The 134,543-nt window shown below is 43.2% G+C and overlaps 19 protein-coding genes and 1 long non-coding RNA gene across 28 annotated transcripts; 11 read left to right on the top strand and 9 right to left on the bottom strand.

Moving 5' to 3' along the window:
- The first annotated feature begins 5,257 nt into the window (after nt 1–5,257).
- On the top strand, nt 5,258–8,441 carry LOC4344146 (beta-glucosidase 26-like). 3 transcript variants are annotated; one of them, NM_001423001.1, is made up of 12 exons: nt 5,268–5,404; nt 5,516–5,761; nt 5,857–5,915; nt 6,026–6,101; nt 6,197–6,268; nt 6,355–6,442; nt 6,539–6,782; nt 6,911–7,026; nt 7,204–7,421; nt 7,534–7,565; nt 7,683–7,785; nt 7,892–8,435. In NM_001423001.1, the coding sequence occupies exons 2-12, from the start codon at nt 5,518–5,520 to the stop codon at nt 8,170–8,172; spliced, it is 1,533 nt and encodes a 510-aa protein (NP_001409930.1). In that variant the 5' UTR covers nt 5,268–5,404; nt 5,516–5,517; the 3' UTR covers nt 8,173–8,435. The 3 variants fall into 3 exon arrangements, with proteins under 3 accessions (NP_001409931.1, NP_001409930.1, XP_066168098.1); XM_066312001.1 differs by having other exon boundaries at nt 5,276–5,404; nt 5,487–5,761; nt 7,892–8,441; NM_001423002.1 differs by having other exon boundaries at nt 5,258–5,761.
- A 63-nt stretch (nt 8,442–8,504) lies between these two features.
- Nucleotides 8,505–10,465, bottom strand: LOC107276459 (uncharacterized). The gene is made up of 5 exons (XM_015791662.3): nt 10,266–10,465; nt 10,018–10,168; nt 9,602–9,939; nt 9,368–9,437; nt 8,505–8,866 (listed from the first exon to the last, which is right to left on the bottom strand). The coding sequence occupies exons 1-5, from the start codon at nt 10,409–10,411 to the stop codon at nt 8,855–8,857; spliced, it is 717 nt and encodes a 238-aa protein (XP_015647148.1). The 5' UTR covers nt 10,412–10,465; the 3' UTR covers nt 8,505–8,854.
- A 139-nt stretch (nt 10,466–10,604) lies between these two features.
- Nucleotides 10,605–17,849, top strand: LOC4344147 (probable glycosyltransferase STELLO1). 2 transcript variants are annotated; one of them, XR_010742263.1, is made up of 5 exons: nt 10,605–12,406; nt 12,574–12,700; nt 12,782–13,360; nt 13,921–16,719; nt 17,285–17,849. XR_010742263.1 is itself a non-coding variant. In NM_001423003.1 (3 exons), the coding sequence occupies exons 1-3, from the start codon at nt 10,818–10,820 to the stop codon at nt 13,256–13,258; spliced, it is 2,193 nt and encodes a 730-aa protein (NP_001409932.1). In that variant the 5' UTR covers nt 10,633–10,817; the 3' UTR covers nt 13,259–13,455. The 2 variants fall into 2 exon arrangements, 1 of the variants encoding a protein (NP_001409932.1); NM_001423003.1 differs by lacking the exons at nt 13,921–16,719; nt 17,285–17,849 and having other exon boundaries at nt 10,633–12,406; nt 12,782–13,455.
- LOC4344148 (magnesium-chelatase subunit ChlH, chloroplastic) lies at nt 14,026–16,166 on the bottom strand. The gene is made up of 2 exons (XM_015791658.3): nt 14,895–16,166; nt 14,026–14,796 (listed from the first exon to the last, which is right to left on the bottom strand). Exons 1-2 carry the CDS (start codon nt 16,164–16,166, stop codon nt 14,026–14,028), a joined length of 2,043 nt encoding a protein of 680 aa, XP_015647144.1.
- A 245-nt stretch (nt 17,850–18,094) lies between the features above and the next one.
- On the top strand, nt 18,095–19,835 carry LOC4344149 (uncharacterized). Its single transcript, XM_015790676.3, has 5 exons — nt 18,095–18,510; nt 18,623–18,688; nt 18,782–18,881; nt 19,064–19,203; nt 19,369–19,835. The coding sequence occupies exons 1-5, from the start codon at nt 18,232–18,234 to the stop codon at nt 19,582–19,584; spliced, it is 801 nt and encodes a 266-aa protein (XP_015646162.1). The 5' UTR covers nt 18,095–18,231; the 3' UTR covers nt 19,585–19,835.
- Nucleotides 19,836–20,200: 365 nt separating this feature from the next.
- LOC4344150 (uncharacterized) lies at nt 20,201–23,167 on the top strand. Its single transcript, XM_015791380.2, has 5 exons — nt 20,201–20,980; nt 21,074–21,151; nt 21,321–21,420; nt 22,098–22,240; nt 22,663–23,167. Exons 1-5 carry the CDS (start codon nt 20,678–20,680, stop codon nt 22,897–22,899), a joined length of 861 nt encoding a protein of 286 aa, XP_015646866.1. The 5' UTR covers nt 20,201–20,677; the 3' UTR covers nt 22,900–23,167.
- On the bottom strand, nt 21,412–22,195 carry LOC136357217 (uncharacterized). Its single transcript, XR_010742409.1, has 2 exons — nt 22,067–22,195; nt 21,412–21,441 (listed from the first exon to the last, which is right to left on the bottom strand). It is a non-coding gene; the product is annotated as an uncharacterized lncRNA (long non-coding RNA).
- A 2,170-nt stretch (nt 23,168–25,337) lies between the features above and the next one.
- Nucleotides 25,338–28,433, top strand: LOC4344151 (uncharacterized). Its single transcript, XM_015791379.2, has 8 exons — nt 25,338–25,808; nt 26,862–26,975; nt 27,059–27,127; nt 27,211–27,230; nt 27,310–27,362; nt 27,481–27,511; nt 27,607–27,688; nt 27,933–28,433. Exons 1-8 carry the CDS (start codon nt 25,448–25,450, stop codon nt 28,130–28,132), a joined length of 930 nt encoding a protein of 309 aa, XP_015646865.1. The 5' UTR covers nt 25,338–25,447; the 3' UTR covers nt 28,133–28,433.
- Nucleotides 28,434–28,683: 250 nt separating this feature from the next.
- Nucleotides 28,684–33,639, bottom strand: LOC4344152 (serine carboxypeptidase II-3). Its single transcript, XM_015791377.3, has 7 exons — nt 33,045–33,639; nt 32,647–32,936; nt 31,907–32,167; nt 31,261–31,379; nt 29,667–29,759; nt 29,407–29,512; nt 28,684–29,178 (listed from the first exon to the last, which is right to left on the bottom strand). Exons 1-7 carry the CDS (start codon nt 33,571–33,573, stop codon nt 29,002–29,004), a joined length of 1,575 nt encoding a protein of 524 aa, XP_015646863.1. The 5' UTR covers nt 33,574–33,639; the 3' UTR covers nt 28,684–29,001.
- Nucleotides 33,640–42,746: 9,107 nt separating this feature from the next.
- Nucleotides 42,747–43,929, bottom strand: LOC4344153 (glyoxylase I 4). The gene is made up of 3 exons (XM_015790339.3): nt 43,637–43,929; nt 43,433–43,544; nt 42,747–43,280 (listed from the first exon to the last, which is right to left on the bottom strand). Exons 1-3 carry the CDS (start codon nt 43,927–43,929, stop codon nt 43,026–43,028), a joined length of 660 nt encoding a protein of 219 aa, XP_015645825.1. The 3' UTR covers nt 42,747–43,025.
- A 1,849-nt stretch (nt 43,930–45,778) lies between these two features.
- Nucleotides 45,779–55,684, top strand: LOC4344154 (protein transport protein SEC31 homolog B). The gene is made up of 22 exons (XM_015791180.2): nt 45,779–46,338; nt 46,416–46,473; nt 46,551–46,673; nt 47,317–47,413; nt 47,516–47,552; nt 47,665–47,770; nt 47,968–48,025; nt 48,126–48,223; nt 48,332–48,451; nt 49,043–49,088; nt 49,757–49,884; nt 49,963–50,090; nt 50,168–50,684; nt 50,782–50,874; nt 51,522–51,707; nt 51,785–51,995; nt 52,699–52,808; nt 52,939–53,085; nt 53,535–53,657; nt 53,866–54,220; nt 54,497–54,726; nt 55,206–55,684. Exons 1-22 carry the CDS (start codon nt 46,019–46,021, stop codon nt 55,296–55,298), a joined length of 3,384 nt encoding a protein of 1,127 aa, XP_015646666.1. The 5' UTR covers nt 45,779–46,018; the 3' UTR covers nt 55,299–55,684.
- An 11,603-nt stretch (nt 55,685–67,287) lies between these two features.
- LOC4344156 (xylan glycosyltransferase MUCI21) lies at nt 67,288–69,307 on the top strand. The gene has a single exon (XM_015791181.3). The coding sequence runs from the start codon at nt 67,366–67,368 to the stop codon at nt 69,031–69,033; it is 1,668 nt and encodes a 555-aa protein (XP_015646667.1). The 5' UTR covers nt 67,288–67,365; the 3' UTR covers nt 69,034–69,307.
- Nucleotides 69,308–74,240: 4,933 nt separating this feature from the next.
- On the top strand, nt 74,241–76,273 carry LOC4344157 (uncharacterized). 2 transcript variants are annotated; one of them, XM_015792522.3, is made up of 5 exons: nt 74,241–74,470; nt 75,053–75,188; nt 75,325–75,462; nt 75,567–75,688; nt 75,852–76,273. In XM_015792522.3, exons 1-5 carry the CDS (start codon nt 74,409–74,411, stop codon nt 76,030–76,032), a joined length of 639 nt encoding a protein of 212 aa, XP_015648008.1. In that variant the 5' UTR covers nt 74,241–74,408; the 3' UTR covers nt 76,033–76,273. The 2 variants fall into 2 exon arrangements, with proteins under 2 accessions (XP_015648008.1, XP_015648009.1); XM_015792523.3 differs by having other exon boundaries at nt 75,864–76,273.
- Nucleotides 76,274–76,382: 109 nt separating this feature from the next.
- Nucleotides 76,383–78,770, bottom strand: LOC4344158 (uncharacterized). The gene is made up of 5 exons (XM_015792521.3): nt 78,379–78,770; nt 78,128–78,291; nt 77,022–77,691; nt 76,839–76,930; nt 76,383–76,761 (listed from the first exon to the last, which is right to left on the bottom strand). Exons 1-5 carry the CDS (start codon nt 78,718–78,720, stop codon nt 76,650–76,652), a joined length of 1,380 nt encoding a protein of 459 aa, XP_015648007.1. The 5' UTR covers nt 78,721–78,770; the 3' UTR covers nt 76,383–76,649.
- Nucleotides 78,771–84,474: 5,704 nt separating this feature from the next.
- LOC4344159 (thioredoxin reductase NTRC-like) lies at nt 84,475–89,001 on the top strand. The gene is made up of 10 exons (NM_001423004.1): nt 84,475–84,709; nt 84,854–85,067; nt 85,159–85,264; nt 85,696–85,961; nt 86,622–86,901; nt 87,137–87,244; nt 87,697–87,783; nt 87,869–87,973; nt 88,416–88,546; nt 88,670–89,001. The coding sequence occupies exons 1-10, from the start codon at nt 84,520–84,522 to the stop codon at nt 88,728–88,730; spliced, it is 1,548 nt and encodes a 515-aa protein (NP_001409933.1). The 5' UTR covers nt 84,475–84,519; the 3' UTR covers nt 88,731–89,001.
- A 732-nt stretch (nt 89,002–89,733) lies between these two features.
- LOC4344160 (uncharacterized) lies at nt 89,734–91,089 on the top strand. The gene is made up of 2 exons (XM_015791372.3): nt 89,734–90,517; nt 90,650–91,089. The coding sequence occupies exons 1-2, from the start codon at nt 89,866–89,868 to the stop codon at nt 90,793–90,795; spliced, it is 798 nt and encodes a 265-aa protein (XP_015646858.1). The 5' UTR covers nt 89,734–89,865; the 3' UTR covers nt 90,796–91,089.
- Nucleotides 91,090–91,353: 264 nt separating this feature from the next.
- On the bottom strand, nt 91,354–94,920 carry LOC4344161 (uncharacterized). The gene is made up of 8 exons (NM_001423005.1): nt 94,527–94,920; nt 93,993–94,026; nt 93,631–93,858; nt 93,142–93,231; nt 92,732–92,797; nt 92,561–92,655; nt 91,805–91,852; nt 91,354–91,728 (listed from the first exon to the last, which is right to left on the bottom strand). The coding sequence occupies exons 1-8, from the start codon at nt 94,817–94,819 to the stop codon at nt 91,614–91,616; spliced, it is 969 nt and encodes a 322-aa protein (NP_001409934.1). The 5' UTR covers nt 94,820–94,920; the 3' UTR covers nt 91,354–91,613.
- A 1,400-nt stretch (nt 94,921–96,320) lies between these two features.
- On the bottom strand, nt 96,321–99,814 carry LOC4344162 (small ribosomal subunit protein uS9m). 2 transcript variants are annotated; one of them, XM_015791369.2, is made up of 6 exons: nt 99,113–99,814; nt 98,065–98,505; nt 97,571–97,651; nt 97,266–97,360; nt 96,869–96,911; nt 96,321–96,786 (listed from the first exon to the last, which is right to left on the bottom strand). In XM_015791369.2, the coding sequence occupies exons 1-4, from the start codon at nt 99,744–99,746 to the stop codon at nt 97,269–97,271; spliced, it is 1,248 nt and encodes a 415-aa protein (XP_015646855.1). In that variant the 5' UTR covers nt 99,747–99,814; the 3' UTR covers nt 96,321–96,786; nt 96,869–96,911; nt 97,266–97,268. The 2 variants fall into 2 exon arrangements, with proteins under 2 accessions (XP_015646855.1, XP_015646854.1); XM_015791368.2 differs by lacking the exon at nt 96,869–96,911.
- A 3,184-nt stretch (nt 99,815–102,998) lies between these two features.
- Nucleotides 102,999–112,505, top strand: LOC4344163 (rho GTPase-activating protein 7). 4 transcript variants are annotated; one of them, NM_001403230.1, is made up of 22 exons: nt 103,163–103,514; nt 104,505–104,541; nt 104,625–104,701; nt 105,693–105,763; nt 105,933–106,011; nt 106,147–106,291; nt 106,384–106,503; nt 106,601–106,678; nt 106,837–106,892; nt 107,009–107,078; nt 107,600–107,687; nt 107,978–108,221; nt 108,364–108,579; nt 108,942–109,262; nt 109,475–109,524; nt 109,914–109,974; nt 110,054–110,137; nt 110,347–110,460; nt 110,555–110,721; nt 110,980–111,049; nt 111,746–111,928; nt 112,040–112,471. In NM_001403230.1, the coding sequence occupies exons 1-22, from the start codon at nt 103,416–103,418 to the stop codon at nt 112,226–112,228; spliced, it is 2,619 nt and encodes an 872-aa protein (NP_001390159.1). In that variant the 5' UTR covers nt 103,163–103,415; the 3' UTR covers nt 112,229–112,471. The 4 variants fall into 4 exon arrangements, with proteins under 4 accessions (XP_066168099.1, XP_066168100.1, NP_001390159.1 ...); NM_001403229.1 differs by having other exon boundaries at nt 111,749–111,928; XM_066312002.1 differs by lacking the exon at nt 104,505–104,541 and having other exon boundaries at nt 102,999–103,537; nt 104,611–104,701; nt 112,040–112,505.
- Nucleotides 112,506–112,856: 351 nt separating this feature from the next.
- On the bottom strand, nt 112,857–128,054 carry LOC4344164 (ferredoxin-dependent glutamate synthase, chloroplastic-like). The gene is made up of 33 exons (NM_001403231.1): nt 127,722–128,054; nt 126,673–126,985; nt 125,708–126,150; nt 125,458–125,589; nt 124,828–124,926; nt 124,645–124,715; nt 124,031–124,127; nt 123,024–123,116; nt 122,785–122,930; nt 121,734–121,893; nt 121,393–121,503; nt 121,093–121,308; nt 120,151–120,308; nt 119,680–119,809; nt 119,393–119,451; nt 119,182–119,287; nt 118,878–118,974; nt 118,141–118,256; nt 117,850–118,047; nt 117,633–117,743; nt 117,021–117,260; nt 116,703–116,801; nt 116,002–116,097; nt 115,729–115,926; nt 115,544–115,618; nt 115,291–115,419; nt 115,109–115,207; nt 114,763–114,905; nt 114,588–114,681; nt 114,261–114,499; nt 114,104–114,182; nt 113,653–113,736; nt 112,857–113,569 (listed from the first exon to the last, which is right to left on the bottom strand). Exons 1-33 carry the CDS (start codon nt 127,968–127,970, stop codon nt 113,402–113,404), a joined length of 4,848 nt encoding a protein of 1,615 aa, NP_001390160.1. The 5' UTR covers nt 127,971–128,054; the 3' UTR covers nt 112,857–113,401.
- Nucleotides 128,055–134,543: the final 6,489 nt, after the last annotated feature.

A 134,543-nucleotide genomic window follows, 5' to 3' on the forward strand; every position in this document is an offset into this window, starting at 1 on the left:
CCGGTCCCATATCACCGACACCGGGCATATCCGAAGGTTTCCACGCAAAGATATCTTTATTATTTTGAAGAAAGGTGATGAGCGCGCTTTCCTATTTACAATCTAACTCGGCGCCTATTACAGCAGTTTTGGTAGGATCAGAAGGATCTAAGGGAATCTTCTTAGTCGCGGCTTCGGTTTCCCCACTTTTTGAAATCTTGGCAGCGGGCACTTTTCCTTCGCTCACCGTGGTTGCAGCCAGTCGGATTTCCTCTCGGGCTGACGCCATCTCGCGAGTTTGGGCCATGTCGCAACTCTCCTTGTCGCATGTGACGGCTTGCTTGATGTCGCTCCGTAGGGATAGGACTCCTCGGGGACCAGGCATCTTCATCATCATGTATGTGTAGTGCGGGACGGCCATGAATTTGGCTAACGCCGGGCGTCCGAGTATGGCATGGTATGCTGTCTCGAAATCGGCGACTTCAAAGCTGATGTTCTCTGTACGGAAATTTTCCCGAGTGCCAAAAGTGACTGGGAGGGTGATCTGGCCAAGTGGAGTTGCGGATAGTCCTGGGATTACTCCGTGAAAAGGCGCATTGCTTGGTTTTAGCTCGGAGCGAGGAATCTGCATATCATCCAAGGTCTTGGCGAAGAGGATATTGAGTGCACTGCCACCATCAATGAGGGTTCTGCGAAGCTTGACATTACGGACCACTGGGTCTAGTACCAGGGGGTACCGCCCCGGGTGGACCACTCGGTCAGGATGATCCGAGCGGTCAAACTTGATTGCAATCTCTGACCATCGAAGATATTGGGGCGTGTCGGGCTGAACAGCGTTGATCTCCCGTTCAGTCAACTTCTGCTTCCGTTTAGACTCATAAGCCATGGGGCCGCCGAAAATATGGTTGAGCTCCTTGCGGTGGTCTTGAAATCCAGCCGGGGTGTCGCCGTCGTCCTTCTTCCTTGACGTGCTTTGTTCCTCGTCGGAGTTCTTCCGAGTAGACTTGGTGTACTGCTCCGCGAACTGCTTGTAGATGAAGCACTCTTTGGCCACGTGGTTGGAGTTTGGATGATGCGGGCATTGGGAGTTCATAATCTTGTCGAAGGTGTTGACGCGCGAACGCTGTCGAGAAGAGTGAGCGGCGGTTGCAACAAGTTCCTCAGGCTTACGCTTGCGGTCCTTATGATTGTTACTTCCACTTCCTCCCGTAGCCGGCGTATTTTTCGGCTTCCAACTGGGACCCGACTGCTTCGATGCGGTGACGGCGTCTTCGGCTTTGGCGTACTCGTTGGCTTTTTCAAACATGAGCTTGACTGTTCTGGGAGGTTTGCGCCCAAATTTGCCGACCAATTCTTCGTGGCGAATCCCTTTGGTGAATGCGGCGATGATGACGTCGTCGGTGATGTCGGAGATCTTGTTACGTTGTTCAGAAAATCGTCGGATATACTCTCGAAGGGATTCTCCGGATTTCTGGATAACGTTGTAAAGATCATATTGTGTGCCAGGACGCTCGAAGGTGCCTTGGAAGTTGGCGATGAAGTGGTCGCGTAATTCGGCCCAAGATCCGATCGTACCACGGGGCAATCCATGGAGCCAAGATCGGGCGGAATCCGCTAAAGCCACTGGTAAATAGTTCGCCATGGCCTTGTTGTCACCTCCTGCTGCGCGGATTGCGAGACCGTAGACGGTAAGCCACGATTCTGGGTTAGTGGTACCGTCGTACTTCTCTATTCCAGTCGGTTTGAAGCCGGCTGGCCAATCCACTCGACGCAGGTCGTCGGTGAAGGCTGCTACCCCATCAAGGTCGTCGTCGTAGCGGTCTGGCGAGTGGTGACGGCCTCGAGCTGCTCGGCGCTGTATGATTGTGTCGCGAAGATCGATGGGGCGGCGACGAGGCGGAGAACGTGGCCGTTCTACTCGGCGCTCCCCACGGTAGTCGGGAGGCGAGTGCGCGGACCGCTCGTCGTGACCCCTGCTCCTGCGATTGGATCCTGCGCCGGTGATGCTGAGGCTTGGATGACGGTAGTCCTGAGATCGGAAGTGTGGAACTCGGCTACCAGTCGGCGTGTGGACGCTTTCGGAGTTAACTGGAACCGAGGCCGCAATCATGGTCTTGGTCTGGTTCAGGATGTTGACGACATGATCAGATTGGTTGTGCTCGTTTTCCTTGAGGAGGGTGTCGAGGAGGGTGATCGCGGCAACCGCATTCTGCTGAGGGGTACGGAAAACCGGTATCCCTTCAACATCTTGCTGGCCGATGAGATCACGCGCTCGGCGCCCAGCTTCCAAGGTTCGCTGCCGTCGGTCTTCAGCCTCCTTCGCGTTCCGCTCATGCTCCTGCTGCTCCCGGCGTAGTCGCTCTTGCTCTTGTGCTTGGCGCTCCTGCTCCAGTCGGCGGCGCTCGGTCTCGCAACGTGCTTCGGCTTCCCGGGCTTGGCGCTGCTCCTCCGTTTCATTGTCGGCCATAAAGACGCCGAAGAAAAGAGGAGTGTAGTTGTCTTCTAGGCTTCCGTCGAAGTCGTCAAGATCCGCGTCGTCGTAGTAGCGAGAACCGAACTCATCGTATTCCACGATTTCGGTGGGACGTGAGTCGACGGTGGGAGAGCTGTAGTAGCCATCCAGTTGGTCCGTTGAAACCGTGCCGAGTGGTTGGAGGATGACGCCGACTTCCCTGAAGCTAGGCGAAATCGGTGTTAAGACCGACTTCCGCCTAGGCCTACGGGATGGAGACGGCGTGGCGGTGGAGACGGCTGCCGAATCGTCAGGGAGCTGCATCAAGATTGATGGGTAAGGCTCATCGTCTTGATCTGGCGTTGTTGGAGTAGATGCGATCTCGGCCGAGTGGTTTGAAGCTGACTCGATCGAGATGGTCTTGAAGCAACTTTCTGCCGCGTTTGGGAATCCAAACGGAACTAGAAGTCGATTCTCTCCCGACTGGTCTGATTCCGAGTCAAGGAGAGAAATCTTGCCGAAGTTGTTGGTGACGAAATCGAGGCTGCCGAACCGAAACGTCTGCCCGGGTGGGAAGACGAGGTCGTCGATGCCGGTGACGGAACCCATTGCACTGATCGGCGAAAAGCTTGACGCTACCCCTACCTGGCGCGCCAACTGTCGAAACTAGATTTCGGCAATAATAAAAGGGGGTGGCTATCAAGCTTGGAAAGTGTATGGGTTTGGAGACAAAGGATTTATACAGGTTCAGGCCTTCTTATAAAAGAAGTAATACCCTACTCCTGTCCGGGGATGAATCCGCCGAGTGTATTATTGATTGTATGATTCGGGAAAAATCAGCATATGCCCCTAGAGGCGCCCGGACCCCCCTTATATATTGGAAGGAGTCCGGATTACAAAAGATAATCTATATTCCTAACGGAATATGAAGATAAAGGTAAAATACAGTCGTAACCGACTAAGTCTCAGGGTGTTTCCTTGATACACAAGTTAAGAAACAAACCCGAGATACAGATAAGATATTCTATCTACATTAGGTATCCTGTACCCAGTTCGAATACCATCGCCGTGTAGATATGGAATACCCATAATCTCCACAGTAATGCAAGCGGTCAGAGAGTGAGAGGCAAATATTGGGCACGAGCCCATATAATGGTCCCATTCAGAACAAAATCGGCCTTTTCTTTAGTGGTGCTGTTTGGCCCAAGATGAGAGGGAGCTTGAGGCATGGATCGAGAGCTAGGCGGCTAGGCCACGAGATCATGAGCTCAATCGGCTACCCTAATAAATCAAAATCAAAGATAACTTAAATTTAAAGTTTATTTTAAGATTTTTTTAAATATTTTTTTTTAAGCATTGAGCTCTTAAGTCGTTAGATCACATTAAAAAAATTACCTTTATAAATAATTTATTATTAGAGGATATGGGTAACCGAAAACTCCACGAGTATATGTGTGTACGTAAGCCTCGTGCCGCGTGACACATGCGGTGTCTGAGCACGTAGCATCGGGTCGGGCCCCCGACGCGATCCGCAGCCGCAGGGCGTCGAAACAAATCTGTCGTGTACCGTATGATCACAAGTGTCGGTGGACGGTGGTGGCACGTACTAGTACGTATACGTGCACGGTGCCATCAATCAGCTGCGGTCGATTTGTCGAGACGACAAAACCCCGCAGTTATTACACAAGAAATTCGCACGCCGTCGCGGGGCCCGTTTCCGCGGAGGCTGATGTAGAGGCAAAAGCCGCCACGCTGCACGTACGTCGCCGGAGCGGATTAAACTAGCGGAGAAGAACGAACGGCCGTTGCGCCGTACGCGACAAACAGCGCCGGAGATGAAGATGATGGGGGAGGATAGGATTAGGATCGCGGCGCGACGAGGAGGAGGAGGAGGAGGAGGAGGGCAAGACTTGCACGCGTTTCGCGGACCGGATGGCTGCGCGCAAGAGTCCCCGCTTTTCCGTGTGTGTGTGGGCGCTGATCTTGGCAGTGAACTAGCGACAACTGACAAAGGCTTCTCACGTGTTGCAGTCTTGCAATATGTATGCGTGTCCAGATCTCTTGCTGCACTATACTGGGGCTGTGTTTAGTTCAGCATAAAGTTTAGATTTTAGTTGGACGATGTGACTAAAAAGTTTGGTTGGATAATGTGGCTGAAAAATTGTGTGTATGACAGGTTGATGTGATGGAAAAGGGCTGAAGTTTGGATCCAAACTTTTAATTTAAACACAGCCTAGCTAGCACCGATTGGGGTTAGCCTGAAGTACTCACTCCCACCATTTTAAATTACTACTCCCTTCGTACCAAATTATAAGTATTTTTAGAAGAGTGAAGTTAAACTTTTTAAATTTAACTATTAGTAGAAAAAAGTAAAAAAAATCAATCATATAAATTTAATGTTGCTAGATTTATAATTAAATAAATTATTATAATATATAACTCTTTTTACTTAAAACATATTACTTTTGTAGATATTATCGGTTAAAGTAGTATCGTTTTATTTAAAAATGATCATATTTTAGGACGGGTGTTTTAAGTTTATCTTAAGTTAAAATATGTTTATCTTTGCTCATTAATTTTTAAAAATCCGTGTTTTTTAATAACTTCATCTAGGAGTAAAGCCACAGCGATGCTTCAGTCAGTGTGAGCGTCATTGGCTCCAAACTTTCATTCATTCAATCAATTTACAGAATGGGGTCCATCAAGGTCGTCAAGGAATTAAAAGATAAGATTGGGAGCACAACAAACAAAGTTGGGCACATCAATAGTGGAAATGTGGAACGTAGAAACCTCCACAGAAAACTGAGGCAAACTTACAAATTGTGCGGCCCTTCCTATCATTCTGGGAATCGCATCTGTTGCAACTTCCCTCCATTTTCAGGCCTTCTGATTCAGGCTGCCCCCAGCTTAGTTTGAGAAGCAAACTGCCAATAAACACAGGGTGAAAAACTGAATCAGTAACTGTAAAAATTGGTAAGCCTCAGGCGCTCAGTTTTCTTTTACCTCCTCCCATCTTTTATATGCCACCGGAAGACAAAGCCCTTTTTGTCTCCAGACTTCCTGCTCCCTCTGTGTGTAATGCAGACATGAGGAAATTCATAGCAGCACTGCGGCTTGCACTAGCAGCAGCAGCTCATCTGCTGCTGACGCTGCCACCGGCACAATGCTACTGGCTCAACCCGGAGATCTACGACGCCGGCGGGCTGAGCCGGCGAGCCTTCCCGGAGGGGTTCGTGTTCGGCACGGCCGCGTCGGCGTACCAGGTGGAGGGCATGGCGAAGCAGGGTGGCCGGGGCCCTAGCATCTGGGACGCTTTCATAGAGAAACCAGGTAAAAGTAATCAGAGATTCAGAGTACTAAACTTCAGTGCAGGTGAGATGGTAAATGGTGCTCATTGTTGTTACCGTGTTCTTGTGTCCTGACAGGGACGATCCCTAATAATGCCACAGCCGATGTGACGGTTGATGAGTATCATAGGTACAAGGTGTGTAATGTGTTATGTGTGTGTGATTCGGTGATTGTGTTTTCTCGTTGTTGTGGTTTGTGGTGTTTCTTTCTCTTTTGATGCTTGATGGTTGTTGTTTGGGGTTGTAGGAAGATGTGAACATAATGAAGAACATGGGCTTTGATGCGTATAGATTTTCGATCTCTTGGTCAAGAATTTTCCCAAGTATGTGGATTATGTCTGTACCTGCAGCAGTTCTTTTTGTTGTTGTTGGTTGGATCAGTGGAGTTTGTGATTTGGAGTTTTCTATAAAAATTTAGATGGGACTGGGATGGTGAACCAGGAAGGAGTTGATTATTACAACAGGTTAATAGATTACATGGTTAAGAAAGGTAACTTTCCTAGGACACTTGCTTACCTTAGACAGTACTACAAAGGTTCTCTGCATCAGTGTCCTGACCTTCTCTTGGTGAATTAGGCATCAAACCGTACGCAAACCTCTACCACTATGACCTACCATTAGCACTCCATGAGCAGTACTTAGGCTGGCTAAGCCCAAACATCGTGTAAGCATTTCAACTTGAAAACTATGAACTTCAAAATTTGTAAGCTGATTGAAGCATATATTTGACCAAAGAAAAAATGTGTATTCTACTGTGAAGAGAGGCGTTTGCAGACTACGCAGATTTCTGCTTCCAGACGTTCGGAGACAGGGTGAAGGACTGGTTTACCTTCAATGAGCCGAGATGCGTTGCTGCTCTAGGATATGACAATGGCTTCCATGCCCCGGGAAGGTGCTCTGGCTGTGATGCAGGAGGCAACTCCACGACAGAACCATACCTTGCTGCCCACCATCTCATCCTTTCTCATGCTGCCGCCGTCAAGCGATACCGCGAAAAGTATCAGGTAAAATAGCAGAATGACAGTTCAGCTCAAGGCTGGATTTACACTATGCAATGCAAATTATCTCAGTTACTTTTGCTATCCCTGTATCTGAGAATGTAGTCTGCAATGCATTTCTTCCAATTGAACAGCTTTATCAAAAGGGGAGGATTGGAATTCTCTTGGATTTTGTCTGGTATGAACCATTCAGTGACAGCAATGCTGATAGGGCTGCAGCACAGAGGGCAAGAGATTTTCACCTCGGATGGTAAAAATCTGAAAACACCATCTGGTTCAGGATCAAATTATCGATTATTTACTCCAGAGTTCAGATGCTCAGGTCTAGTAGCAGTCTAGATTTTTTGTGATAGTGTAGCCACAAACTGAAAGTCTGAAAGTACCCTTTTTTTTGGATCAGCAAACTGACACTATGATCTCCTTAAAGGTTCCTTGACCCCATTATCCATGGTCGGTACCCATACTCGATGCTCGAAATCGTCAAGGACAGGATGCCAACCTTCAGTGATGAGGAGTCCAGGATGGTGAAAGACTCAATAGATTATGTTGGCATCAACCACTACACCTCTTTCTACATGAAAGACCCTGGGCCATGGAACCTGACACCGACCAGTTATCAGGATGACTGGCATGTTGGGTTTGCCTGTGAGTTCTGAATACTCCACCCCCAAATCCTTCTGATTTTCTGATGCATAATTCAGTTTCTTGTAGTACTGTTTAATTGGATCAGTTGCTCATGCACTCATGTCTTTTCCAGATGAACGAAACGGCGTGCCCATTGGAGCTCAAGTAAGTGGCAGTCAATGTATTGTACATTTGTACAGTAGTATGTTGAACAGTTAGGAAAAGTTGAATTTCAAGTTAAATCATCACACTTCAATAGTTGAATTGATTGAATTCACGCAGGCAAACTCCTACTGGCTTTACATTGTGCCATGGGGAATCAACAAGGCTGTGACCTATGTAAAGGAAACATATGGAAACCCTACAATGATCCTTTCTGAAAATGGTACTAATTCTATCAGAATGGTCCCTGATTCTCCGAATAATAGTTTTGTTGACAATGAAAAGTATTAAAGAAGGCTTACACTATGATCAATGTTGTGCTCTTACAGGTATGGACCAACCTGGCAACGTCAGTATCACTCAGGGTGTGCATGATACAGTAAGAATCAGATACTACAGAAACTACATCACTGAGCTCAAGAAGGCGATAGACGATGGTGCCAAAGTGATTGGATACTTTGCTTGGTCATTGCTTGACAACTTCGAGTGGAGGCTCGGGTACACTTCCCGTTTTGGCATCGTCTACGTGGACTACAAGACGCTAAAGAGGTACCCCAAGGACTCAGCTTTCTGGTTCAAGAACATGCTCTCCAGTAAGAAGAGGAACTAAAGTATGCAGACAAAAGGATCAAGCTGTGAAAGCCTCAAAGGCTTCCACTGTCAGATTTCAGAACAAAGCTAACTCTAGCGTATGCTCATCGTAGCGCGTTAGTTTAGCTTTAGTTATATGTGAAAAACAACCAATGTGGAGATTGGTAGCTTCACTAGCTTCTGCAACAGAAGGAGAAATAAATGGATTGAACTTCAATACAGATTTGTTCATCAGAACCGTAGGCTATTTGTACAATAAAGAGCTGACAGAAGGGACTATTCAAAATATCTAATAATTCCTATTCAACAGCACAGATTTCATTCCCACAGAGAAGTTCAGATAACAGTTAATTGCAAAAAGAAGTGTCTGAAAATGGAACTCATTATACTTGATTACTCCAGTTCGACATACACTAATATAAAGCGCGATGACATAAAATCTCTGGGTGTATGATTGTGTGTCTATATTTCTATCCAGTAGCCTATCTTTACAAATATATCTGCAAGCTCTTTCTAACATGGGAACTTTGCTTTCTCCTATGGCTATACTTCTTATATGCAGGAAGGCAAAATTAAACAGTAATTAAGACAGACAGGTAGTAGAAATTACTAAATACTGCTCAGAAGTCACTTGGCCTCTCCAATAGCTTTACAGTTACCATCTCTTTTGCTATAAACACAACTTAGTTAACTTCATTGGGTCAGCCTGTGACCTGAAAATTCATCAAAAGGAAAATAGTACTCATGAGAAATCATGGGAATAGCTAAATAGTAATGAATGTATTCTGCAAAGTTAATAAGAGCTGATAATTCACAAATTTGAGACATCACATTTTGTGATGTCTGCCTGTGCAGTGGCCGTCATAACATGTCACTGTTGCTGTGAACTTTGCCTGTGCTGAGCTCCCAACACAATAAATAGAGCTTCTAGAATGGGGTACTAAAGAGTGATCAGTGAGCACTACCGCAAATTTAACTCAGGTTTAAGAACTGCTTCAAATGTGTATGTCCCACTGGGCCACTGGAAATTACTAAGCTCAGTAGCTCACTAACTCGATTCAAAAAATTTGCACACTATCAAAGGGTAATACTACTCCAATCTGAAAATCTCTTAAGCTACAATACAATGAGCCACCATCATTCAACAGCACAGAACATGCATCGAATTTCGTATTCCCGTCTCAATTCAAACAGTAGGCATGAGTTTCACATACCATGTAAACATATGGATCATTGCGGCCACCAGAGCCAGAACGTCGCAAGCAGCCCGGACGCTTCAGCAGCCTGCGGATTCCACACAAACAATTTAGCAACACGGAAACCATTTCAAAACCGCTTCAGATTGGAATTAACATGGCAACCATTTCAAAACCGCTTCAAATTGAAATTAACATGACAACCATTTCAAAAGCGTTTCAAATTGCAATTGGCAGCAGTGTGGTACTCACAAGCGCAGCGCCTTGCTGGTGCCAGCATTGTCGCCGACGGCTGCACGGATGGTCGTCTCCGTTGCCGGCACCGCTCCCGGCCGCGACAACCACTTCATGATCTTGTCCGCCCTTCGCGGCAGCTGGTCGCCACCGCCACTCGCCCGCGGAGGCCGGTGGGATCTCCCCGACGTGGCCGTGGAGCTTGCAGACGCGGTCCCCGTGACGGTGCTCCCCTCGCTGGCCACAGCGCTGTTCCTCTCGCTCTCGTCCTCATCGTCGTCGATGTGGATCCACACGCCCTTCCTCTTCTTCGACGACTCGCCCTGAAACAGCGTGTTCGTCGCCTTGGCGAGCACCTAGAGTCAACGAGGAGCAGAGCCATTAGCACCGATGAAACTATTGGCGTTCGCGATCTAGCACATCAGATTATTTACCTTGGGGTCGATGCGGCGGAGGGAGGCGACGACGGCGAGCACGCGGAGGGGGTCGACGGGGCGACCGCGCTGCGCGGAGTCGGACACGCACGACCTCGCCGAGGTGCCGGAGTAGGACGCGGAGGATCCCGAGTAGCACGAGAGCTCGTCGCTGCAATGAACGGGGAGGCGCCGCCGCACGGGGCGGTGAATTCGTCGCGCCGAACACCGAATGGAGAAAACCAGAGTGCTGCGCGCGGAAGTAGTACCTGACAGTGGGAGGAGGTGGAGGCGGGGACGGCGCTGGCGGCGAGTCGGCGAGAACGAGGAGCGCGACGGCGCCGGCGACATCGGCGAAGTTGGGGAACGCCGCCACGGCGGCGGTGGCGGCGGCGGCGGCAAGAGCTGAATCCATCTCGTCGCCGGCAAGTGGGGCTCGAGATTTTTGTGGGGATATCAAAAGGGAGACAACTTTTGAATTTTCGAGCGTGTTGGAAAGCCAGCACGCGATGACGTGTGCAAGCCAGCAAAGCAACGGCCCATAGGATAGGCACGGCTACACACGGCCCATCAAGGCCCATAAAGGCCCATGATTGGGCCCAAAATGGGGAAAATCCCCTCTCTCTGTCGCCTCTCGGGCCTCGTCGCCGGCGGCGAAACAACCTCGCGGGCTGCGCGGCGCCGCCGCGAGGCCATTGACTCCGACGAGGACTAGCTGTCCACCTCGGCAGCAACGCCACTACTACCAAGTGGAGGAGTAGTAGTACTCCACCAAGTCGCCTCTCCCCTCTCCCATCTCGCCACCACCACTACGCCCAAAAATGGCGAGTTCCAGATGCCGCGTGGCCTACGTCGTCCTCGCGGCGCTCGCGGCGGCGCCGTTCCTGCTGCTCCTCCTCTACGGCGGCGGGTCCCCGTCCGCGCTCTGCCTCGCCGCCGCACGCTCCGGCGGTGCGTCGCGCCGGCTCCAGTACCCGTCTGTCGCGTGGTCGCGCGTGCCCCCTCTCCCGGTGCTCCCGTCCTCGCCGCTCCCGTCGCTGCGCGCCTCCAGGTGGATCATCTTCGCCGCGGCGGCCCACCACCCGCGCCACCGCCCGCTGCCCGCGGTCCCCGGGTGGCAGCTCCTCGCCGTGGCCGACGAGACCACGCCCCCGGACTGGTCGCACCCGGGCGCCGCGCTGCTCACGCTCGCCGACCAGGCGCGCCTCGGGTTCCGCTCCGTTGCCTTCCTCCCCGCGCGCGGCCACGCCCGCAAGGCCGCCGCCTACCTCTTCGCCGTGCAGCGCGGCGCGCGCGTCATCTACGACGCGGACGCGCGCAACGCCGTCCTGGGCAGTAACCTCACCAAGCACTTCGATGTCGATCTGGACCATCGCCAAGGGGGCGGCGTGCTCTTGCAGTACAGCCATGCGGATCCCAACCGCACGGTGGTGAATCCCTACGTGCACTTTGGGCAGCCGTCGGTGTGGCCGCGGGGGTTGCCGCTGCACAAAGCCGGGGAGGTGGGTGTGGAAGAATTCTACACTCAGGTGTTCGGTGGCGGGCAGTTCATACAGCAGGGGCTGTGCAATGGCCTACCGGATGTTGACGCTGTGTTCTACTTCACTCGGAAATCATCGGAAATGGAAGCTTTTGATCTCCGGTTTGATGCAGATGCGCCTAAGGTCGCACTTCCTCAGGGCATGATGGCTCCAATCAACTCAGTTAATACACTGTTCCATTCACCGGCATTTTGGGGGCTTGCATTGCCAGTATCAGTGAGTCCAATGGCAGCTGATGTTATACGTGGGTATTGGTCGCAGCGCATATTATGGGAGATTGGGGGTTACTTAGTGGTCTACCCACCGACCGTGCACCGCATGGATAATGTGCATGCTCACCCGTTTGATGATGAGAAGGATATCCATGTCAGTGTAGGGAGGCTGATAGATTTCCTAATGGAGTGGCGGTCACATAAGCAGACACTCTTTGAACGTATTCTTGATTTGAGTTATGCGATGACTGAGGAGGGGTTCTGGGGAGAGAAGGATTTGCAGTTCATGTCCGCGTGGCTGCAAGATCTGGTCTCTGTTGGTTACCGGCAGCCAAGGTTGATGTCATTGGAGATTGATCGGCCAAGGGCGACCATTGGACATGGGGACAAGCAGGTGTTTGTCCCCAAGAAACTGCCTACCGTACATCTTGGTGTTGAGGAGATTGGGGAAGTTAGCACTGAGATTGGAAATCTCATAAAATGGAGGAAGCACTTTGGTGATGTTGTGCTTATAGTGCACTGCACCGTACCTGTGGACCGTGTTGCACTTGAGTGGAGATTGCTTTATGGTCGTATATTCAGGGCAGTTGTTATTCTTTCAGAGAAAAGCAATTCAGATCTTGCTGTTGAAGTCAGCAACTTGGCACAAGCTTACAAGTGAGTGAAATCAGCTTGGTATTTATGATTCTAACCAATCAACAGTAAAATGTTACGCTTCAAGTCGTCATAACTCACAAATCTTACTGACCACTTCATCCAGTAAAGTTTCATTTACTTGAATATGTAAAAAGCTTGCAGCACTTACTGATACATTTCCACTATAGGTTCTTGCCAAAGGTGTTTGACCGGTTTGCAGGTGCTGGGGGATTTATGTTCCTTCAGGATCATATGATCCTCAATTATTGGAACCTCTATGATTTTGACAAGGCTAAGCTCTGGATAACCAACAAGGTGCATGCTCATGTCCTGGTTTCCAAAATATATGTGTGAATTTCTTTGTCCCATCAAATTAACTCATCTTTTTCTCCATAGGTGAAGGAATCATGGTCCGATGTCCCCTTACATGGCAATAAAATTGAATGGTTCATTAACCAAGGAGATATGGTAAAAAAGGCAATTGCTAGCTTTCCATTTCAATATCAAGCCAACTACAAAAGAAGTGTTGGCGAAGATAAGATAATTCATTGCAACAGTGAGATATTCTACATACCTCGAAGTCACATTGGTGACTTTTCTTATCTAGTTCAAGCTATTGGAAGCTTAGACATTCATCACAGTATTGCTATCCCCATGTTGTTCCTTGCAATGGATTTGCCAAGCAATTTTGAATCAAAAGCTTTGACCAAACTTATTTATAGGACAAATGTGCAATCAAATGCCACTTTTGCAACAATATACACTGCTCAAGCACATGCAGTGTACCCAATGAAGGTTCAGAATGAGATAGATTTTGTAGAGCTAATCAGAGTCATGGCTTCAGGTGATCCGTTTCTTATGGAATTGATCTGATGTAGGAATTCACTAAAACTGTATACTTCGGACTGGGAAGGGAAAACAAAACAAAGTTTATTCAGTATATTGTTTTGTTCTTCTTTGCCATCCACTTCAGCTGTAAGTTCAATTTAACACCCTTTTTGTTGAGCAAGATATGCTGTTTTTTCTTGGTGTCATTTACATGTGGAATCAGATGCCAGAAACTTACTTTGTCAAGATTGGAATGTTCACAATTAAATTACTAAGGTGTTCTCATTTTTAACTTGCTACTGTAGTCACATTGGCCACATTAGCACACTATTTCGTGTTGGCTAAATTCCTGTTTTTGTACAGTTGTCGTACATATGTAAAGTATGGAGTGAAGGATCGTAATACTCTAGTGTAGTTTTCTTAAAATAGTTACTGATATTCTGTGTTCACAACCACCTGCTTTATATTCCTAGTAGGTATCAAATACTAGTCTGCAAATGAACAAGTGATTAAGTGACAATAAGTAACATATTCCAAAGAAAGAACTTCTACCCATGCTCCATTTTTCATTCACAGGCACCCTCTTTGTTAAACACTGTATCCTCGTGTATGTCATGTTACAACTTTTTATAAATTACATAAATTGTACAAGTCTCAACTCTCAATTCAGTGAGACAGAAGGATTTCTCCTCCTTTTTTGAATGCAGGATCTGATTGATCAAACAAATTTACCGGTCAATTCCTTCAATCTTGTCTTCAACCTCAGAGTAGAGCTCCCTGAGCTTTTCCAAGTTTTCCTCTGATGTTTCCCATTAGCCTCTACCACTGGCTTCTAGGCAGGTCTGAACTAGCTTCCTGAATGAATTGGGGTTAGTGTCCATGAGCCTCTTCCTCATAGCCTCATCTTCAATAAATGTGGCATTTGCCTCCTCATAAACCCAGTTGACAACCTGTCCAGATTTTGCACTCCATACAACAGTTTTTGTCAGCCGCTTCTCAATCTCTCTAACTCCCTCGTAGCCACTTTTCATCATCCCCTTGTACCACTTAGGGTTCAGTAGCTTTGTCCTTGCATCAAGGCGCACTGTCTCTGACAATGTCCTCACCTGTGCATTTGCTGTGGTTGTATCTGCTATGTATGAGGAAGGTGCCCGCTCATCCTTGCGCAGTCCTTGCACCAGCTTTGTCGGGTCTGAGTCAAAGTAGTGGCTCACATCTGTGAGTGAAATCTCTGATGAGTCTAGGTTCTGGAATGTGGCATCTGCTGTTGCTAGAGCAAGCTCAAATGTCTTGCGTTGCTCTCGCATGCCTGCCCCTGGAGCATCACTATCAAATGCAAAAGACTTTCGACTCAGGTACATGTCCTGGAGCTGCTTCTCATCAGTCCATGATGCATTCTCCACTGCCAAGTTCACATTCGATGAGTAAGAGCCTGATGCATTTGAGAATACCCTTGTTGTCGCCTCTCTTAATGAAACACCAAGTTCCTGTGCCTGCTCCTGTGCATGCTTACGCACGTAGTTCATCTCTTCTGGCTCATCCAGTTCGGCAACCATCTTCACTGCCCGGTCCAGTAGATTCGTCTGCATCAGTGTGTTCCAGAAGTACATTAGTTCAGCTATGATTTTTCCTTGCATGTGCACAAAATTCTACATATGTAAGGCTGGGGCAGAATTCATACCTGGTTGATGAAAAGATCTCTGAAGACACCTGAGCAATTGACAACAACGTCAATCCTGGGACGTCCAAGCTCCTCAAGGCTGACAGGTTCCACACGGTTGACACGGCCAAATGTGTCAGCAACCGAGCGCACACCAATCATCCACAGCACCTGGGCCAATGACTCACCATTGGTCTTGATGTTATCGGTGCCCCACAAGACAAGTGCAATTGTCTCAGGATACTTGCCACCATTATCAACCTTTTGCCACTCCAGCAGACGGTCTACAACAATTTTGGCGCTCTTCATGGCAGCTATAGTTGGCATTGTCTGAGGGTCAAGAGCATGGATGCTCTTCCCTGTTGGGAGAACCTTCAGGTTATGGATTGGATCACCACCAGGGCCAGGTTCAACATAGCTTCCCTCGAGGGCAAGTTTCAAGCTTCCCAGCTCATTATCTGCCACAATTAGCTTCAAGCATTCTCCCAAGAATGTAAACAAGGTTCTCAACTTCTCTCTGTCTGCCCTGATGAACTTGGTCTTGGACAAGTGTTGTACCCATGGTTCTGATAAACCAAAACCAAGCATGGTACTAAGTTTGTTTGTAACATCAACAACTTGCCCTTTGCTGTTTGTAGTCCTCTCAACAAAGGCAGTGATGGCACCACGAGAAGCTTCTGTTATCTGCCTCAACAGTTCAACATCAGCCAGTATTCCCTTGTCACTTCCTCTGTACACATCTTCAATGTTCCTGCCCACTGTCTGAGCAAGTATGTTGGGCAGTGAGTATATTTCATCCTCTGGGCAATCAAGGGAAGCTATGTTCACCAGGGTGGCCACAGCCTCAATGGCACTTGGTGGCTCACCTATCACATGCAAACCGCATGGCAGGAGGCGTGATTCTATTTCCATGATCTTGGCATACACCTTTCCAACAATAAGGTCACGCTCATTTGGTGGAAGCTCCATACGTTCCTCGGGCAAAGGGAACATCCTTGTCAAGATTAACTGTTTTGCAGTGCTAATGATTGAGCTCACAATCTGTGGACCACGTCCTGTGTCCTTGAGAGATTGGTAAGAAGAGATGAGCTCTGAAAGCTGCTTGAGCCCTTTGTAGAGACCAACATTTTCAGCTGGTGGTGTCAGGTAGCTTATGGTGTTTGCATAGCTTCTACGCTTGCCAACAGTTGCTTCTGATGGGTTGTTTGCTGCATAGCAGTAGATATTGGGGATGTTGCCAATGAGACTGTCAGGATAGCATGCATCACTCATCCCAACTTGCTTCCCTGGCATGAACTCAAGAGACCCATGGGTACCAAAGTGACAGCATCAGCCTGGAAGATCTTCTCAACAAAGGTGTGGTATGCTGCAAAGCCATGGTGAGGGCTAGCAGATTTTGAGAACAAAAGCCGCATTGGATCTCCTTCATAGCCAAAAGTGGGCTGAACTCCAATGAATACATTGCCATACTGTTTCCCATAGACAAGTAGGTTTTTCACCATCAGAAATAAGGTTCCCAGGTGGCTTGCCCCAGTTCTCCTCCAGCAAGGAGGCATAGGAAGTGAGTGACTGGTACTCCCGCACATTCATGCGATAGGCAACATTGAGGTTGGGACTGTTGAATTGGGCCTCCTTATCATGAATAACCTCCTCGATGAGGGCCTCAGCTGTCAGCTGTGTCTGGAAGACCCTCAACATTGTAGCCATCCTTCTTCAGATCTTGGAGGACGGAATAGATGGAGTTGAAAACATTCAGGTATGCCGCTGTGCCAACATTGCCTTTGTCTGGTGGGAAGCTGAAAACAGTGATGGCCAGTTTCTTCTCCTCCGCAGAGAAAGAAAGAAGGTAACTATTTCTGTGTGCTTTGCAAACCTAGTCAGCATACAACACTTGGAATGAGTATTTTCACTTAGGAACTTTTCGCGAAACTGCAAACTAGATAGCATAATTGGATTATGGGATCATACACCTAAACTTTTTTTACTTTATGTCTACAAATGATCGTACTGTTTCATTTGAAGGACTTGGAACTTCAATCAGTAGGCAGTTTTAGCATATATGTAATGCTACAATAAATTCTCAAAAAAAAATAATGCTACAATATATTCCTGATTGAACTTCATGTTAAGGTATGCATCACAGGGATTATGTAGCAAGCTTGTGGCACCGTTATGTACATGAGTTCTTCGGAGGATGGAAGAGTTGATTGATCGATTACACGAGTAGTTCTAGTTTTCAGTTGAGCATACTTTATGCACCTTAAGTATTGAGCTTTTTGTTCTCACATGATGTGTTGTTTCATTTGAAAGATAACTTTCAGTTGACAGCTAATGATTGCATAACACGTGGCTTTTCATTGAACTTCATATCATATATATGATGGTATGCATTACTGGATTTTTCATATCAGGATTGCGGCATCAAATGTACAAGAGCTCTCTTCATGGGATGAATGGCGCATGTGCAATACCAGTTTTCAGCACGAAACTGCACCTCAAGATCCCTCGAGTAATCGAGTCACCCCATTTCTTCCTTCAGCGACAGCAATCAGCACCGCCCCAAAGCCATGCATGCCGTGTCGCCGTTACAGGCTTACAGCCAGTTACCCGTATGCATTCCATCACGTGCTGGAGCTGCTGTTGATAGCTCCCCAGATGGCCAGAGCCCAGATGTTTACTTGTTCTACCACTTCAACTCATGCCTGATGCCACCGTGTGTGCTGGATACTGAACGACCTACTGCCCGTTTCTGATGATCATCGCCAGTTCACCACCGGTGAAAAGGGCCCAAACGGCCCCTCACCGTCACCGAGGGTCCGAGACACCGAGGTCCCAATCGTTTGGCTTATTTCCTAATAAGCCAAAACGACTTATTAGGAAATATAAATGAATTTGTAGGTGAAACTTTTATAAATATGTTTTTTTTTGACTTAAAAGCCAATGTTAAAAAAGAAATTGCGTTAAAATATCTCAAAATCAAGGTCAACATTAAGCTTGAAAATTTAAAATTTGATTTTTTTCTTTTACTGATTAGGCCATCTGATACGAGCCAGAGACCGGTTGCCCCCTACAATACTCACTGTATACGTCCATGTCAGCGGGATCGTGACTCGCGCGTCCTCGCGTGCGCAGGCCCGCGGGCCTGCATGCCGTATTGGGGATTTGCCGACCCGTTCCAGGTCTTTCCTGCACTCCCTTTCGATCGCACGCGAGAAACCAACCATCCGCACCCGCACGCATGGCCGGATGATCGAGAGGGCGATGAAAAGCACCGGGTGGGGGAGACACCGACGCGTCACACCACCACGTCCGTTTCCGTACTCCACTCGTGGCAGGCAAACCAGCAGCATTCGAGCTGATGGCTGCTCTCGCGGTGGTGCACGGTTGGCTCGCTCCAGCGTTGTCCCGGCGCGCGGAGACGGGCGGTGGCCGCGCCGCGCTTCCGTGTCGTAGGCCCCGGCTCGTGGCAGTCGCGTGCGCTGCCTCGTCGGTTAATACGGCCACTACTACGGGCGAATCGCCGCTGGGCTCCGATGGCTCGGCAGCCGCCGCCATGTCGCTGGAGCGCGCGTTCGCCGGAGGGGACGGCGGTGGCGGCGGAGGCATTGGCCCCGCGGTCGAGTCCACCGTTGAGAAGGTACATATGTACGTACACACACACGCACACGCGCGAAAGTATGGTTTTGTTGGTCCTGTGCACGCAGCTGCCGTCGTCTGATATGATGTTTCGTTTTGCCTTTTGGCCGCAGCTGATATTCGATTTCCGTTTCCTGGCTCTCCTCGCCGTCGCCGGCTCCCTCCTCTGCTTCCTCAGTGTAAAGCCTTGTGACTGTGCAAGCAAATTTTTGTATACGAAATGGTGGAGCTGAAATTACAGATTGAATCATCTGTCATTTGCTTATAATCAGGGTTGTGTGTACATTAAAGAAGCATACCATGTCTACTGGACAAGCTGTGTTAGAGGTGTCCATACAGGGCAGATGGTCCTCAGGCTCGTCGAGGCTATCGGTGAGCAATTAAAGTTCTGCTTGATATCATCTGAACTCTGACACAATATTGTTTAGATGCCTCTATTGTTTAGCTTGATATCTACCTAAATCTAACACTAACAATTATACGAACCTCTTATCAATTTTGGAAGAGGGGGACCTGCAAAATGTGCTTTAACTTAACTGCTGCTTTGTGGCCAGATGTGTATCTTGCTGGAACAGTCATGCTGATTTTTGGGATGGGTCTGTATGGGCTGTTCATCAGCAACGATTTTCCTGATGTACCTGCATCTGATCGTGCTCTCAAGGGATCATCCTTGTTTGGCATGTTTGCTTTGAAGGTATCAGCCATTAAATTCAGAAGAAACTTCAAGATTAAACTAACTGACTCGAGAAGTCGAAATCTGCACTCACCATCTCTGCACTTTTTTTTTTCCTGATAACTTCTGATGCTCACATGTCATGAAACTGAAAGCCGCTGAACCATTCACTTCTTGTTGCTGCAGGAGAGACCGAGGTGGATGAGAATCAGCTCTCTCGATGAGCTCAAAACGAAGCTGGGCCACATCATCGTGATGATTCTCCTGGTGAAGATGTTCGAGAGGAGCAAGATGGTGCACATCACCACGGGAATGGACCTGCTCAGCTACGCGGTCTGCATCTTCTTGTCGTCGGCTTCCCTGTACATCCTGCACAACCTTCATCGCCCAGAACACGAGTAGTACATGATTGCAGCGCCGGACATGTTGCCTTCTACTCAGTAGTATTTTTTATAGCACATGCCATATAGGAAGAACTCATTGCCTCAGTGCTTGTATTTTGTAGCACTAGAACTGTTGCTAGGCAAGCCCTGATGCTGGGCTTAAACGGATTGCAAGGACAAATCAGTGTAAAGAACTCCTAAACAGCCTTATCTTTTCGTTTATGCTTATGCTTACGCTTATCAGCCAAAATTTAAATTTTCAGACTTAAATTTGGAGTTGATTTTGAGATTTTTTCATCGAAGTTTATTTTTCAGCCTTTGCTTTTAGATCATTAAGAATACGTACATAAAAGTTTTTTTCACAAATTATTTTTCGTTTGCAAATATATCTTTTGGCTTATTCCACCCAAAAGTGAAACGATGGGGCCGAAAATCTGTAACAAAAAACTGAAAATAATACAGCATATTGGCTAGGATCATAGTGAGAAAACCAATCTGGGTTTAATCCAAATGACAAATCAGAAGGCATATTCGATTTGGTGATTTTAGGGCAGTATTTTTCAAATCTATAGATCCCTCCACAAACTCCAAACCAATCGATACAATAGTACTGCTTGAGGAGCTTAAAATTCTGAGAATCTGCTGTTTGGTAGCCAGCTTTTATAAATCTGGAGAAGCTGGGTTTTTCAGCATCTGGATTCAGTTCATTTTCTGAATTCTACAAGTACAGATTCTTAGAATCTAGGTAACAAACTACACTGTTTGGAGAAGCGGAGATTCTAGAAGAAGCTACAGCAGCTAGAAACTTCCCAAATAGGCATAATGTCTCTCTCGCATCACTGCGATGTGCCGTGTGCGTGCGTCCCCCCGCGAAAACGCGCGGCAAATGCAGGCAACGGTGCAAAGCCCTCGCGCCACAGTAGCCTGACGGCGAGAGAGCCAGAGCTGAGAGCGACGCGGCTGGCATCTCGCGCCAGAAAACCCGTCTCCTCTCCACCTCTTCTCCTCCCCGATTTCGCACCACACGAAGCAGCCACGAACGCAACGCGGGTGCGTCGCCGGTGAGCAAGCAGCCGGCGAGCGCGGCGACTCCGACCCGACGCGCGCGCGCGATGACCACCGCTCTCTTCCTGCGCTGCGGCTGCCTCGCCGCCGCGCCGGCGCTCCGGCGAGGAGGCGCCGCGCTGCGCCCCCGCCGGACGCCGTCGAGGCTCGTGGCGGTCGGCGCCACGTCCTCGTCCGGCGACGGCGTGACCACCGCGGCGGACGCCGTACTGCGAGGAGTCGGCGGCGCCGATGGCTCACCGGCGGGCAAGCCGCGAGGCTACGGGCTCGTCGGCGGGGCCAACGGCGCCATGGCTCCTCCTCCTCCTCCCACCACCAAGTCCACCGCCGTCGAGACCACCGTCGAGAGGGTATCTGCTTGGTTCTTTCCAAGATCTGCGTCGATTTACCATGCTTGGTATTGCAAATCAGGCTAAAATTTCTGTCCATCGTGACGCACGCAGGTGATCTTCGATTTCAGATTCCTGGCTCTTCTCGCGGTTGCCGGATCACTGGCCGGATCCCTCCTCTGCTTCCTCAATGTAAGTGATCATATCCATTTCGTCTCCAACACCTGATTCTTTCCAATCAGGGCAAGAATTATCTGTATCAAGAACAAGAATATCTTTCTTGCAGGGTAGAACACTAGAGAACATCCATGTCAATATTTTTCTGGCTCTGATCATCTAGCTTCTGTCTACTCGTGATTAGGGTTGTGTTTACATAAAAGAGGCTTACAGCGTGTATTGGTCGGGCTGTCTCAAAGGCGTCCATACAGGGCAGATGGTCCTCAAAGTTGTCGAAGCCATTGGTGAGATGCCCATTCTGCTTGCTGTTTGATCCAAAGTGGTTTAAGTATAAATATGTCACTACCTAAACTCTTTGAGAATTCTGTCTTGTAAGAGCTACTGAAAAAGGTTTATTCAGTCAGCTGGCACAAAGAAAGGTAGTATCTGTCACAACTCACAATGATTCGAATTTAACTCTATGGTGCCGTTCTTTTCTCCAAGAAGAGTTAGATGAAGATTAAAATTTTCATGTCACGCTTTTCAAACTATTAAACGGTGTGTTTTGCGCGAAAACTTTTTATATGAAAGTTACTCTAAAATATCATATTAATCTATTTTTCAAGTTTGTAATAATTAAAACTCAATCAATACCACCTCGTTATTTTAAAAACCTTAATCTTCATCGATCATGCTTCGTGACGTCTCAACCAATGAAAGTTCGTTCGTTATAAAAGCTTTTGGTGACCAACTGTAACCATCACACCTTAAATTTCTGATATTCCTAGGTGGTTGGTAGTAGAATGGTAAGTTACTCATTTGTTTAAAAAAACAAAAAGAATGGTAGGTTACTCTCTAGGCTTCATAATATACGATAAAGTCTTTATCAACTCTAGAGGCTGCAAGCATGCAAGGTGCAGTAAATTGGTGTGTAGAATGATTGAACCTTACATTAACTGCTGTGTTTTACTGCTCTCTGCAGATGTTTATCTCGCTGGAACAGTCATGCTGATCTTTGGGATGGGCTTGTACGGGCTGTTCATCAGCAATACTTCTACTGATGTTCCTTCTGAGTCTGACAGAGCTCTGCAGGGATCATCCTTATTTGGGATGTTTGCTTTAAAGGTAGCTAATCATCTTTTTTTTTAAAAAAAAAAAAAAGAACCCAGCAACTGCTGGTTTTATATTATAGCAGAAGGGAAACAATGTACAGGAACTGAATAAGAACTAGCCAATCATCTTCGCATGCCAAAACAACCTTCACGTTTTAGCCTTTTACTGATGAACCTGTACTTGCTAACCATATCACTCCTTTGTTTGTGGACTGAAAATTTTATTTTGTGAGCTATCCATTGAACTGTTTAATTGCAAAACAACCAAAACTTCACTACTGAAAATTCAGACAAACCAGATAATCAAATATAACCATAGTTTGCACAAACATAGACACTCCCTACATCTGCCTTGAGAACAGTAGTTATCATCTCTGCAATTCTGCAATCGTGGCAGGTTCAGAAAACTGATCGTTCGTTTTCTTCTTGTTTCAGGAAAGACCAAAGTGGATGAAGATTACCTCCCTGGACGAACTGAAAACCAAAGTAGGGCATGTCATCGTCATGATCCTTCTGGTGAAGATGTTCGAGAGGAGCAAAATGGTGAAGATAACAACGGGGTTGGACCTGCTGAGCTACTCGGTCTGCATCTTCCTGTCGTCCGCTTCACTGTACATCCTGCACAACCTTCACAGGCCTGAACAGGATGACTCGGTTATGCCAAACTTGTAAAGTCATCGAGAGTTAGGAAAAGAAAAAAAAATCATACCACCATCAAATCATGAGCTCATGATCTGTAGCACCGGATGGAATTGTATTAGTACCATCCTGATGTGCCAAAAGCAGGGTAAAAAAAAGAGAGCAAAGAACCACTGAACCAATCTCTCTGTGAAAAGGCAAGATCAAGGACAGCTTCAAATATAGCTACAAAAAGAATTAAAGCACTGAAATTTTGTATAGAATTCTTGGTATATTACTATATTATGTTAATTAAGGTCTACCATCCCTGTGGAAACTGGTCCGGATTACGCGAATTCCGGACTTACGAGACTGGTTCGAAAACATAATTTGATCGGTTTTTCAGTCAAGTTAAAATAAATTTTAAAATTTTAACTATATTGTCAAGATTTTATCTTTTTTGTTTATTCTGAGGATATAACTAGTGAGCGATTTTAATCCGGTATCGGAATTGTAAACCCTCATTCACATACTAGTTTGTAACCTTAATTTCAAGCTAGTGTTTTCTGCATAATTTGCAAGCTATCTCTGTGTTCTTGACGTGTACGGAACAAGTGGCCGAGTGGTCCAAAATGTGGAGTAGAAGATAGGAGGAGGAGGACCAGTTAGTTGTACGGCGTACCTTGCAAAGATCCTCGTGCTTCGCTGGGGCCACGCGATCTCGCTATCACGACGCTACCTTCTTCTTCTAGTCCCGCACGTTCTTCAAAGCAGCCATTCTGCCGGGTCAGGCTCCCTTACCTTCAAAAGTACGTGCCTTTGTAGCTTTGTCACTGTGCAGGCCCGATGAACTATGAGCTCACCTGTCAGTGACAAAAGTATTGTGCCTTTGAAGGCATAGGATCTTAATCCGAAGAGTAGGTGTTTACTTGTTCCTCTAGTTAATCCGAGGAGTGGGCGCCATGGAGGAAGATTTCTTTACTCTCTTTTGTAAGTGTATGGTTGAGTCAACTCGCAAGCTACTATCTCCATCTCCGTCTCAAAAGTATAGTAACGGGATAAAATGCATTTAGAATTATAAATTTGATACCATACTAAGTTGTTATATTTTAGAATAAAGAAAATGGTTTAAAGGTCGTCGTGATTTTTTAATACGTAGAAAATCCACGAGTAACGGTTTAAAATTTGCTGCGATCTTGGGAATTTTCAAATTGAGCACGGTTTATTATTGTTTGGCTGACTGGCTAAGTCTAAACAGAAGTGTCATGAGCGTGTAGGCATCACTGAAGCATCCATCCACAGAGTCCATTTGCTGACGCTCGACAAAGAGTGGCAGTAGAGGCAAGATTGGAACAGCGGGGACAAATTGAGCCACAAAATCAAACTAAAAGAGGTAAAAAGACTGTAGTAGAGAAGGAAGTCAAGAAAAATAAAAAACAATAAAAGAGTTTAAAAACATTTAGTACGACCATGGTGGCTCATAGGTTATTCACAATCCTACCTAGCTCTCATATATATATTCTTCTTACCCTCATATATATATATTATATATTCAGTTTAAAATTGAATAGAAATTTAGCTTTAGACCCAGGCCTCATATATATTTCCTTCCTTTTTAGGGTAAACAACCCTCATATATATTTTCAGTTTAAAATTGAATAGAAGGGCTTATTCGGTTTGTACGATTTTCAAACCGTAGGAATAGGGAAAACATAAAAATAATATAGGAATGCATGTGCAAACCTATGAATTGGAAAACATAGGAAATTTTTCTATGGTTGGGTTGCAAACAATCCAAAGGATTGAAAACATTGGGTTGGAGTGGATTATTTTTTTTCCTTTGTTTTCCCCCTAAAAGTGGAGGGATATGAATTTTTCCTTTTATATTTTCCTTTGAAACGAATGATAGGATAGTGCTCATTCCAAAGGATTGGATATTCCTGTACTTTTCCTTTACAAATCCTTTGAAACGAATAAGCCCGCTTTAGATGTTGGGCCTTTTACCACCCCTATCTACAGTTGATTATAGGCCGCAATGCCTATTAGCGAATAAAACATTTTTTTTGTGGATTAAACTTTATAGAATATGTGTTCTTAGCAACTTTAAAAAGACAATATTAAGTCTGTTTGGGACAGCTGCAGCTTCTCCAAGAATCAGAAGCTCCCCAAATAATCCAGCTTTTCGTATAGATTATGAGAAGTTATATTTGTAGAATCAAGAAAAGAAACGAGAAGCCAGAAGCAAAAGAACCCAATTTATCCATATTCTTACAAACTAGTTATCGACATGTTGTTTTTCAGAATTTTAATTTTCCCTGAACAGACCCGCTGAAAAAAAAATATGATTAAAATATAAAAATCAAATTAAGTTTTAAAATTTAAATTTTGTCCGCAGCTAAACAGTAAGTTCAAGAGAAAACAAGGTAAGAGAGACAAAAGATTAAAAAAATAAAAAAAAGGAATTTAAACAGGGGGAGGGAAAAGTCACCTTTGATATATCGGCAGGCGACGACGGCGACGTGTGGTGGCGGCTGGTCCCAAGCTCGCGCGCCACCGATGCCGATGCTCCTCCCACCTCCCCTCCCCACCTACTGATGCATTGATGCCGATGCCCTCCTCCTCCTCCTCGCTCCTCTCCGCTATCCGCCGCCTCCTCGCCTCGCTCGCGCGCTCCCCTCCTCCAGCTGCCGCCGCGGCGATGCCGCCGTCTTCGCCGGAGCCGGAGGAGGAGGGGATGGGGAGGAGCGACGCCGGCGTCGGCGGCGGCGGAGGAGGAGAAGGCGGGGGAGGGGGAGGCGGGAGGGCGCTGAGCTACGGGAAGGCGGAGTACTGGGACGCCCGCTACGTGGAGGAGGGCGGCGCGCCGTACGACTGGTACCAGCGCTACGCCGCGCTCCGCCCCTTCGTCCGCCGCTTCGCCCCGCCGGAATCCCGCGTCCTCATGATCGGCTGCGGCTCCGCTCGTACGCCACCTCCCTCCTCCTCCATCTCCTCCCTTTCCATAGAGATTGCGGCTTTCGGCTCCGCTCTCGTGTTTTCAATTCCTTTCCTTGTTCCAAAGAAAGAAAGTTAAATTTATCTTTTGCTTGTGTGTGTTGTTCGTTTGTGATTTTTCACGTTTGTTTTTCAACTACGCGCGTAGTATAGTAGTATCAAGTGAATTAAGCAAATTGTGAAATGGGGGGGGGCGATTGATGGATAGTGATTTTTCTTGGGCAGTTACTACTTGCATAGGCAGTGACTGTTACTGTTATTAGGATAGAAATCGCTGTTTCGGCAATAGTTTTGTGGAAAGCTCCTTGTCAAGAATGGTGATTTTGTCTTAAGAGACCCTTTTCTTGTCTAAAAGCCTCTACTAGTCTATTCTATCTGTGCCATTATGGCAATCAGATGGCGCCATTCTCATACATAGTGGCATTAGTGCCCTTTTGCTCTGATATATTACTATAATTAGGCTGTTTCTGAAGGTACAAGTTCTTGCTATTGATAACACGCAACTGACACGAGCATGCAGTTCTTGTGAATTTATGATGGCCTAATTGGGCAGGAGGTTGTCCTGAAAATTATTGTTTTTCAGACGCTTGCTAGAGTGATAGACTACATATGCAAAAATAAGTCTGCTTTACTAGGGACTTTTTATCCTGCGATAGCTTAAAGTTGCTATTGGCTTACTGCTGCTGCGTTATGGTACAAGGCATCTTGGGACCATAGCTGGATGGCAGCGCATTTGTTTATTTGCACTATTTTTACAAATTCAATGTCTTTTTGGAATATGGACAGTAGGGGAAATAAAGAGGAACAGAGGAAATTTAGTGTGTCCTATTGTGACATTTTTAGTACAATTATGTCTTTTCCTTTTGCGGGCACACATTGGTGTTTGGGTGTTGCTGTTGAGTTAGGTTTTTCAGGGTAGAGTAAAGCTAACCTTCGGAACACCAATTATTGCTTCCCACTTCCCCCCTCTAATACCACCTGTGTTAATTCAAAATGTTTTCTCCATGTTCTGCCATTCGCAGTTATGTCAGAGGATATGGTTGATGATGGCTATACGGAGATAATGAACATTGACATTTCTTCGGTTGTAATTGAGATTATGAGAAAGAAACACTTCAATATTCCACAGCTGCAGTGTATCCTAAATTGCTTTTCCATTTTGTTTCTTTCTCCACCTCCACTGAAATTTACCATCCATTGGTCTCCTTATGACACTTAGACATGCAAATGGATGCTAGGGACATGAGTATATTTTCTGATGAATCATTTGATTGTGCCATTGATAAAGGTATGAGTTCTTAAAATGGTGTTCTAGCAATTATTGAAGCATACATGTAATGCCACTTGTTCATTTTTGTGCATTTCTTCTAGGTACTTTGGACTCATTGATGGTAAGTAGGCTACATTATTCATTGTTCCTTTTCCTTATTCTGGTACTTCTTCAACATTGTGATCTTGCTACTTCCATAGTGTGGTGTGGGTGCTCCTCTCAGCGCAGCTCAGATGGTTCTAGAAGTAGAAAGGTTTTTAATGTCTTGCTTACCCCACTAAGCTATCATTCACAGTCTCATCTGCACCAAGATACGCCATAGATTTCAATAGTGCTGCTGCAGACTCACCAGCTCAACCATTTGATTGCAGGCTTCTTAAACCAGGAGGAATCTTTATGCTGGTAGGCACTTTGAAAAGTTTGTTCAGAATGTGGTTTTTAATCTGCCCTTCCCTAATATTGATTTATCTGATCAAGTTTTGCATTTAAACTGTTAGATAACTTATGGTGATCCATCGGTGAGGGTACCTCATCTGAACCAATCAGGATGCAATTGGAAAATTGTACTATACATTCTGCGTACGTAAAAATACAATATTTTATCCTTTTTCTTTTGCACGTGGAAATGTTATCTGACAATATGTTCAGACCATGTTTGCAATTTACGTGTTCTGATGCATTGCTTAGTGGAAGCCTTATAATTCTTTCTTTTTCATGAACACTCCATTTTAGTGGAAGTATTTGTGATGAATCCTGATTGATAACTTCTATTCTCCTGTACTTTTAGGTTCCCTTTATGATCAGCATTTTTAATGTTTTGCAGCCAGACCCGGGTTCAAGGGCAAGACGAAAAGGTCTGTCTTAGATCCTGTTCCAATGACAGAGAGTGGTGTACTACCGGATGGCTTTGTTCCAGAGGACCCTGACTCTCACTATATCTATGTCTGCAAAAAGTTGCAAGGATCAACAGGGACAAGCTCCCCAACTATACACTACGTAGACACACAAGATACAGCAGAATGAACTTTACACTGATTCATCTTACAACGTTTGTAAATTGTTATAATTTGTACAAGATCAAATGATGTGATGTTGCCACCATTGTGGCCATCCAAAGATGCAAAGCGGGCCTTTGCAGGTACAAATACTTGTTGACTGATCATGTGAGAATCAGCGAGTCATTGTATTGTGCTACCACTGCTTTTTTTTGTGTTGTGTGGGAAGGCACAAAGAATTGGTTGGCACATTTGAGGAAGAAAATGCCCTCAGAAACATTTGTTTTCATTCGTTGGTAATGTGAAAGCAATTGGCATTTTTTAAGGCATGTATTTTGTTCATGTTTTAGATAATACATTTTGTGTATGTGGAAATTGAACACTATCAGGTTTTCTAAGAGGCCTATTCGTGCAGATCGTTCTGAAATTCTACATTGCCAAATTCATCGTTTCTGTCATAATTGTCGTTGCTGATGCTTAAATGCACTTGCCATAATCCAAAGTTAGACATCTTCAGTTAGTTCAGTATTTTGCTTTGGTACCAACATATTTCATGGAATCCTGTTCTGACTATTCAGATTGATCTGTGTTACAAGGAAGCATGAAGCATCTGCTTTTCATTTCAGCCAACCATTTTGGCAAGCAATATTCAGATCAGAGGAGCGCCATCTTACAATCTTTTACTCTATATAAAATCGTTTGCTGAACTGCCGTTACATGATCTGCTAAATACAGGGGGCAATGGTTTCTATATTTGAGTACTTCTTAATATCATTTCATTTTGCTTCTTTCTTGCACTATCTAGAATGGGGACAACAATGGGAATAATGCAACTTGTGGTCATGGCACATTATACTACTTATATTTGTAAACATAAGTTAAGTTTTTTTTTTATAACTAAGCCTCTCCACATTTTTCGCAATCAGGTAGCGTTTTGCCTTCAAGGAAATACTGGACAAGCACAAGCGCTCGCTGTGGCTGGTAGCTGGGGACTTCATGGCCTGCTCCTCTCACGGTTACAAGGCTGAGGTTCCCCTTGTACTGCACAATGTATCCACCAACGTCTCCAACACCCTGAATTTCACAAGATTGAAACAGATCAATACAATTTCTAAATCCTAACAAAAACTAGTATTCATGGTATGAGCTTCTAAAGTTCGAATTTGGGTAGAATTTACTTCCATACTGGCCTGCGAGAGTTTGTTTTCTGATGAATTCAGATTTCTGTGAAGTGGTTCCTACTTTGTTTTTTCAGATAACAGGTGAAGGGAAGGAAGAGTTTTAAGTGCAGGAACTAAGTACCTGAGTGTTGCTAAACCATGGTCTCCATTTAGCAGCAACTGGAAGGTTGAGCTGGTTGACAGAGTATCTGCTGGAAGTGACAGGTACTCTCCCATCAGTGTCTCCACTGCAATATCAGTGACACTGAATTAAGCATATATATACCAAAACTGGCAACAAAATACTACTAGTTCATTTCCTTCTTGGATTAGAGCATCTATTTTTTCAGATAATTGATCAGGGTATCTATTGATTGATTGTCTGAAAGTTGCTGAACATACCTGTACACCCAGACTCTGATGTTGTTCTTCAGGAGCTCCTTGATAATGGGCAGAACCGTTGAAGCGCTGTCGACCCAGCGTCTCAAGACTCCACTGCAAAACGGATCAAATATTTTCTTTTTTGTAAATTATGCCAAAGTTCTACGCAATCAAATCGATGGATGGGCACATGGGCCAATCAATTCATGCGGCATGGGCAAAGAGTAAGGTGATCAATCATAGACTTCTGATATGAGCAAAAAGAAAAAAAAATGTTGAAGTCCCAGTACATCCACGCATAGTTTCAGAGCATACCAGCATATAAAAAAAAAAGGAAACCAACAGCGTGTGGTTCTAGATGCAATTCGTCATGTGCATCGAATAAACATGGAGAAAGAAACTATAAAAGCTGGTGCATTATAAGGTTCCTGGTTTTTGTTCTGAGAATAGATTATAAGATCTCTCATGTTTTAGATAAGATCTTGCATATAGTGATATGGAGTATGCATGAAGTCAAAATTAAACTAGCACCATGCATTCCTTGCATTTGTCATTTGTTAATTCAAACAAGATTTTACGAATTTGGAGCACGCTATGCCAACTCATGGAAGTTTGCCCGTTCATGTGAAATGGAATTGCTGCAAGTTTTCAGCAACCTTTTGTATTGCCTACTTTCTTGTGCTACACCTACCAGTCAGTTTATCATATTGTTGCAGACAAAAATCCAGGACGAATGGAATAAAACATGATAGACAAAATAAAACATGATAGACAGAAGAGACTAATTAATTCTGTGTTCAGTTCATAATTCAGTGCACGCCTAACCTGAAATAGTGAGCTTAGTGTGGTGTGATTTTCGTATAATGTGAGCAAGCTAGGGTTCATAACTATGAATGATTGCCTCCAGGTTGTGCAGCAAAGCAAATCACTAATCAGGTTGGTTTAACAGTTGGTGGATGATTGATGAAACACCAAAAGTGTCTCCAATAATGGATGTCATGTTGATGGCCTAATCATCTGTCCAAGTTGGTGTGATCGGTTGGTTTCACTGTGATGCTTGATACATTGTACTACTGGCCAAATCATGAAAAAAAACACTGATGAAATCGTTGTCCCTGACCAAAGCATTGTAAGCTCTAATGATGCTAACATAGTAGTAGTAAATACTGGTCCATTTAGCTGTGATTCAGCTGATGAGCTACTAGAGAAAAATGAGCTCAATTTTCTCTTTTCCAGCTGGTTTGGTTTGGGGCTAAAATTGACCTTACCAATTTTTGCCAATGCCAAATTTTGGCAAGACAAAGTTGTGTTTGATTGAAGCTGAGGTTAACTAATGATGTTGCCTACCATTTAGGCCTGCTAAAACGGCTTCAGTCCAAATAGATAATAGACAGTATTGAAATTACAAAAATATTGATGAGGCAATTTAGGCAACAAACAAAAACAGGCCCTTCATGCATACAGAAGTCTGCTTAATTAATCTGCACATTTGAATATTTGAAGACCTGTATATTTTGGTCAAAACAGGGAGCCATAATTATCTGCTTATGCATGAATTTGCCTGCTTAATTAATACTGGTTTGATACTTTCTTTATGGGTGATTGTTGGGTTTACCTGCAAGCGGACCACGGGTGATCAAGCCTGGTGATGTTTGCGTGCAGCGCCTTTTGCACATCAGGGTTGTTGAGGTAGGCCTCCACATAGTAATCCGTGCACGGATCAAAGCTCTCAATCTGCGCACACGTCACGTACACCACAAGTTAACCTTCCTGATTAGCCCTAGCAATTAGCCACTCAATTCCTTAGTTTCATCTCACTGTCCCAGTAACCGTCACCACCGCATAACGTCGAATATTCATTCAGTCTAAGAAACAACTTATAGAGACAATTCTGAACAAACGTATATCTAGATTCATTTTTATAAGTTGATTTTCTTTAACCGATGATATAGGTGTTACGCAGATGAACGGTCCTATCGTTTGGCTTATTTGCAAATGAAAAACTATTTATGAATAAAACTTTTATATATGTGTTCTTAGTTATCTAAATACATAGGCTGAAAATATACTCCGATGAAAAAAAAACTAAAATAAGTTTTAAATTTAATGTTAAAAATTTAAATTTCGGTTGATAAGCATAGGAAAAAACGAAAAGATGAGGTCCGAAAACCCGGCCTCATCTTTGAAACGTCATCAGAGACGCGTCGAATTCTGAAACGTCAGTGAGTGTTGGTCAAGAAGACGGTGACCGACTGACTTACCGAGGGGGTGACCGGCGGCGAGACGACAAGGCCGGGCGACTGGCAGTTGGGGGCGTAGATGTTGTAGATGTCGATGTCCTGGAGGCAGTCGTCGGCGAGGCTGGTGGCGTCGTCGCAGAGGCTGTTGGCGTCGGCGCCGTCGGTGAAGTTGCAGTGCTTGGTGATGCCGTCGTTGGCCTCGTCGGAGATGAGCGCGTGCGTCCAGAAGAAGTCGTACATCCCCTTTGTGTCCGTCCAGTCGTTGATCACCGCGTTCCCAATCTTTGATTGATTGCGACACGCACAGTATAGTCATCAGTGTACCCGTCAAGTGCATTAAATTAATTAAACACTTTTGGTGTTTTTTTTGTCAAGCTAGTTGATGTTTCAGTACTTGAATTCTCTCGTATGGATCTTTCTAAAAGCTAAGCATTTCTGCGTGTTTGTTCAAGTATACTTATATTATTATATTTTAAAACAGAGGTACTAACTCTGTCTTACAATATAGTAAGCCTTTGTTTAGTTCCTAATTTTTTTTTAAACTTTTAACTTTTCCATCACATCAAAACTTTTCTACATATATAAACTTCTAACTTTTTTATTCAAACTTTTAACTTTAGTCAACTTTCCATTTTAACGTAGAACTAATTAAACACACCCTAATCTACAATGGAATGAGATATTTCATAGTATAACAAAACCGGATAAGATTAGATCCGAATTCGTTGTACTATATGTAGTGTAGTAGTATATGTGTGTACCATGATGCCTTTGAGGTTGATCGGCGAGGAGGAGGGCTTGCCGCCGGCGGCGGCGGAGGAGTGGCGGAGGATGGCGTGGGCGAGCTGGGGGACGTAGTGGCCGGCGTAGCTCTCGCCGGCGAGGTAGAAGTCGCGGCCCTTGTACTCCGGGAAGCGCTCCATCCAGTTGACGAGGAACTTGTACGCGTCCTCCGCCGTGCTGTTGTCCCCCATCCGGCTGTAGTCCGCCGTCGTGTTCGAGTACGAGAACCCCACGCCGATCGGGCTCTCCAGGAACATCACGTTCGCCACTGCGCGCCACGCCATGGATCGAATGATGCTGTGGTGTTAGTAGTTGCTCTGAATTCTGAGTTGACATGGCGACGTCGTGCGCGCCGCGGCGGCGAGGCGGTGCTTACCGTTGTTCCAGGAGTAGGGATTGCGGTAGAGCGACACGCCGTCGCTCTTGACGCGGAACGGGCCGAGCTCCTCCATGGCGCCGTACCCGAGCGACGAGCAGCCGGGGCCGCCGTTGAGCCAGAGGAGGAGGGGCGCCTTGGACGACGCGGCGGCGCCGCCGTCGGCCTCGGCGAGGTAGTAGAACAGCGCGCGCCCCGCCGCCGCGTCCACCGTCACGTACCCGGCGTACTGCGCGAAGCCCACGCCGGCCGGCTGCCCCGGCAGCCCCGCCACGCGGTCCGCCTCCTTGCTCCCAACCGCCGCCGCCGCTGGCGCCGCGTGCCGCCCACCGGACGGCGATGGCGACGGCGCCGGCGCGCCACGATCCTCGGCCAGCGACGCCCACGACGACGGCGAGCCGCGGAGCCGGTCGAGGTAGTCGCCCTGGCGCGTGCGCGGCTTCGCCGCGGCGGCGACGGAGAGCAGCGCGAGGCATTGCGCTGCTGCCACCAGCAAGAGCAGCGCGGCGTTGCTCGTGCTCGTCCTCATGGCGGGGGCACTGTTCTATCCGGTGGTTACGATGGGAGAGCGGCTTTGGTCGAGCTCGAGCTCAGTGGAGACGGTGGCTGCCATGTCCGGTATTTATAGGACGCGTGCTGGATTATAAATTCGATATTCAAATGACAGGTAGGAAATTGGTGGCACGATTCCCCATTCAAACAAGATACGCAGATCATGCAGCAACTAGGGGTTGTTTAGTTCCGAAACAAAATTATCACATCGAATGTTTGACACATGTATATAGAGTATTAAATATAGAAATAAAAAAGAAATCAATTACATAGTTCAACAGAAAATTACGAGACGAATCTTTTAATCCTAATTGCGTTATGATTCGACAATATGGTGCTACAGTAAATATTTTGCTAATGATAGATTAATTAGGCTTAATAAATTTGTCTCGCAGCTTCCTGTCAGAATTTGTAATTTGTTTTGTTATTAGACTACGTTTAATGTGTGTCCGTATATCCGATGTTATATGCACGGGCAAACTTTTTTTTTTGCCAATTAAATAGGCGCTAAGCCTAACAATAAAGTATACTCCACCCGTCTAATTAAAAAACAAACGTAGAATACAATGTAATATTTTAGTAGTGTCTAAATTCGTATTACTAAATATATCACATTCCGTATTATATCTGTTTTTATAGGATGAAAGGAGTATATGATAATGACATGTTTCTCTGCCCCAATGAAATGGTGTAATGTCTCTGTAAAAAAAAACTTAAATTTTAGGGATGAATCTAGACACATGTCCCTAGGATTTGAATATTTTTGGAACAAATGAAGTAAATTTTAGTCCTATTTACTATGCACATATTGTTTAATCGAAAGAAATGTGATGGATAATACCAGACGTCTGATCTTTGGTTGATAACTATGTTTGTCACGCTTCACTTTGCTATAAGTGTGGCATATGCCGTATAAAATGTGGCCAACAAATTATTGGCCATAAATGTGACAGCATTTGGCTAGAAGCCAAGTGCGGTATGTCACCATTGTGGTTACCAACCAAACATGTTTGAGGTAACAAATTGTTGAATGTCTAAGTTTTAACGTGGCAACCTTTGACAACCAATATAATATGAGAGCATAATGGACATGTGCTCAATATAAAACATACTCGGCTACTCGTGCCCACCATAATATACACATGATTGCAAAATCTCTTGATATATATACACATGATAATTAGGGAAGCACCTTGCCAAGTCCTTATTGTGGGGGTTGTTATTTGGCAAACAACCATGATAAATAGAAGTAGCGAACACCTTAACTCGTACTCCATCCATCTCGAAATATAATCATTTTTAGCATAGTGACAACTGACAAGTTAAATATTTTTAACTTTTTAACTATTAATAGAAAAAAATAAAAAAAAAGATCAATCGTGTAAAATTGATGTTACTAGATTTATTATTAAACAAACTATCATAATATGCAACTCTTTTTTATTTTAAATATCTTACTTTTATAGATATTGTTGGTCAAAATAGCATCTTAGAGACAGTGTCAAAGTCCAAAATACTTATATTTTGGGACGGATGGAGCAATAGATTCGTCACTTCCCTCTGTTGCGTGGCATCATGCCACCTCGTACTCCTCGACGAATGACCGTATAGCCCCCTACCCATTTCTTCCGTAGCAAGACGTTGGCTTCCCCTCTGCTCCATTTACCTCTCCCTCCATGCTTCCTCCTCCTCAATGAGACGAGTAGGGGTGCGCATTCGGTCTAACCGAAAATTCGGTTTGGTTCATCGGTCTTTTGAAAAATTCAGTCTTTAGGATCACAAGACCGATCAGTCTTCAAGAAAACTCAAGACCGAGCACTTCGGTCTTTGGTTAGTTTGATTCGATTCGGCGATAAACGAACTCAACACAAAAAATAATTGCAAAAAAAAAAATTAAGTACTCCGTACAAGATCAATGAAAAAGCAACTAGGATGAAGGACTAAAATATGATGATGCCACCAACAAGTAGCAAGTAGAGCATGATTCATGGAAAAAAATCCACCAGATCAAATCCCAAAAAAATCAAATCAAGCAAATCAGTCTGGCCATAGATCCCGTCGATCTCAACAACTCCACCAGAAAGTCCAGATCCCGTCCATCTCGCCTCTCCCATCAGCCTCCTCCGTCATCTAGGCCTCAGGTCACCGAGGGAGGACATGGAAGTGAGCAGGAGAAGGAAGGTGAAGCGGTTGGGGCGAACGCCGTGGCAGCGGAGGAAGTGGCGGAAGAGCGGAAGCGGGGAGTGGGCATGCAGACGCGTGCACCGTGGGGGTGAGGGCGGACATTATATAACGAGAATTGAGGAAACATTATACATATCCTCCTAATGATCACTCCGCGTAAATTGAGCATATGTCATATACATGTACTTCTGAATTTGGTGGACACCAATATCAATTTCGAATCCAGTACCCCAACGTCAAATAAATTTAATCGAAAGCAGTCAAACAGTACTTTTTCGACGTCGGATCGGCACCACCATACCAATCGAATACGGAGTATTATTAAGACATTGGGGAAAAAGAAGGTACATCGTTCAGCGACGACTTCACCGAAACCAAAGTCGCAACAGCCTTGTGGCGGGCACGGTCGAGACTCGAGCAGTACTTGAACATTGATAGGGGGTGGACTTAACAGTTCTAGTCTGTACACCTGGATGCTTAAAATTTGCTTGATCCAATCCAAACTGCGTCACAATCCGCAGTCACATCAAATTCTAACATGGCTTAATTCCAATCCTCTAATTAATTTCTGAATATATCTATTGTCCTTTTTTTAAAAGAAAAAAGATGGATTAAATCCGGCCTCTGCACCCGAAGCCTTCTAAAATGTTTCCCATCGAATTCTAAACCAACATGAATATATCTATTATCCACTAGCTTACGCAAAATTGTTGAATCACACGTGAAACTTTGAAGTCCAAACTAGTGGAGTACAAACTAGTAAAGCACGTAGAAATACATATCCTCTGCGGTATTATTGACTGACACGTGGGCTCCATAGATCCTCGGACCTACATATCAATGATCGGTACTATAGAGAATTTCGATTTGGTGAATTACACTTTCCATTAAAGAAACAACTTCTAAGGCTGTGTTACATTCCAACTTTTCTTCAAACTTTTAACTTTTCGTCATATCAAATGTTTGGACACATATATGGAGCATCAAATGTAGACAAAAAAGAAAAACTAATTACACAGTCCGACTGTAAATCGCGAGATGAATCTTTTGAGCCTAATTACGTCATAATTAGTTATAAGCGCTACAGTACCCACATGTGCTAATGGTGGATTAATTAGGTTCAAAAGATTCGTCTCGCAGTTTACAGACGGAATCTGTAATTTATTTTGTTATTAGTCTATTTTTAATACTTTAAATGTGTGTCCGTATACGTAAAAAAAATTGACAATGAACTAAACACGGCCTAACTAGAAAACTGAACGGTTCTTTATCAGTCACTTAGCCTGACAAAAATACATGTGAGTCGATCTGACAAAAAGACAGCTCTCGGTGTGAGGTAAAACCAGCGGGAAGCTTCATCAATCAGTCTGTAGATCTTAGGGGGTGTTTAGATCTATGTGTATAAATTTTAGCGTGTCACATCGGATATTATATAGGGTGTCGTATGAGGTGTTCGGGCACTAATAAAAAAACTAATTATAGAATCCGTCGGTAAACCACGAGACGTATTTATTAAGCCTAATTAATCCGTTATTAGCAAATGTTTGCTGTAGCACCACATTGTTAAATCATGGAGCAATTAAGCTTTAAAGATTCGTCTCGTAAATTAGTCGTAATCTTAGTTATTTTTTAGCCTATATTTAATACTTTATATGGGTGTTAAACATTCAATATGACATGAAAAATTTTAGGTTGGGATATAAAGATAGCATTAGCTAGAGTACTGATTAACATGGCAGCCAGCGAAGCCCGTGAGTCACGCAGGCAGAGGCGCAAGCAACACGACGCAGAACATTCCTGTCTTCCTTATGCCGGCGGCCTTGTGGCCACAACCGGCGTCCGAATCCGGCCGGCCGCGGTCGTCGTCGACGACGTCGACGACGACGACGACGACCCAAATAGTGGGCGCCAGCTACCGTCCATACGTGGAGGCGAAAGTGGAGACCGGCCGTCGTCCGCATCATCACGCACGCACTGCCGCCTTAGCCTGCAATGGTGCGCTAGCCGCCGGCCGATCGATCCAGCGTGAAACCGGCGATCTTTTAGAGATGACTAAGATGAGATCCTTTGTCCAAAAACGCGATTCTTATACTATGTATATACGTCCTTTTTACCAAGCACTGACTAACTTTTTTTTTTCCGAACGGTTGGTCGTTGCCGACGTTTTATATATAAGAAGAAAGTGAAGCACTGACTAACTAAAAGTTCGTTCGTATGCATGTAGCACATGTCGAATTTAAGCTTGGAAGTGAAGCTTTGTTGTATGTGTGCAACCGAAGACATGTATAAAGAATGAACTGTGCAGCAGGTGCAGGTGAGAAAGAGATGTATTCATTAATTTGATCATTCCTGATTTAAACTTTAGACCCGTGATCTGTTTGTATTATATAGTAAGGTCATTTTGTATGCAGATCCTCAGCTGGACTGGAAAGAATATGGCTAGCCTGGCTAGGGATAAAGGCATATATTCTCCTAACCTTAGCTCTAAGACAACCACTAACCTAACTAGCGATAATGTTAAAAAGTTGTTTTCTTTTCTCAGAAAAGCAGATAACAATAACATTACAAGTTTGACTCCGGAAAATTGGACTAGAGCACTTTGAGTACTGTGCTTGAGATAAGCATTTAGCTGTGGCTATTATTTGGGGCCTTTGGGGGACATGCAGCTAGCTACCTTTTGAGATTGACGGACGCAACTTTAAAATAAAGGGCGGAGAACGGAGATATTTAGTCGATAAGACGAACCGAACACAACACATATCGTATTTATAGCTCAATCTCATAACTGCCTTGGTTATTGTTTGTGACGTGCGTGAGTTGTGAAAAGACGGACTAATTTGTTAGACGCTCACACCTTATTATACCTAATTTTGATGGCCAATAAATACTATAAGGAGGTAGGAGATCTTAGGGATGTGGGACGACACGGGTCGTAGCTGTGTCGGTCGACTCACCCTGTCTAATGGGCAGATCCGTCCTTGGGTCATTTTCCACCGTAATGGCTAATGATATTCTGTTGGAAAGAAGCCATACATGTACAGTCATACCAGCAACCACTAATAACCGGGTATCATCTACGAGCCCATCATTTGCAGCAAGTCTACATCGAAGACCAAACGTGTCCAGCCACCACAGCCACCACCGCAGTCACAACTCACACGCACGCTTCGATCGAGACCCAACGATTCTGCAGTTTGCTCCATATCGCAAGTGGCACTATCTTGAGCTGATTTTTTTTTTCATGACACTTTGCGCAGTTCATCATTTTCGCTTGTGTGTGGCAGAGATCTACATGATACAGTTGTATTGTTTGTTATCTTCTAGAAATCTGCTTTCTAGAGGTAGGATGGATCACTAATCTTCTGTTGTAACGGAAGGCCTTTCTGTTTTATACCCACGAGGTACAACTTTCATACTGTACTTGTATTGCTTTCTCTGATTGTCTGTTCGAACCACTGACAAAATGGAAATACCCTCAGTCTGAACCTTTTGGTGGTTAGCAGCATCAGCATCTTTTCTGAGGCACGAGGTAGTAGAGTTAGGCCAATGATTTGGAAGACAACAGCAAACAAATGGCACAGGTGATTGGCCGGCCAAACATCAGGAAACTCAATTTGCCATGTGGTTGAGCGAATGGGACAATATAGTAGCTTCTTTCGAAAAGAGAGCATGGGATCCAACTGGCTGTTGTCTGTTTGGGTGGCAGTTACTGAGTTAGAAGAGGTTACATTTTGTATCTTGTATGCATTAATCATTGGGTAGTAGAATAGTTAAGGTTTATCCCTCCATTCCCAATTTATTTAAAAAAATACACGAATATTAGGAAAGAATCTAATATCAGATAATTAGAAGGGGTGAGGCTTCAAACTCAGGTTGTCATATCAAATAATTAGAAGGGGTGGGGCTTCGAACCAAGATCGTCTAGCCCACCACCTTGTAGAGCTAGCCGGAAAATCCTTAGGCGTTTCTTCAATTAATTATCATATTACATGAGTACATAGAGATCAAGAAAACCCAATAACTTTTTCGTACTATATTTACTTCGGTAACGAACTCGATGCATGCACTATCTCCACTATTTTCAATCCAATAATAAATCAAAACATTGCATATTGTGTGTATGGATGCATGCACCAACATCCATTTACTCTTAGATAATAAAAAGACTTAGAGAATATGTACTAATATGATGATTATTCGGGAATTATTTCTGATGATTATTTGGAAATAGCCTCGAAAATTTATATGATGGCCAATTGAAAATGGAGGGAGTATCTCTTTTGCTAGGTGAATTACCTACATTATTAGTGGAAATTAAAGTTTTCTTTTATGTGATCATAGTTAGCAAGAAAGCACATGTACTCTTTGGTACTATTACTAATATATAGCAATTGCTAACCTCCTTTTGGAGTTTTTTCGCGAACGCGCAAAAGATTGCACGTCAATATATTTGAAGAAAAGAGTGTTTTATACACACCGCAATCAGTCATATTAACTTATGCCAAGGGAAGGAGAAAAAACAAAAACAAAAACCGCGGAAAAGGAAGAGACTACGCAACTCCAATTAGCAGGAAGGGGGCAACCACACTACCCTCCCAAGAAAACCCCAAAAGTAGCAATGCCAGCTAACGACCATATATGACTCTTGAGATGGACTCTAGAATCACTGAGACCGAAAAGAGTGCAGAGTCAAAAACCCCGGAGTTCCGTTCCGTCCACAGCTGCCAAGGGACCAGGAGGACCAGGGAGTCGAAGCCAGCACGGAGATGCTCAGGTAAGCATGCCCTAGAAGATGGCCATCAGTCCTGGAGCCAGCTGCCACGGGATGGAGAGAGGGCAGTCCAACCAAAAGGCGACAGCACACGGAGTCAGGCCTGTTGAGCGAACACACAGTCGAGAAGGATGTGGTTCGTCTTCTCAAGCTCCTGAGCACAAAAGGGACAGACCGAGTGGGTATCGATGCCACGCTTTCTTTTGGAGTTGTATACTTACGAACTGTTTTATGGTTAGATGCACCCATCCGGTGGTTGTCGCTTTGATGATTGCAATTTTGCAATGGCTTCTAAACCGCATGCTGTGTGCCAAGGCAATGCCCTATGCTGCTTTCATTGACTGGCAACAGACATGTATCTAGCAACTGAAATATTGGCTCAACAGAATTTCGTTACAAAAAGGAAATATCTCTTCAATGATCTTACATTCGTATGCTGCATAACGTTCTAAACCGGATGCAGTAGAAGATAAATGGGGGCAGTAGCTATTCCATCATCTCTCATCAAATGGGATTTTATGAGTTTTCCTTTTACAGTACCTCGACAATACATGAGCATATGAAAGAGGTTAAGAATTAGTTTTCTTTTTCCCAAGGACAAAAAACGAATCACTTAAATCGTTTTTCGCCTTTTACTCCAGCGGGGATCGAAACTACTAATACAATTTAATAACAATTAAAATTAATTTATGGACAAAATTTTAACAGTTTAAAAGACTAAAGACTAAAAATAGATTCTGATGAAAAAAAAACCTAAAATAAAAATCTGGATTTAATTTCTAAAATTTAAGTTTGCCTGCGGGTTGATAAGCCAAAACAGAGTACCAGACTATGGTAATAAAGCTTTTAGGAGAAGTTAGCAGCATTGTACGTTGGCGCGTGATCAGCCGAGTTTGCGTGATGTCCACCTTAGGCCTTTGCCACATTGGAGCCGGTGCCGACGGTTGAGGCGTCGAAGCGGTCGATGGCGCCGACGCCGCTCTCAGCCTCTCACCCGCGAGGCGCGCGCGCCATCCCCGTGATGATCGCCGCCCGCTTCTTCGGAGTCGCGCCGAGGCGCCCGTGTGCCGTCGCTGACTGATCGACGTAGCGACGTGAAGACAGCGACGCGGCGGTGGTGGGGGGACGCACGATATGCGGCCGCATCCGTGAGACCGCGACGGCGGTGGCATTGGGCGGGTAACTGGGGAGCAGATGCGGCGTTGCATTGGCGGGAGCGGGCGGCCCATCGGAGGAGGTTCTGTGTTTGTGGCCTTCCTTTGTTGGGCTGCGCCACTTGAATTCTGTTTTTTTTTTTAAAAAAAAAGAGAGAGGGAACACAACAGCATTCAATTACAAAAGACATATATACCGGCTAAATCGCTATTGTTTCAAGCTTTTGGTTTAGTTGTAGGCCAACCGCCTGCCGCGCCAATGAGACGTCTTTGCTATGTTCAGGGCCCGTTTAGTTCCCCAAATTTTTTTTTCCAAAAACATCACATCGAATTTTCGAACACATGCATGAAGCATTAAATATAGATAAAAAGATAAACTAATTGCACAGTTATGGGAAAAATCGCGAGACGAATCTTTTAAGCCTAATTAGTCCGTGATTAGCCATAAGTACTACAGTAACCCACCTGTACTAATGACAGCTTAATTAGTCTCAAAAAGCTTAATTAGTCTCAAAAGATTCGTCTTGCGGTTTCTAGGCGAGTTTTGAAATTAGTTTTTTCATTCGTGTCTAAAAACCCCTTCCTACATCCGGTCAAACGTTCGATCGATGTGACACCTAAAAATTCCCTTTTAACATATAACTAAAAACACCATTGCTGATACAGATGTAGTATCATGTATGCCACGTTGGGACTACTTTGGGGCGAGGAAGGCACGAGGGGCGCTACGAAGTGCAATGGTCCAATTCCATAGTTCAAACTGCGAGAAGATTTTTTTCCCCGCAAAAAAAAAAGAGGATTTTTTTTCCCAGATTACATAAGAGGAAATCACAGGTGCACAGTGCACTTGAAGCATCCGTATCCAGTTATCCACCCATGAAATTAGAACCTACCAGTTCAGGTTTCAGTGATGAGACCAGTGCTCATAGTTGATCGATCTTCCAGGATCTACCACTCCGCCCGAAACAATCCATAACTTACCAGTGCTCCTAGCGGAATTAATTTCATCCATTTTACAAGATGCACGACTCGTTAAGCAGATGCCGTCGAATTCGATCGTAGAAATTAATCGACACGAACTGAACAAAGAACAGGAGAACGATCGTAGTAGCCAATCTGATCAAGCTCAATCCTCGCTGACCACAAGTCGCTGTAAATTCAACGAACGAAAGTAATAGCATACGCAAACTCAAGCTTGCAACGACGCAACCAGCTAACCGAAATTTCGCCGGGCCGGCCGGTCAACCAGCCAACCTCGCGTACTCAGACCTGACAGCTACTTAATTTTACTAACTACGTACACTTGGATGTACGTTTTTCTCACGCCTCGTCGTTGCCGGCGGCGGCCATCCGGAGCGGCGGGTTGTGGCGGTCTCGGGGCAGCCTGAGGCGGCCGAGGGCGCCAGCGGGGACGAGCTCGAGGTTCTCGCAGTTGCAGATCTCGATCATGAAGCCGTCGGGGTCCTTGAAGAAGAGCTGGTCGATGGGCGAGCCCTCCTCCTCGTTGATGGTCCGCTTCATGTACTCGATCCCCATCTCGTTCAGCCTCTTCTCCATCATCCCCATGTCCTCGCACTGCATGCAAAAATAGGTTTTGGCATTAATTAATTCGTAGTGATGCACACACAACCACCGATTCGATCGATCTCGCAGCTGTCACATTAATTCGTGCAAGCATGGTACAATACCTGCATCGTGCTGTTAGAAATGTGTACGAACGTACGTACTTGGAAGGAGATGTGGTTGTCCATGGGGTCGAGGTCCCCGGGGTTGACGTCGGGCGCTCTCCTCGCGTCGTCTCTCTGGACGAGATGGATCCCAACTCCGTAGTTGAAAAGCCTATAGCATCGATCGATGGATGCCTGTAAGATTACGCGCGTGCACCGTGCAGTGCACGTACGAGAGTTGAGTAATGGAGTTTTGACGATTACCAGGCGCCGTTGAAGTCGAGAGCGGGAGGGCGGTGGATGAGGACGAAGCCGAGGGCCTTGACGTAGAAGCGGACGGAGGCGTCGATGGACTTGCAGAGGCGGGAGATGTGGTTCAGCGCCATCAGCGGCATCTCCGGCACGTCCTCGTACAGCTTCGCCGACGACGACTCCGCTGCCGGGTCGACGCCGCCGCCGTCGCCATTCTCCTCCTCCTCCTCCTCCTCCCGCACGCTCGGCGCCACTCGCTTGCACACTTCCCCCATCTCGGTCGTCGGTCGCCGGCAGCCAGCCATGACCAGCAGAGCCGAGACCTGCTATTTATTGGGCGCGTCGCGTCGCGCCACGGCATTCGGCACGCGTCGCGTCGCGGCGTTCGTCTTTGCATGCGCGCGGCACGGGCGGCGCCGGGAGGATGTGTCGCGCGGGCGGCTTGACACGGTGGTGTGTCGGGTCGGCGTCGTGCAGCCGGCGGGATCGGTACGGAGTAGAGTACCCTACTACCTGTGAGCGTCTCGGAACTCGGGTTTCAGCGAAATTAGTGCAAAAACGTTGCAGGCGGACAACGGGAAGGTGCCGGATGGAGGCCCATTAGCTGCTGCGACCGACGATCATATAATGGGCTGAAATCGTATAGGGCCCATCCCCGGGCTGGACAGCCTTAATGTTGCTTTGATTTGGGCTTTGAGTTCTCCATTTCGCTCTGGTAAATCGTCAAGGGCCTCTGTGTCCTATTTTGCTCTGGTCTTTCTCAACTACAAACTTCAATTTCTTCGTTTTTTATTACCACGTTTTTTAATCTGTTAAATGTTATATTTTCAAAAAAATGTTTCTATGTAATAAATTGTTTAAAAACTCAAATAAATCGATTTTTCAATTTTATAATAGTTAATAGTATTTAGTTAATTTTCTCGTGCGCTGAAAATATCTCTCCAAATCGAGAGAACGAACGGAGTCTAAGACAAAGCATTTGGTTCCAAGATAAACATTTCTTTTGTAAAAATATTTGTAGGTAATGCGGTTTTCTTCAGGGCCGTTTCGTATGGCTCAAACTCTTAAATTTAACTCTAGAAGTTGAATCTGGAGTGGACTTGTGGAACCGTCTAAACTCAGTTCCACCTCTTTCATCCGGTAAGAGCACCTCAACCAGCCCCACTTTATATTTTAGATGGAGCTGAAACTGTTTTGTTGGTTTCTAGCTAAGGAGAGGTGGAGATGATTCGGCCCCGTTTGGTAGGGCTCTAAACTCCAACTCCTACTCCAGTGGGAGCTAACTCCTGTTGGAGTTAGAGAATCGTTGAGAAGTGTTTGGCTAGATTTCAGCTATAGATCGGAAAAAAAATGAAAAAAAATTGAAAAAAAAGGGGAACCCTAGCCGGCCGGCAGCCCAATCCCAGCTGCGCCGTTCGCTGCCGGCTGCACGTCGTCGCCGCGCGCGCCGCCCACCGCCGGCTGGCCACCTCTCGCGCCTCATTGTCGCGCTCGCTGCCCGCCGGCCGGCCGCCTCTTGCGCCTTGTCCCCGTGCTCGCCGCCTTGCTGCCGTCGCTGCTGCCGTCACCGCCGACGCCGCCACAGGTTGGGACTTGGGCCTCCGGGAGGATGGTTGAGGATGAGAGATAACTGGAGGAGAGGAGGTGGGTAGGGGTAGTTCATTGGCATTTTTGTGTAAATACACTAAAAAAATTAAAAAGTAGTGGGTCCTTTGGGGTGGAGTGGAGCTATGGAGCAGCAAAAACCCAGCTCCACCCCCTAGTACAATTTTTTGGAGCAGCTCTGCCAATTCCGGTCCAAAAAACGGAGGATTTGGACTGTTGGGCACAACTCCAGCTCCAGGTAAGTTAGAGTTGGGAGCTGGAGCTGTGCTAAACGGGGCTGAAGCTAGAGCTGTGTTAAACGCCGTTTCAAATCCAACAGCGCAGCAAATCAACGGCCGAGATCGCTCGAGCGACGCCCAAGTGCTTCCCGCACCACGCGAGCACTAGCAAATCAACGGCCGAGATCGATCGAATGACGCAGCCAAATCCTTTGCACCGCTCCAAAACAGCGTCCACACCACGCGAGCGATCGCAAACCAACGGCCGAGATCGATCGAATGACGCAGCCACGTCCTTCCACACCCCCCCCCCCCCCTTCCGATCAGATCCGCACCAGACAGACCAGACCAGATCGGCCCTAGCGCAAGCACAAGCACAACACGAGCCGATCGGCGTTTAACCCACGCGCGCCGCACCACCACCACCACCACCACCACCGCTCCTTCGATCTCCTTCCTCCCTTCCCTCTCTCTCTCTCTCCCGTTTCCAGATCGCCAAAAAAAGATTCCGCGTAGCGGCGAGAGGGGAGGGGGCGCGCGTGCCCAGATCTGCGGGGTCTCGCCGGCGGAGATGGCGTGCATCAAGAGCGCGCAGAGGGCGGCGCTGACGGCGCTGGCGCCGGAGGCGCCCTACCTCGCCGCCGGCACCATGAGCGGCGCCGTCGACATGCTCTTCTCCGCGTCGGCCAACATCGAGATCTTCCGCCTCGACTTCCAGTCCGACTCGCCCGACCTCCCCCTCCTCGCCTCCGCCCCTTCCCCCGACCGCTTCAACCGCCTCTCCTGGTCCCGCCCCGGCGCCGCTGACGGCGACTCCTTCTCCCTCGGCCTCCTCGCCGGTGGCCTCAGCGACGGCTCCGTCGCCGTGTGGAATCCGCTGAGCATGATCAAGTATGGATCCGCCTCCCCCACGCCCATCCTCACCTCGAGATCTGCTCCTTTCCTGATCGAATTGTTTGCTGTTGCAGCTCCGAGGGGAAAGCGGAGGATGCCTTGGTTGCGAGGCTCGAGAAGCACACCGGGCCGGTGAGTGGCACGGGGCTAGCTGCGCGGAATCTCGTACCAGCTTTCCTGATGTTGATTGTGTTGTTATGGTTTGGCAGGTTTGCGGACTGGAGTTTAGCGAGCTCACACCGAATCGGCTCGCCTCAGGGGCTGAACAGGGGGAGCTTTGCATCTGGGATCTCAAGAACCCCTCCGAGCCAGTCGTGTTTCCGCCACTCAAGGTATCTGCAGTTTGCCATGTAGTTTATTGTCACGAAGAGGATTATGATAGTGTACATCTGTGCATTACATTTATCGAGCCACTTCTGAACCATGATGTAGTATTTTGGTAGGTGCAATTCTCATTCTCAACTCACATTCAGTAATACAAGCTGCCAATGCTGCCTGATGGAAGGCTTTAAAACAACTTATTGATATGTCACTTCTGTTGGCAAACTCTCTATGAAAATCAAACACATCTTTCTACAAATTTTTTAGTGTTTTTTTTGCTGCAACAGATAGTACCTGAATGCATTTCATTTATGTGGGTCAGTGTGTGGGTGTTGGTATTCGTGTTCGCATTAGTTAATGATCCAAAACGAAACAATGAAAAGAAAGCTCAGCGCATCTAGAATGTATAAGGAGTAAATTTATTCTTCATGATCTGCCAGCAAGTTAGTTATGGATGTACTTGTGTGTGGTGAACTGTCCATTATTATATAGTTCTAAAACTGTACTGAAAATTTTGGATGGAGAGCACTGCTAGCAAACGATTACCAGCAAGTTGTATATAACTTATTTCCATATGAGTATTCTATCTTTAGGTGTTATTTTGTTTATTCACTTGACATATGAAGGTTAATAATTCTTGTAAATTGTAAACAGAGTGTTGGCTCCAGTGCTCAAGCTGAAATATCTTATTTAACCTGGAACCCGAAGTTTCAGCATATTCTAGCAACCGCTTCCAGTAATGGGATGACAGGTAACAGAAGTTTTGGGTTTCCTCTGGTGCATTTTCTGTCTGTTACCATAAATCGGACTTCTCATAGGTTTATCTAACTGTTTTGAATTTATCATTCTGCAGTTGTTTGGGATTTAAGAAACCAAAAACCGTTGACTAGGTAATTGCTTTAGCCATCCACATTACTTTTGCACTTTCTTGATCTATTCCTTGTGAAATACTGATGTATTCACCTATTTCTGACACTAAATTTCTCTCGCTTTTTTAAATAGCTTTTCAGATTCAAACAGAACGAAATGCTCTGTTCTTCAATGGAACCCTGACATGTCCACCCAGCTAATTGTTGCATCAGATGATGATAACTCTCCATCTTTGAGAGTAATTACCATTTCTCTCAACTTTCATCCTTTCCTCATCTACTTGACTTATCCATATGTGCTTCACAGCTTAGAATAAATGAAACAAATTAGGACAAAAAAATTGTTTCTAAACCACTAGTCGTTCATATTGACTTACACCAGAATTTTGTTTTTCGGAATTTATTTTATTTATATTGATAATCTTGCTCATGTTAGGTTTGGGATGTGAGGAAAACCATTTCACCAGTAAGAGAATTTGTGGGACACTCAAAAGGTCTTATTTCCCTTGCTCTTCTCCTAATATTTTTCGTCAAATACATAATGATGCACGCAAATATACTCCATTCTTATTTGTCTTCTTTTATATTTTGCAGGTGTAATTGCTATGTCGTGGTGCCCCTATGATAGTTCATACTTGCTTACCTGTTCTAAAGATAATAGAACAATATGCTGGGATACTGTTAGTGGAGAGGTACATTATGACAGTAACATTCTCAAAAGCTGAAACTACATAAATATATTGTTTCACCAATACTGTTATTTAACACGTGTATCCTGTACATTGCATTATTTATTACAGATTATGAGTGAGCTACCAGCAAGCTCAAACGGTAACTTCGACATTCACTGGTATCGAAAAATACCAGGTGTTGTTGCAGCATCCTCATTTGATGTGAAAATCGGCATATACAACTTAGAGGTAATATATTTGTTTTCCGTGAATTGATGATTATACCAATCCATCATGTCTTTTGTGATACATTAAGAGTGTTGCAGGCTTGATTTTCTTTCAACTCCTAGCCTTCTCAGTGTTATATTAAAATGGGTTACTTTACTAATTGTGTGCTACCAGAAATTTAGCCTGTCATGTGTGAACTTGAATTGAATTAAAGTTTAACTGAACTAAGTTTGTTCTGTTGGATGAAAATTGAACATCATGCTTGTTCTGGATGAGCAATTCTCCTATAACATCATATTATCTTTGCCAGTTTTTAAATCATTCTTCTCAATAGTAATCCCCATGTTGAAGTCTTAAATCCCTGCTTTTCATTTGAAAGATAAACCTGGAAGGTTAAAGCTTTTCAACATATGGGATGTAAAAATGCTTATACATTGATTCGTTGGTTGGACACATGAAGGTTATATTTTCCAGTGCACACTTATCACAATGACTTCATTCTGCATCACTCTTAGTATGCTAGGTTCATATGGGGCCTACCAGTTCTTCCATGTTTAGTGTACAAGTACAGCACTAATTAGTTATCTGAAATTCGGTATATTTCTTTTACAGTTCTCTGGCCTTTATGCAGCTGGTGATAGTGCTATTGGTGCCCCAGGTAAATTAGCATACCACTTGTTTAATTTTGTGAGCAATAGATATTCAAGAAGTTTGTTTGTGCCTTTGTCTTGTACATCTAGTTGTTTACAGCACTTACATTGGCTGAAAGAAAATTTGAACCTTGCTGATGCTTGTTCTTCATTTTATGACAAAAGTTGCATGTCTTATTTCTATATAAATTCAACACGAAAACACCAAAATGTGATATCTATTTCCATGCTTGTAATTTGTTAATCATTTAATTTGATTGTGCTTTTGTCTTGTACATCTAGTTGTTTGCAGCCCTTGCATCGGCTGAAAGAAAATTTGAACCTTGCCGATTCTTATTCTTCAGTTTATGACAAAAGTTGCATGTCTTATTTCTATGTCAATTCCACACCAAAATACCAAATGTGATGTTTCTATATCCATGCATGTAATTTGTTAATCATTTAGTTTGGTCCACTGCTATGCTTTGTTAACTCTAGTACTGTCTATGTTGTCTCTTCTTAGAAACTTGATTTTTTTTAAATCACAAAAAGGCTCAGATGACTTAAGAAAACCCCCTTAAGTTTTATAATCAGTACCTGCTGAATCACCCTAGTTATTATTTTTTGTCAATAATTTTATTAGTGTATGATGCTTCGGGGATATGATTTCTCTAATGTCCATAAAAATGATAATTAGCACGCCCAAGAGCTCCAGCTCCAAAATGGTTGAAATGCCCCACTGGCGCATCTTTCGGCTTTGGGGGCAAACTTGTTTCTTTCCACCAAGCAGCGCCCACCCAAGGTGCACAAGTGACTACTTCAGAGGCAAGTCTACTCTGCCACTTCCCTGTTGCATGCGATACTTCATGTTTCTCTGTGTTAAGGTATTTATTTTTCTTATAGGTGCATGTACATAATTTGGTGATTGAGCAAAGTCTGGTAAGCCGGTCGACTGAATTTGAAGCTGCTATACAGAATGGGGACAAAAGTTCACTGCGTGCTCTGTGCGATAAAAAAGCACAAGAATCTCTGTATGTGCTTTCCTCTAAGTAGAACACTTATACTAATCTTGGCCTGCCTAGTAACTCTGTTATAAATGTCTGAACAGATCTGATGAGGAGAGAGAAACATGGGGCTTCCTAAGGGTAATGTTTGAGGATGGGGATGCTGCCAGGACAAAGCTGCTTGCTCATCTTGGCTTTAACCCTCCTCAAGAACAGACTTCTAGTTCAACAGATGAACTGAACAGAACATTGGCAGATACTCTTAACCTTGATCATGGCGCGCCAACTGATACATCAGATTCTCAATTTATGGTTGATAATGGGGAAGATTTTTTCAACAATCCTCAACCTTCGGAGGCTAGTTTGGCAGAAGAATCAATTTCTACAAATGGTCAACAGATCGAGCAGGAAATGCCTGTAAATGTTGAACCATCAGATCTATCAGTTGACAAAAGTATTCAACATGCACTGGTAGTTGGTGATTATAAAGGAGCAGTCAATCTGTGCCTTGCTGCCAATCGAATGGCTGATGCTCTGGTTATTGCCCATGCTGGTGGTTCTGCTCTATGGGAAAGCACAAGAAACCAGTATCTTAAGAATACTGTATCACCCTATCTAAAGGTAACTGTATTGCCTGTATATTTGATTCTGACTACAATGGTTGCACTGCCACTGGCACTGGTACACCATAATTTGTCCCTTCTCTTTTCAAACTCAGGTTGTTTCTGCTATGGTTGGCAATGATTTGATGAGTTTTGTGAGTACATGGCCATTGAATGCTTGGAAGGAAACACTTGCGCTACTGTGCACAGTAAGTGTCCTGTAATCGCAAGTTTTTATCATTTAAGACAATTCTGAGAGACCGGATATGACCGCTCGATTCATTTATAGTCCTGTAGAGGAATTCCCCCACGGTGGTCTCAGGCTTCCATATATTGACCTAAAATGTTGCTGCATCATCATCTTACATCTATATCACTGAGCTTATGCATAGGTTCTAGATTATCAGCTGCTACTTAATCTTGGTTGTGTATGGTCCTAGTTATGAAAACCTGAAAGAACTTGATATGTCATCTGGTATCTTGTCCTGTGGGGTTCTTCAAATTAGATTGCTCTTGTAATTGGAGTATGGAACTGCCTCAAACTTTGTGAGTAGTACTTAAATCGACCACGGTTGAATTGGTGAGCCATACATGATCTGGGGAATAAATTTGTTATATTTAGTGGCCCTCCAAGCCCATGCTGTTGTGACCCTGTAGAGAAAAAAAAAAAAACCGTCTAGCCACTTTGTTGTCCATGCTACAGAAAACTTCTGTTAAACAGCTATAGTTATGTCAAAACTGGAAGTGAACCAGCAGTGGCTGGCTGGGTCTGTGCCTCATTTGGTGTTGAAATCTATATAATAGTAAGAGCTTGTACTCTATTTGTAAGCTAACATAAATTGTAATATTGCAACAGTTTGCCAGGAAAGAGGAATGGAATGTTCTATGCGATACCCTTGCATCTAGACTGTTGGGAGTTGGAGATACACTAGCTGCGACTCTCTGTTATATTTGTGCTGGAAATATCGACAAAGCTGTGGAAATATGGTCTCGCGACTTGAAGTCTGAAGATGGTGGGAAGACTTATGTTGATCTTCTCCAGGTAAAAATGGACAAGAGAAGTTTATTGGTCTCTAGCATGCTGCCAAGCAACCCTATTTAATCAGTGTGTAATTGCAGGATTTGATGGAGAAGACCATTACTCTTGCCCTTGCTACAGGGCATAAGAGCTTTAGCGCGTCACTGTCTAAGCTTGTGGAAAACTATGCAGAACTTTTGGCCAGTCAAGGCCTTCTTAAAACTGCAATGGAATACTTAAAATTGTTGGGATCAGATGAACATTCACACGAGCTGGCAATATTGAGAGACCGGATTGCATTTTCTACAGAAGGTTGGTTCAAACGCATATGATTTAATGTGTTGTTTAAGCTGGCTTTTATTGGTATGGAATTTACCTATACTATTTTTCCCTTGGTTTATATTTGCTGCTATCCTGTGATTTCACCTATTCCAGAGTGAAATATTTGCGATTTGTGTACTTAACATCTGATGAAGTTACTCCTTGTGGAGCTGAGCAAATTTGGACCACTATTCTAGCAAGCATATTTTATAAAGCATTGTCCATCTCTCCCTGATATTTTTGCCAGCTTACACAAAAAAGGGAAAGGCCTTATGTGTTTGAGTGTTGACCACACCATTTGCTTAACTGAATATTACATCATTTAACTGCTGGCTAGCTTTATACTGTAACGCCCTTCTCTGAAAGAGAAGATTTTTTTTCCTCTCGTGAAAGATGTTACTACATTGCTTCTTCACTCTTTTTGTTGAGCAACATGTTACGCGAATAGATTAATACGCCAAATTTCTTGATTTAATGTTGCTGGAGGAACAAAATTTAAATTCTTTATGGATGCGAGCGTGAAGATTCTTAGTTGAAGGAGAAGCACATTATTGTCTTATTCTTAAGGCCCCCTTTTCATATAGACAAATAATATTATCATGGTGATAATGTTATGCTGATATCTCCTTAGCAAGTTAATAATTGAACTTGGAATGTCTTGTGTCATTTTATTGATTAGACCTATTCTTTCCAGAGAATCATGCTGCCAGTACTTCAGTTCATGCGGGCAGTATTAACAGTTCCGCGTACCCTACAATTCAACCGAGCTATAGCACCCCAGACCCTTCTCAGAACCTTTACCAGGTTTTCACTATACATTGTTTCTGACTTCAAGATTCTCTTATATAATTCATGCACTGTAATAAACGTAAAACGAAATATATCTTTATCTGAAGAGAAGCATCTCTTCTGTTCTGACTACCATGAACTGCAGGGGACTTCACAATATGCTGTGCCAAGTAACCAGTATCAAGATTACCAGCAACAATCTAATACAGCATATGGAACATACAACAGTACATATTCTCAACAACCAACCCAGATGTTTGTTCCATCAAACACCACTCCAGTGATCTCCCAGGTATGTATGATTGTCAATCATTTTGAGTATCTTGTATGAGGCTCAGCAAGGCAACTCAGGAGTCAGGATGTAGCCCAGACCGTAGTGTACTACTATTCATTTTCTATGGTCTAAATTTAGTTTAGAATTATATAATGCATTGTTTGTGTACAGATAATAACTCTTCACCAATCTTATAATATTTTAAGTATCTGTTAATTTTTACTAATTGTACTTATTTTTTACATTTTGAACATAAACTTATGTGAAGTTAATTCAGTCTGTTTATTCCCAAAATTTTGGTGGATTTTCATATTGTTGTCATATATGGGGAAATCTTAGTTCAGTTCTTTGGTTCTCCCCATTTTAGTTAATTTCGTTTTGTTGTCTATAGGAAAGTCTTAATGTTCCTTTGATTTCATGCAACTCTCTAACTTTTTGTTTTTTTCTCTAAATGTTCCCTTTAATAGCCAAATGCAACTCCAGCACCAGTTCCACAACAACCAGTGAAGGCATTTACTCCTACCAACTTGCCAGGTCTAAAAAATCCTGAGCAATACCAGCAACCAACTTTGGGCTCCCAGCTTTATGCGGTATGTTGCATGCAATTTATGGGTTGCTTGGTTTGTGGGAATCGCACAAATTGATACACCACCACCTCATCTCTCAAAGCGAAAATCATTGGATGATCCCATGATGGATCATCCTATGGAGTGGTTCACCAAACCAACCACCTTTTAAAGTTCCACCTCATATTTATTCAATGTTACTTACAAAGTGATTTTTATCTTGTCTAAACAGGGTGCTAATCCACCATATACTTCTGGACAATCGACTCCATATCAAGGTGTACCTCCCACCACATACCATCAGCCTAGACCACCTACACAATTCCAAACAGTTCCCACAGCACCTCCAGCTGTTTCTAGTGCCACTGTACCAGGAACGACCCCAAGTCAGATGTTCCCTGGTCCAGTTGCTAATAACCCGACTTCCAGGTTTATGCCATCAAACAATCCAGGTTTTGTTCAAAGGCCAGGTTTGAGTCCTGTACAGCCCTCAAGTCCAACACAGGCACAAGGACAACCGCAGCCTGTTGTTGCACCTCCTGCACCTCCCGCAACTGTGCAGACAGCTGACACATCGAAGGTGTCTGGTATGTGGAATATGGATCCAAGGCTAGCTTTTGTTTTTTGTCATTACTTGATCTCCTCCTTTACTTTCCTAAGTGATATCAAAGGATCTATCAGTTTTTGTTTTCAACATTACCACTTAGACTAATATGGGTTTCAGAACTTTGTACCAAATTTCTTACACAATCATCTGTTTCATACTTGAATTCTACCCGATATTTATCTAGGAGGCTTCCTCTCCCTTTCTGTTGTGTTGGTGCCTTTCTTACAGTCGTGCTAACTTCTCTTCTTGTTTGCAGCTGAGCTGAAACCAGTTATTGCTACATTGACTAGACTATTTGATGAAACATCTAAAGCTATGGGTGGATCACAAGTTAAAAAACGTGAAATCGAAGACAACTCAAGAAAGATCGGAACACTATTTGCAAAACTCAATTCTGGGGATATATCTCCAAACGTTTCATCAAAACTCATTCAGCTTTGCAGTGCACTTGATAGCGGTGATTTTGCCACTGCGATGCACCTTCAGGTATTATTAATTCCTCATATAATTAGGGATGCTACTTAACCCTGCTTGGTGCAATGACTTACCTATGAGGGGGCTGGTACCGGAGACATGCTAATATTCTTTTAAGAAGTTACTTTCACTGGTCGACTGTAAAGAATGTCAGCTCAGCATATGATCCTTCTAGTTGTGGGTGTATGTTATTGCTATTCTCTGTATATTTTCTGTATAACCTTCTCTTTGCTGTGGATTGAAGTAATCTCATGCTGAATCTTTCACCTAATCAGAAATACAGCCTTGTTACATGGTCACACTTTCTGTGCTTGAGTTATATAGTTTCTTCGTTCACACTGAATCTGTTCAGACATGAACATAAATGACTAAATGGCTGTTTTTCCCCTTTTGACGTTAGTCATTTTCCGCACTGTGGATTTGATAGATTGCTGAGTATAATTTTTTATTGCTTTTTATCCTAATTATTAATTACTGTTCAATGTTGGCAGGTACTTCTGACAACGAGCGACTGGGACGAGTGCAACTTCTGGCTTGCCGCATTGAAGCGTATGATCAAGACGAGGCAGAATTTCAGAATGTAAACGAGTGCCGCGTTTTGCAGCTAGTTCTGTATACACACACCTTTTCGACTTCTTACAAAAGTTGTTAGTGTTAGCAACTTATGAGGGTTTGTCTGCACAGTAGTGCTATCTTGCTTCTTGTGTTCCCTCCTGCCAATTATACTGAAGCTTGTCGCTTAAAAGTGGTCTGTTGTCTGGGCGATTACTTTTTGATAGTTCTTCGACATTCCTTTGTGAGGATCAGTTCTTGGGTGATGGTGGTTGGATTTCACGAGGATTACTTGTAAGTGGGCATCTAGTTGTTATAGCTGGCCCATTTTGTTTTACCTTATAAGTTAGATTTTACCTGTTTGGACATTGGAAGTACTCTCGATAATTAATACAAGGATATTGGCTTGTTTATTGCATTGGCATGAATAGAAATAAATCATCTCCATCAATCCAGATTTCGAGTTGGCAATAAGCATCGTTTCCGCGTAATACTGGCAATAAGCATCGTTTCCGCGTAATACTGCCATCTCCTCATGACGGGAAAGTCAACGTAGAGCAGATAAATCGGTATTGTTCAGATTTTGAGATGCAATTGGTGGTACCATTCTTTTACAAATGTTTGATGGATCAAAAAAAAGGTGAATATCTGCATTTATATTCTTAGTGAATTTTACGATCCGATCCTTTTCCTTTGTTTTTCCTAAATACTCTGGCAATCATACATTCTTAAAAAGGATATGAATGTGCCTAGATTATCTGAGAAGAATGGGCCTAGATTCCAACCAATTCATCTTTTAAAAAGATCCCAGCCAATTTGACTTTGATATTGAAGCAACACCGTAACGATGATGCGCTGCAGTCAACTCGCGCACTTGCACCACCGCCTTGGCGTAGCTTGCTCTTCCCTATCCACACGCCACGGCCTCGCAATCACATGCCGCGCTTCGCTTCGCTTCGCTGCTCGCCTCGCCTCCCTCTTCAACGCTGTTCCACAAGACTAATATAGTAATATTACTACTAATCAAATGCTTAATTCCACTTCCCACAAACAGCACAGCGCACGCCCCCCTGTGGTCTCAGCATGAGATGATATGCATTGATACCCAGGTTTAGTTAGCATCTGCATCTCACCTCGGATCATCACACCCTCTCTCTCTCCCCCTCTCTGCATGTGCATTGCCAGTTCGATGTAAAGCCAGCTTGCTCTTATCAGTTTTGGATTTTGCTCCCTGGAGCCTGGTTAATTATTTCACTAGTGGTACACACACTTGCGTTAGATTAATTGCACCCAAATTCTCCTGCCTCATGGGATGCCGTAAGCACCATGGCCCTACCATGTCCCATGTTTCTAAGCTTGCCTGCCGGGCTGTTGCTTCTTCACCTCATTAGTTATCCTCCATAATGGTGCACCAGATGGAGGGAACATACGCTGGTTTCTTGCTGGTGTTTGTTCTTGCAACTGATAATATGCTGAACGGTGCAAATGTTGCCAGAAGTGTACACACAGTGAGAGGGCGTCCTGCCATGCTCTTATCTTCTACTGAATCTACATTACGGTGATGGGTCTTATGATCTTATCCAAGATAGTCAGTATCAAGATACTACAAAGAATCGTTTTATATAATATTTCTGTCTGATTAAAGGTAGATATTTTTAATATGAAATTTGTAATATGTTGTATGGATTGAAGGATTTAATATTGATTGATAAATTTAATCTATTTTTTGAAACTTAAGTGGGCTCATTCATATTATTTTCAATACTCCTTATTTTAATTAATATTTTCATAGGATCGTATTAATCGTATGATCAGGATAGATCTGGTAGGATTGTATGAAACTAAATACTAGTAAAAATCATGATACATGAAAATTAGGATACTAGGTTAGGATCGGTATCGTTTCAGCTTGATAGGATGGATTATACTACAATACATATTAGGACATCCTGAACTCAATGCCATGAGCAAAATGATCGATTGTTTCAATTGAGTTACCGTTAGCTGAAGGTGGGCAAAGCTACTGTAAGTACAGGTGCAACTAATTGTACAGTGAAAAATAAACTTGCATGCATGTCTCTTTTCCTGATTGCTCTTTTGGACAGAAATCAAGAGGCCAAAAAGTTTGCTAAAAAGGAAGAATAAGAATCTAGTACTGCCTGCAGACACCAAATAGCCCCCACTAGAACAGAGAAAGCTGCATGGTTGTTTCAACTGTCCAGAGTCCTACTACCTATCCATCCAAGAGCTGGGGACCAAACAGGTCACTGCTATATACTTACTACTAATAACGACTTAAGCATCCCAAGAAACCACCAAATAAACCACTAAATTATTCTGATTCCCCAGCCTATGCATTATTTGCAGTTGATACAATCCAATCCACTCTTCCCAATTCCAAGTCATGTACAGGTCTTACTGATGGCAACATTAGGTCGGCTCTATCTAATTAGGTTCCATTAGACACATCCAAATCCATGAACCAACATACTTATCATCAGCCTATGCCTATTTGATTCACTACATAGATGATACTAATACACCACAATTCTCACTAGTTCTTGCCACAGGGATCAGCTCCAAGCTGTACAGCACTTTAGATTATTAGCTTCAGCTCAACTACCGGTCCCCGGCTGCTCCTACCACAACTGCAGCAGTACTTGGCAGCTGCTACTTAGCTAGCCGCGGCTGAGCAGATGTGTTGTGGTAGCAACAGTACTAATACTAACTAAATGAATATGTTATCTGCAAATGATTTGGAGAATATTTTTTTTCTACCAACTCGGTTGCTTGCAACAAAAGTGCTCCATTGGTGCAATCCTGGATCCCAAAGCAATCACAAGTACTACTTGATTTGCTAACAATATGCAGCTTCATTGTTTGCAATCAGCCGCATACAAAATTTAAATTTTAAAACTTGGTTTTGGAGTTAATTTTAGAGCATTTTCAACGTAGTTTTTTTCAGCATTGCTTTTTAAGTTGCTAAAAATATTTGTATATAAAAGTTTTACTCAAAATTACTTTTTGCCGCTAATAAGCCATTTTGGTATATAGTTAGTTTTTTTTTACAACCGATGGGGGGTGTGTTGTCAGTAATGCACAAGTCATGAACTCTGGATTCAGGCAGTCAGCCTGCCGATGTACAGCACCAGATGGATACCACATCACATGAACATCCACATGCTGCACCCTGGAGAAAATTGTTATTGTAACAGTACTTGGATTTCTCCATGATTCAGTCTAAAGAAATGTTCTGGCATGATCTCTATCTCTCTGACGAGTACTCTCTGAACACCAAGAAAGTCAAGTACTCTTAATTCAGAAGAAAAGAATAATTAAGAGGGTTGTATGGTCAAACATGGCCTGCATGAGACGTACTCCACGGCCTTTAGTTTTGATTCCGTGCAATTTTGACGATGATTAGCAATCGAATTCCACTCCTAGCGTACGCGGCAAAGAAAGGGTTAATTAGATCTCGAGAGATAAGGTCGCAAGCGAAGCAACAAGTACAAGTTTCAAGAACATTTCTGCCACCTTCTGCTGGAGCATGCATGATGATGAATTGATGATTCAGAGCTCTGCTGGATTGCATTGCACCTCAGTTTTGGATACCTGTAAACTGTTGTTTGTTTGTGACTTTTTAAGCAAACGGATAAGCCACTGTTTTTGCGGTGAAACTAATAATTGTGGCCAATGGATTACTTGCAGGAGTTAAAAGTGACCCTTTGCTTAATTATGCTTCCTAAGTTTCACATCCCTTAAGCAAAGCCTATGTATTCTCTAGATCAGTCTACAGTCTACACATAATCATATTAGAATTTTTTGGTGAAATGATCAGTTGGAGAATAATATACCTGTGATTCTTCTGTTAAATATACTCTGAACATGGGAAGCCCCAATTCTATAATGTCTGATGCTTCCCTCACAATAATAAACCCAAGAAATTCCATTCCTTACGTAAACTGGCAACTGTGCCAGTGGATAAGAATCCATGCCCAAACTCCAAAGGATATGCAGAAAGCCAAAAGCCAGGATGCATGTACGAGATGATGATAACGCATGGATAGAAAAGGAGCTGGATCTCCAATCATACACGCCCAATTATTGTTATTTGATTGGTACTGGAGAAAAAAAATTGGAGAAATAAATTACTCATTGATAGGTTTCATACGTGGTAATAACTTTGTTTTTTTAATAGAAAACGCCGCTAACTTTTACATAGCGTTTAAACGTCAATTTTATTCAAAAGTTTAGTGTAAATATAAAAAAATATAATTCACCATTAATGTCCCTTAAACGATAAAGCAAATAAAGAAAATGCCTCATATATATATATATATGATTTTAATAAGATGAATGATTAAACAATATTGTAAAAAATAAATGCCACTTATATATAATTTTCATAAGATGGATGGTTAACGTTCTCTATTAAAATATTAAAATATGGAGTGAGTATACTAGTATTATCTCCATATTAAACGAGAAATCGAACAGTCTTTGTCATGGCCATGCCACAGGTTTTGGCTGTATACATGCACGCTGATTTAACGGTTGAAGAGCCAGTGCTAAGCAGCTAGTCTACGGCTACGCATGGTTCCAGCTGGTTAGCCGGCGTGCAAGGCAAAAATTGATCGAGCAGAGCACCAGAGCGTGTCACGAGTGCCAAGTGCTCACGCAACTCAAGTCATGCACGCCGCCTATGATATGATCCCCCGTTTTAAAATGTTTGACACAGTTGACTTGTTAGTATGTGTTTGACCATTCGTCTTATCTAAAAAAAGTAAGTAATTATTTATTCTTTTTATATCATTTGATTCACTGTTAAATATACTTTCATGTACACATATAGTTTTACACATTTCATAATTTTTTTAATAAGACGAACGGTTAAACATGTGCTAAAAAGTCAACGGTGTCAAACATTTTGAAACGGAGGGAGTACTACTGTAGTGTCCTCGCGCACAATGGTTTAACTAACAGGCACTATCGAAACAAAGCTAATACAAAATTGACCGGCTAGCTTTCTTGAAAAAAGAAAATGACTGGCTTTCACTGGCTAAAAACTGTGAACCATGGTACAATCCAAGTTCCAAACACTACAGCCGCGTATCGTCTCCTTCAGAATGCAAGTACAGGTTACAGAACGTTTTGTCTTTGGTCAAAGTCAAATTACTACTTTAAGTTTGATCAACTTTGTAGAAAAAAATAGTAATATTTACAACACCAACATGGTTTCATTAAATCTATAATTGAATAAATTTTTATAATATATTTATCTTGGGTTAAAAATATTACTATTTTTTTTCTAAACTTAGAATAGTTTGGCTTTGATCAAAGTCAAAAATATCTTATAACCTAAAACGAAAACGAAGGGAGTACATCATAATTTCATAATGATTTTACAAGCAATCTCATGTTTTAAGAAATGGTAAAAAAAATTCTCGCAGTTTAAATTGGCTCTGATCGATTGAGCAAAATAAAGAAAAATCAGCTAAAATAATCTACATGTAAAAGTGTTCCTCTATAATTAGCGATTTCAAAATTAAGTCTGAAAAATATAACATGATAAACAATACCAAAATTAACTATAAAATTAAGATTTAAAGTTTAACTTTTAGCTACGGCGCTGATAAAACCACACACAACATTTTCATCGTAATTATAGGGTTCAGTTCAGTCCACTGATGCTTCAAAGACAGAGAAAGACAGCGCTAGCTAGTGCACGGCCGGCCTAGTGACCACGGGTGGTGATGACAAATTGATAGGAGTACTGTACTAGCCGATAAGTGGTTAACGGCGTCCGGCGTCGGATCCATCACATGATGACCCCATCATTAAGCCCATCCGATACGATACCCCACGCGATCCGTGACACACCTCGTCCCCGTTCCATGCTGCCGCTCGCTCGCCCGCGGCCGCCTCTGTCCCGTCCGCCGCAGTAGCGTGACATCGCATCCTTATCACGCGCCACCGGCACCGCCATTTAGATAGAACCCACTATCAGTCTGACCAGTCAGCCGGCCTCATCTCTCATCTCCTCCAACTTAATTTATCTGCCTGGCCAATGGACGCCACGTCATTCTCTCTCACCCACAAATGATGGAGACCATACTGTGGCATGCATGGCCGGTTTTTTTTAACGACTCGCACAAGATGTTACGAAGTTCATATTGATATTGATAGAATAGAAGAAAGTTATAAGATTACAAACCTGGGAGACCGTAACCTGCATGGCCGGTTTGATTTAGATTATTGCGAATGTTATTGTTGTGCATTACATAATTAATTATAATATAGTAACCGTAACATGCATGACCGGTTTGATTTAGATTATTGCGAATGTTATTGTTGTGCATTACATAATTAATTATAATATAGTAATAAGTTAACTATTTTAGTAAATACACTTAAAAAGGTTTTCATAATAGCTTCAACTTTAACCTTAAGGGTGCAAACATATTGGTCGGTGGGCGTGAGATCTTGATCTATGTGGCCTATGAGTGTTGTGCGCACTTGATTAGTATATGCCATTGCTGATTGAGTAATAGTGAAATCAACTTACAAGGTGTTGTCCCTCTAATTATACCATTTTCGAGATAACCCTTTTATGGGAACGAAAGTGTAAGTGGGGTGCTATGTATAAATATAAGTGAGTCCATCAGTCGGATGTACTGAGCTCCGCGGTTTTGGAGTGCTGGCTCTTATAGTGGGGTAAGAGACACATCATGAGTATTTGAAGAAATAAAACTCATAATTTTGCGGACCAAGGTATGTAAGAGGAGAAAGGTGATTAATAAGTTATGTAAGAAATACAAAAAAAACTTATTGGTAAGTCAGAGGAGAAAACTGAACATATTAATATAAGTGATGTAAGAAATACACAAAAAATATTTTTAAAGTGTGGAATGAATAATTCTTTTTAATAGTCTGGTGAATAAGCTGAAAATAACGTGACAATGTGCCACACCAGGGCTGGTTAGTTGGCTGGGTTATGGGCTTCGCCGAGACGCTTATATGACCGTGATTAATTAGTTTGGTGTTGCGTTCGAGCATTAACGACCCTGAACCTGTTGGTGGTGGACCAGTGCAGAGTATATTTGCTCGGACCAGATCAGAGTTGCTTAATTGTGTGTACTGGTGGCAGAATAGACCTGAAAGCATGGTTTTGCTTGGCTTGTTGATTTGGCCCTTTGCAAGGCCAGGTCAAGTAAACCGTGAGCAGCTACTGATGGAATCAGTGCTACCAAATGGTGATCTTTTGCTGTTAGATCACGAGATAATTTGCACCGTATTGAAGGGTCAGGACGCCGGTCTAATTCACTCCAGCTGAGTACTATTCAGATTGCACGACCCGTCAGTCCTGCCTTGCAAAATCAAAGGCTAACAAATAGGTGATTCCAATTCAGCAGCTCATTGTTGTCGTGCCAAGAGGTCTTGGGGGTGAATTTCGCACCTGAATTTCTAGGTACTAGCTGATGCAATTACCAAAGACTTAACTTTCACTGGAGTGAAGTACAAGTAGGAGTGTGGTGGTTAAGTCATGAATATCTGATTTCATCCAATAGAATTTAACTCCTGATATCCATAAATATTACGTACATGTATGTGTGATTTTAATAAAAAATAAGTAAGACTTAAAAATATGTTGTGATTCTGTCTATTTGGACGTGTGTTAAGAGGTGTATTTGCTGGTTTGTGAGTATGGTGTTCGCGTGTCTGTGTGTAATAATAAAAAAATTCAGCAGTGAAGCTTATACTCCCTCCGTCCGAAAAAGAGGATAGACCACATCACATTCTAGATTGATTCTTTTTGAACAGAGGGAGTAAGCACAAAGGGAGTACTACTCTATCCCAAAAAAAGAGAGCAAATTCTATGTACGAATCTGAGCACGTATATATATAGATTCGTAATTAGGATTGGATTTTTTTTTTAATCGAGGGGTATGTGTGAGCCAGATTTCATTTCGTCCCATCCCAAAACCGTTGTTTTTTTCACAAAATTCCATGGGAAATTTCCTCCGTACGTACGCGAGGGGAGTGGCGATAACGTACAACAGTTGGTATTTGAGCTGCAAGCACGAGCGATCGCCGGAAGCCAGCGAAGCATCGAAAGGCTCTCCCTCCTAATCTCCTAATCCAGTGGCACACAAGCAAACTCTCATCTTTTTAATCAACTCCATCTCTAATTCTTTGCTTGATTCGAGAAGGCACCAGAAACCAACAATGGTGATCGAGATTGAGACTCAAAAGGAAAAAACGAAAAAGAAGAAACAAAAAAGCAGAGAAAAAAGATTTGATAGGGACAATAAGGGCTACACGTATGAACAATTCTCCGTAAAATCGGTGTGAATAAACAGTGACATCATGTGGTTTTTTTTGTATTTGCACGCGCTATTGACAATTCGTAGCCGCGTCCCTATATATATTACCTACATGTCTTTGGCACCAAACTGAAGATACTCTTTTAGAGAAAAAGGAAGATATGTTGCTTTCAAAAATGTGACCATGGTGTTATTGAAGCGTGTACCATAGGTCACCAGCCGATGAACCTTTTACCAGATCATTTCAACTCTACCCCCCTAAATAAACATTTTTTTCCTCTGAATTTTGGAGGCTGTCCAATGTAAAAAAGGCGACGGTCTAGACACGCCAACAGGGGCAGTGACACACTAACTAACAACCAGAGAAGGCAATGCAAAATATGCAATGTATTATGCATGACAATATTTAAGTTAAACCTTAGAAATATAAATCATGAATAACTCTCAAGTTGTTGAGTTTGAAGATGTAAAAATTATATGAATAAATTTGTCTTGAAAAATACTTTTATAAAAGTATACATATATCACTTTTCAATAAATATTTTTATAGAAATAAGTAGTCAAAGTTGTGTTTTGGAGACCGTGTCGCTGTTCTAAACGACTTATTTTACGAGTACGGAGGGAGTAAGCTACAGGGGTCAAGGGCTCAAGGCGATGCGTCGCCGTCAGATCACTGCCATGATCTTTGGGCTGTTGTGCTAGTCCTTGTCTGCTTTTCACCACAAGCTTCTTTGCCCCTGTCACTCTCACACGCTCACTTACTCCTTAAGCCTGAGCATTCTGGTGCATTTGCATATTTGCATTGCACCATCCAGCTAGCTTCCTTGGGCTAGTTTAGAAAATCTTTCTGATCGCTAGCGCAGCTTCTTCCAAAATCAAAAACTTTCTTAAACAGTTCAGTATTTTCTAAATTCAAAAAAATATTGTAGAATTCATAAAGTAAACTAAAAGTCAGAATTTTGCTTTCTTAGCTTATTCGAAATTATCACTAGATGGATTTCCATCAGGCGTTTCTCAGAATCTAAAGCGACTGACCCAAAGAAACTCTTGGTCTCTATCTACCCTGCTTGGTGTGTGTTGATGGCCTAACCATCAAGACATGAACCAACCCCGTGACACTAACCAACCCTGGTCTTTGATAATCCCTACATTGATTAACAACAATTGATTGATCACCTTAGGTGACATGACGACGAAAAATGATGTTTATTTGTATGGGTTAGTAAGCATCAACTGCTCCTGGGGTTTAACTAATCAAGGTGATCGCTTCACCGGCACTCTGGTGACATCACAATATCGCATGATATGATTTTCAGTGAAAAGAAGTCGTTTTTATGTCATCTCTATCTATACTTTGCATTTTTTTCCAATAAAAATCAGTTGTTTTCCGTTAAGATTGTACTCTGTACGACTCTATAGAAATTTTGTGCGCTAGGGCCCATATGGATTATGGCAATGGAGATTTTCATGATTTTATTTGTCCAAAATGAACCACAAGTACGAAGAAGATGTATCGTGAACACGTGGATATTTATATTGAGTCTTGTAGTATAAGTGGCTTGTATTTGCTCCCTTCTCAAATAAATGTAGTTAGTCAAATCTCAAAACCTTAAATAATTAACTAATATAAAAATATTAGGATTTTACATGGTAAAATGATTTGCATAGATTTATTATGAAAACGATTTTAATATAGTAATATTCTTAATAGTTTTTATCTAAAAAAATAAATATATAGTTATAAAAGGTAATAATGAAACACTTGTATTGGATACTATGTCAATGTCTAAATCGACAAGTAAAACGGAACGGGTAGTAGTAGCAGTTATGGTGAAATCACGTCACTTGCTTAGATAATCCAGAATTTGACTCCTACTTTTATTTCTACGCGTTTGTATTTAATTTTGAATTTGAACTCATGACCTGTGAACTGTAAACCTCAATAGGAATATAGGATGACCTAGTAGGCAGAACTAAGTCAGCATTTTTGTTTTTTTAACCACAAATACTGACTAACATTAACCGGCGTTTTTTTTTTGTGAAGCTATATAGGGATCATAACTTTAAGATCGCCCAAAGCTTAAATTAGTTGGATCTGACAAAAGTGGCACGGATTGCTACTTCGTTTGTCAGCTTCGTAGGATCCATTGATTAATTAGCCTGCGTCAGAAAGTTAGCTCACGAAAAGTGTACTCCATTAGCTAACTTTCCTTTCTCCAAAAGCTCGCATTACAGGACACTTACCAAGTGCTCACAAAGTAGACAAAAAATTTGTTGGTGTTTCGTTTTTTTTCCTCTCTCCTTTTTGGTGTACCTAGTTTCAAACAGGAGTAACATAATTAATTTCAAACAGAAGGAACATATTATTCAGCATACGTGTACACGGCATTTAGTAGATACAGTCATACAGAGTACTACTTGGTTGAGATTAGTCTAGTTGGTATCGTACCTGAAGAATTTGGTACCGGCAAAACTTGGATTGAACTGATGTGTATCTTCCATCCTTCTGAAAGTGTATTATCTTCAAGAAGAGAATTAAGATTGCTTAGTGGTACTGATTAAGCTCGTTCTTAAAGCATTATGCTGTCCAGGTACAATGTGTTTTATTATAGGGATGCTAATGTGATGTTACATAGGATCCGACTTCTGCATTACTGCTAGCTGTGCATGCATGCAGCTCAAACCATGGTCTGAAAGTCTGAAAGACTGAAACTATTCAACGAGTGAATGCATCCATCGTATCTCCTCTTATTTCTTCTGTTTTTGAATGGACCCTAGTTCTTTTTGCCGTCATGGTGTTGGTTTTGAGAAGATGCAATTGGTGGGTTGCTTGGTCAAATCGAACTGAGATGGCTTGGAAACCCCTCAAAAAATAATGTACACATGGACCCATCCCCAATGCTGAAACCACCTTCCAGCCTAGCATTGCCAACTCAAACTAGGAACTCCCCAACCTCACAAACCAAAGGCTATGCCCACACAACACTAGTACTAGAATGCAACAAACAATACTAGCTCAAGGATAGACTAACATATTCCTCTTTTCCATTTTTTTTTGCGAGGAATTGATAAACTGACTTCACTCTCATTATATTTCGTCAATATTATTGGTATTCAAACCAGCCTTTACAAAACCACGTGGTTACCTCATGATTTACCGTGGTAACCATGCACGACCGGTTTTTTAAAACCTCACATTTTTTTTCTTGGTTATCTCCCGATAAACACATGGTTACCGCATTAACTGGGATACCATCAATTAGCGGTGACCCTACTAAATTTGCAAGAAAACTTGATACAAACTTATAAAAAGTGTATTTCGTCAATAACCATCATATGCGTGGCTTGAAACTAAATGGTCTTCAATCAGTTACACAATATAATTTCTTACCAACCGATATAGATAGGGACATGAATGTAAATTAGGCTTCTCCAGAAACACGGAGATGATAACACACGATATATGATTCCGACCGCTAAAAAGACATATAGCACTAAACAGTTATATAACAAAACCATATGGACAGATTTTTCACATTTTGATGCTCTCTACCGATCGATGGTCCCACCAAATATGCTGGAAGATGTTCCATCATCAGTGATGCTTCTTGCTGGCCGGGTTGCTCTAGCATAGCTCAACCTCTAACCGCCACTAGTTTTTTATACTCTTCTCTATAGCCATTTAAGCTCTCTCCCTGCAGCTTCTCACAATCCAAAACCCCAAAACCTTCTCATTTTTTTTGTAGACCAAGCCAAGCTACAGCCAAAGCCAAGCATGGTGCAACAACAGCAGCAGCAGCAGCACAGAATCTACATCCTACAGTTCAGGAAGGGCGAGCAGGATCAGGAGGTCGCATGCAAGGTCTCGACGCCGCCCAAGGCCGGCACCGGCCGCCGTGTCATGTACTACTACCACGACTACGGCGGCGGCGGCGCCGGCAAGAACGGCAAGGCGGCGCAGCCTAGGGCGTTCAGCATGCGCCGCTTCTTTGGGCTGCTGCTGCTGTCGTTCGTCTCGGTTGGGACGCTGTTCGTGGCGCCCGTGTCGTTCTTCTCCTTCGTGCACTCCGACGAGGGTGGCGGTGGCGCGGCCGCGGCGGCGCGGCGTGCGGTGGAGGTCGCCGCGGCGCCGTGCTCTGGCATGGGGAATGATAGCCTTTGCTGTGACCGGACGTCGACGCGGGCGGACATCTGCTTCGCGCGCGGCGACGTGCGGATGCACTCGGCGAGCGCGTCGTTCCAGCTCGTGTCGTCGTCGTCCGGGAACGCGACGGCGGCGGCGGTGGAGGAGGAGAGGATACGGCCGTACACGCGCAAGTGGGAGGCGAACGTCATGGCGACGATCGACGAGGTGCGGCTCCGTCGCGTGCCCGCCGGCGGCGCGGCGCGGTGCGACGTCGTGCACGACGTGCCCGCCGTGGTGTTCTCCACGGGCGGGTACACGGGCAACGTGTACCACGAGTTCAACGACGGGATCCTGCCGCTGTTCGTGACGTCGAACCACCTCCGCCGCCGCGTGGTGTTCGTCATCCTCGAGTACCACGACTGGTGGATGACCAAGTACGGCGACGTCGTGTCCCGCCTCTCGGCGTTCCCGCCGATCGACTTCACCGCCGACCGCCGCGTGCACTGCTTCCCGGAGGTGATCGCCGGCCTGCGCATCCACGGCGAGCTCACCGTCGATCCCGAGAAGACGCCGGAGGGCAAGAGCATCCGCCACTTCCGGACGCTCCTCGACGACGCCTACCGCGGCCGCATCCAGTACCTCGAGCGGCTCGAGCGCCGCGCCGCTCGCAGCCGCAAGCGCCGCGCCGCCGCGGCCAAGCCCACCACCACCTCCATCGCCCTGCCGATCATGGCGCCTCCGGCGAAGCAGGCCTCGCCGTCGCCGCCGGACAGGCCTCGTCTGGTGATCGTGTCGCGCACGGGGTCCCGCGTGATCGAGAACGAGGCGGACGTCGCCGCGCTCGCCGCGGACGTCGGCTTCGACGTGCGCGTGGTCCGCCCCGAGCGCACCACCGAGCTGTGCAAGATATACCGGGAGCTCAACGCCAGCGACGCCATGGTGGGCGTGCACGGCGCCGCCATGACCCACTTCCTCTTCATGCGCCCGGGCAAGGTGTTCGTCCAGGTCGTGCCGCTCGGCACCGACTGGGCCGCCGGCGCCTACTACGGCGAGCCGGCGGCGCGCCTCGGCCTCCGCTACGTCGGCTACAAGATCCTCCCCGAGGAGAGCTCCCTCTCCCGCGAGTACCCCACCGGCGACCCCGTGCTCACCGACCCCGCCGGCGTCGGCAAGCGCGGCTGGGACGTCACCAAGAAGGTCTACCTCGATCGCCAGAACGTCCGCCTCGACCTGCCACGCTTCAGGGAGGTGCTCGTCGGAGCTCACCGGCACTTGGTCGCCGGCAAGCGGCGGCGCCGGCAAAGAGAGAGCCAGTGATCGAGCAATCAATCGATTGATCGTTTGCTTGATTTGACCCGGTTTGGTTAACCAAATTAACTACTCCCATATGCTGCTCTAGCTCTCTCTCTCTCTCTCTCTACACAATTTTTTTTTGCTTTTTTTTTCTTTTCTTGTTGTTACTCAAACACTGACTTGACCTGACAATTCTTTGCATTAGATTGTGAATTGATGTACTTTGTGGTTTTACACGTTTCAGTTCTATGAACTTGATGTGAATATATACTCAATAAAGATATCAAATTACACTGCATCTGTACTTAACAATATCTGAGGTGTGCAAATTTTTTTTGCAATCTTCTGTGGTGATATCTCAGATGGTTTTTAGCATGCAAATTGCAGAGACAAGTTGATGCTTGCAGGACAAGAACTTTGAACAGCTTGCTGACATAGGAGGATCTATCTGAAACTCATGCACGGATCACTACAAATTTTTGGAACTTTGGCAGGTTCAGGCGCGCTGGGATAGAGATGGATGCTAATCCCCGTGTTTCTTATCCTAATTTCCAGCCTGGATTGGGTTTCCGGTTGGTTGAAACATACTAATCAGCTTTTGTTTAGCGTCAATAAAGACTGCTAATTAGTGGCCATAAAGCTATCTACCTCTACCTAAGTACCCATCACACACTTGGACAGCTGCAACACGACGCCACTACACAGTGAGATTTAGTGATCGATAGATATATCCATCGATGCATGATGAACACCTTCACCTACAAGTTCTACTCCAAGAAACGGCTAGCTTTGATCTAATTGCGAATACACTCATCAACCACCAATGTTTTTTCAACTCTGGATGCAAAGTTGAACGGAATATTTTTCTTTTTTTTACTTGCAAGTTAGCAACAACCATACCTAGAATTCTACAAAGCTAATAATAAATTAAAAGAAGTGAGATGGGATATAGATAGTGGTGGCAACGGTCAGTGGAATCTCACCATCAGATAGATAATTCCAAGTTGCAGGCTTGCAGTTGGCGATCACTGTTCCTTATCCTCCTCGTTCTGGAGGCGAAAAAAGGCTATCATGCGTGCTCAATTACCTTACCACTATCTAGTTCAAATACACTAGCACTAGTGAAAATTTAGCTGAAATGATAATTCCAAAGTGTGAGGTTGCCCAAATGACATGGACGTCGAGACAGGGAATATGGTCACTTTGGGGGTACACGCACGTACGCTGAGCCGCTGACTTGAGGTTGAAGGTAGCATCTGCTACGTCTGATTCGAGCCTTCGGTTGTGTGGCTCGATTTGTTGCTGTGAAGACGACGACGTACGTGCGGTATGTGCAGTTTCACTTTCAGTTACCCTCGCAAGAATGCCTTTACTTCTACTGTACCACTACTTGTGCTACGTTTGTTGTGAAACCTTAACTAGGGCCGTGTTTAGTTTTTAAAATTGAAGAGAAGTTTGAGGAAAGTTGGTAGTTTGGAAAAAAAAGTTGGGAGTTTACGTGAGTAGGAAAGTTTTGGATGTGATATAATGTGATGGAAAGTTGGGAGTTTGGGGGAAGTTTGGTGTTAACTAAACATGGCCTAGGAAGAGTATTACTCCCTACGTCCCATAATATAAGGGATTTTGAGTTTTTGCTTACACACTTTGACCACTCGTCTTATTCAAAAAATTTATGCAAATATAAAAAACGAAAAGTTGTGCTTAAAGTACTTTGAAAAGTAAGTCACAAAAAATAAACAGTAATTCCAAAATTTTTTGAATAAGACGAGTAGTCAAACAGTGCAAACAAAAACTCAAAATCCCTTATATTATGGAACGGAGGGAGTACTACATACTCCTTCCGTCCCATAAAAAACCAAACTAATATCAGATGTGACATATTCTAGTACTAAAATCCTGGATATACCTATGTTCAAATTTATTATACTAGAATGTGTCATATCAGTCCTGGTTTTTTTTTTTGGACGGAGGAAGTAGGTTTAAGATGTCTAAAAATTTATTAATTTGTAGTCGCCTAAAATTGAAGTGCTGTGTGATGTGGAATTTTAGTTCATTCTATATGGTTTTACATTATTTTATGTAAGTTCTATTTTTTTAATGCAAGTTTGTAAATTTCTATGAGGCATAAATTTCATTTAATGTACTTTTGAAAATTTTTACATGTTAGAAGAATTTATTTTCAACAACCGGGAAGTGGTATTTAATACTCCTACTAGGGGAATGATGAAAACCATTAGATTGATATCAATCTTTTAAAAATTAGGTGCTTTTTTTTTTGAAACAAGGTGCCTAAAATGTAAACAGACAATAAACGTGTGAAAACTGGAAAAGAAAAGAAAAGGAAGAAAAAGATAATGGGCTAAAAGCCCACGAGCGCTCACTTGTAGAGACGGATGGAAGACCCAGTGCATTAGGCCCACAATGCTCGCAAAGTATTTTCCCCTCCCGCTCCGCTCGTCAAGCACCTCGCAATACGGGAAAAATATGTAGAGTAAAATACATTTTAAATTTTAATGGTAGTTTTTAGATTTTATTTTTGACTAGAAAAAATGCTCGTGTGTTGCTCACTGGCGCTATTGACGATGGTGGTGATTTCAACTCTTGGAGGGTGTTGACGGCTTCGGTGCAAGAAAGAAGACCACCTCAGCTTGTTGTGATGACTAACATGCCTGTGAGCGGACGCAATGTTGACAGTGGGAATGCCTTCACATTGGTAGATCGGTAGAGACCATGGCGAAATCCGGGACGGCGACACCTGTGGGCGCCGTTCTCTTCTTGGAGACGTCTTATTGCGCTTTCCCGTTTTGCCTTGTTTGGATTCTCCGGATGAAAATCTAGTCCACTCTTGGGCTGGCGATGGTGACGTAGCTAGCGTCACATCCTTCTTGAAGGCATCGTTGAGGAAATCCGAGGCAATTTCTAGTTTTGCTCCGCTTTGACACCTAAGGAGGGCCATCGGGAAGTCGGAGCTGCTGCGTTTGAGGCATTCGATGCGCTTGGCAACGATGACCTGTATCCTTGCTTGGTTTCGGGAGGGCTTTTGCTGTTGTCCTCTTGGGAAGTCGAATCTGCTACGCGTTTGCGAGCTCGGCAACAATGACTCATGTAAGATTTCGTCTTTTGCGTTTCGCTATGGTGTGGGGTTTTAAGCTTTTCGATCTACACGGTTTGTCAGTCTAGCTTGCCCTTGTCTCAATGAGTCTAGTGGTCGTAACGTAAGAGCTGCCGTGTTGACGGGGCGCGACGTGTGGCAACGATGATATGAGCCTAGTTGAGTTGTGCGGCGCGGTTTTGATTGTTGCCCTAACCCTGGTGTTTCCTGGTGAAGTTGGAGTTGCCCAATCGGTGTTGGTGTGATGACGACAACACCATAGCTGTGTCAGTGTGTGGGGGCCGTATGTTTGTCTAGTTTGTGCCTTGTTAGCAGCTTTGGTTGGGTGTTGAGTTCTGCTGTCCTGTTCTCATTGTCGTGGTAGCTTAGATTAGTTGGTGGTGTTGTGTGACAGTTACGGTTTTTCTCAATTTTCCCTAATTAACTGTGTATTGTAAGGTTTGGTCCCGTTCTCTTTAAAATGGAGCACAATCTTCTTTATATAAAACGTCGGCAAAGGCTTGACAATTAAAAAAAAAATTGCATGGATCTCCCATCCACCTAGAAACTGGTGAGTTCAGCCTTCAGCCCAAATTTTCTTCAGTATCCATTTAGGCCCACAAACGCATGAGTATTTGCCTCAGGCCCAAAATTTTATGAGAATTGGCCTTGCGGTCAGAAACACGTTAAAATAACTGATTTGTCCAATATTTCTTGATAATAAACCTTGGACATAAACGACGCACACATTTTAGATCAGGCAAAAAAACATCAATTTTAACCAAAGGCAAAAAATTATACCAAAAGGGCGTGTATGTTAGCCTTCCACACAAGAAAATCATGGTTTATCCTTTATTCCAGAAGATCCAGAAATTTTGCCATTATAGCAGAAACAGATGAGTATTAGCCTTGGCTCAAAAAATTTCAAGACCAGTGAGCATTCCATCCTAAATTTCGTGACCATTAGCCTTGGGGTCAATACATTAGATTTCTGCTCAAGATTTATTGATTATTAATCTTGTTGTGCACTTGTGCTAAAAATGCACAAATTTAGACTCGGTATAAAACATGATATTTTTTCCTTTGGCCTAAACTTTTTGGTGCTAACCTAGAGCCTAAACATGCATAAATTGTAGCCTCTTACGCAGAATTTCATGATTATTAACGTTGGGGTAAAAATTGCATGGATCTGCCATCAGCCTAGAAACAGGTGAGCGTTGGCGTTCAAACCAAATTTTACATTCGGCACAAAAATTCATTAGAAGCCTTTGATGCATATTAACATAGGCACTCTGTCCAATTTTTCATGATTATTCACCTTGTACATAAAAATAGATAAATTTGGACTCTGCCGAAAACACATGGATTTTAACCATCAGCCAAAATTTTAGCCCCCAAAAACGCATGTACTTTCTCTGTTTCATATTATAAATCGCTTTAACTTTTTCTTAGCATGTACTTCCTTTGTTTCATATTATAAATCGCTTTAACTTTTTCTTAGTTAAGCTTTAAGTTCATAAAAAAAATATATAGTAACATTTTTAATACAAAACAATCATATTTAATGTTACAACTAATGAAATTAATTTAGTATTGTAGAGGTTGCTAAAATTTTCTATAAAACGACAGAGGTAGAATTGCCCTTCTGCACAAGAAAACCATGGTTCGTCCACCATTAAGAAAACACAAATGCCACCCCAAGCACATGGCCCTGTTCTTTTCTCCAACAAAAGTTGGATTAAATTTTGAATACTCGTGGCACGCTTTTCAAACTGCTAAACGTTACGTTTTGTGCGAAAACTTTATATATGAAAGTTGTTCTAAAATATCATATTATTCTATTTTTCAAGTTTGAAATAACTAAAACTCAATTAATCACGTGTTATTATAATCTTATTTTACGTAAAATATTTAATCTTTATCTTCGTCTTTCAGCACATTCATGCTACCTTTGTTGGCGACCCTGGTACGATAAAAGCGGCTCATAAACGGCGCATTCATTAGGGACAGACAGGTGGAGTAGGAGAAAGAAAGGGGGCCATACACCACACCACAGCTCAAAAGCCAAGTCCTCCTCGGCTCGCCGCTCGCGGCGCCTCCCTCTCCTTTTCCGTCTCCTACTCCACTCCAATCCCTCTCCGGACTCGGTCTCTCTCCCCCACTCTTTTTCAGTTTTTCCCCACCAAACTCGCCTCGCCCTCCTCTCTTCCTTCTTCTTCTTCCTCCTCCGAGTACCAGAGCGCACGAAACCCCTCTCGAATTCTCCGCTCTCCTCCCGCCGGTGACCCCATCCGACCGATCGCAAGCCATGGCCGCCGCCGCCGCCGACTCCGCCGATCCCGTCATCACCACCGCCACCTGCGCGCACTGGTAACCTTCCGGTCTCCCGCTACCAGTAGTAATCTGTCATCTGCCATTCTGCTGACTGCTGCTTGTTTGTTTGCTGCGTGCTGGGTAGAGGAGCTATGTAGCAATCCCCTAGGACTTGGCTTTCTTCTTCTATAGGGCATTTTTTTTTCAGGCTATGGTTTACAGCTACAGCTACTATGGGAGAAGGCAGTGTTTAGGGTTCTTGGTTACCAAGCTGGTATTTTTACTGTATAAGTGACATCTCTAGTCTGTACCTGATATCATGGTTGCTTTGCATTCTCAGTAAGGCCTTTGTCTAATTCTCTAATGATCCGGGAAGGAAAACTGGAAAACCCCCTGACAGTCAATTTCATGTACATCAGCCCGGCGAAAAAAAAAAAAAACGATTACATGTACATTGGCCCGGGTGAAAAAAAAAACAATTTGATGTACATTACTAATTTTTGTATATGCGCACGCGTGTACATAACTGGGCCAATTTTTTATCCAACTTGTGCTTGTTAACTTGTAGTAGTGTGTTTGACATGGTGTTTGGAAGCATTTTACCTGGATGATTGACATGGTTCTCCTCAAATTCTTCAGCCATCGAGAAATTCCATCTCCAAACATCGCGCTGCATTCTGCACACTGCGCTCGCAACCTTCAAAAGTGTGAACATTGTGGGTATATGGTTCCAAAGAAGCTAATGGATGAACACTATGATGAAAACCATGCTCCAGTATGTCTCCTAATCTAAATCTTAGCCAGAGTATTGTTTTAGCTCTTCAGAATATCTTCACTGCAACAATGTTCTTTCGATAGTCGATAATTTCTGTATTACAGATTTAATCTATACTGTCATATTATGAATGCAGATGATTTGCTCACTTTGCCAAAAAACTGTACAACGTGAGCTATGGGATCTTCATAAAGGCTTACAATGCCCACAAAGGATGCTTGCATGCCAATATTGTGACTTTGAACTACCTGCAGCTGATATTTATGAGCATCAGGTATAGTTGTGTTTCGCATCAGAAGTTACTATTCTGCAAACCAAACAACCATCCAATCTTCTTTAGAACATCACTTTTCTAATTATACTAGTCACTTGGTACAGGACGTGTGTGGGAATCGAACAGAATATTGTCAGCCTTGCAGGAAGTATGTCAGACTGCGGGAACAGATTGGACACGACATCCAGTTCCATTCCCAACCCATTGTTGCTTCAGAATCTTCAAGGTAAAAGCATGCTTCTAAATTATGCATTCTATTCATTTAAGTTGACATGGTTCAATATAACTTTCAGTTAGATTAGCATTCTTTACCAGCAAAATTAGTCACTGATACTTCGTTTGTAGAAACTGGTAGATATAGTAAGGAAGTTTAGCTTACCTTGTGATAGTTTAAATTTCAGTGACAGAAGCACGCTGGAAGAAGAAGAGAGTTATCCAGCAGAAGAACAACCAGTACGACCCAAGCACACTCATGGCTTACAACGCAAGCAATTTCTTGTCACAATTGTGATAGCTGGAATTTCAATTCTGGTTGGATCAGTTCTGCTAAAAAAGGGGTGGTTATCATGATATTTCCAACATAAACATGAATTTGCCTTCTTAATGTGCAAATTCCTTCGTAGCCTATGGGCAGGGCAGAGATCCTTGAACTACAGTTTGAAGTCATTGTAGGAATGACCTGACTGATATGTTTTTTTTTACCAGAAGGTATTTCTACATGCTGGCAGCTGGTAATCTATGTAAAAATGTTATTTACAAGTACGAGGCTTACTTTTACAAGGGATCAATGCCATCTGTTTTGTTGTTGTCTTGTTGATATGTTTGTTACAGAGATGCTAGTTATTTGATTGTGGATTGTAACAACTTACCTTTCAACTGCTATAATATTTGAACGTCTCCAATGGAAGGGGTAGTGCATGGAAGCGAAACAAGTGCTTATTGCACATATGATTTTTATTCAATAAGCGTAGCAAAATATACGGTGCCCATGCTAGAATGGGATGCTATGTCATCCTACAAACAGAGCTAATTTAGGGGAGATACAAACCAAGTTTTCTGGATGTATCTAGCAGTTAACGTTAAATAATGTCAATCCTAATATAGTAGAGACAAGTGGCAGCTATAAACAACCACAATATATATTTATCTTTCTTGTTGGAATGAAACATGTTTGCCTGCATTTTCAGCTATTGACAGTTGCTTTTCTTCAATTTACTTGCGGTGAATAGTCTGTAGTTGATTGGTTCCATATCACTGATTATACCGAACTGCTTGTTGTAGAAGCCCCATAGCTCGCACCTGTTTCATCAAGGAATTTTGTCAGCATATCAGACACATGTCAACCTAAATACCACGGTGTATCAGAAAGGACGTACCAGTATGCCAAGAACTGAAACGGGGCATACTTGCCGTAGATATTATCCAATTCCTTCTGAACAGAACTGATGGTGCTTGCTCTCTTGTGAAACTGCAGCAAATTTCAGGCAATACATGAACATGACATATTGAAACCTATCAACCTTAGAAATCTCAAAGCAAGATACTAGGAGAAAATATACCTGCTTTAAATGCCTAATTGTCTCAGTGTCAGCTGGGATCATGTGGAAAAATCCCATACACATGAGCACATTGGCACGAGTGAAAGGGCCAAATCCGGATATTGTGGATAACTCTTCATTCAGTCTATCATAGGTGGATGGGGTAGTTGATAGGCCTTCTACAGTTGGTACAGACATTTTGCGTATTTCTTCAAGCTTTTGTAGGCATATCTTTCCTTCTACAATGCTTCGTGCAAGCATTACAATTCGTCTGGCTCGATATCCAAGATTACAACGCTTCGCCAAAAAGTCCTCATCAAGGTTTGCCAATTCTTCCGGTGTAGGAAAATCTCCACCACAATCTTCCAAGCAAAGTTCATATCGCAATTTAAGCTCTGAATGATCCAATGAGACCTCAGATGTGTTGCCTGTTTCATTTGCAGATGAAGGCAAGCTAAATAAGTTTTCGTTTGCTGTGTTAGTTGCTAGATTTGGATCCTCCAGGCATACCATCTTATCCTCGTTAAATTTTGTTTCTAGCTTCACACGGACATTCCGCTTATTGCTGCGCTTCCTTTTACATTCCCTGATTGGAGGCGTCCTTGACTGAAAATTTTCGGTGCTAGATGAAGATCTTAGCTCCAACTGAAGCTCACACAGTGCAGTAGACATTGACAAGGTCCTTGTCCATCTGCAGTTGAACAGCACGGTTGAATGCAGCTACAAATACTAGAAAACAATGCACTTCTGATGCATCAAATTTCATCAATGTTCTTTACAATTCTTAAACAGTCCAGCTATACCCACTCATTCATTTGCACAGCACTTATTTCGGAACTCTTCTTATCCTATCTTCTTTTTATCTAAGAAATGTTTCAGGCAAATAGTAGTAGCAAATATTCCTAGCGAAGCAAAACATGAGGCTGATAACCAGTTCTTATCAACTGTGAACACGATATAAATTAGTGACTGCATTGCAACAATACCACCGTATAGGATCTGTTAATTTTTAATCTAATTGTCAGCACACATGAAAGATAGCAATCCCTAAATATCGCGACATGTTTGTATCAGAATTTCGCATAGATGTACTAGCAAGGGAAGGCAAGGGGAGAGGAAGACTGAACTGGCAATTGCAGAGGAGGATGCACTTGATCATGTCCTCGAAGAGCGTGGGCGAGCGGAAGATGCGCCCGAACCCCACCTCCCTCGCCACGGCGTGCATCGCCTGGAACTCCGCCACGGCCCTCCCGTCCTCCTCATCCAGCCGCAGCATCCGCCGCACTTGCTCCTGCCAACCAAACCAACGAATCAATCAATCACAATCAGCAGGGCGCGAACACGAAAAACGGATGCTAAACCCATACCAAACACTTACGAGGATGGAGGTCTGGTCGAGCGGGGAGAGGGCGTCGTCGTCGGGCGCGCCGAGGACGGAGACGAGGAGGGCGTCGGAGGGGCGCGCGGGGTGGCGGGAGACGCGGACGGCGACGGAGGCGGCGCGGTCGGAGGCGAGGCGGAGCGGGCGCACCAGCGCGCGCGACGCGGGGTCCCAGCGGTTGGGCGCCATCATGAACAGCCCGTGGCTGCACACCGCCGCCTCCAGGTCGAACGGGGCGGCGCCGGGGTAGGGCGGCGCGCCGCCTAGCGGGAGCTCCAGCTCCAGCTCCACGGCCACGCGGCGCGCGGCGGCGGGGTCGCCGCCTTCCGGGGACGGCATGGGCGGTGATTGGGGAGGTGGGGATCGGGGCGTGGTCGAGTGATCGAGGCAGCAACGGGGGTTCGCATCGTCTGACTACTGTAGCGATCAATCCTGTGCATTCGCGTTTGATCCAACGGCTGGAAATGAAGAATGGCGGAGAGTGCTGTAGCTCTCTGCCATTCTAGTTGCCATGGCAGAGTATACGTTCCCAGCAACGGGCGGGTCGCTGTTTCGCTCTTGTGAAGAAGCTAATGGGAAACCATTTTATGAGCAGTAGCAGGATTGATTGGGCAATGTGCAGTGCGGTTGAAGGCGGTTTGGGCTTTTGGTTTTTGGATATACATCTATTTGTGTCTAGTTCTGTAGTTCACGCTAAAATTAGAAGTTTGGTTGAAATTGGAACGATGTGATAGAAAAGTTGAAAGTTTATGTGTATAGGAAAGTTTTGATGTGATGGAAAAGTTGGAAGTTTGAAAAAAAAGTTTGGAACTAAACAAAGGCTTAGAGATTTGGCTGAGCTTTCTTGAATATGTTGAATTGGAGATATTTGGGTTGAAATGTACTACTAAGTAGTTTGTATGTGAAATTAAAGTAAACTAGTGTTGTGTTTAGTTCCATCCAAAGTTTGGATTTTGGTTGAAATTGGAAATGATGTGACTGAAAAGTTGTGTGTGTATGACAGGTTGATGTGATGGGAAAATGCAAAGTTTGGAGGCAAACTTTGGATCTAAACACACCCTAGATTGAGTTATTTTGAAATAAATAATGAAACTGATGTCATCTGATATTTAACTTATACATCCGTTTGTAAAATTCTTATAGTATCGTCTTGTAACTTAAACAAGTCTGTTTTGTATAGTTTTAACTTTATCTTCATCTCTCCTAGAGTTGGAGTTTAACCAAATAGTTTTGGTTTCACTCAAAAAGGGAGTAGAGCAGGTCGAAGTTTTCTCATAGAATAAATTATGAATGTGAAGTGAGGTTCACGGTACTCTATAATTTTACTCTAGATTCAACTCTTGGCATTAAATTTAGAAACTATATTCTATATCGTTATTGGAGTTAAATTTAGAAGTTAAAGCATGCTAAACAGGCCATAGAAAGCACCAATGCTTTTATAATTAGAAGATTCATAATAATAGAATTTCCTACACATATAATGTTTACGGAATCGTTATACTTCTGTTGACAGAAAATACATCCCCAAATCTTGCAGATTTTGGACCACTAGATGTGCTTCACGATTCGTGCTCCAGTTGCATCTTCTCCAACTCCGGCGACTTCTTCTTCTTCGGCGATGGCGACAACCCAAACTCCGGCAAAGGGCCGACGAATTAGGGTCCCGGGGTGGGGGTGGGAGGAAGAGGGAGGAGTTCGCCGGCTTTAGAGGGATGGCCGTGGGAGGCGGTGGATCGGGCAGGCGGCAAGGCGGCTGTACCGCTGCCGAAGCGCGGGGTCGAGAGCGGGCGGTGGGCAGGGGCAAGCGGAAAGAGTGTTAGAAGGAGGCAGCCGGTGGTGGCGCCCCACCGCTGGCGACGGGGAAGACGGCGGCACGGGATAGCTCGTCGCCACCGGCTTGTGGAAAAGGAGAGGAGAGGGAGAGGGGGCCGGCTGGGGGGGCCTCGCCGGCGCCGTTGACACCTTTCAGCCAGTCGGCGAGGCCGGGTGGCGGCACGGTGGGGCGGCAGCGGCGGCGGTGTAGGAGGCGCGCGGTGCTGAGAGGAGGGGAGCGCTCGAGTGACTTGTGTGGTGGCAGGGAGGAAAAAGGAAAACTGGTTAGGGTTTTGTGGACATTGCACGAATCTCAAATCAATCCAATGTTCTGAAATTCACAAGATATTAGGAGGGATTTTCTGTCAAATGAGGAATAGACAGTTGGTTTATTATTCCAAACACAAAAAAGAAATTTACAGTTACTAGTAGGGTGCCCGTGCGTTGCTACAGGAAATTTTGATCACGGGAAAAAAAAATCTGGCAATCCAAAAGAAACTACGAGTTGCGGCGGCCGGTTGTGTGCGGGCCGGCGGGTGGGCGGCGATTTTCGCGTATTTTTTAAATTTTTTTTGCTCTTCGATTAAATCTTCATTGCCCAATCATTTTTCAAAGAAATCCAGTGATGGGATGCAATCTTCGAACTTACATTTTTTAGCACAGCAGATCAATATTGACAAGGCAGGAAGAAAGTGACTCAAATTTTGAGCTATCATTGTGTTGTTATATTTTGATAGTATCTGTCCAGCCAGATGGTTTATATCGGGAACAAAGATCTTCCTATTAAACTTTGAGGAAAAACTTTTTAAGAAATTTTGCGATTAACAACTAACAAACGCTCAAATTCTATTATTTTGCAGAATCTGCCTCTAGTTGAGCTGGTCTCCGGCAGACATACAATCTCAAGGCAATAAGTATACATGTTGTAAATTAAAATTAAAATTTCTAGGTGTAACAAAATTATCACCCTTTTGTATCCTGAGGTTTATTCACATGCAAAGCACCGGAGTTCAATAAACCATGAAGATGCTTCTTTTTTTACTTTAGAAGTTGTTTCTAACCTAGCTATTAAGTTCAATATGTCACTATGGTCCTAAACTGATCAGTCCTGAAGTTGTTCTTTACACTCCAGCAATGCTTATAGATGTCTAGTTGATTACAACTTGATTTTTACTCCACAAATTTGGCATCCATGAAAATGTCCTCTCTAATTGAGCTATATTAATTGATCATTTGTAGTTGGGGATAGAAACTTTAGAAAAGTTGATTGAATACCCAGAATTTGTGGGGACTACACCCACATGCTTTGCAAATCAATTCTATCTGCTATAGTGTTTCCAAACATGTATTGTATATTTCCAAAGTACCAATAGAACAGTACCAATCAGACCAAATGACAAAATGAACCGTGAAAAAACTGATACTAAAACTAATTTACATAGAAAGGCTTCTTAGTTTTCAATCACAGAAAATGAATGCCTGTCTTAGTAATGCAAACTCCCTAATCATCTAATTTCACTGAAAGGTAGTTGGCATTGAAGTGGCATATGGCACAAAAGGCCAATCAGGATCATCAGAGGATGGCCTCCTGATTACCTTGTTTGCATCCCAACAGTATACCAAAGGCATAGAACATATGGATCTCTGTCTATAGGCAAATCCCCCTATGTTATCCCTGTCAGCTGCTTCAAATAAAACAGCTATATCAGTCCTGTATTATGTGCCATTTTTGCACATGATTTAGCTGATTTTGGAGTTCTCCAGACAGTAAAATTTATAAACTTGACAAAGTAAGAAACCCCAGGCATCTGAAACTAAAACTAAATTATATACCATTATTAAGAAAGGAGGAATGTGATCACAAAACAAAACACAGAACAAGGAGGAATGCGATCAGTTTACCTAGAGCAGCAGGCTAAGTTAGTGTCAGATGCGATGCAAAGGGCAAAGTTGAGAATTTTTTTTTAAAAGTAAAACAGCAAGAGCACTTTATGTGTCACCTTGCTTTATATGGCTTCGTCTGAACTTTGGTTACCTAAATTGCACCGCATATGCACTTTTCTACACAATTAGGTTGAGCAAAAGCTTTCAGACCTAAACAAATCAGAAACTACACAAGTATTCACAAGCAGAGTTCAGTTGTTCAGTAATCTATCTCCAAGAGTCAGTTGTTCAGGTGTTGCAGTCCAAACCTTTTGCAATGATGAGAAATTTGATTAGTTGCATACATTATGATATAGTTATTGTACTTAAAGTCAACCATTCTCCTCAAATTTCATGCACTTTCACAGCTATTACCTGGCAACTTGACAGTCCTTCTGAGAGAGAAGCTCGCAACCTGCAATCTATAATAAGCATCAGAAAATGGGATTGCAATTTGGCATTTCAAAGTTCACACTTATAGTATATATATACTCCCCCCATCTATCTTTGATCAGAATATAACTTTGTGACCAGTTGTATTGCCTGTGATTTCTGAAGGATGCAACAGAGCACTATATCACCCTCAATGGAATTTTTGGAGCAGAGAATACAGTCTGCCAAAAAGAGAAGAACAAAGACAAATTAGAAGAAAGGATGCAACAGAGCACTATATCACCTTCAATGGGATTTTAGGATAATACAGTCTGCCAAAAAGAGAAGAACAAAGACAAATTAGAAGAAAGGATGCAACAGAGCACTATATCACCTTCAATGGGATTTTTGGAGCAGAGAATACAGTCTGCCAAAAAGAAAAGAACAAAGACAAATTAGAACAAGATTGAATCCCCAAGCCAACACAATACACGTGAACTCTTGGTAGATGAAGAAACCGCTAAAAGTGGAAATTGTATCTCGTCGATGCAGCCATATCCAGGGGGAGCTCACGAATCCTACGGTGGCGGCGTCGAGAGGCGAGGCGGCAGGATGAGGAGGCGACACAATGGGGGAGTGATGGCTGAACAAATGCATAATAGCCATTGATAATTTAATATCAGGATTATTTACATTATGCTGGAGACGGCAATCGAATGAGAAGTCCATTTATATAATAAATTTTGCGTCACACATGCACATAATCTGATTTCAATTATCTCACTGATGTATGCTATTAGTGGGAGAGAGGAAAATTAAGCTGCAAGTATATATAAGCAAAAAGAAAACTGCTCACCGAGTCCAGGCAGACTTGTCGTAGGCCATGTGTGTAGGCAGATCGAGTAGTCGATCAGGGGAAAGGGCGGCGAGGCCTTCCCGGCGTTCGGCTGTGGAGGCTGAATGTTTTGCCTCTAGCTTCTTATCAAAAATTACAACGAAGATCCCGATCGACCGGCGTAGGGGAAGGCGATGTGGGAGGAGACCGATGGCTGTGTGATTTGGGAGGTCGCCCAGAAGCTGGCGTCGGCGATCTGGAGGCGGAAATCGGCGGCGGCACGATGACGACCTCAATGGCGATACGAGGCGGCGCGATGACAGGTCGCCGCCGGCGTCGCGAGTCGATCTAGTGGCGGAGATCGAAGGCGGCGTCGACGGCGTTGCGAGCCGCGGGCGACGATGGCGATCTCGAGGAGTAGTAGTCGCCGACGGAGGTGGGTGGGCAGCGCGCGTGGCAGGTGTGCAGAGGAGTCGGCGTCGGCGGCGGGGAGGAGAAGGAGTAGGAGTAGACCCGTCGGCGTGATCTGGAGCGGAGTCGACGGCGGCGGCGTTGGCGGCGGTTGCGGGTGGGCAGCGGCAGCGTCGCCGGCTGGGGCGATTGGGCGAGGTGAGGAGGCGACGTAGGGAGGAGGGCGAAGGACGCGGATCCGAGAGAGGAGCGAGCGTGGGGAGGAGATCGGTCGTTGGATACTTGGATATGCAAATTGGATGGTTGAGATTACGCGTGTCTGTCAGATGCGTCTGCTATGTCAGGAATCAAGACCACCACTACGGATTTTTTAAGTAGTAGAGATATATTAAACTCTATCACATATCGGGAGATACGACAAGTTATGGCAGATCATAGGTATAACAAGTTACTAGTCCATACATCAGGATTCCTAAAATTATATGAATTTATGAGAAATTACGTAATGCTATTCTCAACCATGCAACCTGGAAATTCTTGACCGAAGAATGAGACAGGTCGATGAAAGCTCAACGCCTGAAGGGACAACGGTGAGGTGGGGGCACAACCAAAGGGTTGGAAACGGGAGAACCAACCACCTCTCGCCCAGCCGCGACACCGCACCCCGCTCGCACTCGCACGTACGCGAAGGAAGGAAGAACCCACACTACCCACCCCCTATCCACCCACCCATCCTCTCCCTCTCCTCTACTCCACACCCTCCGCTTCTCCACTCCTCCCTCGCGATGGCGGTCACGCGCCTCGCCGTGGCCGCCGCCCTCTCGGCCGCGCCGCCGTCCTCCCGCCGCCGCAGGGCCTTCTTCCATCACTCCTGCCGCCCGCTCCCTTCGTCGGCGGCGGCGGCGGCCAAGGCGTTGCGCGCGTCGGCTGCCCCCGCCGTCGACGAGGAGGCCCCCGCATCCCCGCCTCCATCAGGTGCTCGCGCCCTCGCTCTCTATTGCTCCAGATTTTTTTTTAGATTGGACTGTTCCGAGTGTTCAGTCCGCGCCGTGCGAGCTCGCTTGCATTTGATCTGATGCTGTCCATGGAGCTGAAGACGATGATTTGCTGTTCGTGCAGATCTTGGCAAGGGAGTGGAGAACTTGGTGATCATAGGCTCTGGCCCGGCGGGGTACACTGCCGCGATTTACGCCGCTCGGGCGAACCTCAAGCCCGTCGTGTTCGAAGGCTACCAGGTTGGTGGCGTTCCTGGTGGGCAGCTGATGACCACCACCGAGGTGGAGAATTTCCCTGGGTTTCCGGATGGCGTCACTGGGCCTGATCTCATGGACAAGTAAACATTGCTCATTTCTTCGCATGTTTTTGAGTTTATCTGTTGTTAATGTTGTGTTCACTTGCTCATATCGGGCCATGGATTAAATCAGAATGCGGAAGCAAGCGGAGCGGTGGGGTGCTGAGCTTCACCAGGAGGATGTTGAGTTTGTGAATGTGAAGAGCAGACCGTTTGTTATTCGTAGCAGTGATCGTGAGGTTAGCATCATTGTGCTCTTCCTCCTTTTCGAGTTATGAACTTTCCACTTTTCACAAGGTGTCATTGTTGGTTTATGGTAATACAATGTTCTTGACAATAGCGATTTTCACAATGTTCTTGACAAAAGTATTAGTATGATTTAAACAAAACTATCATCCATTTAATTAAGAATATAACAAAGGAGAGCTGGTCAAGTTGTGTCGGGAAAGCATATCAGTATACAATTTTTATATGGTTTACTTAATTAGCTCTTACAATATTTGCCTAGTCATGTGCTTTAGTTCTTTAGTTGTGCTGTAACTTCTCTTTCTATAAGTATAATGACCAGTTTGATATAGCATATAGCAGTCGTCTGTTATAATTAATAGTGCACAGAACTACTTTGGACAAATGTTTTTGCTGCGCTCATCCCAGTGAGTGTCCTATACAGGTGAAATGCCATAGTGTAATCATTGCTACTGGTGCTGCTGCTAAGCGCCTTCGATTACCTCGTGAAGATGAATTTTGGAGTAGAGGTATCAGTGCATGTGCAATATGTGATGGAGCATCCCCACTATTTAAGGGTCAAGTTCTTGCAGTTGTTGGAGGTGGTGATACAGCTACAGAGGAAGCTATATATTTGACCAAATATGCACGTCACGTTCATTTACTTGTTCGAAAGGATCAGCTACGAGCATCCAAAGCTATGCAGGACCGGTAAGGAACTTTCAAGTCCTATCCCTAGTAAATGTATATATTTACCTTCAAGTGACTACTCTGTTCATGTAAATATCTTGCCCATGAATTGTTAGGATCTCACTTGTTTTGTGCATTCACATTGTTAATAGCTTAAATGACTCATAACACAGGAGGATTGCTTTTCTCTTTTCAGCTGTAGTGTTTTTTTATTTATTTTTATAACACATTTACCTTTTGGATCTGGCTTACAAGGGCATAGTTATATGCTGGGCTACAGCTTTCAAATGGTGTTTACAATTAGCTCCTGACATGGATTAAGCAACCTTGCAGCTTGACTCACTTTTAGCATCTCACCAAGTTAGACAGTGGAAATTGTAAAATTGGTTTATATTTAGGAGAAACCTGAGGACAAACACTTTGGGCCTGTTTGGCTGCACTTAACTTTCCTGTTGTGCAGCCAACACAAACAGTAAGTTGAGTCTGTAGCTGCAGCAGCAACGGCTGCGCACAGTGGCTGTACCAGCCAGCCGAACAGGGCCTTTGGAACTTATCTGTATATTAATTTGTTATGTTCTTTGAAGGATGTAGCTTGTCTTCAGTTGCATAAAATATTAATGAGGTAAAATTTTCAATTCCCTGGATGTTTGGTTAACAGGTTGATTATGGCGAATGTTTCAGAGTACTCAACAATCCCAACATAACAGTACATTTCAATACAGAAGCTGTGGATGTTGTCAGCAATCCCAAAGGCCAGATGTCTGGTATTCAACTGAAGAGAACCGACACGGGAGAGGAATCAGTTCTTGAGGTGAAAGGTCTATTCTATGGCATAGGACACACTCCAAACAGTCAGTTGTTACAAGGTCAAATTGATCTTGACGATGCTGGTTATATTTTGGTTGAAGAAGGCACAGCAAAAACATCAGTTGATGGTGTATTTGCTGCTGGTGATGTGCAGGTAACTCCATCCTTCACTTCATGTATATAACTTCTACATGGCTGTAATGTGTTTCATTCTTGAAATTTGAATATAACCCTGCCACAGTTCATATGTGCCATAATCATTAGCATGTCATGTCTTGGTGGTCTTGTAGCACACCAGCACATCACGTCTTCTTTTATTGAACACTAGCTGGATTGGAATACAAATATGAGTATTCTAGTTTTAATGCCTTTTCAATGTTTATCTGCAGGATCATGAATGGAGGCAAGCCGTTACTGCAGCTGGATCCGGATGTGTAGCCGCTTTGTCGGTGGAAAGATACTTAGTTGCCAACGACCTTCTTGTTGAATTTCACCAGGTACTATCTTGTCTGCAGCATATATTTCTTTATGGTGACTGATGCTTCTGCGAACATTATCTAGCTCAATATTTGTTGTTCCATGGAGGCTAGCTGTTCCACTGTCAAATTTTGTGCCTATGATTACTGGTACACCAGACACTGCAGCAATTTCTGCTGTTGATCTTTTTCCTCTAATTTTAGGGTTTCTAGTTGCCATATACAGCAATTCTGTGCAGACCATGTTGTGCTTTTATTTCATGTATAAAATTTGAGGTTGGACCTTGTCAGCATGTATTGGTATTGTTATGTGTAATCGAGAATATATTTATTCTAGAAATGTGAAAGGATGAAACTAAATCTATTTGTCATTGTATATGTATCGATCAATGCACATTTAGCATTTTTAATTGACCATCTCTAGCAACCGGTCAGGCTTACAAGATACACTTCATCTTTTTATTAAATTACAGCCTGTTCGCGAAGAAAAGGAGAAGGAGATTACAGATAGAGATGTCGAGATGGGCTTTGACATTTCTCACACAAAGCATAGGGGACAGGTACCTAACACATTTGCTTGTACTGTGGCTTCATATTGGTGCAAACATTTATGTGAAAACTGATTTGAGCTTGCTTCCTTTGCAGTATGCACTCCGCAAAGTATATCATGAAAGTCCAAGGCTTGTCTGTGTTCTATATACTTCTCCAACATGTGGTCCTTGCAGAACCTTAAAGCCAATTCTAAGCAAGGTTTGTTCTTGAAATTGAAATTGGGCTCTAGTCGTCACAAGTCATCACTCTAGACAAATAAAATGCCTTGATATACAGCTATCTGATTGGCCCTCCAGTCCATCGATCATTATGCATTCATATTGACAGGCCATGTTAACGTTCATTTCTCTGATCTACCAATATGACCAATCAAGTTCATTTCTCTGATCTACAATATCGAATCATTAAAGAAAATCCATTTCAAGGTGCTAACTTTGTGATGTTCTTGTGGTCTGGACAACACAGGTTTTCAGTGCTTCTTGATAAACCTTGTAGAACTGATATTTATAGTTGCTTGACTAACATTTGATTGCCGCACCATTCTACAGAAGTTCCGTTCTGTTAGTCATGCTTGTGTTAGTTTTGTTGTTAACGTTGCTAGTTGCTACTTGGCACTTGCTAATATTGATATCTTTTTCAGGTTATAGATGAGTACAACGAACACGTTCATTTTGTCGAAATTGACATCGAGGAGGATCCTGAAATAGCAGAAGCTGCAGGCATCATGGGAACACCATGTGTTCAATTTTTTAAAAATAAAGAAATGCTCAGGTTGGCTATCTTGGATTTGTTTATCTGCTACTAGTCTATATAAACATCAGTCACTTCATTGCTGCCTAATTAATATGATGCAATGGAATCCCTTCTGATCGTTTTTAACCTTGGACTATGCAGGACTGTCTCTGGTGTTAAAATGAAGAAGGAATATAGGGAGTTTATCGAGTCAAACAAATGAGCTGAACCCAACATACGATTCAAATTTTAAAGTGTAATAGTCTTCTTTTGCCCATACTGACTATTTCTAGCTGCCACCGTGGTGGCCAATTTTTGGTCAAAAATTTTCAGATGGGCCGGGTGTAGTGCGGTTCAAGAGGAAATTAGCCGGTCGCTCCTATTGAATTCAATCAATGTAACAGAATATATTCTTTTGCTGTACAACAACGTATTGGTCGTTGTCTTGACACCGTGCAAACTCCTCCCTGACAATATATACGTCTTAAAGATTTTGGACAGTGTGTGATCTATATGCTGAACATAATATTCATATGCTTATAGTGAGCTTGCTGGAAAGATACCCTGACATAAAACTATTAAGGCATTGTTTTTGGAACAGGGAAATTTTACATTAAATTTATAGAAAATGGATAGGTTCATGTGAAAATCCAATGAAATTAATATGTTTGAAACGAGCCTTTTCTTTGCGTAGCAGAGCAGAGGATGGTTGTTTGGGAAAGCTTCTGTGGCATTGCAGTTTCTTTCAAAATCTATAACTCTTCTTAAACAGTCACTGTTCACTATATTCTCAGAATCAGAATCTACTACAGAATCTAAAAATGACCAGCTCAAAAAACTATAATTTGAAGATAAAGCTAAAGACTCCAGAAAATAAGTCCGCAGGGCCGGCCGAACACTCAGGAGAACACCACGTTTTTCCAGTCTCATCTCATCCTTACGCGCCGACCGGGCGGCCGACTCCGCCGCCGCCGCCGCTCCAAACCGGCAACCAAAAACGAGCGGCGCACGGCAAAAGCAATCACAAATTCACAATTCACAGCTCACCTCGGCGAGGCGCCAAGCCAAGACGAGACGACGAGTCACGCCACCACGCGTCACCCTTCCGCCGCGCCGGTGCCTCCTCCAGAATCCTCCTCCGTTTTATCCCCACCCAAAACCGGCGAACCACCCGCCCGCCCAATCCCCGCCTCAAATAACCCCCCCTCGCCGTGGCCCCCACCCCCAACAAACTACCAAAAACGAAAAAAAACGTAACAAATCCGCACAGCCACACGCCACGCCACGCCACGGCCACCGCCGCCGCGCGACGCGACGCGAACCCGGAGAAAACGGGGGCGAAGGAATCCGCCACCGCAATGGAGGCCGCGGCCTCCCCGTCGCCGCCCCCTTCCAGGGCGTCGCCGCTGCGGCTCAACCCGGCCGCGTTCCTCCTCCGCACCACCACCACCACCACCACCGTCCAGCCGACCACATCTGCCGACGCGCCCCCGCCCCCGCCGCCGACGCGGCAGACGGCCGGGGTCGACCGGCTCATCTCGTTCCTCTCCTCCCTAATCCCCCGCCGCGGGCAGCGGGCGAAGCAGCCGACCAGCCCCCCTCCCACCGCGGCGGCGGCGGCGGCGATGCGGAGGGCGGCGGAGAGGGAGGCAGAGGCGGAGCGGCAGCTGGTGGGGTGCGCGGTGCCGCTGTTCCGGCCGTACGTGGCGCAGCTGCCGTGGCACGGCGGCGCGCGGGCGTGGCTGTCGCGGATGTTCCCGCGGTACGGGCACTACTGCGGCCCCAACTGGTCGAGCGGGAAGGAGGCCGGGTCCGTGCTCTGGGACCGCCGCCCCGCCGACCACCTCGACTTCTGCTGCTACTGCCACGACATGGCCTACGACACCCACGACCAGGCCCAGCTCCTCCGCGCCGACCTCGCCTTCCTCCGCTGCCTCCAGAGCAGTCGCCAGACCCCCGCCCGCGACGGCATCGCCGCCGCCGCCATCTACCGCTCCATGTGCATCTTCGGTCAGTCACCAATCCAATCCACCCCTTCTTGTTTTTCTTCCCCATTTCTCTGTTGTTCTTCGCCCAAATCATGCGAAGAATGCATCGCATTGCGTTTACGAATGTGAGATGGATCGATGGATGATTGTGCAGGGCTCAAGACGATACTGATACCGTACCGTACGAACCTGGTGCGGCTGCAAACCGGGCCGAATTACGCCGACGCCTTCGCCGATTTCGTCAAGAGGGTCGCCTCGTCGTCGGGGAGGCCGACCGGTGGCAACAAGCAGAGAATGTGAGAGCATTTGTGATCACAATGGCGCAGGATGAATCCAACTAATTGGAATTGGATATTCAGCCATTCAGGTCGTCGTAGTAGTTGTGTATAGCTCAAGTTTTGATTCGAACCCGGCGAGGCGGCGTCGCGGCGAGGGGATTGTTTGTATCCTGTTCTAATGGGTATTAGTTGATGAGAATCTTGGGATCTTCACTGTGAATATAGCTTAGCACATGATTTATTATATCAAAATGTAGCCTCCCTTGATATCAAAATTCAGAATCAATGGATGCAAGTTTCTATTTCTGAACCAAAATGGATGCAAGTTCTATTTCTGAACCAAAATGGATGCAAGTATGCAACAGCAAAGATGGTGGTATGTTAAGGATTTAGCCTAAATTAGAGAGCATATAGGCATAGGAATGTTGTACTAGTATCTGCCAAGGAAAGACATCCAGGCATCCAGCATTCCGGAAGATCTAACTAACTTTAGAGAATTAGAGTTTTGTCCCGATGGGCTTCAGAAATTTACATCATTTCAGTTTCAGTCCTACATATGACATCCTGAATCATCGTAAGTTCGTAACTAAGAAGGCTTTCAGCGATGTATAAATATGCTTGCTGCTATGCGAAGAACGCATGTTGGTTACAGAACAAAGGCTATGTTAAAGCTCTTCGTATTTCATTTGATCGAAGCATTGTTCCGATGGGCTTCATAACTCAGCCCAATTTCCAGGGATCGCTAATCTATCAGACTATACATGAAGACATTTCGTACTAGTAAGGGTATATATAAATGGCATGCACTTATTCATACAGTTTGCACGTATGAGTTAGGATCTAATTTCTCACATAAGCATGTGGAAACAATCTGGGGAAGTAAGTTTGCTTTGCCTTGACAATCGACCAATACAGAAAGAAGCAAGGGATATGAACAATGGCCATGGCGAGGTACCTGCAGAAAAATTAATGGTGTTGTCAGGACAGCAAAGTTCCATGGATGGTATGGATGAACAGATGAGAAAACATACCATAGAGGAGCCCCTGACGATGAAAGGTCAAGAAATGGGTATGGCCACCTGAAGAATATGGAAACATGATTACAACGTTTAGAGGTAAACTCAAAAAACATTTTCTTGTGGCGTGCAACAACACACGAGCGGCACTAAATCTTAATACAAAGATACGCAAGTAAGTATTCCCCAAAAAAACAACACATGAGCCGTTGTTTCAAACTCGCACTCAATATGCACATATCAGTATGCTAGAATAGAAATATAAGGGTTCTTTTTGTTATGACTCAACTTTACCAATTAGAGCACAACAGCTTTCATCTCTTTAATAAAAATTACCCCTAAACTTGATCAGAAGGTGGTTCATATATGTACAAAATGTCCCAAGAGATGCAATAAATTTCGCTGAGAAGTAGGCAGGGTCGGTGCAGTCTATAGATATCCTGGGTTAATTGCCACATGGTCACATGTTCAGAATGCACATGTCCATACTCCATATCTCTTGGATAAACTATGTCATATGGGCATGCTCATGTACAGCTCATTGCAGCATTCTATAAAAACCTCTCCACTTTTTGTTGTATTTTTTGTAAACGAATATTATAGTGTGAGTTCCCCCTTTTCTTAAAGTAAAGTATCAAATAGGATTTGAATACATAAATGACGCTCTAACTTTTGTATTTTTCTTAGTGTATACTTAATAAAATGGCACAATGAAGGGGACCAAGACATTCCATTACATTGCTTTAGTGTAAACGGCAGGGGAGAACCTACCAGGATATAGCTCCACAAGCATGAAGGACCCATTGGAAGGTTACATAGGAGCAGCTCCAAAATACAAAGAAAGCCAGGCGGTACCAGGGGAAGGGCTGAAAAGAGTGAAAGCAACCAGGTGTAAAATAATCACACCAAGGTAAAAGAAAGAACAGAGTGATTTTGTCTTACCATATTGTTGAGAAATGTGTCTATCAGTAAAAGAACAGCATTAAGAGAATGCATGCCATCAGTGATCTGCATGAAATTTTAAAGAACAAGATCAGCCAAAAATAAGATTACATCACCAATTCTTTATTTGACCAGCTACAAACACCTGTGCTGTTTATTACTGTTAGATTGCCTATGCTTACTACTACTATCATCTTAAATGTTTAGCACATACTAGATTTGGATTTACACTATGATTCTTACAGCTCAGTATAACAAGTAATTGTTTATATGCCACTAGAATATAATAGGGGAGAAAAGCCAAGGTAGGAGTTATTTCTTTTATTGAATAGAATTGATTTGCCAACGATAGGCATTTGGTTGGGGGGATGAACAGCTGAGGCTATACACATCCTGAAATTTTTACATACCAAGGAAAGTCCAAACTTATCACGGTAAAAGAATGGCACAAGTAGTCCCCAAAATGTGATATCAGTCAGCATTGTTGCACCTGCACTAGTCTGTAAAATAGATTACAATTAGTTGGCGATAGAATCACACAATTTGATAGCAGGCATGAACTCAGTATCCGTGGTACAGGTGAGGAGATTATTTTTTTACTAGGCCAAAGAAATTGATGCTAGTTTGTGTTGAGTGCTAAATAACATGGAGAACATAAAATGTAGCTATGGTAGTAGTTTGAGTTGCATAGCCCCAAGCAATCAGCTGATGAACTTGCTCTAACTTAGCACATGCACTGAATATCAATATGACGTAGTAAGAAAACATAAGTGTTAGTATTGTATCTATATTCCTTAAAGCAGTATCATTTGGATTTAGATTTGACAGTATTGAGTATCGTAAATAAAGCACATAGCATGTCCATAATTACAATTCTAGAATGACAGGTGAGTTCAAACCTGGTAAATGATTTGCATGCAACGTCCCCATAATCCAGCTCTTTTCTCATTTGCTATTTGTTCATGATAGTTTGTTATCTTCTCCTCATCCCTTTTCATCTCGCCAGAAGAAGTGGAAAACTCACGATTTTCCACATCGTCACTAAGAAATTCATGGGATTCATCAGCTTTCTTCAAGTTTTTCTTTGAGTAAACCCAACATCCGTGAGCTGATATAGCAGTTGCAAACTAAGAATAACACACTCAATTAGTGAAGGCATCAAATGATAGGCAAGCTAGAAAAGAAAGAAACGATAAAATAGCACATATGCAGATTCAAAAAGATAAAAGGTGGACAGACAACTTGGGAACAAAGAACATACCGCAAAATATATGGTGACTAATAAAAAGGTCCACCTGCAAAGATAATTCAGGAGAGAATTAATTAAAGTCAAAAGAGCAGTTAGGTTCATCTAAGGAAAAGGGAGGAAATAATAAAATCAAGAGTCAAGACTGCAAACAACTACAAGGGGGCTGATCAGCTGCATGCCTTCTAAAGCAACAACTACCAGAATATTTAAAACATTTGCCAGATCCATCTATCTGACACGGGGCAATTAGTTCAGTGTGGCCAAACTAAAAGCAGAAAGCTCCAAATCTACATAGCAGTACAGAGATACTGTAAACAGCCAAAAGTCAATGGATCAATGTGTGGATCACTTCGAATGCTACTATCCAGCTATGTCAAATCACTCCGAACAATTCTCGCTGGTAAACGCTAATTTCTACACCACATTATAGAACAGCTAGACGCTCGCGTATGCTTGTATGGACGATGTGTACGATGTTTGTCTTAGATTATTCGAGGCAATCAAGCTTGCTCAGATAGTGGAGGAGGAGGACGGAGGAGGCCGTACTGGGTGTAGAAGAAGAAGACGTCGATGCCATGGCCGACGAGGAGGCGGACGAGGAGGGCGACGGCGGCGGCGAGGGCGAAGGCGCGGTAGCCGAGGAGCCAGCCGGGGTGGAGACGCGCCCAGCAGGGGACCCACAGGTCGGTCCCGCGGAGGGGCGCGGCCGCCCTGCGCAGCCGCGGGAGCAGCGCCGCCGCGGCGGCCGTCGGCAGCACGATGAGGGCGCCGCAGACGAACACCTGCCACCGCAGCCAGTACGCCGCCTCGCCGTCCTCCGCCGCCGCCGACGACGACATCACCCCCCCGGCGACGCGCGGTTGACCTTTGCTTGAGCCTCGCGTCGCGTAGCGGCAATGGAGGTGCGGCGCGGGGGAATTTTGGGGTAGTTGGGGTTGGGTTGTTGACGGTGTGCGACGCTGCGACTGCGAGTCCGACCGCGACTCGGCGAGCGAGGCGGTGAAGTTGCGGAAGTAGACGCGGAGACGGAGATTGGAGGGAAAGGTTAGCATTCGGCCACGGATTGGCTCGCTTTCCGGGCCCGGGTGCGGTTGGAACGCGTTAAAACGGCACCGAGCCGTGGTCGTTTTCTCCTCACTCGCTGCTCCCCTGCTCTGCTTCAGTTGCTTCGCGCGCTACGCCGATGGATCGGGATTGATCGGGTGGGGCGTTTGAGTTTGGTGGTGTGACTTGGGGCTAGATAACTTTGCTACCATTTTTTTTCGATAAAGTTACTTAAAAAAGTAGTTATATTTAGTTTGTTGCTAAATTTTAGTAAGTATATATGAAATCTTGCCAAAATTTTGACAAACTTATCAAAATTTGACAATGACAAAACTTGATAAGGTTGAAAATGGTAGCAAAGTGAACGAGCCCTTGATTTACGTAGAAATTTCATAAAATTCAAATCTTACTAAAAATTTTTTCTTTAACCATTTGATATAAAATATTGGAGCTTTTCAAATCATATGAAATAACTCATTGCATCTAGATTTTAGAGGAAACTTCGCAAGATTTTCTTCCTACAATTTTCTTCATGTCTTTCTATTTCATTCGATTTCTATGTTTTTCCCTTCAGGCCAATTAAACGATCATTTTTGTGTTTTGTCCTCCATTTTTCAATTCCTTTGTCCTGTTTTTCTTTCTCCGTTTTTTCATTCCATCGGCCTTGTCTCGTCTATGAAACTTATCATGCCAAGCTTAACCAGCGTTTTTTTGGCAATTTCATGCTGTTGGTTTGAAGAGCAAATCAGGCGCCAATTTCTATTGGGAGAATTCAAACAGCAAATCAGGCGCCAATTTCTATTGGGAGAATTCAAATCTAAAGGTATGTTTGGTAGAGCTCCAACTCCTAGATTTAACTCTATGAGTTGAGTCTAGAGTGGAGTTGTGGAGCTGCCCAAACCCAGCTCCACCTCTCTAGTTCATTTTGTAAGAGAGCTCCACTCCCGCTTTAGGTGGAGCTGAAACTGTTTGGCTGAGCTCTAGCTCCAAAAAAGATGGAGCTGTACCAAACAGACCATAACTTTGATGCAAGTTTAGAGTAGTCTCAAGTCTAAACAAATGACTGGATGAACTTGCGTAGATTTGCTGTTCATCTGGATTGAGCTTATGTGTTCTGCTCCAATTTGGAGATCACCATAATCAACCATGCAATGCTAATCCAGTAGATCGATGATAAATACGATAACATCAAGGCATCGACTATCGAGAAGCTCGAGGGTTTGTAATATTGATAACTTACAGTCTCGCCCATAGCTTTCATGAACAAGGTGGTGGATTGCTCAGAGAGAAGCACAATGACATCTCACGTTTGGAAAATATTCCATTTGGTCTTATTACTGCTTACAGAGTTGGACGCATAACTTCTCATTTACCATAGTCAGAGAGCATGCACAGACATACATGGAGGAAAAATGTGGCAGCAGCTGATATACAGGCATACAGCCATGCCATCCCAGCAAAACAGAAATAACTTCTGGGAGCTAGACAACGAATTCCATCGGTAGCCCAGCCCATTTTAATGACAGCTTATAACAATGTATCTTCTGCATCTTAATTAGGTCAAATGATTTTTTTTTCCCTGGGATCAGTTTGCTGTGTCAATTGTCAACATTAAAGAAAACCAGAATGCTTGTGTCTCATTATGCCCATTATCGGTAAAGGCTGGAATATATGAGTATAGAGCTCAAAAGGACCTTCCGAAAATATCAGTCCAACTGCAAATACAGAACGCCATGACCAGAAAAAAAACAAGAGCAGGTACCTGCCAAAAAAAAGTAATTTTATACTTACTGAAGAGAAGATGATAAAAAGGATACATCTTCCCATAAAATAGAAAAATATACCCCTATTCCTTAATATTGGCTCAGTTTAATTTCCATCTCTCAACTACAAAACCGAATGAAAAACATCCATTAACTCTCATGTTAAGAGTGAGGCTACAAGTTGAACATACAACAAACAGTAGGCCTACATGACGAACGGTGACAACTATACCAATAGTTAATCTTAGATGACCAACCATGACTCACTAGGACACAAGCAGACACATTGTCTGCGGGTCCAAACCACCTAAAACAGGGTAGGTTGGAGGAACAGGTTTTACCAGGTTTTGAGAATAGAGGGGCAGATTTTACTTGATTTTGTAAATGCCAGACAAAAACTAAGCCGAGTCAAGAATCGAACGCCAGGAATAGATATTTTCATTAAGAAAAAAGAGGCCCAAGAAAAAGCAGAACTTACCTGTTACCGTTTGACCCATTGGAAGCTCTTTCTTGCTTTTGCCTTTCCAGGCTTTTTCCTTTCAACAACCCGTGAGTCTCTTGTCAAATATCCAGCTGTTTGGTTTAAGTATGAAGACATAATTAGAAGTGTTGGAAGATAATATAGAAATGAGAAAGAATAGCAAGGCAACAAGACAACAACATTCGCTGAAATAGAAGTCATTTTGGATGGTTGCTCATAGGGAAAATAATGCTCAAACAATCTCAATGTTCAAATGTGAACTGCCAATCATCATCTAGAGGAGTAAGAGTCATCTCCTTTACCTGCTTTGAGATTTGGGCGTAGTCCTGGTTCCCAATTCTGCAAGGCCCTGCTGATCCCTAGCCGGATAGCTCCAACTTGTCCTGCACTTGCAAAAAAGAAATTCAATCAGGGAGAATGTTTTTGTAGCCTATCTAAAAATCAACTAGTAGAAACGTGCAGCGTCTAATAGCAAATGTGTATGAGTTAGAAAATTACACTGAATAAAACATATTAACTAAAGACTCAATGAATCCAGGCACTGGCATTGAGGTATGATACTAAAGCTGGAATCCGTGGAGCATTGAAAGATAAAGCGTGCAAAATTATGCGTGAATGAATGCCTCATGTGAACGTGAAATATGACATATATTCCATATCTCATAATTTACAATACAGAACCCAAGAATTTATATGTGCATAGTTAATGCAAAACACTTTCGTATAGAACCAGAAGCAATTTATCATGTCTATCTCCAGAAAATTATTTATCATGTCAAAAGAAATAAATACTAACCTGAGACACCACCACCTTTCACAGTACAAGTAACATCCCAACGCCCCAAAGTTTTGGTCACGGTAAATGGGCGAAGAAGATCAGCCCGATGATCCAGAATTGGGAAGTAAGAATCAAATTGTTTGTCATTGACAATGAACTTCCCATCACCAGGCTGAATCCAAACACGGGCAATGCTGCATTTCCTTTTCCCTGTTCCATAAGCCCTTCCTTTCTCATCGACTTGTCTTACACGTGCTTTAGCAATTTCCTCTTGCTTTTGGCGTTCTACATCAGCTCTGCTTGATGTTGCATTCATTTTTTCGATAGTTTCATCTTCTATTTCTCTTAGGGGAGGTAATCCAGGAACACCCCTAACATCCTTTAAGAGGATCAAACTAGCAATCATATCCTCTGTAATCCCAGAGGCCTCAATGAGATCACCAAATGCACGATTTGGACCTGCAACCACAAAAAAACTACTTTACGACATGCTACAAACATATGTATGCACTATGGATTATTCCTGCATAAGATCCTACTTAATAGCAGAAAGAAAAACTTTGTATATTATTAGAATCAACTAGGGCATAATAAATAATTAAATCAGTCATGAGGTTGCAGAAGCACGCAGAACAAAAATCACAATGATCATGAGTGAAATTATCTACCCGATTCAATGATACCTTATTGCAATTGATGGTAAATGACATGAATGAGTGGCATCACATGAAACAAATGCTGGTGGTGAGTGGAGACCAACAGGCACATTCCAACTTCTGCATTGAAGCAAATTGCTCCTAAAACACCTACCGGATATTTGTGATACCTCAAAATAATTAGCTACTGATCAAGTATACAAACCTGGCAAGCTCGTCCTGATACAGCATTGTAAGTAAACAACATCTAACACTTACTTGGAATACCATTTCAGAGATTTATTATGTCTGCGGGTATGATCCTATAGCTCCAAACTACGCCAATTCAATCAGTTGCATAATACTAATTATACACACATAACAGCAACCGTACTATGACAAATTATGTTACTGCATAAAGATAGATTTACCTTTGAGTGTCTCCATTAGTTCTTGCTCCCTCGCCCTTCTCTCTAGCCGTTTTCGCTCTTCCTCCTCCTCGTCTTCCCCCGCATCGGCCTCATCAATCGCAGCGCCATCACCTCCGATCCCCTCAAGCCCACCCCCGAGCACGGCCTCCGCGAAAGGATCCTTCTCATCCTCCCCACTCAGCGTCCACAGCTCGTCGGCGCCTGCCCCCGGAGCCTTCTCTCCAGAAGCGACGGCGGCGGTGGCAGCCTCTTCCTTGAAGATCTCCTCGAACACGTCCCCCTTCTCGCTGCCCTCCGCGCGGAAATCCTTCGCCCACGGGTCCTCGCCGGCGGCGCTCAATCCTAGTGGATCCTCGCCGGCGGGAGCTTCGACGCCCTCACCGGCGGCGAAGGGATCCGGATCGCCGGATTCCGGCGTGAACGCCCATGGCTTGTTGGGGTCGTCGTCGCGGCCGGACGTGGAGAGGAGCCGCGGCCAGAGGAGGCTGGAGGCGGGGAGGGGACGACGAAATGGAAGGGGAGCGGAGACGGGAGAGGACGAGGCAGCGGCGGCGGTGGCTGCGCTCGCCGGAGTTAGGGTTTGGAGGCGGTGGCCGAGGCGGCGGGAGGAGTGGAGGAGGCGGCGGAGCAGCATGGTGGCGGCCGGAGGAGGGAGGCGACCACTCCGTGGAATGCTAGGGTTTTAGCGGCTTAACTCGTCTCGGTTTCCTCTTTCCGCTTCCTCCGCTAATTTTACGTGTTGCGAACGGGAAAGCGTATTAACCAGTTGCTTGGTTTCAGCTGGAGAGGCGTATTTCTTAAAATTCCGTATCCTAGCTTCGAACACGTATTTTGTACAATCAGCTTGGATTTTGTACTAATCTCGACTTCTCGAGTACGAAGATCTGTGTACTGGTATATGGCCGTGCGATCCAAATCCACGCGATACACTGGCTTAGTTAATTACTGATCTCACCGTAGAAAATGCAGTGAGTAAGACAGTAAGTATATATTGCAAATCTAAGGTCAAGTCCGTCCTGTTCTACCCGATTAATGGCTTGCATTGATGACTTTAACTAACCATTTCGCCGTCACTAAAGCCCTTACCCGTACTACGAGTGTACTACAAATATCATAAATTGAAGATTCAGCAAACCAAACTCGGCAGCTTTGATGTCAGTATACTTGTGTGTATTATTGTCTTTAAAACATGGTCTTAACGTGCATTTTGCAATGGAAGAGGTGTAAATAAGATGTGAGCAGGGTTCATGTTAGGACAGAAACGGGTAAAAAAGAAACGCTATGCACACGTGTATTGTGGGCGCATGAATTTGTACTGTACACAAAGTAAGATGTTCTAACGTGTTTGTGAAATTTGAAAACATATTTTTAGTCAAAGCTCAAATGGTTTTCAAGAAATTGAAATTTAAAACGGTAAATTCGAGCAAAATCTCGTGAAAAGATGCGACTATGTGAGTTACTACAAAGTTGTCACACGAATTTTACACCTGCATGAAAGTAGCACGAATACTAGCTTTACTGATGAAGAGAGGTAAGTACAAGTAGTAAGCATATAAGGAAGTTTACAGTTAACCCAGGTTTGATTGGCTTTTACCTCATGCTGCGGCAAGATCTTGGTGTCACTCTCTCACACTGACATCGAGAAAAATGTCTGAAAGCTTTGGTTCCTTACGGATTTTTCTGCAAAGGCTCGCGTCGCTGCTACCTGAATAGGCTGAAAAGCGACAAGATTGAGGCATCCAGACCATCGGCATGTGAATGTACTGCCTCCCCTGCTCAATTGCAAAAGGCTAAAAGCCTAGAAAGCGATCCTTTTTACACCCAAAAAAAAATTCCATACACGAGAAGAGGTGGTGTTGTAGTAAGTACAGTATACTAGTAGAACATTTTAGCGTAGTTCAACGCGATGATGTGAAGAATGATTGCAGCATATGAACTGCCACTCATTTGCGATCATATTGTAGATGACCAAACTACAGTGAGAACAACTTATTTGCAATCATATATAAATTGACAAGTTTACAAGTTACCTTTCATCAAACAAAGATTCTCTACTTTGTATGTATCTCTTTGGCTCTTTGGCCTTTACAAGCATATTTTAACTTCAAATTTCAGGAGAAATTGAATTGTTTTCTACGATACACGCCTAAAGTTTCAGATACAGATTTTATCCTGATATGCTTAAAAATTCAGAACAGGAAAGAATATTCATAGCAGATTCTTCACCAGCCTGTCAGATAGTAGAAATCCCCAAACAAAATTAACCCCCCAATTAGTTGTACACCAGCCAAAAACTAAAGCTCTCCTCCAAACAGTGGTCCAGCACAAGCAAAATTTGGGCCAAACCTGAAAGGACCCCTCCTCCAACCCGACACTGTAGCAGGTACATGATGAGAAAAACAAACAAAAACAATGAGAGAGAGAGAGAAAAGCAAATTAAAATTGCAAACAAGAACAGGTAGCCAGCTTGCCAACACCACTAAGAAAACAGTAACAGCAATCCTTTTCATCTAATTGGTCCCAAAGCTTTTAAGATTTTTTTTACTGTAATCACGCACCTAATCTTCCTCATGGAGTCATACCTTCTCTCTCTGCCTGAACCTCTCGCCTAGCAACACGCAAACAAGTCTTGGGAAACGTATTTGCCACACTTTACACTTCATGCTGCTGTGTTTAGCTACCAAATTTAATGACCCATATTGATCTGTCTCATGTGCGGCTGCAGTGCGATTTCGCCTAACTTATTCCCAAGTTGGCTAACCCCACTGTCACACCATGAACAGACTTGGTTAGTTATTTTTTTTTCTCTCCACAGCAAAGTTGACAAATACTAGCGTAAAACCACCAAGGCTGTGTTTAGTTCCACGCTAAAAATCGAAATTTGACTAAAATTAAAAGTTTGAAGAAAAAAAGGTTAAAAGTTTATGTGTGTACTAAAGTTTTTGATGTGATGAAAAAGTTAGAAGTTTGAAGAAAAAGTTGTGAACTATACCAGACCCAAATCCCCTTTTAAATTCACACATAATTTACACCGATTCACACATACTAATGCGTGTAGTTTTGCAACTGAGTTGTTTTAACCCTAGGTAAACCCTCCGTTACAAAATATAACAAAGTTATGTATTTGATAGGTTAATATATATAACTAAAAGTTAATAGTATATTTTAGGATGGATATATTGTATTTTCCCTATTTCTACTTATGTACTCCCTCCATCCCAAAATGTTTGACGCTGTTGACTTTTTAAAAAATGTTTGACCGTTCGTCTTATTCAAAAAATTAAGTAATTTTTAATTCTTTTTTCTATTATTTAATTTATTGTTAAATATATTTTTACATATACATATAGTTTTACACATTTCATAAAATTTTTTGAATAAGACGATATTTGAAAAGTCAACGGCGTCAAATATATTTAGAGAATGAGAAAGTAAGTAAGTAAAAAAAAATCGTCCTCTTCTCCTTCCCTCCCTCGTCTATCCCACCTACACCATCCTAAAGAGTACTCTTTAAAGAAGGGTTTATCTACAAAACGGATCGAAAAGTTGATCGTATTTTCCATATCAAATTAAACCACGTTCGTTCGATCCCGTCGTAACGCGTGAGCATGTAACTAGTTTTTTTTTTTTTGAAACATGGAAATGTCGTTTTCGTTTTCCATCGCCCGATGACAAAATCTGGACAGGTTAACATTTCCAAAACAAACAAGGGGACGAGATTTTAAGGCAAATCCAGAGACAAAAAATTGGTTAATTAAGCCCAGAGCCGGGAGGGACAGCTCAGCGCTGTAGCGTCGTTGCGCCTGAGAAGAATCCGAGAAGCTTTCGTTGCAAGCTCCATCCCAAGGAGTCCTTGATCTCATATGGCTCCAAACTCTCCAACTCTGTAGCGCGTAATTGCCAGAGCTACTACTATTACAGCAAGAGAGAGAGGAGGAGGAGGAAGAAGATGCAGTGGGTGTGAGCTGCGGCTTGCGGGCGAGGGAGTAATCTCGCTGTCGCTTTCGCTGGGCGACGAGTTGGAGGAGAGACACGACCACGTCCGCCCCCACGCGCCCACGCCCACCACCACCACCACCTCCATGACTGCATCCTCCTCCAAAAACCCAAGGCACAAATCCTAACCACCGGACGCGAGCCGACGCGACGCGACGCGAGTCCCCATCCACATCGCTCGCGGCCCTTCCACCGCACGCCAGATCGGTGGCGGCGGCGGCTGCTCGGGGTTGGATCCAATGCGAGCGGTGATTGATAGCTGTTGATGCGAAGGACGACGATCTGAGGTGGTGGTGGAGTTGGGGGGATGGCTGCGGCGACGGCGCCGGTGGCGGGTGCGGCGGAGCGGCAGCAGCAACAGCAGCAGCAGCAGCGCGGCGGGGCGGCGTCGGCGAGCGGCAACGCGGTGAGTTTTGGGGTGGTCCCTTCGCCTTCTGCTCTCCGATTCCTCGCTTGCGCTTGGTGCCTCTCTTCGGTGGTGTGCTGTGGCTGTGTCTGTCTGCTGGATTTTCGTTCCGGTTTGGTATCTGATGCTGCGTTGCCGCCGAGTTTCTCGCCGGAGTGGTGCTTTGCTTTGGCGTGTGGATGGATGGGTGTTCCACTGTTTTGGTGGTGGTGGAATTTTTGGTTGAGCTGCAAGGCCAGATGGCGCGGATAAGCCAATGCAGTTTGGTTCGGTGGAGTTGGTGGTGTGATGAATGGGTTTCGTTTGAGAAAATCACCGTACTAAGCGAGGAGTGAGGTTGCAGTAGTTGCTAATGTTCCTGTTTTATTTGGGTTTGGATTGGATTTGGTGGTCTTAGTATTGGAGGTGTTATCCAGATGTTTTAGTCTGAGAGTGACCAGCGGATTGCATGGTGGATGATACTTGGCTTGGATTAGAGTTGTTTACCACAGGAATGCGAATCGAAATGTTTGAGAGAGTATCAATTTGTCATGGCGTAAGGATGGAGGGATTCTACAGTGTCATCTGCACGCTGAAACTGGACATTGGATGTGTGAGATGCTTTGCAGGCTGACTGGTGTTGGATCGTTGTGGTGCCCTGTGAATGATGGGCTTCAGATATGAGGTGCAGGGAGAGTGGGAATCCAGATGAGGGAAGTGAGGAATTTACTGGAGTTTTTCCCCGTTGAATTCATCTGTCCTTTTACGTTCATAGATGAACAGTCTGTATATTCAGTGGTTATTTGGAGAGGCGTGGTTTGATTTGTTCACTCTTGCTGGATCTCTGATACATAGGTCCCGAATTGCATGTCTGCTAGCCCGAGTACAAGACTTCTGAATGTTCTCGTTAAAACAGAACTTTCGATTGGGACCTGATGTTGCATTTTTTTGCTATTACATATTTACCATTATAATCACAGTATTTCTGACATTGTAATTCTCTCTAACTAGGTATTTAAGAGTGGCCCTCTCTTCATATCATCCAAAGGTAAACTATTTGGGTTATGCATCAGTTATTTCCACCTGTGCATATCAGAGCATCACCATTAATTTTCAGCTATGATTTTTAAGGAATTGGATGGAAATCATGGAAAAAGCGTTGGTTCATCCTCACTCGAACATCACTTGTTTTCTTCAAGAGCGACCCTGTAAGTATTTTATTCTGGTCCACAACCTAAGTAATTGCTATATTGAAAATCTCAAGTTATGTAGACCCATCAGTCCAGAAATAGTACTTTGGTTTGGCTTGTTGATATGACGGTTCACACCTATCTAGTATCTACATAGCACTTTCATCGTCTCTCTTGATCATGGCCAATATGTAGTAGTGTGATATACATTTGTTTTATGTTGATTTCATGACAATGCATGTGTAGATCACAATTAAACATGAGTACAGTATTTTTAGAGTTTGGCACTGAATGGCAGAATGACTAATTTGCTCTTTTCAGTCCACCAAATATATGAGTAGCATCATTATATTTTGTAGCTTCCTTGTTCTGGTGGTTACATGTGTTCCTTTGCTTCAAATATCCAACTGGCAGTGCTTGATCCTTGGTAACTGCTTATTCATGTTCTTGTCCATGTTACACGAGAGTCCAGGTAGGTGTTTAGTGTATCCACTATTTTAGTCATTGCATGGTCATCAGAATTGGCATTCCGGGCCACAGGTTGCTGATTATTATTTAGTCTAGAACTGAAGGGAAGAGGGAGGAGGGGAGGGGAGAAGGAAATCTAACCTTCATACCAAATGCTGCTGTATGCCAAAGCAGCAGCAGTTGCTCATGGCCATATTAGAGGGAGGAAGGAAAATTCTGTTGGGGATGTTGGACTGATAGAGATGCGAAATGTGATCGTTGGGGCGCTGGGACGCCTTGTGTAGCCCACTCAGCCCACCTTTTTTATTCTCCTTTATCTTTTTTCTCCAACTAGGGCCAATGGGATCACTCAGTGCATTTGAAAAACACCACCTCCCCATCAACTCACATTTCTAGTAATCTGCAACCCCATCCCTTGGCCCAGATTCCTGGTGACTACAGTCATTGCCATATATTTCGTTTCATTTATTGTCCAGCTTATGAGCTACACCAATAGAATTTGTTTCTTACTTCTTGACAAGTACCTTTCATGCCATTGTAGAATACCTTGCCCCAGAGAGGTGGTGAAGTGAATGTTACTTTGGGGGGAATTGACTTGAACAATTCTGGGAGGTTTGTATCTTTCATTATTATTTATTTATTTGCAGTTTTATTCAAAGTTTACTTTATTAGATTTTTATCAAATTTGCTGCATACTTCTTAGACAAATGATTTAGGGCACTGCTTCCTTTTTGGTTTAACTGCATAATAATGTTAAACTAACAATTTATCTCATTCACAGTGTAGTGGTCAGGGAAGACAAGAAATTGTTAACTGTCCTTTTTCCAGATGGTCGTGACGGCCGTGCTTTTACCTTGAAGGTATACAATTTCCCTTTAACTTTAACAGCTTGACCCCTTAGAAAATACAAGATGTTGAATTATAAGTGTTGTGTTTTTTAAGTCTTTTAAATGCCCTTCAAAGTTCACTAGAAGTGCCTGCTATTCCCAATACAGGCAGAGACATCGGAAGATTTGTTTGAGTGGAAAACAGCATTGGAAGAAGCTCTTGCACAGGCCCCAAATGCAGCTCTTGTGATGGGACATAATGGGATATTTCGTAATGACACAACAGATCCATATGAAGGAGCTGTTCCAAACTGTTGGTTCCTCTTCTCTAGTCTGACTTAGTTCTATTTGTGAAGAATTCCCTATCTATCTCCTTTTTTCATACATACCATCCTTTCTCTGCAGGGCGAGAGAAGAGGCCTATCAAATCATTGGTTGTTGGTAGGCCGATTCTTCTTGCACTGGAAGATATTGATGGCAGCCCTTCTTTCCTAGAAAAAGCTTTGCGTTTTCTTGAGAGACATGGTATGGATAATCATTGTTCGTTATCAGTTATCAATGAAGTTCGAAAATGCCTGAACCCATCCAAAAAATTGTTTGGAAATGTGAATATTTCTTTCAGGAATAAAGGTGGAGGGAATTTTGCGCCAGGCTGCAGATGTGGAGGAGGTTGACAAAAGAATGCAAGAATATGAGCAAGGTACATGTAGTTACCATGCTTGTAACTTCATATGTAGAATTGTGATTTAATTGGTGGCATTTATGGTTTGATAATTTTGGTGCACCATTAAAGTTATTGGTGACTGTTTACCATCGTCCAATAACTCAATTATTGCACTTTGTTCTGTTTCATTATAGGAAGGACGGAGTTTGCACAGGATGAGGATGCTCATGTTATTGGTGACTGTGTAAAGGTGCCTTGATTCCTGTTACCTTGATGCTCCAAAAATTCCTATATGTTGCAAGAGTTTTAATATTTCATTTCCTGCTTGCAAAGTGTATTTATGTAAAGTCAAAAACATTTCTGCAGCATGTTCTACGTGAACTACCATCTTCTCCAGTACCTGCTTCCTGCTGCACAGCCTTATTGGAAGCTTTTCGTAAGTGCTCTGCTTTGTTCATGTTAGCTTAAATATCGTCATTCACGATCCTTGATAAACTTTATAATGAATTCAATAAAATACAAACAAATTCACTAAACTACCTAATATTAGAAGAAGCTGCAATATTTTTTAGTTACTAAAACTAATCATAGATACAGCCGATGTAAGTTCTAAGCTTTGACTGCTTTGCTTACCTGTAGGATACACTCATACCCCTTCTGGTGTCTGTTACCAAGTACTAGATTATTTTAAGGAGCAAACCTATACAGATTCAAAATCAGACTATAACCTTTTATGGAAGTTGATTAAAGTTATACACTTATACATACTACAGTTCAACTGGTAGATAATGACTGTAACATACAATGCTATTTTTTGAAAAAAAATATTTACAGAAACTAAAACAGTTAGTGTTACCATATACTTTAGCTTAGGTTTTTGTAATTTGTTTATTTTCAGTTATTTGCTTCCATATTTCGTTCCTTGGCATTCTTTTCATTTCCTTCATACTTTTCCAGGTCTGGAGAGCAAGGAATCTCGGATAAATTCTATGCGTGCGGCAATATCTGAGACATTTCCTGAGCCTAATAGGCGGCTGCTACAGAGGTCAGTGTACTTCTATTTTATGTGGATATCTTATCTGCCGAGTTGGCTTTGCCTGCTGGCATATCAGCCTGAATATTGCATTATCACTAAAGCCTGATACCTTCTGAGATCAGGGTTTTTGTCAATGTTTTTGTATTGATTAAAATTATGTGTTTGATATAGGAGTAACAAAACACATTCAGCTCTGTACTAATAGTGTAAAAATTGCTAGTGATGTTATGTTATCATTTAGATAGTTTATCAACAACTGGCCAAATTCTTAACAAGCTTGTAAAACCATTTTTTGGCAGAATTTTGAGAATGATGCACACTGTTGCTTCTCATACTGCTGAGAATCGAATGACTGCATCAGCAGTTGCTGCCTGTATGGCTCCTCTCTTGTTGCGTCCACTTCTGGCTGGTGAGTGTGAGATGGAAGATGACTTGGACATGAATGGTGACAGTTCTGCCCAGCTCATTGCTGCGGCAAATGCTGCCAACAGTGCTCAAGGCATTGTCACTACTCTCTTGGAGGAATATGAGGGTATTTTTTATGTAAGTTTACTCGATACCATCCCAGAGAATGTTGCCCTGATGATTCTTTTCTGGCAATATTAATCTAATCCTTGATTGATTGTTTTTCTATTTATTGTGGAAGTTACTAATTTTTAATTATTCATGTTTATCAATTTTACAGGATGAGCACCTGAGGTGTTCCCTATCACCTGATTCTCAAATTGAAGATAGCGGAAGTGAAGAGTCAACAGATGATGAAACTGTGGATATCAAGGACAGTGGATTTCATGATGCAGAGAATGATGCAGATCAAGAATTAGATGACTCTGAGCGCATATTGAGTGGAAAATTAAGTGAAACCAGTGCATGCACTGCTGGTGACCTCTATGACTACAAGGTTTGGTGTTTGCAGTCTTAAAATTTTTAATCGGTAGTAAGTTTGATCTAATACAATCATATATACAGTTCGAATATTTTCAAGTCAATCATATATACACGGAAAAAGGTTTAAGATTCCAATTCCACTGATGAGAAGTTTTTTTTCTTCCCTTTGCACATGCAGTAGTTCTTTTCACTATATAGTAGCATAATCTTATCGCGCCTATCCTTACATATTTTTGGTGGTTCATGATATGAAGCATTCTGAGTAGCTTAATCAGAAACCAACTTGGCTTTTAATTTTTATTTGATTAGCAAGTTCATCTGTCAAAAATCATGATGTGGCTTATGCTTTTGTTCTCATTGCAACATGAACGACAGGTAGCTGATGATGATTCAGACGGTGAACCTTCTACAGAAGATAAGGCTTTGGAAACAAAGGTGGATGTAAATGATGCCCAGCATAGTCATTTAGCTGAAAATGTTTCAGTGAATGTCCAGAGATCACCGAATGAAAAAGATCCACCAAATATGGTGTCCAGTCAGGATTCCCCGTTGTCGATGGGAGATATTCTTTCTTCTTTGGATGCTGGAATTTCCTTACCTGGTCCTGGACCTGAATATTCTGTAGACAGGCAGTCCATCAAATCCAATGGAACTCAGATGCATGTGAAGCGCTCCAACTTTTGGGGACGGAACAATGTAAGTGAGAACTTTTGTCCTTTACTGTATCTCCTCAGAAAGTTCATGTTACTTGAAGGGAAGTAGAATTGTGACCACTGACTTATGGTTCTGTGATATTCTTTAAAGAACATTATGGTTTCCTCTGGGAAAACATTAGGAGATATGCACTCCTTAGGACACTATCAGTGTATAAAGTTGTTTCAAGTGATTTACACATTCGGTTTATGCAGGGAAGAAAAAGTCAACAGTCAGAATTGGCTGATTCATCGGGTGAAGAAGAGTAAGTCCCCATTCCATTTTCGTGTTTAAATGATTGTTTCATGTAAAAGGATAGAGTTGAAGAGTTAGTTATTCTTGAAGTTGTTCCATCAATACATTTGCTTCTGGTGTTCTGCCTGCTGGATCATTTTTCTGTTACTAGTTAAGTTGGAGATACATCCATTCAGGTAAAATATGTAGCAACAGCTTTCTATGATAACCATTGTTTAGACCTATTGAGAAGTTGTTTCTGTGCTAGCCTTTTGGCTAGTGCTACCATTGACTGGTAATGATAGGACTGAGCATTATTGTTTTGTAGCCTTAAAACTTCTCATTGAATAATTGTATCAAAATAGCAGTGTGATGGATTGATTTAATGTTAATTACTCTTAACTGTTAAATTTCTTTCAGGCTTGCTATCCAAAGACTGGAGATCACAAAGAATGACCTCCAGATCAGAATCGCGAAAGAGGTACAAAGGGAATAGTACATGTATACTCAAGACTTTTGATTTACAGTAATACTAAAAACTAATTGGAAATGCTTCTCAGGCTAGAGGAAATGCAATCTTACAAGCAAGTTTGGAAAGAAGAAAACAAGCACTACATGAGCGCCGTTTGGCTCTGGAGCAGGATGTATGCTATATTCTTTTACCCTATGAATTAGTTATTTCATTCCATGCTTCCAAAATATGCTGAAAATTTCACCATCTGTAGTAACAGTTTCAATCAACTTTTATGTTGTATGTTTTATTGAACAATTCACTGTCAGGCTTTTAAATACAAACACGTGGACTTTAAGACAGTTTCTTACTTTGTTTGATGGCAACTGCTTGTACCTCTAGGTTTCAAGGTTGCAAGAGCAGCTACAAGCTGAAAGAGATCTTAGAGCTGCATTGGAGGTTGGATTAAGCATGTCTTCTGCACATATTTCTAGTTCACGTTCTATGGATTCAAAGGTACTCAAATGTTATGCAACTTGACACTGATGATCATATATACTCTGTGGGCTTATTGATGGAATCTAATTTCTTCTTTGTGCTTCCCTTAAAGACGAAGGCAGAGCTTGAGGAGATTGCTCTTGCGGAGGCTGATGTTGCAAGGTTAAAGCAGAAGGTTGCGGAGCTCCATCTCCAACTCAACCAGCAGCGTCAACATCAGTATGGCTCTTTGGCAGATGCAAATGATCGTTATCAACATCTTCCAAACCATCTCCCACAGTAAGAAACCATATTTTTCATAGTTAACATTCATTTCAATTTTGTTTGAACTGTGGTCCAGACTCCAGAACATCCATAAATATCAAGTATTGGCTGCTACACATTTTAGTAACAAAAACATGATGTTTCTGCTGTCAACTGCTGGCTTACTATATCTGCTCAAACCATATATGTTTAACAGTTCAATGTGTTATATATACTCTAGTTGTCCTTTGAAATTGCAATACATTAACTATGCGAATATTTTGTTGCCAACAGGAACTTTGTTCAATCAGGTTTTGATATGAACCTTGCTTTCTGTAATCAGGAGAAGAAGCAAAGGAATGAGGTTAGCTAAAGATTTTCCCTTAATCTTCTATGCTTAAATTTACGACAACAGAAGTTGGAAAATACAGAACCAACCAATTAGCTGATGTTAGCTCATTTTCTCATTGCGCTATCATTATGGTGTGCTTAAGGTGTAAAATGCCCCAATTATTTTTTGTGCTATATTTCCAACCTTTCCATATGGTTGACTGTGCTCATCCAATGTTTCAATTGCTAGGTATAGCTCGAATGATACAAACTCCTAGTAGATTATGCCAAAATTTAATATCCATGCATCACAATTGTTTGGCCCAACCATAGTCACAGGAAACGGCGGTGGCAGCGATCCTCGACCCGGGAACGCCGTCCCTGTCCCGAAAACACGGGGTCATTTTCGTCCCCACCTTGTAAAAACCTCTCGCAAGTAGCGTATCACGTTCCTCGATCCCGTTCCTCGATCCCATTGACCCAGGAACTTTGTGACTATGGGCCCAACCACCAATTTATACCCCCAAAGCCATCCAGGTCAGGTGGGTCAAACAACCACTTAAGGGGGACGTTCGCCCACTAGCCTTCTCTCGTTGCACCTCTAGTTCTCAGCGTCTTATGGGCCTGCAGGTTTATAGAAAAGCAAAGGCACCGATGAGTAATTGTCTACTTGCAATGTAAAAAAATCCCATTTCGTCCACTGATGGCACAACAACGTTCTGTGTGACAGCAGGGCCCCGCAGGTGCATCGCATTGGAGAAGCATCAAGCAGCACGTGCTACCTCATGGTTCTTCAAGGCCCTTCTCCCGGAAGCACTCCATGGACGCCTCGTCGAGTGATTCGAGGGAGGCATCAACGAGCATGCCAGCGGATGGCAATTCCATGTCCGTGAACATCCCGAAGGCAACCGAGGTAAAGGAAAAACCACTGCTTCCGAACTGAAGGGTGCGGTAGTGTCGAAATAAAGACCACACCGCTTCTCATTCAATACGAGTATTCAATTCTCTTGTATCACTATCACAGGGCGTCGAGTACGGGAGGCAAGCTCCCGTGGCATCGTCCACTCTGGTCGAACTGACGACCAGGCTAGATTTCTTCAAAGAACGGCGGTCACAATTAATGGAGCAACTCCACAGCCTGGATTTAGGAAATGGATCAGCTAATCATGGTTTCCCATACAAGTCTTCGTCACCTTGGAACAGTCCAAGGTAGGAGGAGACTTCTTTTTTTTTGCGACATTCTGTTTGTATATTCTTGGTAAAGAATCCTCTCGTTTTCTTTCGTAGAAGCTGCTAGTGAGAATGAATGTATATCCCTTTCCTGTTCGTCTTCCATTTGTTTTTGTTTTGTTGTTGCATGCGGCAGCCTCTTTTGGGTGTGATTTTGTAATATGCTTTTTGTAATCTATTGTATGTAACACGAGTTGGGGGGATCATAATCATTGCCACTTGTTTCTGGTGTCTTTCCAATATATATTGTGTTTTTAAAATTGGTTGGGGATCAGAGAACAGAGATCTTCATATGCACTGTTGCATAATATACTCTCCGGTCTAAAATATAAAGATTTCTAGGGTTCAAATTTGTAGTACGAGATGTGATACATAATATCTAGATTCATAGTAGATTTGTAGTACAATATGTCACATTATATTAGGTTTATTTATTTTAGGATGAAAGAAGTACATGCTGAAATGTCTCACATACTCTCTTTAAAGGTTGGGTTTAGCAAACCTTTCAATTATTTTTTTTTAAAAAAATATTCATCTGTTTTTTATTCAATTGCATCATTATAATTATTTTTTTTATAACATCTCACATGATTATATTTTAGATAAAAAAATATAATAATTGAAGTATTTGACACCTTGAATTATAATCCATAACGATAACACCACGGTCCACTGGCAACAACCTGAGAAAACTACTTGACAGTACACTTTATTCACTATAGCTGTATGCACATGCGACTCGCATGCCCCCACTGGACGGGTATAAATGTAAGAACTAATGTGTCCAGAACCAAAAATACGATTACATAGGACACGAATCCTGTACAGGAATGGAGAAGTTTAGAAGTGTGTCTTCACTGCCTCTGCAAATAGCAACCTAGCGTCAGCAAACCAATTTACAGGGGGGTGGTTAACTAGGGCGTGCAAGTGCAAGGGCGCAAAGAAGAATCCTCCACGATCATGTGAAACTTCGTTTCAAAAGATGCCTTGGGCAGAGCTTCCACAAAATCGCAGTCTTTGGGGGCACTTCGGTGCTTCACAAGTATGCCAGTTGTTATTTTGTTTTCCTTGATGCGGTCCCAGGAAAAAATCACCTGGAAAGTACCAAAGAACACCTTCCTGTTGTCTAATCTGATCACTTGGGAATTGCAGTAGATCACTTCGCCGATTGTACTGTTGTTGCTTGCTTGGCAAGTACTCGTTCAAACTCGGCACAAGCTTCAGGAGAGTCTTCTTCACTTGGTGGTACCAGTTGCCAGAAGAGTGGCAGATATGCCTCCCATTCTCTCAAAATCGTGGCACCTTTCTCGCTGCCTGTTTTTTCCTGTAAAAGCAACGTTCAGTGTTAGCGAAATGGGAAATGAACGAGTAGTCGGTGCTAAACTTTCCGAAGTGAACTTCACTTACAACGTAAGCCTCAATCAAGCCCTTCAGCTGCATCTGCCCGGCTGGAGCATTCACTCTCTGCATCTTCACAATCTCCTTGTTAACCTAAGGAAACACAACTAATTGTCAATTCTTTACCTTGACAATGACCTTCATACATGAACAATTTACTCATGCAAAGTGATGAAATAGGCAACGAAAGTTATTAGAGATGATAAGATTGTAATATTATATCAGAACATGTAGGCCTTTCTAATCATCATTCCCTGTACTTGCGTAGAATCATGTTTTTTTAGATAAAAGGCCTGACGACGTAGAATCATGTAAAACATGTTAGTCTGAGGTTGTCCTAAGCCGAGCATGCAACTAGACAGAAATATGGAAAATGATATTAAAAAGAACAAGTCCTAACTGGCGTATATACGTGCATGTTATCAAGCTAGTAAAACCAGAAGTTTCAAGGTTATGAAACCTTTGGGACGAGTGTATCATCCTCATCTAGAATATAGGCAAGGCCACCCGTCATTCCAGCTGCAACATTCCTCCCAACTCTGTCGATTGAGAAATATCCATATATCAGGACAAAAGAAGGCGATTCTCAATATGAGAATCCTGCATGTGGTACTTACTTGCCAAGTACAACTACACAGCCACCAGTCATGTACTCGCAGCAATGATCTCCAGTGCCCTCAACCACTGCTTGACCAAGGGAGTTTCTAACTGCAAATCTTTCACCTGTTTTGCCTCTCACAAATACCTGACCACCAGTAGCTCCATACAGACAAGTGTTACCAACTATAGCAGCATCCTCAGGAACAAATCCTGTTTTTTCTACAGGAACTACAACCAGCTCTCCACCAGCCATACCCTGCATTTTTTTTAAAAAAAGAAAAGGTATTATAAATCTGGTCAGGCACAATTTTCAATAGCGCTGCATGCCTGTTTGCATTAGATACCTTTCCCACATAATCGTTGGCCTCTCCAACTAGCCGAATATTCATTCCAGGAGTTAGGAAACATCCAAAGGACTGCCCTGCGCTTCCAGTAAACCTGAAGGGCAAAAAATCATTATGTTCCTACCTTTTCATAAGAGAAATCGAATTAAAAAAAAAAAGAAAACGGTTAACATACGTAATGTTGAGCTGGCCTGCAAATCCTGTGTCACCATACTTCTTGGCAATGACACCTGCTACTCGACCACAGACAGCCCTGTCAACATTGTAAATTTGAAATGTCTTGGAAACCTCCTTCTCATTCTCAATCGCATCGGATATCTGCAAAATAGAATATATATAAGTAATGCTGCACCATTAAGCAAGATACAACTAAACAGTTAGCTTTAAACTACAATTAAGGACATCGTTCGTCCTGGTTTCAAGCTGACCAAGTAGCAGAGTCAAGGATTACTTTGGCTGACTATTCACAAATCAGTCACTAGTGAAGTTAATGTAACTGAGAACCGAATAGAAAACATTACATCAGGATCGGCAAGGATTGTCTCGTCAAGAACAGGGCCATTACTGTGGACATCTTGACTCCTTATCTGAGAGCTACTCCATTTGGGTAATCCAGCACTCTGGTACAATGAGATTGATTACTATAACAAGCATATGGTTGAAATGCCAACTACTAAAACAAAACTGGCAGTTAACTCTGTACCGATAAGAGGTATTTGAGGTCAATGTGCTGTGTTTTCGCCAAAGAGACATGCTTTGCTTTAAGTATATCTGTTCGCCCAATTATATCATCGAGCTTTTCAAAACCCAATTGGGCCAATGTCGCTCGTACCTGGATAATTTAAGCATGAGTATGAAATACGCTGATATGTGCAAAATAAGATATATCACATGACCATAATTGCTACAGAACAAGATTAATACAGATAGCAATAGTAATGTGAATGATGCCATACCTCTTCTGCAACAAAGAGGAAGTAGTTTACAAGATCACCAGGAACACCAGGAAACCTAGCACGAAGTTCTTCTCTCTGCAGGTACATGGAATGTAGGATAAAATACCAGTGTAGGTCGATCTTTTAAGGTGTAAAGATAGAAACTCAAAAGAGGAAGGAAAAAAAATAGCTTCTATTGCCATTACCTGACTAGCAACTCCAACTGGGCAATTGTTTGTGTGGCAAATGCGTGCCATGACACATCCAGTAGCTATCATAGCCACAGAACCAAAACCATATTCATCCGCGCCCATGGCAGCAGCCATAAGGACATCTAGGCCACTTCTGAATCCACCATCCACCCTAAGTACTACCCTCTCTCTCAATCCATTTTGTATAAGTGTCTGGAGACAAGCTAACTAGCATTAGAACAAAGACGATGTTTCAATAGGTAAAAGAAGCAAATAGATGAAGCAAACCTGGTGCGTTTCTGAAAGACCAAGTTCCCAAGGACCCCCAGCATGCTTGATTGAACTAATTGGGCTAGCTCCAGTGCCACCATCATGACCTGATATCTGTGTGACAGAAATACACGTATTTCAAATAAGTTTTCATAAATAATCTAATTCAAATGTTGCAATAATCTATCTGCGTTGAAGCAAAAGGTTATATAGTTTAGTACTACCTCCATCCCAAAATATAAGAGATTTTTGGGACGGAGGTAGTACATTCATTCAATTTGTACATATGTTCAGTATCTTCATTAGTATGGGTATTTTTTGAAGAGAGCATCATGCACCACACTGCTGAGATTTTGGGATCATTTTAGTAAATTTCTCAAAGAATCCTCCACGATCTATAACAGCTTCTTGGGCACATTTTTCACTAGATAGTGGCATTCATTAGCAAGTACTCAGTGTTGAGGCATATGCCACTTTAGTAAAGGAATCAATATTTCTCAATATAGAGAAAAACAAACTACAGAAGAGAGTCCTATCATTGTGAATACCATATATAAATGACAAAATATGTAGCATAAGATAGCAAACAAAACCATATGCGACCTGATAGAGGGATAGCATTGCAGCTAAGAGTTAATGGTACAAAAATAATAGTTGAATAGCAGTAAACCATGGCAAGAGTTAACTCTGAATAATTAACACAGAAAAGTTTAACCAACCTGAATTATGTCTGCGTTTCCTTTGGATACTCCAGAAGCTACAGTTCCAATTCCTGCTTCAGCTACAAGCTTTACAGATACCTTCGCTTTTGGATTGATCTGCTCCCACCAGATATTGAAAAAAAAATGTCTTGGTAAGTGCCAGGGAATGCACCAACTCTACTTCAAATGTCAACAGTAGGTAAAGGTAACAAAAGTGCTCCAATTCTTGCAAGCTACAACAAACTTTTATTCTAAAGCTTATGTAATTCTCCCACAGCACCAACAATATTTCTAGTTGTCATTGGCTCATTGCACCAATACTAAGAGAAGACAAACCTGATGAAGATCATAAATTAACTGTGCTAGATCCTCGATTGAATAGATGTCATGGTGGGGTGGTGGGGATATGAGAGGAACTCCAGGTTTGGAGTTTCTCAGCCGAGCAATGTATGCACTGACTTTTTTCCCTGGAAGTTGGCCCCCTTCACCAGGCTTTGCCCCTTGTGCAATCTTTATCTCAATTTGTTCAGCATTTACTAAAAATGTTGGTGTAACCCCAAAGCGTCCAGATGCAACCTGTAAGAGGATGGTATAAGTGAAAACTAACTCAAAGATACTAATACACTAGAAAATGGACGTTATGTACTCTTGATTAAGGACTACTCTAGTAAGTAAAGGATGAAATAGTTAATCTGCACTAATATATAGAATGAAATTAGTTAAGCATGCTCTGTATCTTTATTTTTTGTGACATAGAGGACACATTATAAGGACAATTTGGCAAAAGTTAAACATGCTCATATTCCAACACAAGTAATGGTTTTGAAAATAGAATGTTATCTTCCATCCAGAATATTATAATAATGCCCAAGGAAAATTTGAGAAAAAACACACAGATAATGACAATTAAGTAATGCAGATAGCACCCATGAAATTCTGATGCTGCACCTGCTTAATGGCACTTGTGGCAGTGTCTCCATTCTGTAGACCCTTGAGATGAGGAAGTGTTGGAGAATACCCATCCTCTACATCTGCAAGGGGACTCCAGCGGATTGGGTCCTGAAAAGAGAGAAGTCCATAAGCAATTTTCTCTTGTAGTTTCCACTTGATCTGTTTGACATAATTAAGTATATATCTTCATCTCAGGGAAAATTATCTGACACACCTCACCACCTTCTCCGGAGTTAGATTTCCCACCTATTCTATTCATTGCAATTGCAATAGCTTCATGTGTTTCTCTGGAAATAGCTCCAAGGGACATTCCACCTGTACAAAATCGCTCAACGATGGAGGTTGCAGGCTCAACTTTACCGATAGGAATAGGGGCACGATCACTCTTCAACTCTAGAAGATCTCGAAGAACCTGCAGTGTAAAAGATATAGTGGTGAACCAAATGCAACACCAAAAGGATCTGTGGATTGGCCAACTGCAAAGTAAGGAGTAAGCATCACTAACATTGACAGGACGGCTTGCAAGATGTTGTTGGTAGACGGTGTATGCATTGTCACTTTTTTCACGAACTGCTTTGTGCAGCAGCTTTGACATCTCAGGATTATTTGCATGATATTCACCTGTTCAGAAAATATAAAAGCAACAAAGTTTCAGTATTAAATAATAATGCACATGAGTACATAAGATGATAAACTTGAAATTTCTTACATAAAAACAAATCTCTAAGCATCAACTTTAGGGAATCTTATAGGAAAACTTCAGAGTATTGTCCGTTCTATTGAAACTATAAAGCCATGTTTTGTAAGCATCTACTGTTGCCTCTTTGTTTTAGAAAAAGGTGTTTCAACTTTCACCCTTACACGGGCGTAGGTGTGGATCAAATCCAGGATCACATGCCTGTGCAGCCCAAAACTCCATCCCACAAAATTCATGCAGGGATATTACTGGTATATCCTTTACAATAGAATAAAAGAATTTCTAGAACCAGAAGACATCAATAAATAGTACCATGGCACTTGACAGGAGAGGATGCATGAAAACATTTTTTTTATTGGTGAATCCCTAGAGGGACCCAACCAAACTTAGATTCTGAATCACAGTGCCTTAGTATAGTGTCAGATATAAAACGAAAAACACATTCTGTACAAAACTAGATCTCAGATCATCGAATTGATGTCATTTTGATTGAGCAAATGGCAACAAACAGGGGTGTTCGTGGCAATTCATGAGTTAGATGCTACCTCCAGGTCTGGATTGAATGAATCCAAAGTTCTCTAGCCTCTTCGCAGTATCTTCTGAGAACGCCTTCACCCAGAATGATAATGTTTCTCTACCCAGCTTTGCAAAGAAAAGGATAGGGGTTGTGGTGTCAGAGAAGTGTTAGCAGGTAACAATAAAAAAGAGATAAATAGTACACGAATAGGAGATCGTCAGACAATTAAATACTATGTGAGACAAAGAAAAAAAATAAAACCATGTAGGAATTGAGAATTGTGAATGGCGTTCAAGTGACTTGAAGTAGCGTACTGAAAAATTGTAAAATACCTCATCAAGGGTGAGACCTCCAATTTTCGATACACTTCCACAGAAGGCGAGATCAACAACCTCTTGACCAAGGCCATAAATTTCGAAGATCTGGGCTCCACAATAACTGTCCAAAAAAAAGAGGATACGTAAAGATATTGCAGAGGTAGTTCAAACTTCACAAGATTGGAACCATAATTCTGTCACACTGTATGAGGGAATATAAACAAACCTTGAGAGCAATGATATTCCCATTTTTGAAAGAATCTTGAGTAGGCCAGATTTTACTGCCTGAAAAAATATATATTAATTAATAAAAAATGTAAAATGACATATGAAGTACTAACTACAAGCTTACAAGTGATACGGGATAACTCATTCACAAATCAGAGACCTTTAACATGAGATGATGGATCATAAAAAGTAAAATGCAGTATCAGACTCGAGTACATTAACAGAGTGGCAACAGTATAACAGCATGCAACAAACTAGTCACAACTCAAGCTATAGAAATCATACCTTGATAAAGTTTCTTTGGGCCTGCTCAATGGTCACCGTGGGCATCTTCCCGTTTCGCATCAAATTAACAGTTTTGTTGCTCAGCCTCCATTGCCGGCATGTTTCTAGTGCCAGATACGGACATATAGCACTAATGCACAAAACAAGAATTAATACAAGTAAATCTAAAAGCAGATGCAGCACTGTTAAGACTATCTGGTTCCTAGAGGAAGTGCACACCTATGACTACAACCTACACAAAATCAATTGAGTGAAAAGGAAGAACACACCTAGTTTAATGGATCTCTTGTATCTTAGTTGTGTTATATTACGGCTTCTTGTGTTAAGCACAATGCTAAATTCCAATCCCATTCATATGTTAATTCAGAGTGTATGCATTCATCTAAGCAGGATTCGGATGCAAAATGAAGCAAATATAAGTAATGAACTGGTGGATATTGAAAGAAATCTATGTTGACAATAAAGTCATACCTGGCACCATATCCGATCAAGCAAGCAAACTGATGGGTGCTAAAACACTGAGCAGTATCAGCAACAATGGAAGCAGACATCCGAAGACCATTTTGAATCAAATGCTGGTGGATGGCACCAACAGCTAGAAGTATCGGGATGGCAGGGCGAGTTGGTTCCTACATCATTAAGCAATTTAATATTGCAATCTAGGAAACATGAATAAAGCAAATAGCACAATCCTATCTCAACTGTATATCTCATTGTACTAGTAAATAGTCCGAATTTGAATAAAAAAACCTTTGCATTTTGATCTAAACATGGAAGAGAAAAAAAAACTAGGTAGATTAGCATTCGGTCATGAAGCTTTCATGCTACAAACTTATGTGCATCTGTGGATACATCAGTACTGCAGTAGTCATCATTACAAAATTCTATAAATCTAAACTGTGATAGTAAGTAATGCTCCTGACAGACATATAACTGGGCAGGTAACATATAAAATGTAACTAATCGATACTACCGAGGTACCAATTATGTGGCCTCGTCAGAGTATCATTGCACCATGGATGTAAGTGTTTATAATAATTATAATTATTATTAGAGTTCAAATAAGGATAATTGGTTAATATTATCCACTACGGAGTAATAAACATTTGAATAAAGAAATAAAACACACTCAATCTGTTGGTTATGTAAAGGAGTGAAATAAAAATGTAAAGATGTCTTAGCCATCCAAGACTATGAAAATAGCACAGCTTTTACGTTAAATGCTACTACCTCCGTTTCAGGTTATAAGACTTTCTAGCATTGCCCACATTCATAAAGATGTTAATGAATCTAGACATATATATTTGACTAGATTCATTAACATCTATATGAATGTGGGCAATGCTAGAAAGTCTTATAACCTGAAACAGAGGAAGTAGGATTTTAAAATGTCAGAACTCAGAAGCTACTCACGAGTGCTTCAGAACGATCAGAAAGCACAAGAAGTTGAGAACCATTCCGCACAGCAGCATCAGCTTCATCACAAAGAACCTTAATAGCCTTATCAAGGGAACCATCTAGACCTTTACGGATGTCGAAGTATGTCGAGAGTACTTTAGGCTTCAGTTTTGAGTCATTCAAAAGTGATTCTAGTTCACCTTCATTAAGCACAGGACTTGATAGGGTAACCTGAAAATTCAACAAGATGGTGTCTTTATATTCCCCATGAATTCAAAAAAAAAAAAAAAAAACTATTTCCTTCAAAAGAACTACCTGATCAGCATTTTCAGGGCCAACTTCCAAGATATTGCGCCGTTTACCAATATTGACTTCAAGAGACATAACCAAACCTTCTCTGAGGGGATCAATAGCAGGATTTGTAACCTACAAATCGGACAAAATGCATTATTATGTCCAGCAGAAGGCAGGATTTCATCTTGCTATAATTACTTTTGTAAATGAGGAAAAAAATCAATGGACAACAGGCCATTGTTGTGCATCACTAACAGTTGAAACACCAGTTGCACAAAGAAATACACACTATTAAACAATGAGAAAAGCACTTTAGGTGTTTAACAAGTTGTCTGGCATAATATCAGCAAGGATTTACTTACTTGTGCAAATCGCTGTTTGAAATAATCAAATAACATGTGTGGCTTTTGTGACAACACAGCTAATGGAATGTCGTCACCCATACAAAATGTTGGTTCCTTGCCTTGTGAAGCCATTGTTTCAATTACCATTTGAACATCTTCACTCGAATATCCAAAGGCCCTGAAGACAAAGACAGTAATCTCAAATTAAATATCAAGCCTGAATGACCATCTAGCATATATAAGCTTTATGTCTCATCAAATTTTCTGTGCAGCAACGCCTGATACTCTGATCTACAGAAAAATAGGTAAGTGCGGAGTAGTACACATCGAGAACATACCAAAATCAGCCAAATTGGTTGAAAAGAATATTTCTAGGCATGGCGTTTTACCAAGATCAAAAGCAAAGTTTTGGGCATATCCTCTGAAATCTGAATGAATCTTACTTCTTCTGGTGTATTCAGAAATTGAGATGTTTCACAATTTACACCTTCACCATATTTAGTTGCTATTGTGATATTTCACAAGATATAACACTACAAAAAATGGATGGCCTGCCAATATAATCTTTGTATTAATGGTTAGTTTAGGTTTACTGGTGTTTCATTAAAAAAATTACTGGCGCATTCTGATACAATTTTATTTTGAAATGGGAGTTTTTCTTTTTTTTTATTGGGATATGTACAACTAGAAAATAGAAAAACTAAAGACGCTACATTCTATTTCTCTATCGCATTGGGCATAGATAATGGAAAGGAACAATTAAGTTAGATAATGATATAATCAGCTGTAGACTACATTTGTCCATCAGGAAGAGTAAAACTACATTGCAATACAAGGAATTTAATTTATATATGTAAAGTTACACAAATATTTTTCAACACAAATACCAGGTACAAATGTACAATCAGCACATAGACTTGCTATCTCAAGCACAAACATACTTAGGTTCCACAAGGAGAAAAGAACAAAAGAGATGATTGTTTAGGAGAACAGTAGGGGAGTTCCCAATTGAAGGAAAAGAAAGAACAGATGTTCAAGATCGATGGAACAAAGTCTGAGGGATTCTTACTGCTGGTGTCTCAAGACCGTTTCATTGTCCATAGCAACAGATGACTGGAAGTTGACAGGCTTTATTGAACGTGTACTTTGCTGCAACCAGGATCCATAGGGGTTCGCTGAAGCCACACTTTTCTTCACTTCTGTGTTTTCAAGCACCTAAGATGATTCATGAGGTTTAGCACATATATTTGAATTGTCTGGAATACTCAAAGCAAGAAAGGAAAATGGTTATTTCATTTCTATTCTAACCTGGCCAGTTTGTAGGTCAACCGTTATCATCATTCCAGGACCCAATCTTCCTTTCATTACTACCTTTGACTCATCCATTGGTATAACACCAACCTGTAGATTGTCATAAAAAAAAAAGCTAGTGATCAGTAAGAACCATACAATATAGAACTTTGGGGACTCCCACAGGGCATTTAAGAAAGTGATCCAAAGTAACTCCATCAAGTGTTGCAGTATGGTGGCACAAGGTTAATATTTTATTGTCATGATTTTAAATATAATATATCGCATTTCAACTGCTCAAAAGATAGTAAAAAATAGGGTAATAGAGTATGAATTGCCATCCAAAGAGTCGAACATGATTTGGACTTAGCAAACTTAAGCATAAGTTGACTTAACAATTTCATGAAGCAACTCGTCTATCAAGAGCAGCAGTGATCATCTACGTAAACCAATTCTTCAAATTATGCATCCAGTAAGCCGTAATTAAATGCTCAATGGTGTATGCAATACTATATAAAAAGCTGCCGGTATAAGGAAGGTGTGAGGGAAGCTTCTTTAAGACAGAGGAAAGGAAGAATAGCATGGCATCCATGTACCCTGCAAATGCTATTTACTTCACTACAATTGAGGTACTGTGCATTTACTCTGCCAACTTAATTGCCATGTGGTATCATTATAGGATGATACCACACATGCATGGGCATAAAACATAACATCCTAATAGGAACGAAAACACTAACTTCGTAATTTTCTCCTAATCACCTGTTGTAGATGTCAGACCTACACTTTAGCAAATGGACACAATACTTACTCAATGATATCTGAACTCTGCGGTTTGGTATAGAAGGGTGTCAGTATATCTGCAATAAGTTATTGGCAGATAAACCAAATGCTCCAATTCAAGAATTTCAAAATGGAGATTTCACTATACATGAGAATATCAATGTTTCTCTCTAATAACATTGTCACCGAACAATCAATTCTATACAGAAGAATAAAATTACCAGAACATCAAAAGGGCATACCTCAGATGCAACATAAACAAAATCATCAGATGTTCTCCAATAGCGTGCTGGGCGGAGACCATTTCGATCAAGACATGCTCCTACTGTCCTTCCATCACTGCACGCAAGAATATACCAAATCGAACTTGTAAGCAGTGTCAATTCTGTTGCAGGATGCTCTAAATTGGAGAAGTATTGGAATATCTTATTCATGAAAACAGAAAGCATCCTCTATCATGGGGACTAGTTCAGCAATATTTCAGTTCAGCAATATTTCATTATTATTTTAATATATGTTGTTATTTTGCATATATCAGTTTTGTCTCCTATATGGAATTTTATTGCTGTACCATGCTTCAATAGGTTTCTACAGCTACACTTAGATATCGTTTGCCAATACTTCTAATGACAGCATGTAGCCTTCTCTTATGATTTTATCTTTCACAATAAATAGCTACTTGGTGCATCCTTATTTCTTGAATCAAGGTATATAAATTAGAAGGAAGTCAAATCTGCTGATGCATGAGATGCCTTTGACCAAACTGTGCAAGAAAACTGTGCCTACACATCATGAACTGACATAGCAAAAGAAAATAAATTAAATACCTAACAGATTAACACAAAAATGATTTTACCTAAATAAGAGCAAAGCAGGTCCATCCCAAGCCTCCATTTGACCTTTATAGTAGTCATAGAAGTCGATTACCTAATGCACAAATGAAGAGAACATTCACTTGAACAGAACTGCTTGCACTAGTTAATATGTGAGGAATTTGATGCATACCCATGGCTTCTATATATACTAACGCATTCCATACCTCAGGATATTTTATTGACAATGTAGGATGGTTCTTGTATGCCTCAGGAACGAGAATCATCATAGCTTCAGCAGGACTTCTGCCACTTCTTAGCAGTAACTGGTGCAAGAAAGAATTTGATGATTTAATAATAACAGCAGTTTTGCAACAACTTTTAATGCATTGAAGAAGAGAGCAGGGTGTGTGATGCACATTCAGATTAATATATATAAATGATAATGCACATTGAAATAGATCGAGTAAAAATCATGTTGCTTAGCAACTAGCAGTAACTTGCAACTTTATAACATTTAGAAGTACAACTTCATTCTCCACATCTCAAAAGCATTAATTCAAAGTATCATAGGATGTTTGTACATGCTGTGCATCTTTCAATTGTTTCAAAAACTTTGAACTGGCCTTTTTCGTCAGATTTCTGTATTTTACTTCTCAATTGTTATCAAAATGTTAACATCCTACAGCTGCTAGACAAATTATGTGTTGTTAAGCAAATTCACCAAAGGAATTTTGAACGGTCAAGGAGTGCCCCAAAAAACTGGCTCTAGAATTATTACAAAAAAGAAAGCAAAATTATGTTAATTGTGTGGACAAGAAGCATAAGTAATGGATGCTCCATGTGCAGTCTCTTACTTCAGCAGTACTGTCAAGGTTTGCTGAATCAGATGCTTTAGGATCACCAAATGGACGTATTTCATGCTCACGCCCACGCCATACAGGAGATTGTAGTGTGGCTTCCCTTGATCGCATCCAGTTCAAGTTCCCCTGCAAGGAAAGGATAGACTATGAATACACTTGAGGTATGTTTAATCTTCAATAACACACTTTTGCTAAACATCAGATACAGCGAACAAATAGAAGAATTATAGATTCAGGAACAAACCTGTATTGTATTAATCTCTCCATTGTGTCCAAGTAACCTCATAGGTTGAGCAAGAGGCCATCTAGGGCTTGTATTGGTACTGTATCTTCGATGGTATATGGCAAAAGGTGATTTGTAGAGTTCATTCTGAAGGTCCAAATAGAATTGCCCAAGAATCTCAGATCGAAGCATCCCCTTGTAGACTATAGTTCTGCTTGACAAAGAACAGAAATAAAGTTCATCTGCCCAACTAGCAGATTTTGTGGCCCGCTCTATCAGCTTCCGGCAGATGTACAACTCTCTCTCTATGTCATCAGCATTATCTTCTTTTGCAACTTTCACAAATATCTGTTGTATATTAGGCATGGTTTCTTTTGCATAGCGACCTACCACTGATACATTAAAAGGAACAGTTCTCCAGCCAAGAACCTCAAGGCCTTCGTCAGTGAATACCTTGGCAACAACTGAAAAGGCAACATGGTGACATTCAGATCATGCATGACAATGGTACGAAACCAACATGGTAACTGCTGGCTACCAACCATAAGAATGTATTTTTTTAAAAAAAAAATAGAAAACAGGATATGGTACTTAACCACCATATCCATTTTCACTTGTGAAGCAGATGTCATTGTGAGTTTTATAAAATAATTGTCCCTTTGAAGGGATGAAAATTTTAGCACACAAGAAACTGAAAATGCATTTGTTATAGGTTATAGTTGTAGATACAAATAAATGATATTTACTTTCTAAAATTTCATGCAAGGGATAATAGTGAGTCAGAAAAGGGTCAAGGTGTCATGGGATATGAAGTATGGCAGCATGAAAACTCCCAAATAAAACATACCGAAACAGGTGGCAACAAGATATGCATTGCGAACATAAATGTTATGATCCATACGAACACAGGAAATATTGCACTTTGAAAGCAAGAAATGCTCGGTAATGTGGGCAGAAAATTGAGGTAAGCATAAGAAACACTCTACCAGCTTTGGCTTCTTCCATAGAATTCTCGTCTTGTGGAAGAAAGACCATTCCGACACCTGTATTTGTTCTGTCCAGGGGAGCAAGCCCTTGCTTGTTGGCCCAGTCATTGAACAAGTCCCATGGGATACCACTCATCAGTCCTGAACCGTCACCGGAGTCATTGTCCGCTCCACACCCACCACGGTGCTCCATGCAGCCAAGAGCCACAAGGGCATCCCGGACAATATTGAATGAAGGCTCATTTTTCAAGTTTGCGACAAATCCAACACCACAAGCACCACGTTCTGATAAGATTTCATTCAAATCTGCAGCCTGATAAATAGAAAGGAAATACTGATATCAACAAGAGCAAAACACACTGCTTGATTTACAGCATCATAATTGCGACTCAGAATACAATCTTGCATTCAAGACATTCCAGAAGAGCCATGGAAAGTACATTACAGCCTTTTTCACCAATGCATTACACAATGTGGTACTCCTGGAATTCGATCGCGATCAGTACCTACCACCACAGCTGTCATGTATCCGTTCCTTACCAAATAATTGTTTATCGCACCTGCATTTGTTGTAGTTTGTTCACTTACTACCCTACTGTTTTAAAAAAATCCACAAAAGGAACAGCGCAACAGCGACAACTTGCAGTGAACAAGGATCAACTAGAGATTAAAAAAAGCTTGCACATGCAAGTAGCTTTTGCATCAGGACAAAAGCCTATCCAATAACAGTGATCAGGAGGCGTTAAATAATCTGAATCATCAGTTCCATGAACCACCTCTACCGCAGCTTACTCTGATTTCCAATGTATTCGGGGCGACCGCAAATCCACTAGAAGCATGTATAGAGAGAAAAATAAACCAAAATGGCCTCAAAACTAGGGATGAATCCATGAAAACACGTATGGGCTCATAGCTTCATAAACCAATCTAATCAGTAATCACCACAACCAAACATGCAAAACCCCAAAACACCGACCCATCCAAGCGCCATCTCTCACCCAACCATCCGCACCACTGTACAAGCGCCTGATCGGCGGAGCGGCCCATACCTTCTGCGCGGGCTTCTCCGCGGCCTCCCGTCGTCGTGGCAGGTCGAGCACCGCGCGCGGGGAGACGCCTCCCCACCCGCGCCGCGCGGCCGCGAGCGGCGGCGCCCTTGTCCCCCTCGCCCTGAGCCTCCGCGCCGCGGAGCGCGCCGCCGCGCGCCCCGCCAGCAGCGGCGCGGCGCGCGGGAGCGGGAGCAGCGCCGCGGCTGGCGACGGCGCCGCCGCCGCCGCCGCACGTGGGAGCGTGGCCATGGGCGCGCCGATCCGGTCCCCGGCACGAGACCACACCACCACCCCTCGTCTACCACCACCCAACAACGAACGAACAAACAATACACGCGGCTGCGCTTCCGCGCGTGATATATCTCCAACGACGGGCGCGCGGGAGGCGGTGGTGGTGGATGCGGGAAGGCGACAAGGCGTGGATCGTGTGGAGAGGAGGGGGAGAGGAGAGGATAGGGCGGGGGGGAGGGAGAGGGATGGATGGATGGGTGCGTGTGGAGTAGCGGGCGCGCGGGTGGTTACGGACGACGAGGAAGACGACGACGAGAGGAGGATGCCGGATGCGGATGCCTCTCGGGCGCACGGAGAGTCGCAGGCGAGGGCGAGAGGCGAGAGGCGAGAGGGGAGGAACGGCGCCGAGCGAGGGGGGCGCCGAATGGGTGGGAGAGCGAGGAGGTGGGGAGCGGCGGACTCGCGGTTGGGTTTGTGTGGTTTTTTTTGAAGGCGGAGTTGTAGTTGGATTGAACTGATTTGATTGCCTTTTGGGGGCTTTTGGTGGGGCCCGGACTGGGGCGCATTGGTGGCCCGTGGCTGGGATTTTTGACGGGGTTTTGCAACGGACTTGACTTGTTTAGCCTTGTACTCCTTCATTATGGATGCTCCTATTTTTTTTCTTTTGTTGCTGGCCCTGGGTATTGCTCCAGTAGTCCAGTATCATAATATGTACTCTCTTTATTCAAAAATAAATAGATCTAATATGAAATACTACCTCCGTCTCAAATTAAGTGTAGCCATGATAATCCGTGTCCAACGTTTGATCGTCCGTCTTATTTAAAATATTTATAAAAAAAATTAAAAAAATAGTCACACATAAAGTACTATTCATGTTTTATCATTTAATAACAATAAAAGTAGTAAACATACAAAATTTTCAAATAAGATAAACGGTCAAACGTTGGATATAAACAGTGCAAAACTGTACTTATTTTGGGACGGAAAGAGTATACCACATCCTAATACTACCTAGATATGGTGTATTACATACTCGATTTGTTTTTTATAAGACGGGGAGAGGTATAGAGATGCAACCGGTGTGGGCAAGCAAGATTTTTTTTTGCCCGCTTATCGTTCTTTCTTCTTAAATATGTACTATCTTAAAAAAAAAAGAACTAGCAAGCGGGGATTTTATGTGGGCAGTGGGTTTTCTTCTTAAATGTGTACGTTGAGTGGGCCTTTGTTGTAGTATTTTATTTGTATTTTCACATTTTTAGGGAGAAAATACATTGTTTTTGGAAGAAAAGGCAAGAGCTTTGCCCTTATGTATCGATAGAGCAGGAGTTTTAATAATGATTTTAGGGTGGGTGGAAAGATTACACATGAAAATATGACAAGAAAATATATAAGATTGATGTTTCTTTTCTTTACTACAAATTAGTTCAGGAGGAGGAGTCATGGCAATTGGTTATGCGTCTTCCGTGTAATAAAAAGGTTTAGCATATCAACATTGAATAATAGGCTCATTAGCTATATCAGACAATCATCACCAGGGGAACTTTTAGATGTTCTCTACAGTGCCAGGCTCCTAGCAGCCTTACAAATCAAAGATGAAAAGTCTTGTCTAGTTCCTTCTATGAGCACCTAATTAAGATTCCAAACTCCAAATTATTCTGCCAGTGCACTGTATTCTGGTGCCACTTTTCATTGTTCAGTTTATTTATTCTCTTAAGCTCCTCTCCTATCTCCATTTGCCACCTGTAGATGTCAGTGTTATTAGTCCTTAATTAAGTTCTCTTAATATTGATGTAGAATCTCGATAATGGAGATGGTTAAGGACAAATATAAACATTTTGTCAGTAGCTTGTCAAGATATGAAGATGAATTGCATGTCCAGCATACTTAACACAACATATGAAAGGGATCTAAGATGTACTGAAAATTATACAGTCTGAATATATTTTATAAAACCTTATATTGTTCCAAAAACTTTGTTCGCGTAAAAAGTACTTTTCAAAGTTAAATTCTCAATCTGAACAGAAAAGGGACATGTCTTGCCATGGCATAAAATGGATTATGCTATTTCAGTACTAGTTCCCTGAAAGAGAATACTCCTATCTTCCCACACCATCACGATATAAATTGTTTGCATAAAAAGAACTTAGAAGTTAAATTCTCAGTCGGAATGGAAAGGAACGTGGCATGGCATTAAACGGATTATGCATTTATGCTATTTTAATACTAGTTCCCTGAAAGAGAATCTCTTCCCACACCATTGCAAATGTTCACACGTTGTTCGAATTTTAAAATTCCAATATGCAGTATATAACACAAAGGCAGAGTTAACATATCTCTATCAACCAGTGAACTTCACGTTCGTGGTTAATGTGATTGAATAAAACAAAACTAGCTTGCTCAGCACCCATGTCACCATACATGCTGACATAGCTTTACCAATCTACTTATCTAGTCAATGGATCAAACCAAATCTTTAAGCAATTCGTCCACTAGTGCCAAAAAGAATGCAAAAATAAGTAGAGATGAGTAAAATACAAGAGGTTGTGTCAGGATTCAGGGTAGCAAGTAGCAGCTCCTAGCAAGCAGCTTGCCTTCATCTTGATAAAATTTTACACAAAACTGGACTTGGCTCTCTTTGTACAGCTGCTGATAGATTTAACACCACCTGTAGAAACAGATCATTAACTGAAGAACGATGTGGATATTTGTGGCTCAAGTTCAGCTGTTCAAGTCAACGTTGGTTATCTCTGTACGGGATTAAAGAAAAAATGAACGAGAAGAAATCTGCCTCACCTTGCCCTCTGAATATTCTGTCCTGTCAGGCTGTTCGGTGCACTTAATAATTCATGGAAAAAGTCCGGAGATATTGTCTTAGCTTGAGATGAAAGATGGAGTACGTCAGAATGAAGTTATGACTGAATATCACAGAAAAAATATGCGTCAGAACAAATCATTATCTGGATTGTTCATGCCCGGCAACAATATTGTTTGTTGCCACTGGCAACTAGCTCCAATAGTAGGTGACAAAGAGCTTTTCTGGAAGAGTTCTAGTTGACAAAACCAAGTCATTTGATTCAACCATTCTCAAGCATCAGTACTATTTTTTATTTTACCAATTCATGTCAGGACTATTATGCAAGAGAAGATAGTGTTTCCACATATAATCCAAATATTAAAAGCATTAGCTAAAATTACCTTTTTCTGAATGTGCTTATGTTTGATTGCTGATAAAATATCTTTTTCTAAATGTGCTTTTGTTTGATTGCCGATCCCACTTGTCTTTGAAATCATGAAGAGTAGGTGCACAACTTTCATCATCTCTTCTGTGTTTTTCTAGTGAAATTGTTTCCGTTGCCAGTGGAGCACCCAAAATGGCAGAACTGGTAGTACTAATCTACAGGGACAAACATTGCCATGATGGTCTTTCAGCTTCGTGCTCTCTGAACGAACGGAAAGGGAGATCTTCAGAGTTGAAACACTTGCTGTGCTGTCTAGTACAAGTACAGTTTCTGCCAATCAAGCTGATGTAGTTGTAGGATACAATTGAAAACAATGTCGCCACTAATCACTATTAAGTAGTACTCCTAACTTGTGTCCTCTTCAAAAAAGAAAAAGAAGGCTCTCATAACTTATGGAGCTCCATGAGTGCGACAACTTTGTCCACGGTTCGGATGGAGTCATGGGGAGATGAGTTTACCTGAAGAAACAAAACATGTGCGAATTGGAGTAAGCTGAAGTGTAAAGCAGTTGCCGGTGCAGGCACCAAAACTGAATACTAGCTCTGAATAGCTCGATCCCTGTGTGTCCTTCAGCTGACAGTGAATGCTACATGAGAAAGTTGGTAGCACAGAGTGATTGATTCAGACTGTCTGCTGGCCCATCAGAGGTGCTAATAACAGCGTATCCGCTTTCTAGCATGCACTGAAGCTGAAGCCTGAATGCTCCGTTGCAAAGCTCAAGTTTATGGGCTGCTCACTTTCACTGCTCAGTTAGCTTGGCTGTAGTGTTAGCTGCACCATGAATCCATGATTGGTAATAGTAACTTGGAAGGTACCATGCACATATCGTGGCTATCTAAAACTCTGAATTTGATTGCATTGTACGCTAAAAAACACTTAATTTTCAGATTAGTTGATGTATTAAATTTCCGTTTAGAAATTCAATTAATATACAGATCCAAATGATAATACATGAAAATAGTTCTAGAAGTAGCTGAATAAAATTCGGCCCATTTACTAGACTCCTAGATTCGGCCTTGTTTGGATGGGCTCGAGATGAATCCTGGGCTAACCACCATGGATGGGTCGGAATAGAGGAGGGAAAAGTACACGCAAGGTCCCTCAACTTGTCATCGAGATACAAAATCGTCCCTAAACCGCAAAACCGGACATCCGGCATCCCCCAACTTACAAAACCGGTCATAAAAAGTCCCTCGGCGGTTTTCACCCGGTTTTGTCCCACGTGGCGGCTGACTCAGCGTGGGACCCACGTGGGCCCCACATGTCATGGAGACCACGTCAGCCTCCTCTCTCTCTTCTCTTTCCCTTCCTCTCCCTTCCTCATCTCTCTCTCTCACTTATCTGCAAAGCTAGCCGGGGCGAGCAGGAGAGGAGGAGGGCGGCGCCACGACGGCGGCGGCGGCGGCCGTAGTGGGGAAGCACGGCGGAGGCGCGGGGAGCCCGGAACCCTGCCGACGACGGCGAGCCCGTAGCCCTTGAGCCCGACGAACTTTGCTACCTGGGCGCCGATGCCGTACTCGCGGGAGTCGACAGCGAGGCCGAGCTCGACGTTGGCCTGGACGGTGTCGTGGCCGTCGTCCAGGAGGTTGTAGGCGCGGTGGCCGTGCGACCAGGGGAGCAAGGTGTCGGCGGCGACGACGCGGGAGCAGGGGAGCAAGGCGGCGGCGACGGGCGCGGCCTTGACCTCGCCACGGTGCGCAATCTCAACGGCGTCCGCGTGGCCGACGAGATCCTGCGGCTTGTCCCGGACGCCGCCGCGTTCCACACCACGCTGCGGTGCGTGAAGGAATCGACAAGCTGCTCAGAGGATTCGACGGCGCCGCGCCGTCGCATCATCCGTCGTCGTCTTGCAGCCAGCAAGGAGCCGCGGCTGCAGCGGCAGCAGGAGCAGGAGGCCATCTCCGCCGCGGCCACCTCGACGCCGAGGATCTCCGGGCGGCGCGGCCGACGGGGAAGGAGCGGCGGAGAGGATATCGACCGGCCGGCTCCCCACCCGGCGAACGCGAGCGCGAGCGTGAGGTTCGTGCTGGGCGGTGACGCGGCGGCGGAGACATGGGACAGCAAGCTCGGCGGCGGCAGGCGAGCGCGGCTGCGGATGGGGAGCGGTGGCGCCGACGACTCCGCACCGCTCGGCCTCATCGCTGTCGGCGGCTCCGGGCGCGGGCGGAGGTCTCCTCTGATAGGCGATAGTGGCCACGGTCACCGTGCCACTGTACGCGGCGGGGGCGTCGCACCGCCTGCTTCTCGTCGCTCGTCCGCCATCACCGACCGCACGAGGGGGACGAGGAGGCCGGCGAGCTCGCGCCGCCTTGAGCCCGCGCGCCGCCACCGGGGAGCCGCCGTCGCCGGCCGCACCACCCTCCGGCCACGCACGCCGCCGCCTGTGCGAGAGCAGAGAGCGAGAGGAAGGAAGGAGAGAGAGAGGAGAAAAAGAGAGAGGGTGCTGACGTGGTCTCCATGACCTGTGGGGCCCACGTGGGTCCCACGCTGAGCCAGCCGCCACGTGGGACAAAACTGGAGTCAAAACCGCCTAGGGACCTTTTGTAACCGGTTTTGTAAGTTGGGGGACGCCGGATGTCCGGTTTTGCGGTTCGAGGACGATTTTGTATCTCGCTGACAAGTTGAGGGACCTTGCGTGTACTTTTCCCAATAGAGGACCATCCAAATGAGGCCTTTGTCGTGTTGGCAGAGAAGCCCATGCCTACGCCTTGCTGCGGCCTCACGGGTAAGCGGTAGAACTCGACCTGTCTAGTGTTCTGCTTTGGATGCCATTGCCATGTGAGCATGTAATGTGATTATGTGAGTGACTCCGTTTGAAGATGAAGATTACGGATAGAAAAACATTAACGTATTATTAATTATTAATTGAACTTTATTTCTTTAACTTGGAAAAAAAAGACTTATCTAATATTTTTAAGTAATTTTTATATGAAGATACTAAATACGCTGTTTAACAGATTGAAAAACGTATTAATTAACGAAAATCGTGGTAAATTTGTATCTTAACAAGAAGAGCCACATGTGAGACGGTACGGTGCAGCCACCCCTCTCCAAAATACAATGGACCATAGCAAGCAAAGCAAGCACAGGCACGCAGGAGAACCGACTAGACGCTAGAAACATGAGACAGGACGGGCACTGGCCTCAATAGTCCAATAGCATACCTGGCGATGCCGCGATGCTCGGAACAACCACAAGAAGACATCGCCTGAGCCCCAAGCCCAATAGGGTACACGGTGAAGCTGACGAACTGGTTTAATAATTCTAACCTTCTGACTCACATAGCCTTTCACAGTTTCACTCGTGACTGGCCTTGCGTGCAGTCCTTCACACCTTCACCGACATGCATGCA

This window comes from Oryza sativa, chromosome 7, assembly GCF_034140825.1.
Source record: "Oryza sativa Japonica Group chromosome 7, ASM3414082v1".
NCBI lineage: Eukaryota > Viridiplantae > Streptophyta > Magnoliopsida > Poales > Poaceae > Oryza > Oryza sativa.

Excerpts from the sequence above, each read along its gene's own strand:
- LOC4344159 (NM_001423004.1), top strand. The coding sequence starts at position 84,520 with ATGGCGGTCACGCGCCTCGCCGTGGCCGCCGCCCTCTCGGCCGCGCCG. Across the intron at positions 86,902-87,136 it reads TTGCTGCTGGTGATGTGCAG|GATCATGAATGGAGGCAAGC; the intron begins GTAACTCCATCC and ends GTTTATCTGCAG. Across the intron at positions 88,547-88,669 it reads AAAAATAAAGAAATGCTCAG|GACTGTCTCTGGTGTTAAAA; the intron begins GTTGGCTATCTT and ends TGGACTATGCAG.
- LOC4344149 (XM_015790676.3), top strand. The coding sequence starts at position 18,232 with ATGGCTGCTCTCGCGGTGGTGCACGGTTGGCTCGCTCCAGCGTTGTCC. Across the intron at positions 18,689-18,781 it reads CCCTCCTCTGCTTCCTCAGT|GGTTGTGTGTACATTAAAGA; the intron begins GTAAAGCCTTGT and ends GCTTATAATCAG. Across the intron at positions 18,882-19,063 it reads CAGGCTCGTCGAGGCTATCG|ATGTGTATCTTGCTGGAACA; the intron begins GTGAGCAATTAA and ends CTTTGTGGCCAG.
- LOC107276459 (XM_015791662.3), bottom strand. The coding sequence starts at position 10,411 with ATGGATTCAGCTCTTGCCGCCGCCGCCGCCACCGCCGCCGTGGCGGCG. Across the intron at positions 10,169-10,265 it reads CCACCTCCTCCCACTGTCAG|CGACGAGCTCTCGTGCTACT; the intron begins GTACTACTTCCG and ends CGTTCATTGCAG. Across the intron at positions 9,940-10,017 it reads TCCGCCGCATCGACCCCAAG|GTGCTCGCCAAGGCGACGAA; the intron begins GTAAATAATCTG and ends CGTTGACTCTAG.
- LOC4344154 (XM_015791180.2), top strand. The coding sequence starts at position 46,019 with ATGGCGTGCATCAAGAGCGCGCAGAGGGCGGCGCTGACGGCGCTGGCG. Across the intron at positions 53,086-53,534 it reads CCACTCCAGTGATCTCCCAG|CCAAATGCAACTCCAGCACC; the intron begins GTATGTATGATT and ends TCCCTTTAATAG. Across the intron at positions 54,221-54,496 it reads TGACACATCGAAGGTGTCTG|CTGAGCTGAAACCAGTTATT; the intron begins GTATGTGGAATA and ends TCTTGTTTGCAG.
- LOC4344156 (XM_015791181.3), top strand. The coding sequence starts at position 67,366 with ATGGTGCAACAACAGCAGCAGCAGCAGCACAGAATCTACATCCTACAG.
- LOC4344160 (XM_015791372.3), top strand. The coding sequence starts at position 89,866 with ATGGAGGCCGCGGCCTCCCCGTCGCCGCCCCCTTCCAGGGCGTCGCCG. Across the intron at positions 90,518-90,649 it reads CCGCTCCATGTGCATCTTCG|GGCTCAAGACGATACTGATA; the intron begins GTCAGTCACCAA and ends ATGATTGTGCAG.
- LOC4344153 (XM_015790339.3), bottom strand. The coding sequence starts at position 43,929 with ATGGCTGGCTGCCGGCGACCGACGACCGAGATGGGGGAAGTGTGCAAG. Across the intron at positions 43,545-43,636 it reads CTCGACTTCAACGGCGCCTG|GCTTTTCAACTACGGAGTTG; the intron begins GTAATCGTCAAA and ends TCGATGCTATAG. Across the intron at positions 43,281-43,432 it reads ACAACCACATCTCCTTCCAA|TGCGAGGACATGGGGATGAT; the intron begins GTACGTACGTTC and ends TTTTGCATGCAG.
- LOC4344152 (XM_015791377.3), bottom strand. The coding sequence starts at position 33,573 with ATGAGGACGAGCACGAGCAACGCCGCGCTGCTCTTGCTGGTGGCAGCA. Across the intron at positions 29,760-31,260 it reads CACCCGTGGTCCGCTTGCAG|TGGAGTCTTGAGACGCTGGG; the intron begins GTAAACCCAACA and ends TCCGTTTTGCAG. Across the intron at positions 29,513-29,666 it reads ATCAGAGTCTGGGTGTACAG|TGGAGACACTGATGGGAGAG; the intron begins GTATGTTCAGCA and ends CTGATATTGCAG.
- LOC4344151 (XM_015791379.2), top strand. The coding sequence starts at position 25,448 with ATGCCGATGCCCTCCTCCTCCTCCTCGCTCCTCTCCGCTATCCGCCGC. Across the intron at positions 26,976-27,058 it reads CAATATTCCACAGCTGCAGT|ACATGCAAATGGATGCTAGG; the intron begins GTATCCTAAATT and ends TATGACACTTAG. Across the intron at positions 27,128-27,210 it reads TGATTGTGCCATTGATAAAG|GTACTTTGGACTCATTGATG; the intron begins GTATGAGTTCTT and ends CATTTCTTCTAG.
- LOC4344148 (XM_015791658.3), bottom strand. The coding sequence starts at position 16,166 with ATGCCAGGGAAGCAAGTTGGGATGAGTGATGCATGCTATCCTGACAGT. Across the intron at positions 14,797-14,894 it reads GAGATCTTTTCATCAACCAG|ACGAATCTACTGGACCGGGC; the intron begins GTATGAATTCTG and ends ACACTGATGCAG.
- LOC4344164 (NM_001403231.1), bottom strand. The coding sequence starts at position 127,970 with ATGGCCACGCTCCCACGTGCGGCGGCGGCGGCGGCGCCGTCGCCAGCC. Across the intron at positions 120,309-121,092 it reads CTGATCGTTCTGAAGCACTC|GAACCAACTCGCCCTGCCAT; the intron begins GTGAGTAGCTTC and ends TTAATGATGTAG. Across the intron at positions 119,810-120,150 it reads TTGATCGGATATGGTGCCAG|TGCTATATGTCCGTATCTGG; the intron begins GTATGACTTTAT and ends TTTGTGCATTAG.
- LOC4344157 (XM_015792522.3), top strand. The coding sequence starts at position 74,409 with ATGGCCGCCGCCGCCGCCGACTCCGCCGATCCCGTCATCACCACCGCC. Across the intron at positions 75,463-75,566 it reads CTGATATTTATGAGCATCAG|GACGTGTGTGGGAATCGAAC; the intron begins GTATAGTTGTGT and ends CACTTGGTACAG. Across the intron at positions 75,689-75,851 it reads GTTGCTTCAGAATCTTCAAG|TTTAAATTTCAGTGACAGAA; the intron begins GTAAAAGCATGC and ends ACCTTGTGATAG.
- LOC4344161 (NM_001423005.1), bottom strand. The coding sequence starts at position 94,819 with ATGTCGTCGTCGGCGGCGGCGGAGGACGGCGAGGCGGCGTACTGGCTG. Across the intron at positions 91,853-92,560 it reads GCTTGTGGAGCTATATCCTG|GTGGCCATACCCATTTCTTG; the intron begins GTAGGTTCTCCC and ends CATATTCTTCAG. Across the intron at positions 91,729-91,804 it reads TCGTCAGGGGCTCCTCTATG|GTACCTCGCCATGGCCATTG; the intron begins GTATGTTTTCTC and ends ATTTTTCTGCAG.
- LOC4344158 (XM_015792521.3), bottom strand. The coding sequence starts at position 78,720 with ATGCCGTCCCCGGAAGGCGGCGACCCCGCCGCCGCGCGCCGCGTGGCC. Across the intron at positions 77,692-78,127 it reads ATCCTCCTCTGCAATTGCCA|ATGGACAAGGACCTTGTCAA; the intron begins GTTCAGTCTTCC and ends GTTCAACTGCAG. Across the intron at positions 76,762-76,838 it reads TTTCAGTTCTTGGCATACTG|GTGCGAGCTATGGGGCTTCT; the intron begins GTACGTCCTTTC and ends TTGATGAAACAG.
- LOC4344146 (NM_001423002.1), top strand. The coding sequence starts at position 5,452 with ATGCCACCGGAAGACAAAGCCCTTTTTGTCTCCAGACTTCCTGCTCCC. Across the intron at positions 6,102-6,196 it reads TTGGTCAAGAATTTTCCCAA|ATGGGACTGGGATGGTGAAC; the intron begins GTATGTGGATTA and ends ATAAAAATTTAG. Across the intron at positions 7,786-7,891 it reads AATGATCCTTTCTGAAAATG|GTATGGACCAACCTGGCAAC; the intron begins GTACTAATTCTA and ends GTGCTCTTACAG.
- LOC4344162 (XM_015791368.2), bottom strand. The coding sequence starts at position 99,746 with ATGCTGCTCCGCCGCCTCCTCCACTCCTCCCGCCGCCTCGGCCACCGC. Across the intron at positions 98,506-99,112 it reads ACTAATGGAGACACTCAAAG|GTCCAAATCGTGCATTTGGT; the intron begins GTAAATCTATCT and ends TTGTGGTTGCAG. Across the intron at positions 97,652-98,064 it reads GAAAGGTGGTGGTGTCTCAG|GACAAGTTGGAGCTATCCGG; the intron begins GTTAGTATTTAT and ends TTGCAAGTGCAG.
- LOC4344150 (XM_015791380.2), top strand. The coding sequence starts at position 20,678 with ATGACCACCGCTCTCTTCCTGCGCTGCGGCTGCCTCGCCGCCGCGCCG. Across the intron at positions 20,981-21,073 it reads TCGAGACCACCGTCGAGAGG|GTGATCTTCGATTTCAGATT; the intron begins GTATCTGCTTGG and ends TGACGCACGCAG. Across the intron at positions 21,421-22,097 it reads CAAAGTTGTCGAAGCCATTG|ATGTTTATCTCGCTGGAACA; the intron begins GTGAGATGCCCA and ends TGCTCTCTGCAG.
- LOC4344147 (NM_001423003.1), top strand. The coding sequence starts at position 10,818 with ATGGCGAGTTCCAGATGCCGCGTGGCCTACGTCGTCCTCGCGGCGCTC. Across the intron at positions 12,407-12,573 it reads AACTTGGCACAAGCTTACAA|GTTCTTGCCAAAGGTGTTTG; the intron begins GTGAGTGAAATC and ends TTTCCACTATAG. Across the intron at positions 12,701-12,781 it reads AGCTCTGGATAACCAACAAG|GTGAAGGAATCATGGTCCGA; the intron begins GTGCATGCTCAT and ends TTTTCTCCATAG.
- LOC4344163 (NM_001403230.1), top strand. The coding sequence starts at position 103,416 with ATGGCTGCGGCGACGGCGCCGGTGGCGGGTGCGGCGGAGCGGCAGCAG. Across the intron at positions 104,702-105,692 it reads TTTTCTTCAAGAGCGACCCT|AATACCTTGCCCCAGAGAGG; the intron begins GTAAGTATTTTA and ends ATGCCATTGTAG. Across the intron at positions 111,929-112,039 it reads ACATCCCGAAGGCAACCGAG|GGCGTCGAGTACGGGAGGCA; the intron begins GTAAAGGAAAAA and ends TCACTATCACAG.